The 144,179-nt window shown below is 39.3% G+C and overlaps 2 protein-coding genes and 1 pseudogene across 8 annotated transcripts; 2 read left to right on the forward strand and 1 right to left on the reverse strand.

The window, feature by feature from the left end:
• The first annotated feature begins 19,262 nt into the window (after positions 1-19,262).
• On the forward strand, positions 19,263-83,021 carry NAPB (NSF attachment protein beta). 6 transcript variants are annotated; one of them, XM_037057000.1, is made up of 11 exons: positions 19,265-19,463; positions 44,026-44,105; positions 52,533-52,649; positions 58,660-58,706; positions 58,853-58,930; positions 69,399-69,454; positions 70,848-70,932; positions 78,360-78,464; positions 79,444-79,512; positions 79,883-79,933; positions 81,732-83,021. In XM_037057000.1, exons 1-11 carry the CDS (start codon positions 19,366-19,368, stop codon positions 81,840-81,842), a joined length of 897 nt encoding a protein of 298 aa, XP_036912895.1. In that variant the 5' UTR covers positions 19,265-19,365; the 3' UTR covers positions 81,843-83,021. The 6 variants fall into 6 exon arrangements, with proteins under 6 accessions (XP_036912899.1, XP_036912896.1, XP_036912895.1 ...); XM_037057002.1 differs by having other exon boundaries at positions 19,347-19,425; XM_037057003.1 differs by lacking the exon at positions 19,265-19,463 and adding an exon at positions 19,537-19,866.
• On the forward strand, positions 54,531-58,653 carry LOC118994361 (ATPase family protein 2 homolog; annotated as a pseudogene).
• A 1,711-nt stretch (positions 83,022-84,732) lies between the features above and the next one.
• GZF1 (GDNF inducible zinc finger protein 1) lies at positions 84,733-96,182 on the reverse strand. 2 transcript variants are annotated; one of them, XM_037056998.1, is made up of 6 exons: positions 95,972-96,182; positions 92,429-93,798; positions 90,926-91,020; positions 89,005-89,172; positions 88,092-88,249; positions 84,733-87,469 (listed from the first exon to the last, which is right to left on the reverse strand). In XM_037056998.1, the coding sequence occupies exons 2-6, from the start codon at positions 93,775-93,777 to the stop codon at positions 87,119-87,121; spliced, it is 2,121 nt and encodes a 706-aa protein (XP_036912893.1). In that variant the 5' UTR covers positions 93,778-93,798; positions 95,972-96,182; the 3' UTR covers positions 84,733-87,118. The 2 variants fall into 2 exon arrangements, with proteins under 2 accessions (XP_036912893.1, XP_036912894.1); XM_037056999.1 differs by lacking the exon at positions 95,972-96,182 and adding an exon at positions 95,366-95,938.
• Positions 96,183-144,179: the final 47,997 nt, after the last annotated feature.

The following is a 144,179-nucleotide window of genomic DNA, read 5'->3' on the forward strand; positions in this document are numbered from 1 at the left end:
AAACTGTTTTCATTTGTAGATGACATGATACTGTGCATAGAAAATCCTAAAGATCTCACAAAGTAACTGCTAGAACTTATAAATGAATTTCAGTAAAGTAGCAGTATACAAAATTAATATCCAGAAAGCAGCTGCATTTTTATATGCCAATAGTGAAGTATAAGGAAGAGAAATTAAGAAAACACTCCCATTCACAATTACTTCAAAAAGAATAAAATACCTAGGGATAACTCTAACCAAAGATGGAACAGATCTGTACTCAGAAAATTGTAAGACACTGAAGAAAACTGAAGATACAAAAAGTGAAGCACACATCATGTTCATGAATAGAAAGAATTAGCATCATCAAAGTGTCCATACTACCCAAATCAATCCATAAATTCAATGCAATGCCCGTCAAGAAAAGTCAACCCAATTAAAAAATTGAAATACATCCAATGATGTATTTCACAGAAGTAGAACAAATATTTCAAAAATTTATATGGGATCACAAAAGGCCATACAGAGCAACAGCAATCTTGAGAAAGAAGAATAAACTTGGAGGAATCATGCTACCTAATATCAAACTATACTATAAGGCCATAGTGAACAAAACAGCATGGTACTGGCATAAAAACAGACACATAGATAAATGAAACAGAATAGGAACACCAGAAATAAAACCACACATTTATAGTCAATTAATATTTGACAGAGGAAGCACACACAATTGGCTCAACAAATGGCCTTGGGAAAATTGGAAATACACATGCAGAAAAATGAAACTAGACCACCATTTTATGCCACACACAAGAATTAATTCATAATGTATTAAAGACTTAAATGTTAGACTTGAAACCATAAAAATCTAGAAGAGCCTTTGCTGGTGTAGCTCAGTGGTTTGAGTGTGGACTATGAACCAAAGGGTCACCAATCTGATTCCCAGTCAGAACACATGCCTGGGTTGCAGGCCAGGTCCCCAGTAGGGGGCACATGAGAGGCAACCACACACTGATAATTCTCTCCCTCTATTTCTCCTTCCATTCCCCTCTCTAAAAATAAACAAATAAAATCTATTTTAAAATCCTAGAAGAAAACATAGGCAGTAAAATGTTAGACATTGCTCACAGCAGTATTTTATCTGATATATCTCATCAGGCAAGGAAAACAAAAGAAGAAATAAACAAATGAGACTGTATCAAACTAAAAATACTTTGCACACTAAAGAAAATCATCAACAAAATAAAAACACAACCCATGGAAAAGGAGTACATATTTGCAGATATATATGATAAGGGGTTAATATCCAAAATTTATAAAGAATTTATAAAATAACACCATAAAAAATCCAATTAAAACATGCTCAAAGGACCTGAACAGACAGATCTCCAAAGAGGACATACAGATTCCCAATAGACATATGAAAAGATGTTCAACAACACTAATCATCAGAAAGATGCAAAATAAAACCACAAAGAGATATCACCTCACACTGTTATGAATGACTATCATCAATAAGTCAACAAACAACAAATGCTGGCAAGGAAGTGGAGAAAGGGAGATGCTTTTGCTCTGTTGGTGTAAATGCAGATTGGTGCAGCCACTGTGGAAAGTGGTATAAATATTTCTCAAAAAGTTAAAAATGGAATTGCCTTTTAGCCCAGGAATTCCACTTCTTGAAATATATTTGAAGAAACTCAAAATACTAATAAAAAAAAACATAAGGATCCCTAAGTTCACTGCAATGTTATTTACAATCACCAAGATATGGAGGAAGCCCAAGTGTCCATCAGTAAACGAGTAGATAAAACAACTATGGGACACTTACACAATGGAATACCACTCAGCTGTAAAAATGAAAAAGTTTTTTACTCTTTGTGACAGTATGGATGGACTTAAAGAACATAATCCTAAGTGAGATAAACCAGAGAAATACAAATACCATATGATTCACTTATACATGGAATCTAATGAATAAACTGAACTAACAAGCAAAATACAGAGAGACTCATAGATACAGAACAGGTTGGACAGCTATTGAGTCGGGGGGTAGTGGTGGTTAACAGGTGAAAGGATCAAGATAAAAGGAAAAAGGACCCATGCACATGGACAACAGTGTGGTGATTGCAGTGGGGGAGGGGTGAATAGGAAGTAAATGGTAGTGGAAAAACTACAAAATTTTTAAAATAATTTTCCAAAAAGGATGTTGATCATGCAAACCCCTGAAGGTTTGATGTTACCTATATAAGGGAGGAATCCCTCCTGTAGCTTCCTTGGGTCTCTGGTTTTACTTAAGAATTAAACTAAAATAAACCTCTAGCCAAGATGGAGGCATAGGTAGACACACTGCGCCTCCTTGCACAACCAAAATTAAGGATGACAAAAATTTAGAAACAAAAAAGCACCCAGAACTGACAGAAAATTAAACTGTACAAATCCAACAACCATTCATCCAGGCCAATAAGAGGGGCGGAGTCAGTGGCCAGTGGAGAGGGGTTATAGCAGGAAAAAGAGCAGTGGCTAGCAGCCTCCAGGCATGCAGGCACTGGCTGGCAGACTCTGGGCTCAGGGTGGCAACAAGTAGACCCAGTGAACCGCCCACAGTGGCTGGCTGACTGTGGTCACACATTTGTGCATAGATAAACTAGGCGAAAATGGGCAGCAAGACAGACTGCATAACCCAAGACCCCAGTGCCAGGAAATAAAGCTGAAAAGCACCAAGAGGTGCCGGGAGAGACACTCAGCCTCACAGGAGAGTTCAATGGAGAGACCCACAGGATTCTAGAACATACACAGGCCCACCCAACTGGGACCCAGCACCAGAAGGGCACGATTTGTTTGTGGGAAGTGGCAGAAGGGGATGAAATCCAAGACAGAGAGGAGCAAGCACCATTGTTCCCTCTCTGACCCTGCCCCCACATACAGTGTCACAACCCAGCAACTGGGTTGCCCCACCCTGGTGAACGCCTAAGGTTCCACCCCTCATTACATAACAGTTGCAACCAGGCCAAAAAAAAAGGGCTCAAATAGAAGAACAGATCAAAACCCCAGAGCAAATACATTTAAGCAACCAGGAGATAAACAACCTATCAGATGCACAGTTCAAAATGCTGGTGATCAGCATGCTCACAGAACTGGTTGATTTTGGTCACAAATTAGATGAACAAGTGAAGGCTACACTACGTGAAATGAAGGAAAATGCACAGGGAACCAACAGTGCTAGAAAGAAAACTGGGACTCAGATCAATGGAATGGACCAGAAGAAAGAAAGAAACCAAACAGAAAAGAATGAAGAAACAAGAATTTGAAAAAATGAGGAGAAGCTTAGGAACCTCCAGGACATCTTTAAATGTTCCAACATCCAAATTATAAGGGTACCAGAAGGGGAAGAGGAAGAGCAACAATTGGAAAACTTATTTGAACAAATAATAAAGAAGAACTTCCCCAACCTGGCAAAGGAAATAGACTTCCAGGAAGTCCAGGAAGCTCAGAGAGTCCCAAGAAGGTGGACCCAAGGAGGAACACACCAAGGCACATCATAATTACATTACCCAAGATTAAAATGAAGGAAAGAATTCTAGAAGCAGCAAGAGATAAAGGGACAGTCATCTGTAAAGGAGTTCCCATCAGACAGTCAGCTGATTTCTCAAAAGAGACCTTACAGGCAAAAAGGGGCTGGAAAGAAGTATTCCAAGTCATGAAAGGCAAGGATGGACATCCAAGATTGCTCTATCCAGCAAAGCTTTCATTTAGAATGGAAGGGTAGATAAAGTGCTTCTCAGATAAGGTCAAGTTCAAGGAGTTCATCATCACCACACCCTTATTATATGAATTGTTAAAGGCACTTATCTAAGAAAAAGAAGATAAAAAATATGAACAGTAAAAAGACATCAAACTCACAGTTATTAACAACCACACCTAAAACAAAAGCAAAATAAGCGGACAGCTAGAATAGGAATGTGGCCACAGAAATGGAGATCACATAGAGAGTTAGCAACAGGGGAGTGGCAGGAGGAGAGGTGGGGAAAAAGGACAGAAAATAAGTAGCATAGATGGTAGGTAGAAAATAGGGGGAGGGCAAGAATAGTATGGGAAATGCAGAAGCTAAAGAACCTATAAGTATGATATATGGACATGAACTAAAGGGGGGGGGTGAAAGGGGGTATGCAGGGTTGAGGGGAATGAAGGGAGGGAAATGGGACAACTGTAATAGCATAATCAATAAAATGTATTAAAAAAAGAATTAAACTGACAAAAGGCAGAGTAATAGGAGAAAAACACATATATTTTATTTAATTTTTACATGTACACTGGAGACTTCACAGGAGAATGGTAACCAAAATAAGTGATCAGAGAAGGAAGCTTGTATACCTGTAGACAAAGAAACAAATCTGTAAAGAATTGGCAAGATATAATGTTTCTAGCCAGGGCTAGTAAATGTCAAAGAAGTCTCAAGGTTTGTTTACACACACTTCATGGCCCTATATTTACCACCTCTAATGATAAAGATGTTTTATTCCTTCCAGTACAGGGAGGGCACTTTGCACAGGAAAGGTTTATATTCTGCTTTCAAAGTGATACAGGCCTACTGAACCAAAGATAGAACTATTTCAAATAAATGATCTAACCCTACATCTATGATAACTGGAGGAAGTGTAACAAACAAAGCCCAGAGCAAGGAGAAGGAATGAAATAACCAAGATTAGAGAAGAATTAAACAACATAGAGAATAAAAGAACAATTCAAATGATCAATAAATCCAGGAGATGCTTCTTTGAAATTATTTAAAAAATAAACAAGTCTATAAGCAGGTTCATCATAAAAAAGGAAGAGGACACAAACAATATTAGAAATGAAAGAGGAGAGATTACAAGTGGTACCACAGAAATACAAAGGATTGTAAGAAATTACTACAAACAACTATATAACAAAAAATTTGAAAACCTAGGTGAAATGAACAAATTTGTAGAAACATACAATTTTCCAAAACTGAATGAAGAAGCAGAAAGCCTGAACAGACCAATAACAGCTGGTGAAATCAAAACAGTAAAGGAAAAAATACCAGCACATGAAAGCCTTAGACCAGATGGTTTCACAGATTTTTACAAAACATTTAAGGAAGAGCGATCCTTGATCCTTCTCAGACTATTCCAAAAAATCAAGAATAGGGAAGACTCCCAAACTCTTTTTATGAAGCCTGCATCATCCTTATCCCAAATAGAGAAAAATACAGGTCAATACAACTGATGAACATAGATGCTAAAATCCTCAACAATATATTGTCAAACAACATAGTGCAATACATTAAAAAGATTATACACCATGATCAAGTGGGATTCAACCCATGCCTGCAAGGATGGTACAATATTTGCAAATCAGTAAACATAATACATCACATAAAAAAAAAGGAAAGAAATTAGATGATCATATCAACAGTTGTGGATAAAACATTTGATAAGATACAATACCCACTTATGAGAAAAAAAAAAAACTCAGCAAAGTTGAAGTAGAGGGAGCATACCCCAACATAATAAAATGCCATATACAAGAAACCTACAGGACAAATCATACTCAATGGGCAACAACTAAAAGCTTTACACTATGATCAGGAACAGGGCAAGGATGTCTGCCTTTACCAATTCTATTCAACATAGTAGTGGAAGTTCTAGTCACAGCAATCAGACAACAAAAAGAAACAAAACACAACCAAATTAGAAAGTAGCAGGGAAAATTGTCATTGTTTGCAGATTACATGATAGTGTACATTGAAAAACCTATAGATTCCTTGAAAAAACTACCTTACCTAATAACTAAATCTAGCAAAATAAATATATACAAAGTCAGTATTCAGAAATGGAAGGCATTTTGGTGCACCAAAAGCAAAATATCAGAAACAGAAATTATGGGGGAAATCCCATTTGCTACAGCAACAAGAAAAATAAAGTACCTAGGAATAAACCTAATCAATGAAGTAAAAAACCTATAGTCAGGAAACTATATAACACTGAAGAAATAAATTAAGGAAGACACAAACAAATGGAAACATGTACCAGGTTCATCGATTGGAAAACTTAATATCATCACGATGTGTATAGCATTCAGAGCAATTTATGGATAAAACAAAATCCTTATTAAAATACCAATGATATATTTTACTGATATAGAACAAACATTTCAAATATTTATATGAAACCATATATGACCCCAAATAGCCACAGCAATTTTGAGAAAAAAGAACAAAGTAGGAAGGATCACAATACATATCTATCATCAAACTGTATTACAAGCCAGTGTAAACATCCTGGTACTGGCATAAGAACAGACACACACAGACCAATGGAACACAATAGAGAGCCCCAAAATAAACTCAAGTCTCTATGGTCAATAAATTTTTGACAAAGGGAGCAAAGCAAAAATGGAGTAAAAATAGCCTCCTCAAGAAATAGTGCTGGCAGACCAAAACCGCTACATGTAAAAAAATAAAACCCAATCATCAACTTACACCATACACAAAAATAAATTCAAGGTGGATAAAAGACTTAAATATAAGTCATGACACAGTAAAAGTCCTAGAGGGAAACATAGGCAGGAAAATCTCAGACATTCCATGCAACAATATTTTTATTGATATGTCCCCGAGAACAAGGGACACAAAAGGACAAATAAACAAATGGGACTCATCAAAATTAAGTGCTTCTGCACGGCTAAAGAAAAGAGAATTAAAATGAAAAGAGAATGGAGCAAGAGGGGAGAAGATGATGGCGGAGTAGGACAAAGGATTTTGCTTCCCTCCACACGCCCAGGAAAAACCACCCTGATCTACGGAGGAGCACAGCGGATACCCAACAGGAACCCAGCATATAGGAAGGCAGGACTTCTGAAAGTGTAGCAGACACTGAATGACCAGAGGATGAGGAGAAGACATGACCACAGATCAAAAAGGTACCAGGGAACAGCACAGAGGCTGCAGGCCCTCTGCCAGGCTGAGCCAGAACCCTGGCCAGGCAGACTTGGTCTCTGAGAGCCGAGGACAGACAACAACAACCCTAGGAGAGAACTAGTCACTGGCACCCTCCCTATCCGGCAGGGAACAGATTGGGAAACACCAGGAGAGATTGGTTCGCCTGTAGTGGCAGAGAGAGTGGGCACTGGGAAGCAAATCAGAGAGCTCTGATAACCCGTGGAGTCAGGCTGTTGTTGCTGGCTTGTGGAACTGAGAGTCACCCATGCGTTCCCACTAGTGCAGGAACTGAGTCGGCGCTCCCATAGTCTCCTGAAGCTGTGGCCTACTGGCAGGGCCCCTGGAAGAGAACCAGTCCCCAGCTCCCTCCCTACCCAGCCCCCACAGATTGAGAAGCACTGGGAGTCAGGCTGTGACTGCTGGCTTGGAAGAACTGTGAGTTGCCCTGTGTGTTCGGCCACAGCACTGGGAAAGGTCCAAGCCCAAGCCATCAAAACCAGGAAAGCCTGGCTGGGAGCATGTGCCCTCAGGCCAGGCCAGGGCTGGGAAGCTTGGGGAAAAATCTGCTCTCAGTGGGGCTCGGGAGAGTGGCACCAGTCTGGATCATGGGGGGGCACTGGCAAGACCAATCCAGTTCACTGAGATGAGAGAAAGGCCACACTAATGGCCCCTAAGGCTCCTGCAGCTACTGAGACCAGAAGAAAAAGTTTGACCAGCTGGAAACCAACAAGAGGAGTAGGTGGAAGCCGAGAACACCAAGATACCTGAAGGAGACTGCACCACTGAATTTCACAGGCATCCTACCACAGAAGTTCACACCATAAACTCAGGGAACCAGAACAGATCAATTTAAGAAGCTGAGGCCAACAAGAAGAGCATCACAAACAATGGGAAGACAAAGAAATAATTCCCAAATGAAAGAAAAGGAGGAAGTCTCAGAAAGAATGTTAGATGAAATAGAGGCAAGTCAACTATCAGATATTGAATTCAAAGGACTGGTTATCAGGAAATTCAAAGAGCTTACAACGAGCTACCAGAAACTGCAGGGGAGGTACAATGAACTCTCCACAAACTATACCAACATGAAAATGGAAATAGAAACCACGAGCAAAGGTCAAGAGGAAATGAAGAATACAATTTCTGAACTGAAGAACACAGTAGAAGGTATGAAGAATAGGATCAATGAGGCAGAAGAGCACATAAGTGAGACTGAAAACAGGGTAGAAAGAATCTCCCAGATGGACCAGGTGATAGAAAAGAGAATCAGAAAGAATGAGGTCAGTTTAAGAGAAATGCAACACAATATGAAATGCAATAATACCCGAATAATAGGAATACCAGAAGGAGAAGAAGAAGAACAAGGGCTAGAAAACCTACTTGAAAGAGTAATAATGGAAAATTTTCCTAAGTTGACGAGAGATAAAGTCACATGAATCGAGGAATCGCAAAGAGTCCCAAGGAGGTGGAACCCAAACAGGCCTACTGCAAGACACATGATCATTAAAATGGCAAAACTATAAGACAAAGAGAGAATCCTAAAGGCAGCAAGGGAGAAAAAGAAAGTAACATACAAGGGGGTCTCAATAAGGGTGGCTACTGACTTCTCAATGAAAATATTCAAAGACAGAAGAGAATGGCAGGAAATATTCCAAGTAATGAGAAACAGAGGCCTACAACCATGGCTACTTTACCCAGCAAGGAACTCAATTAAGACAGGAGGCCAAATAAAGAGCTTCCAAGACAAAAGAAGTCTAAAAGAATATGCCTCCACCAAACCAGCTCTACAAGAATTACTAAAAGGGCTGCTTTAAGGAAAGGAAGGAAAAGAGAGAGACGGAGAGGAACACAGGTACACAAATGGAAATGAATAAGTACCTTTCAATAATACCCTTAAACGCAAATGGATTAAATGCACCAATTAAAAGACATAGAATAGCTGAATGGATAAGAAAGCATGACCCACACATATGCTGCCTACAGGAGACCCACCTCAGACAAAAGACCATCACAGACTAAAAGTGAAAGGATGAAAACAAATTTTCCAAGCAAATGGTCAAGAAAAAAAGCCAGGGTAGCGATTATCATTTCAGACAAAATAGACTTCAAAAAAAGTGCCATAAAGAGAGACCCAGAAGGTCACTTCATAATACTCAAGGGAAGAATCCACCAAGAAGACATTAACATCGTAAATATATATGCACCCAACATAGGAGCACACAAATATATAAAGAAAATTCTAGAGGACCTCAAGAAAGATATTGACAGCAACACAATTGTAGTAGGGGATTTTAGACACTCCACTGTCTAAAATGGACAGATCTTCCAAACAAAATATCAACAATGATATTGCAACAATAAATGACACCCTAGATGAAATGGGCCTAAATGATATATATAGAGCCCTCCACCCCAAAGAAGCTAAACACACATTCTTTAAAAGGCACATAGAACATTTTCAAAGACAGAACACATAATAGGACACAAAACGAGTCTCAAAGAATTCAGGAAAATAGAAATCATACCAAGCATCTTCTCTGATCACTAGTGACGGAAAGTGGAAACCAACCCCACAGGAAAAAACCCAAAGCACCGAAAATCGCAGAGACTGAATGGCATGCTATTAAAGAACGAATGGGTGAACATTGAAATTAGGGAAGAAATCAAAAAGCTTCTGGAAATAAATGAAAATGAACTCACAACAACCCAAAACTTATGGGACACAATGAACGCAGTCCTGAGAGGGAAGTTCATAGCAATGCAGGCTTACCTAAAGAAAATAGAAACATTTCAACAGAACAACCTAACTTGATGCCTCCAAGAACTCGAGGAACAACAACAAAGACAGCCCAGAGCAAGTAGAAGGAAGGAAATAACCAAGATCAAGGCAGAACTAAATGACATAGAGACTAAAAGCACAATTCTAAGGATCAATGAATCTAGGAGTTGGTTTTTTGAAAAGATAAACAAAATAGACAAACCCTTAAGTAGGCTCATCCAGAAAAGAAGAGAGAGGACCCAAATAAACACAATCAGAAATGAAAGAGGAGAGATTACAACTAATACCACAGAAATAGAAAGGATTGTATGAAATTACTATGCAGAACTGTATGCCAAGAAATTTGAAAACCTAGCCACAATAGACTATCTAGAAAAATATAATCTTCCAAAACTCAATGAAAAAGAAGCAGAAAACCTGAACAGGGCAATAACAGCAAATGAAATTAAAGAAGTATTAAAAAAACTCCCATCACACAAAAGCCCTGGACCAGACAGTTTCACAGGAGAATTCTACAAAGCTTTTAAGGAAGAGCTAACCCCTATTCTTCACAGACTATTCCAAAAAATCCAAAAGGAAGGAAAACTCCCCAACTCTTTTTTATGAAGTCAGCATCATCCTAATTCCAAAACCACATAGAGACACAACAAAGAAAGAAAACTTCAGGCTAATATCACTGATGAACATAGACGCTAAAATCCTCAATAAAATATTGACAACTCGCATCCAACAATACATCAAAATGATCATACACCACGACCAATTGGGATTCTTCCCAGGTATGGAAGGATGGTTCAATATTTGCAAATCAGTAAATGTAATACACCACATAAAGAAAAGCAAAGACAAAAACCACAGGATCATATCAGTAGACACAGAAAAAGCTTTTGATAAGGTACAAAATCCATTTATGGTACAGATACTCAGAAAAATGGGAATAGAGGCAGCATTTCTCAATATAATAAAGGCCATGTATGAAAAACCTACAGCCAACATTATACTCAATGGGCAAATACTAAAATCTTTTCCACTAAGATCAGGAACAAGAAAAGGTTACCCACTTTCACCACTTCTATTCAATATAGTATTGGAAATTGTAGCCACGGCGATCAGACAAGAAAAGGAAATAAAAGGCAACCAATTGGAAAGGGGGAAACAAAACTGTCATTGTTTTCAGATGACATGATAGTGTACATGGAAAATCCTATAGACTCTACCAAAAAGCTGCTCGAACTAATAAATGAATTTGGCAAAACAACAGGATACATAGTCAATATCCAGAAATGAAAGGCATGTTTGTATACCAACAATGAAACAGCAGAAGCAGAAATCAAGAAAAAAAAATCCCATTTGATAAAGCAAAAACAAACATAAAATATCTGGGAATAAACCTAACCAAGGAGGTAAAAGACCTATATGCAGAAAACTACACAACACTGAAGAAAGAAATCAAGGAAGACTCAAACAAATGGAAACATATAGCATGTTCATGGATTAGAAGAATTAACATCCTCAAAATGTCCATACTACCCAAAGCAATTTATAGATTCAATGCAATACCTATTAAAGTACCAATGGCTTATTTCACAGACATAGAACAAACACTTCAGAAATTTATATGGAACTATAAAAGACCCTGAATAGCAGCTGCAATGTTAAGGAAGAAGAACAAAGTAGGAGGGATCACAATACCTGATATCAAACTGTATTACAAGGCCACTGTAATCAAAACAGCTGGTACTGGCATAAAAATAGGCACATAGACCAATGGAATAGAACAGAGACTCCAGAAATAAACCCAAATCTCTACAGTCAATTAATATTCAACAATGGGGGCAGTAACATAAAATGGAGTACAGATAGTGTCTTCAGCAAATGGTGTTGGGAGAACTGGACAGCTACATGCAAAAAAATGAAACTTGAGCACCAACTTACACCATACACCAAAATTAATTCAAGGCAGATAAAAGACTTAAATATAAGCCGGGAAACCCTTAAAGCCCTAAAGGAGAACATTGGCAGGAAAATCTCAGATATTCCATGCAGCAAGATTTTTACTGATACGTCCCCTAGAGCAAAGGACATAAAGGAAAGGACATAAAGTAAACAAATGGGATCTCATCAAAATTAAAAGCTTCTGCATGGCTAAGGAAAACAGTATCAAGATAAAAAGAGAAGCAACAGTTTGGGAAAACATATTTGCCAATGATACCTCAGACAAAGGTTTAATCTCCAAAATATACAAAGAACTCACTTGACTCTATTCAAAGAAGATGAGCAACCCAATTAAAAAATGGACAAATATCTTGAACAGACGCTTCTTCAAGGAGGACATATAGAGGATCCAAAGAATCATGAAAAGATGCTCAATATTGCTAGCTATCAGAGAGATGCAAATTAAAACCACAATGAAATACCACTTTACACCAGTCAGAATGGCTATCGTAAACAAAGAAACAAACAACAAGGGCTGGAGAGGTTGTGGGGAAAAGGGGACCCTAGTTCACTGTTGGTGGGATTGCAAGCTGGTACAACCACTATGGAAAACAGTATGGAATTTTCTAAGAAAACTGAAAATGAACATGCCTTTTGACCCAGCAATTCCACTGTTAGAAGTATATCCTAAGAACCCTGAGGCAGCACTCGAAAAGAACCTATGCACCCAGATGTTCATAGCAGCACAATTTATGATAGCGAAGAGTTGGAAGCAACCTAGATGCCCATCGGTCAATGACTGGATCAAAAAGCTATGGTACATTTACACAATGGAATTCTATGCTTCAGAAAGGAAGAAGGAGCTACCACCCTTTGCAACATCATGGATGGAACTGGAAAGCATTATGCTGAGCAAAATAAGCCAGGCGATGAAAGACAAATATCATATGATCTCACCATTAACAGGAATCTAAACAAACCAAACAAGCAAATAAAATATGACCAATGACACTCAAATATGGAACAGGCTGTCAGGGTCCAGAGAAGAGGGGGGAGAGAATCATAGGGGAAAAGGGAATGGACTCACATGAACAAGTATAAAGGACACATGGACAATAACTAAGGGCTGGGGGGTGGAAAGTGGAGGGAAGCGGGGAGCATCGGGTGGGGGGCGGGCAGGTTTGGGAATATAAGACAGAAACCTGTACTTGAACAAGAATTAAATAAAAATTATATTTTAAAAAAAAAGAAAGGAAAAAGGAGCTACCACCCTTTGCAACATCATGGATGGAACTGGAGAGCATTTTGCTGATGGAAATAAGCCAGGCGATGAAAGACAAATACCATATGATCTCACCTTTCACAGGAATCTAAACAACAAACCAAATAAGCAAGCAAAATATGACCAAAGACACTCAAATACGGAACAGGCTGACAGGGACCAGAGGGGTAGAGAATCACAGGGGAATAAGGGATGGACTTATATCAATAATTATAAAGGACACATGGACAATAACTAAATTGGGGTGTGGAAATGGGAGGTAGGTGTGGAGCACTGGGGGTCAGGGCTGGGAATATAAGAGAGAAAACTGTATTTGAACAAGAATTAAATAAAAATAAATAAATACATTAATACATAAATACATAAATAAATAAATACATAAATGAATTTTTAAAAAATGAAAAGAGAGCGAACTATATGGGAAATCATATTTACCAATGATACCTTGGACAAGTGTTTGATCTCCAAAATATATTAAGAATTCACACAAGTCCACTTGATAAAGACAAACAATCCAATTACAAAATGGAAAAATGACCCTGTTGGGAACTGCCCTACCAGGTTTCAGGAGCTGTAATCAGGCTAAGGCTGAGTGAGAGACCTTGGGACCTTAAGCCACTGAGACAAAGCTTATCTTCCTGGCAAGGGCACTGCCTCTGCTCCCTTTACTTCACCCTGCTGGCCCTGACCCTGACTGGTTGGCCAATTACAGGTAAGATTTTTTAAGGGAGGGACTACCTAAGAAAAGCACAGTCATGGGTCTTTAGGGAAAGACTTGGGGGCCTATAGCAAAAGGGTGTGATGGATCCTTGCCCCTCAGCTTTGACATAGCCTGAGTCTTCATTATGTTTGTGAGAAGTCTCCTAATTTCTTGGCTGCCTTACTTACCCTGCCTGACTTAAGCCTGAAACAATGACAAAGGGCAGTGCAGCCCTGTGCTAGAAATGGTGGGTTCCCAGGGTGATAAGGCCTAAGAAAGAATACATAAAATCCTGTGAAACCTGCTTTGCTAAGAATGTTCTCAATTTCTGATAAAGGTCCAAGCGTGAAATGAGTTTGTTTCTCAAAGTTTTATAGCCCTTTAGCTAACAGACCCTGACTGAGAATAAACCCTGGTAGTTATTTGTATGTTATTTATTGTTTGATCCTTACTGCCTGACAATGATTGATAAACTTTCCCTGTACTCTTGTGCAAACTGAATCCAATAAAAGCCCATTGAGGAAAAGGCTCTTGGCCCTTCTTTGAGAGATTGACCACCTTTCCTCCCCAAGCAGATCATGTCTTGGTAGACTTATTCTCATCCAGGGCAGCTGTGGGAGCCCTGCAGGTGAAGTCCCCTGACAAGACCTGAACAAACACTTCTCCATGGAGGACACACAGAGGGCCCAGAGACATATGAAAAGATTCTCAGTATCACTAGCCATCAGAGAGATGCAAATTAAAACCACAATGAAAGATCACTTCACACCAATCAGAATGGCCATCATAACAAATCAAAAAACAATAAGTACTGGCAAGGTTGTGGAGAAAAGGTAACTGTAATTTGCTGTTGGTGGGAATGCAGACTGGTGCAGCCACTATGGAAAACAATATGGAATTCCCTCAGAAAACTAGAACAGAACTACCTTTTCACCTAGCAATTCCACTGCTGGGATTATACCCTAAGAACCCTCAAACACCAATTCAAAAGAATTGATGCACTGCAATGTTCACAGTAGCACAATTTACAATAGCTAAGGTTGGAAACAACCTAAGTGCCCATCAGTAAATAATTGGATCAAAAATCTGTGGTGAATTTACATAATGGAATACTACACATCAGAAAGAAAGAAGGAGCTCTTACCCTTTATGACAACATGGATGAATCTGGACAGCATTTTGCTAGTGAAATAAGCCAGGTGGTGAAAGACAAATACCATATGTTCTCACTTATAAGTGGAACCTAATCAACAAAACAAACAAGCAGGCAAAATGTAACAGAGACGTGGAAATTAAGAACAAACTGACAATAACCAGAGGGGTGGGAAGAGGAGGTAAAAGGCGGAGAGGAGGAAGGGTCATCAAGGAACATGTATAAAGGACAGTGTAAAAACCAAAGGGGGATAGGATCCAGAGTGGGAAGTGGGGAAGGATGGGAAGGTGGAGCTTGGTCGGAGGGAAATGGAGACAACTGTATTTGAACAACAGTAAAAAATAAAAATAAAAAAGGAAAAGAAAATCAATGTGTGTGTCTACTCTTATCTGCTCATAGGAAAATGCCAGCAGATTCTGTTTGGTTCTCTGTTATTCAGGATGTAGGCTCTCCCTTTTCTAGCCTATTACCTCTAAAATATCTGATTCCTTTTTCCTTTTTTTTTTTTTCTGGCGCAAATGACCAGGGCTGCTGAAAGGCAAAGGTGTACATGTAACAGAAACCCCTGAAAAAAAAATGTGAGTCCCAATGCCAGATTCTTATGAAAAGAAAGGAATTAGTTATTCAAAAGTTATACAGGATTAAAATAATGGCACAATTTTCCCATTAAATCTCAGTCCCTTAAAAACAAAAGAAACACCCACAAATATACACAGTCTTACCTGTACTTGCCATACCAGGCCAGTTAGAGGCAACATCTCTCAGGAAAAGAAACAGAAGTCTGTAAATTAGACAGGGAGATTCCCATTTTAACCTTCTGGCTTCTCCCAGTCATCCATGTTCAGCTAGGCTCCTGCTCTTAATCCAAAACCATGGGCTGGTGGAGTCCTTATGCATCCTTTCAAACCCTGTGGCCAAGAATGCATGGATGCCCCATGCTAGAGTTTAAAACCTGGCATAGATCCCCCCAGTAAACCCATTTCTGACTCCTCCTACACCTGCCAGTACTCTTGTTTCTTCTGCCTTTCTTGGCTGCCATTGTTAGTCTGGGAAGGGTTGGCCCATGAGGTAGGAACCTCCTCTAAGCCCCTTGAACAGGCACAGGAATCAGGGGACTGCCTCCAAGCCTGGGGGCAGGCAGGCCCCCATTATGGGTTAGAGTGAAGCCCATCTCCCTGGCTCTTGAGACAGAAAGCACTACTAGAGTGCTTTTACTAAAACACTGGCAAAGTTTTTTAGATAAAGTAACGCCCAATGGCCCTGCTCTTCTTCCCCTTCCTCCAGCCATGTTATTGGAGGTTTGGTGTTTTCTCTGCCTGTACCTCAAGTTCTGGACCTTGTTGCATACCTGTTACATATAGGCCAGCATTGTCCACTAGACCCTTATGCAATAGTAGAAATGTTCTATATCTATGCAGTCCAACACGACAGCCACTAGTTACATGTGGGTTATTGAGCAATTAAAATGTGGATAGTATGGTTGAAAAATTAAATTTCATGCTTTATTTCATATTTTTATTTAAATTTAGATGGCTTCCTGTGGTAAGTAGCCACCATCCCAGTCAGAACAGGTATAGTCCTTTGGATCTACTATAGGGCAGCTTCTACTTCCACTTGAGGGTTTCACTTCCTCCTAGTTCACACCAGAGCAGATCTCTTTCACTGCTCCTTTGAAGGTTCCTCATCTGTCTCTTTAGTCAGTCCTCACTCTATCAGGTTTGTCTCTCCCCTGTCACCTCCACTCACCTAAACTCTTGGGAAAATAAAACACTCACTTTACATGTTAAGGTTTGAAAGTTTTTCTCCCACTCGTCTGTGGATGGGGAGACTGGAAGTACCTGTAGATTTTCTGTGAAAAAAAAAAAAAAGAAGGTCATACCCAGAGACATAAAAAAATTTCACCATATAACCTTGAAACTTTTACATCTCGAATTTTAGCTTAGGGGAAGCAGTCCATTCCACCTCCCTCCCTGCTGACTCTATTTGAGAATCTAAATTTTTAAGCTTTAGAATAGTCGTGGAGAGTGCTTTTTAAAATGTATAATTCCTGGACCTAGACTCTAGGAGATTATGATACAAAATGCTAGTGAATTAAGAATAGGTATTTCTTGAACAGCCTTTATAGTTTCCACATTGAGCCAGATTTGGGAAATGCTTTAATTAACATATTGATGCTGCACTTCAGAGGTTTTGAATCGGTCCTGCTCCATTAAATCCCCACACGCTACTCTGCTTTTCAAATACTTATGTTCAGTTTTTTTGTTGTTGTTTATTTTTGTTCTTTTTAGTTTTCCTCTTTACTCCTGCTTTTACTGCCACCTCTAATTTCCTGCACCAAAAATACACGAGTTAGAATAATGCATGTGTTGTCAGTGGAAGTCAGGTTCTTCCACAAGGTATGAGGAAAGCATTTCAGGAATCCATGCTAAGGAAGTTATGGAAAGATTTAGTTGGGAAGGTTGGCCCTGGCTTTCTAATTTCCCATCTCCTTCCATCCCACCGTGGAAAAAGTCCAATTGTCTCTTCAGCAAGGCCAGACAAAGGCCAGTGTCCAGAGCTTGTTTCATATTAAGCTTAGTTCTTTGGAGTCCACACAGTCTGCTGCAGGCCCACATGGCTGCTAGACCCATATGGTTGTGTATTGTCCTGGGTGAGTCAGAGAACCCATGAAAGAATGGGGTGATTCTGGATCATTGAGCAAAGAAGGCTCCTCCTTATTTCCCTGGAGTTATATCCCTTTGGCTTGCAAAAAGACCACTAGTCTTTTTCAAAATAACAAATTAACTTCCAAGCTTTTGTGGGCTTCTGATAGGTCCATCAGCTAGCCAATGATCCCTTTTCCAGGTTAGACTGACAGCCTCTATGGTCAAGCACCTCCCCCTACACCATTTTGACTACCATTGCCCAGGTACTTACATTCCCTTGCTCCTCCCAACAATGGTACTAGAGGGGGAAGGGAGGGGTGTTAATCCTTGGAGGGGCAATGCTATGATCCCCTGGGGTAAGAAGTTATAGATTCCTGGTGAAGTAAAAAGACTTATGTTCCCTGGGTGATTATGCTCAATTGGAAAATGTCCAATTTCCTTTCCTTCCATTTTTATTAATGATTAGGTAACTATTTATGGTAACACACATGGTAGTAGTAAGTAAACTCTGCCTGAAGATCTGAGATTTTCTTCTGTCTTTAGAATCCTGAAATGCATAAACTCTGTGACATTTGCTTTAGTTATCTATGTTTCTAGGAGTTTTGGCCTTCTTGCCTTGCTCTCTAAAGCGGGCTACATTTTCTTATATATATTTTGTGTGGCAGTGCCCACAGTATACTTAATACTTTGAAATTGTCAGATGTTCTCATGTGGCAGTCATCTTTAAATTTGTTTCATCACCTCTGTTCTAGCACTGCCAAATGTAAATGGTCTAACTAGACTGTGTATTAAAAAATAACTCCCTCTGGGGCAGTCCTGGAAATCTTCAGTAGCTGATAGCATTTATATATGGATACTTCTCATTGAAGATTAGAATACTTTCTGGTAGGGAGATATTGTACCCCATCTATGGACAAGATTATGTAAAGGATAAGAGAACTCAGTGGGTCACATCCATTGAAAAGGATTCAGTCAATAAAAAGAGTAGACCATATATATATGTGTATATATATATATGTATATACATATATATATCATATATGCAACTCAATTACAATGAAGGAAGAGAGAACCAACAGAAGGTTGCAATATGGGGAGGCTGAAAAAAACCTCCTAATTTATATTGGGGGAAATGATACTATCTTAAATGTCTTGCTCCAGAGATAAAAATGGCTCTTTCTGACAGTTGTTGCTGGTGGGTGAGTTTTTAAATTTTTATTTATTTATTTTTAGAGAGAGGGAGAAAAGGAGAGAGAGAAACATCAATGTGTGGTTATCTCTCAGAGGCCCCCCGACTAGGGACTTGGTCTACAACCCAGGCATGTGTCCTGACTGGAAATAGAACCAGCAAACCTTTGATTTGAGCCCCACTAGCCAGAGCAGTATCACCTAGTTAATGAAGTTATTTTCTGTGGCTGCATTAGATTCCTTTTGCGGAACTCTCCAGTAGGTTGAGCATTCCTTCTGTTGATCCTGTTTCTTCATCCATCCCATTGCCACGTGTCAGTCCTGCTGAGCAGAAATTCCTACACCTAAGTAAAGCTGAGTGTTTGAGGTCACCTTTTCTGAAAGCTAGGAGTCATTTTCCATTTCCCTCATATTTAAAGGATTAAAGTTTTTGTCTACTCAGGGACCCACAGCCGCCTCCGGTGCTGAGTGTCAACAGGATCCCACCAGGCCTGGCTCTGCATCCTACTGGTAACTATGCTCGACATCTGGTTCTGTCCTCGTTGCCTGAGCAGCGCCTAAGACTTCTTATCCCGTCAGAAGGTGCGTGCCGCGCCTGCGCCCCACTTCAGAGTAGGTCTGGAACTACAAATTCCGGCAGGCCTTGCACTCTATGCCTGTGCTCCCCGTAGGTCCTAGGAAAGAACGAAGGCGTGGAAGGTGTGCTTCAGCTGCCTTTGGGAGCTGTGGCCGTGGTGTGTAGCAGCATGGACAATGCAGGGAAGGAGCGTGAGGCAGTCCAGCTGATGGCGGAGGCGGAGAAACGAGTTAAGGCCTCCCACTCTTTCCTCCGAGGGCTGTTTGGGTGAGCGTCAGAGCGCGCGTCCCCTGAGGGGGTCTCCATTCCGTGCCCCATCCTTGGTGGCCGCCTCCGAAGTAACCCCTAGAAGCCTTTAGGGCCTCCAGATCTCCCCACACCGCAATCTTAAAACCCGTAGAAAGCCGCTGGGGCCCTAGCCCCAATGCACTTGCCAGAGATTCTGTAGGGCCCACAGAACCTCTTCACCTGTCGCCACCCCCTCTGCACCTCCAACCCCGGCTCTCTCCGTATCCTTTCCCATGAGGCGCTATCCCTCCGTTGGTGCGGGAGTCCCACGGCCTCACGGTCCGCGGCAGCTCAGGGTGTGCGTTGGCCGTAATCACAGTAGCTAGACCGATTTGTTCATTTCACCATGATTGAACCGCCTGGCTGAGGAGGCCTGTGCCTGGTAGGTGTGTGGCTTCCAGGGGAAGCCTGAGGCGCTGGTACCGGGACCCTTGACTCGCGCTTTTGGGGAATGTCAGGCTGGGCTCTGAGCCCTGCAGAGAAATGGATGTTTCGCAGCGGCGCCATCCCAGCGTGGGAGTGCCCATTTGCTTTGCGACAAGTAGACATTTAATAAATACCCTTGAGGCGTTTTCTCAGCATCGTAGTTTTCCTTCACTAGAGATTGATGTAGTAGTCAGTACCTCCCGTTTGATTAAGGATAATGCAGCTCCTGTTTATGTCAGCGTCTTTTGGGAATAATTTTAATTTCCTGTAATTCTTCCATGCTGTTACAGCGGAGGTCTTAAATTCGGACTTGCAAAAAGCAAAGCCTGTGATGACAGTTCTCGGAAGCATTATGGGCAGTTGAATATGTGAATGATTCAGCTTCAGCTTTTTAGGTTTAGAGAGGCAGTTTTTATTTTCTTACTGTTGAAAGTGAAAGATCCTACGCTGATACCAAGAGAATTGTGGGTTTTTTTTTGGGGGGGGGCATTATTTTTGCTTTTGAGTTCTTGAGAAGGACAAGTGGCCCATACTTAACCATTGCATTATTAGACACGGATTTATTTTTGGCAGAAATCAGTTTGTGATATGCTTGTTTTTCACACAGTACACAGCGGTGTGCAGTACAAAGGTACATCAAGGTAAGGGTTCCTGTCCTCAAGAACCTTATAGAGGGTGTTTATCCCAGCTGGGTTCTAAATTTCTCATGGGGTGTGTAGTTTGAAATACAATAATATATCTAAGTTTGTCCCCCTTTAAAAGTTACCACCGTACATAAGGAATGCTGCCTAATACTTGATGCTAATATCAAGCAATAGCTGCTTTCTCTGATTCAGAAAACGCTTAAAATTTATTTAGATAAAATTTAATGCCATAGCACCTAGTGACAGGACACCATTTAATGTCACAGCATATTTCAAGTCAGGATGTCCTTCCCTGGATGATAAGTTGTGATTGGCAGAGGAGAAGAGCATTACAGCACTTGAGGCTTGTTTCAGGGGAGCACTTTGCTTTTTTTTGAAGAGGTGTTGCATTATTATTATTGTTTTGTAAAACTAGGCTGAATATTGTCATTAAGCCTAAAAGGATTTTGAAAAGTCAGTTTGTTTTGAAAGAAACATCTTTTTTCCTTGACTGTTGATCACATATTTCACTGATAGGCCGTATAGGAAAACTTTCATTTTCACCATTCACATTCAGCTTGTACAATCCTAGGTGTGACTGGATGCATCATGTGAATTTATTATCCTATCTTTGGAGCCTGGGGCCAGTGACTCAGCCTCTCTGTGCTCAGTTTCCTCTACTGTAAGAGAGAGTAGTAATAGTATATCTCATAGTTAGTGAGAGTTCAATGATTTTATGTTTGTACAACATTTAGACAGGTTGGAAATAATTAGCATATTCATCAAACTTGTCTGTCTTATTTATTTATCAAGGAAGCAGAGAGCCAGGAAGATTAGGTGACTTTGCCACTATTTTAAAGCTGGACCTTTGGAGCTGGGTCATTGGTCTTTTAATGAAATTAAATATTTGAAAGAGCTCTGTACCATATAAGTGTTATTTATACTATGGAAGGCTGCATTATTTTCAGTAATTCTTGGCTCCAGGAAATCTTAGGGAAGAAGAATACTCAGAGTTCTGTGAGTTTAAATAATAGTGTATAATTATTTGAAGCCAAAAAACAGGCCTAGTTTCTTTCTCAGTTACAATAGGAAGACAGATTCTGTATCAGTTCTATTTTATTTAGGAGAGGATGCTATAGTTTTGGAAGCCTTTTATTTACTTTATTTTTAAGTATATTTTATTGATTATGCTGTTACAGTTTTCCCAATTTGTCCCCTGTATTCCCCCTCCACCCTGCACCCCCAACCCCCCCTTAGTTCATGTCCATGGGTCATACATATATATTCTTTGAGTTCTGTTTCCTATACCATTTTTGACCTCTCCCTATTTATTTTATGCCTACCAGTTATGCTTCTTCCCTGTGCCTTTTCCGTCCTATTGCTCCCCTTCCCCTCACCATGAAAACCCTCCATTTGTTGGCCATTTTTCTGATTTTGTTCCTGTCTAGTTGCTTAGTATTTGTTTTCATTATTTTTCTTTTTTTAGGTTCATTTGTTGATAGTTGTGATTTATTGTCATTTCACTGTTCATAATTTTTGATATTCTTCAATTTCTTAGATAACTTCCTTTAACATTTCATATAATAAGGGCTTGGTGATGATGAACTCCTCTAACTTGACTTTATCTGAGAAGCCCTGTATCTACCCTTCCATTCTAAATGAAAGCTTTGCTGGATAGAGCAATCTTGGATGTAGGTCCTTGCCTTTCATGTGTTGGAATACTTCTTTCCAGCCTGCCTGTAAGTTTTCTTTTGAGAAATCAACTGACAATTTATGGGCACTCCTTTGTTTTAGGTAACTCTGTCCTTTCCTCCTGCTGCTTTTAAAATTCTCTCTTTATATTTAATCTTGGGTAACTTGATGATGTGCCCTGGTATGTTCCTCCTTCGGTCCAACTTCTTTAGGACTCTGGGCGTCTCAGACTTCCTGGAAGTCTATATCCTTTGTCAGATTGGGCAAGTTTTCTTTCATTATTTGTTCAAATAAGTTTTCAATTTCTTGCTGTTGTTGTTCTCCTTCTGCCACCCATGTAATTCGGATATTGGAAAGTTTCAAGTTGTCTAGAGGTTCCTAAGCCTCTCTTCATTTTTTTTAATTCTTGTTTCTTCATCCTGTTCCAGTTGGATGTTTATGTCTTTGTTTTGTTCCAGATCATTGCTTTGACTCCTGTTTCCTTGCTGTCACTGTTGGTTCCCTGAATATTTTGCTTTATTTTACTTTGGGTATCTTTTCATTTGTTCTTTCATTTTTTGACCAAGCTCAATCAGTTTTGTGAACATTTTGATTACCAGGGCTTTAAACCCTCCATCAGATAGCTTGGTGATCTCCTCATTGCTTAGCTTTCTTTCTGGAGTTTTGCTTTGTTCTTTCATTTGGGCCCTATTTTTTTTGTCTCTGGGCACCTGTTAAGTTGTAAGGGGAAGGGGCCTTAGGTATTCACCAGGTCAGGGCAACCGTCTTTGCTGAGCTGCATGCTGCCTATGGGGGAGGAGCCAGCTTGCCTGCTTGGCTCTAGCCCCACTTTCCAAAAACTGTCAACTGTGACAGAAACTGTGAGACTGGGAGTTTCTCTCACAGCCGCAACTGCTATAGCCCACGGTTAGCTCTGAGTCCCAGTTTCGAGTTAGGCAGCCCTACCCATGCAGTCTGCCATCTTGCTGCAGGTTCTTTCCATCTGCCGGTCTTACAGGTCTGGTTGATCTGGTTGACTGTTTAATTCCTTGATTGTCAGAATTCCATATAGTTTGATTTTCTGGCACTTCTGGTGGTTTATTGATTTTAGATTGGCTGTTATCCTCCTTTTGGTTGTGTAAGGAAGAGAAAGGTTTCTACCTACACCTCTATCTTGGCTGGAACTCTTCTCCTCTAGAGTGATGCCTCTGTATCAGTTTTAAATATTTAGAATCTTACATTATATTCGGCACCACGTGCACATATCATCATCCTTCTGGACTGGAAAACGTTACTCCATGTTCTTTTCCCTTAGCTATAGAATTTTCTCAGGTACTTGTTATCCTTTATTTAAATCATAGTGTAGTCCTTCTCCGTGTCAGACTTCTGAATTAACAAAACACAAAGTGATGTGACTATAATCAGTATCATTTGACTCCGTATATTTAGGAGCTGACTAGCTAGTGCTTTCAAGGGGACAGGCAATGCTCTTTTGCAGATGTGGCAGCCGTTAAAATGTGCTCAGCACATTGGACTCAGTCTTAACTGCAGATTAAAACCCATTAGAAGTTCATCTTCTTCACTCAGTGTTTATCTACCACTCCCAGTGGTTTTGTGGCAATACTGTATCCTCACAAGTGTTCTCTAGCTCCTTTTTGTGGCTTTCAGTAAAATTAGATGAAAATATGCATTGTATGTTCCCAAGAAAAAGTCAGTCATGTATTCTTTTATACATAGGGCACAAGTCCCATGCTTGCTTTAGAAATGTCAGTGTTCCTTCCCCACTTTCCCCATGGGAAAAGAGATGCCAAGAAGACTCAACCATCACAAGAAACCACTGTTAGTGTTGTTCTCTGTTCCTTCTTGACTGCCAGTTAAACAGTGATGTGTTTTTGTAGTTGTGGAATTAAATTAAAACTTACTTTTCTGAATGTATTAGCATACTATAGCAAAACTACCAGCAAAAGAGTAGTGTTTTTATTTCATGTGTTTCCAGAGGTGAGCTATTGAATTTGGTACTTGATTTCAAATTTCAATTGATAATCTTAGTGAACTACTTAGTATGATCTCTCACTGAACTGTTTAGTATCACCTGAGTTTGACAGTAAGATAGTTTTGAATGGGTAAGGCCTCTCTTACTATTCTATCTTGTTACTGGAGACCAGATTGGGGATAGGCTGTACAGTGCACATCAAAGAGAGTGGCTGCTTAAGAATGACAGTGGGAAGATGTTCTGGATGATTATTAATTAATGCTTTCTTCTCTTGGTTTTGAATGTTCCTCAGTCTCATAGCTTATAAAAGAGACATAAATTTGGCAGTGTCAAAGTAAATTTAATGAAATAACCCTGTTGTGTTATTTGAAATAATTATGTCTATAATTTCTTAATCTATTTGTGAATATAGGAAATATGTCTTAATCATTGTAAACCATTTATTACTCAGTATTCTTTACTGAGTTTTATTTTGACAAGTACTATGTTGTTTTTTTAATTTTTTAAAGATTACTTATTTTTATAGAGAGGAAGGGAAGGAGGAAGAGAGGGAGAGAAACATCAAGGTGTGGTTGCCTTTTGCACACCCCTAAACTGGGGATCTGGCCTGAAATCCAGGCATGTGCCCTGATTGAAAATCAAACTGGCAACCCTTTGGTTTGCAGGCCAGTGCTCAATCCACTGAGCCACACCAGCCAGGGAAAAATTATGTTTTAAGTTTTTCTAAAATAAAGTGGAGATCTGTGATACCATTTGTAAGGCATTTATGTCTTCTTGAGTTACAATAGATTTTCAAAGGCTGATTGAACTTTTAAAAAAGTCCTTAGCTCAAATTTAGTTATAGATAGATAGTATATTATTTCTTATGTACTAATATAAGAAATAGAATAACCTATATATTGGGTAGCTATTTTACATATTATATAATACATATTTTATATGAACTATAATAACAAATATAACTAATTCTCTCATTTACTAATTTGGTGATCCTAGCCAAGTAAATTATACCTGGAACATTTGGTTTGGGGTTTGTTTGTTTGTTGTTTTTTTTTCAGTTTTCAAATGCACAGATATAAATAATCTACTTTTCAGAATTGTAAGGATTGAATGAGGTGTCAGAATGCTTGTTAAGTTGCACAGAGCTATATTACTATTAGTTATAATTATTTGGTTTTCAAATTACAGTGTCAAGGTACAGTTTGTATATCAAATAATAAACTGTTACCAGATTGGTCATTTTTTGTTTGCATTTTTTCAGTGTTCACCATTTCTTCTCTCATTTTTGTGAGCCCTGTGAGGTACAGACTTGTTCAGAAAAGGTAGGGATGACCCAGTGGTGGTGTGCAGCTCTAGAATGTAAGCTCTTGGGGAGTCTGTCTTATTGCTGTGGCACATCTCATTGTGGTGAGCAAGAGAGCATCCTGGAAAGGAGTCACTCACACGTTTTTGTCTTTCCACAATGCCGGGTTAATTAGGGGAGACCTCCCTAATAAACCTATAGAATCACATGCAGGTTATACACAGAGTGGGAATTTATGCAATATAAGCTAGCAGAGTGAGTTCTGGCACAAAGAGGGGAGGTGGGCATTAGTCTCAAGCCAGGTGGCTACAGTAGTAGAATGGGTCTAGAGTGGAGTGGAAGTCTGGAAGGGTTTCGAGCATGACCCATGGTATAGCCAAGCTTGGTTGGGTGGTCAGAGCTCTTGAGTTTGAATAGCTCACAAGGGGTGGAGGTCCTACTCATGTTGGTGTCCAGATGGAGTCCTTATCCAAATGTGTAGACTTGTGGTTTAGAGTATTCTGGGCCCCTCCTAAGGGCATTCCTGTTATACCCCATTTCCTCAGTCTTAACATAGCATTTGACATAATTGTCATGGCTGACAGTGACTCCATATTGTATTGTCAAAGGTGGCCAAAATGCCCACTCTGTGTTGCTCTGTATCCTCACCCAGAGTATGTTATGCAGTAGGCACTTAGTAAATATTGGTGGAGAGAATGAATGTGTGAATACTAAAACAAATACTGATTTTTTTTAACTCTTTTGACTAGTTTTTAAAAGCAAAGGCAACAACATGAAGGGGAGTTCATGTCGCTTCAATGCTTTAATTAAATATCTGTTTATCAAAAACTACTTTTTAAAAAAAGATTTTTAAATTTATTTGTAGAGAGAGGGGAAGGGAGGGAGAAAAAGAGGAAGAGAAACATCAATGTGTGGTTGCCGCTCGTGTGGCCCCCATTGGGGACCCAGCCCACAGCCCAGGCATGTGCTCTGACTGGGAATTGAACCAGTGGCCCTGTGGTTTGAAGTCCATGCTCAATCCCCTGAGCTACAGCAGCCAGGGCAAATATCTGTTTATTATAAATGTAGTAGCTACACATGACAGAAAAATGCAAGGAACACAGATTTCAATTGAAAAGTAAAATTTTCCCCACATCGTCCCTCCTAAAACATTACTCCTTGGAAGTAACTTTTTTAAATTTTTTAAAATTCTTCTGATAAATTACCATTATAATTCCAAAGAATTTTAGAATACTTATATATTCTGATTTATTAATTTTAGACAGTACTTATTGATTCTGCTAAAAAATGAATTTAGAATAGTTACATGGCCTTGTAACTATTTTCTCCTTTACTTCCTGATTTTACTTAGTTAATTCTTAATTTATAACTACTATCTTTTGTATATATTTTATTTATTTATTTTTTAAAAGATTTTATTTATTTATCTTTAGAGGGAAAGGGAAGGAGAGAGGGAGAGTAACATCAATGTATGGTTGCCTTTCGTGTGTCCCCTGCTGGGAGTTGGCCTGCAGGGAACTGGCTTGCAACCCAGGCATGTGCCCTGACTGAGAATCAAACTGCAATCGTCTGAGTCGCAGGCCCGCTACTATCTTTTGTATTTAAATAACATTTGAACCTGTAACTGTACTTTAAAAAAAATTTTTTTTTAAATTTATTTAACTTTTGTTCAAGTACAGTTTTCTTTCTTGTATTCCCAGCCCTGCACCCCCCCAGTGCTCCCCACCCCCCTCCCCTCTCCGCCCCCCGTCTTAGTTATTGTCCATGTGTCTTTCATACTTATTCATGTGAGTCCACCACCTTTTACTCTGTGCTTCTCTCCCCTCTACCCTCTGGACCCTGTCAGCACGTTCTGTATTTCACATTTTTAAATATTTTCCTATTTCTGTGGATGATACAGTGGCCATGACTATATTGTCCAAACTGGGATATTTTTGAGGTAGCGAGAAAATAGATATAAACCAAGAGTGTTCATACAAGCAAAGTATAACTATAGGAGACTTTATAATCTACTTTTATGCTTTCACTTTGTGTTTATTTGCTTTGATGTTAAAATCAGTATACCACTGGTGTCTTTCAAACTGCTCTGGTACTAGATGTCAGAGGGAGTGAGCCTGAGTAAGTGAGACCTTGTGTGGGTTTTTTAAGAGGAACTGCTTGGGGCTCCAGCAGTTTCTTCCACTGACTCAATCCTCACTGGTTTTTGCAGCCAGAAGTTGTGGGGACATATCTTCCTAGCACTGGAACCCTTGGCTGAAGGGCCTAGTGTGCAGCTGGCCCTATCTCGCTCTCAAGATAGCACTCCTGAACTTTTATTTGCCACATGAGGGTGAGGAAGCAGCCTGTTTTGCATCTGCTCCCCTCCTACCAGTCTTCCATTAATTCCGTAGTTGGCAGACTTCCATTCAGCTTGATTTTTTTTATAGTTCTGAGTGATGGTTTTTCTATATTTTAATTGTAATTTTGATGTGGTTCTGTGAAGAGGCAAGCCATGTATGCCTATGCCACCATCTTGACCAAAGGAAGTCTTATTGCATCTCTTGTAGTTTCTGCTTTATGAAAGTGGCCACTATGTTTGGTACATAGATGTTCACAACTAATATAATTTAATTATTGATTGTATATTTAGCATTATCAAGTGAACTTCTTTATCTCATTTGATACCTTTGAGCCCAAATTCTACCTTGTCTAATACCAGGGTAGTAGTGCCTGCTTTCTTACTTGTGTTTACCTTCATTAGGACTGTATTTTGTAAGAGGATTATATATTCTGCCTGTTGGCATTTGACCTGCGCTGCCTGACTTTGGGAGGAGTGTACTTCCTCTTCCCGTTGCATGTCTTGGCCAGTGACTGTCTTTGACTGAAGAAGAGAGAGTGGAATGGATGTATTCTCTGAGCAGAAGCTGCAGGAGCCATCCATGCTTCTGTCATGGGGTTTATTTTTTCCCTGTGTGTCATAAGAAGAGTGCATTTTAGATAGGGGCTGCATTCCAGGACAGAGAAAGATGACCCATGAAAAACAAACTATCAGAGTCATAACCAGCCTACAATAATAGGTAAAGTGAGCAAGAGGGAAACCCTCTGGGAGATTTTAGGGTTGTTGCAACACATCTAAAAAAAGCTGGTTGGTATTTTTGATCTACTTTTGACCATCTTTTTATCCTTGGCCTTTCAGAAAAGCTTTATTTAAGTTGTAGCCCTCCTATTTGAGCAAAAACTCGTTTTTTATTTTGTGAACAGATAAAAATCTTCAGCCCATTTACATTATTGGTATGATTGGTATATAATTGGTTTTAATGCCTTTCTACTTTGTTATATTTATTATGTATTACGTTTTATTTGCAATTTTTTCCATGTGATCTTTTCACTTTTTATTTAGGAAATTTTATAGTTATGTTCTGTGGGTTACTTTTATTTATAATTAATTAAATAATTTATTTTTAAAGAGGGGAAGGGAAAGAGAGAGGGAGAAAAACCCTGATGCGAGAGAGAAACATCCATCTTGCCTCTTGTATGGGCCCTGACCAGGACCAAACCTGCAACCTAGGCATGTGCTGTGACTGGGAATCAAACCTGTGACTTTTTGCTTTGTGGGATGACGCCCAACCAGCTGAGCCACACTGGTCAGGGCTGGTTACTTTTAAACTATTGATCTTTTTAAATATGCTTAGCTTCGTCTTACTTAGGCTCTAGTATTTTGTTTGTTCTGGAAAACACTTATTACCTATGTGCCAGTCTGTGAGCATTTTCTATCCCACCCCCTTTTTTTTAACCCTCACTCAAGTACATTTGGTTTTCATTGCTGGGAGGTAGGGAGAGAGAGGGAGAGAAAGAAATTGATCAGTTGCCTTCTCATACACACCCCAACTGGGATTGTACCTGCAACTCTGTCATGTGCTCTGATCAGTAATCAAAGCTGTGACCTTTTGGTCTGCAGAATGATGCTCCAACCAATGGAGCCACACCAGCCTGGGCTGTACTTTCTCCAGGATATGTGTGTAAGATGAGGGGAAGTACAGTTATTTTTACTTTATCAGAACAGATGTTTCCATGTTATTTTTCTTCGCATGTCCACATTTTTTAGTCTTAGATCTCTAATAAAACATATTCAGCACTACCAATCTTTACTGATGTTTCCTATTCATCTCCTAGTTGGAAGTTAGTACGATATTTGTTAAATTCTTGTTTCTATCAATGCTGCATAATGGATGACTTGGACAAGTATATAATCTTTGGCTTATACTTTATTTACCTTGAGTTTCTTGAAAAATGTTCCTCTGTTGTCTTGCTTTGTATGTTGCTGTTGTAGTTAGTACTAACCAGATATTCTTATTTTTGCAAGTGACTTTGCCTTTTTGCCTGTAAGCCCAGAGGCTTTCTTTACATTTGGGTTGGTCAAACAGTCCATTAATGGGTGCGTATTTCATTTTCACCAATAACTTTATTGATTTGGATATTTTGAGTATGTCAGCTATCTGTTGCTACTGGCTTCTAGTGGGTAGAGGCCAGGGTGCTGCTAAACATTTTCCAATATATTAGACAGCCCCACAGCAAATAATTATTTGGCCAAAATGTCAATAGTACCAAGAAACTTTGCAAACCAGTTTCGATGTGTTCGATCCATCTCAGCACTTTCTCCATACACTGCCCAAATCTTTTTTTGCATTTCAGTTGCATTTTTACTTTTTCTGAAATAATAAAGCATAACATGCTGAAAGTATTGCCTATCTTCTATCATCTTCAATGTTAAAATGGCTGCACAAAAATTCACCAATTTTGAAAAGATTTTTTAATGCATTCTAATACGACAGCTGTCACAATATAGTCTAACAAAATTGTTTCAAATGAAGTTAAAGATAACTAATCACTCACTACTAGAGATTATATGAAAAAAACTAAACGAACCTTTTGGCCAACCCAATATAAACTGGAATAGTCTTACTAAGCTGTAAAACTATTCTGGGTCAGTTTTCCCAGTACATGGTAGGCCTGTTACAGAACCCCACCTGTGCTGTTCTGGATCAGCTGTGGGGTCTGATTGCCTGCCACCAAGAAGCATGGCTCCCAATGCAGGAGTTTAGTGAAAAAGGAAAGGGGTTGTTTATTTAAAGTTTATACAGATCCAGAATGATGGTGGATCTCTGCCCTTAAGTCTCACTCCCCTTTAAAACAACCCAAAACACATAATCCTGCCTCCCTTTGCCAAACTAAGCCAGTTTCAGAATATCCCAGTCAGAGATCACTGTCTTTCATTAAAGCAGAAGTCCACGGCTCAGCATTCCCAGTTACAGATCAGCATCACAGGCATCTTCCACTAACCCCTGTTTGGTTAGGCAGGTCCTCATAATCTCCAGCACCATCAGCCCTGCCACTGTGTTCTCCAGGCAGGTTTCCTAGAGGGTCTCCTCTTTCTTACTCCAGCTCTTAGTCCAAAAGCACAGGGCACCTCCTTGTACACGAGACCTCATGGTGGACAAAGAGGGGCCCTTCTACATCCTTTCAAACTTCATGGCTGCTACCCCCATGACTGCGCTCTTCATGGCTGCCTGTCATTTTAAATCCTGACCCAGAGCTTCCTGTATGACCTCATACTTGGCACTCTATGCTCTGAAAGTCACATAGACCTTTTATCTGGGTGGCAGGACAGCTTCCCTTCAGGAAATACTTGCATAATTATGCAAAGTATCTTAAGCTGTATCATCTACTCTCCTTTTCCCTAACCAAGGGCTACAGGGAATATGCTGTATTTTGGGGTCCCCTCATTTTGCACCCAATTTTGGGCCCTTTCAATATTTAGATTAAGATCTTCAATTTGTATCCAGAAATTTTTCCAAGATTGTACTCTTAAATATTGTTTCATTATTTTCCCTCTTCTCAGGGATTCCAATTACATGGCTTTGCCTATTATATCAGTTTTTTTTTCCTGATCCTTTGTCCTCCTTTATTTAATTTTTATTCTCTGGACTTTTTTTTTTCCTCCTTAGTGTTGGTACAATCTGTTCTCCCCTTAAGTATGTTATAACTAAGATTTCTTTTCTGAGATGATTTGGTCTTTTTCTTCAAGAATTTGAAATGGGTTTATTGTCTTATTTTTAGTGTGTGTGCATGCAGGAGAGAAGAAACTTGGCCTCTTTTCTCTACACTCCTAGGTTTTCCAGCTGGGGCCCTGCAAATTAGACCAACAAAATACATATTAACAGGAAAAAACAGTTTCTTAAACATGTGCAGTAAATAGTAAAATAAAAAGGCTGGTCAGAACTTGGGATTTTATAGCATCTTAACAAAGAACAATACATTTGTAGAAGGTATCAAGACAAAAGATTTTTGGCTTCCAGGAGCAGCAAACTGAGAAACAAACTTAGCAGTAACAAACCTTGGAGTAAGGTTTTGTAGCGCAGGTTTGTCTTGGTTCCCACCGCAGCAACTTTCCATTTTTTTTCACGACCATAAATCTTGAATAGGAGAAGAGATTTATGGCAGTCTTCATGTCTCAGAAGTTTCTGATTTTAGTCAGATAAGAGAAGCACTGAGAAAGATTCTTCATCCATCTGCTGATTTCCTTTTGACTTTAGCTCAAAATAATCCTTGTATCAAAGTGATGTATTTTGGGGTGGCCTACTGTGGTCCATACTAAGTTTTGAATTCCTGACTTATGATGTAGTTTAACATTAGTAAGTGTTTGTTTGGTAGTATTTAAATTATACAGGATTGTTTTCCTCTGCCTTATGATGGTTTAAGGGAACATATTTTTGTCAGCTGCAGTGTTTTTATCACTTCTGTTGTGGTGACTTGGTATAGACACTACATGTTTTTTTCTGTTAGAGTGTATTGGAGTGTCTTGGGCTTACAATAGCACGTGTTTCTGTGATGGGACAAGGGTTTCGGTGGCTCACACATTTCTTAGTCTGAAGGTTCTCTTTTATTGGTACTGTTAAGGGAGGTTTCTTTAATGCAGAGTTTCATGGAGTGGTGGGTAGGGGCTTGGTGTGACACTCCTCAGTTCTGTGATCCTCAGATCTTTGTTTCAGTAAGAGTCTTAGTTTATTTCCACCACATGCTCCCCCCGCCCATTACTACCAAGGTTCCACAGAGCTTCCTTCTCCTCTCTGAGAAGCAGTGCCTTCTGGAGACTGCCACCTCTGGCCAAACCACCTTTCTAGTTTCCCAATTCTAGTGTGCTGGCCTTTTTCGTCTCACACCTGGCTTCAGTGTTCCCCCACTCTGTGTGGTCTTTCTTTGTTGAGTGTTACTGGGAACTGCCATTGCTAGGACCCTGTGCACCCTGTCTTGTGTCCAGGTGCTTCCTCCTGGCTTTCAGGTGGGACTGTGTCTCTAGTTTGAGATTTTTATTTCTTCAATTGTATTTAAATGGAATCTTGTCCCAGTTTTGCTGTCAGAATGGATTATGGCTGGTTGAGTTTGCTGCCTATTGATCTGTATGGGTTTTGGAGAATGTGTGGACAAATTTGTATTTAGGTAATTACCATTATCCTGTGAGGATTGCAAGTCTCATCAGTATTTTTTATTTAAAAAATTTAAAGATTTTATTTATTTATTTTTAGAGAGAGGGGAAGGGAGGGAGAGAGGGAGAGAAACGTCAGTGTGTGCTTGTCTCTTGAGCACCCCCTATTGGGAACATGTGCCACAACCCAGGCTTGTGCCCTGACTGGGAATCAATGCAGCGACCCTTTGGTTCACAGGCTGGCACTCAGTTCACTGAACCACACCAGCCAGGGCCCTCCCTCATCAGTATTTTTTAAAGATTGACATTCAGTTATTTAATTTTTGAAAATTTGAAATTAAATTTAAAACCTTCTCTTGGTAAGTCATGTAGTTTGTGGCAGTCATTTCTGAGTTAAATCCCATAATTACTGTTCTTAGCTTTTGTGTGTAAAGTATCTTGGTTTTGTTTTATTAATAGGTCCAATCTGTATATATCTTCCCTCTAGAACAAAGGTGAATCCCTATATCAAGTTGAGACATTGGCACTATTACCAAAATAAAGTCCAGCTAGTTTTCTTTGACATATGCAAGTCCTCTTAAACTTTATTTCAGGAGATTATGTTTAAACACAGATATTTTTGTCAGGTAGTCCTCAGATGTCTCATTGTTTCCTCTGTCTGAGAATTTATTATGATTTTTTTTCTAAAATAAAGTGAAAAGTTCTCAGGATATTGAATCCCAGGGGTCAGGCCAGAGCACTGAGACCATGTTGATCAGTAATGGCATGTTCCCCCTATTTAGCATCTGTCTGCTGCTCTGGTGGGATTTCTCTGAGGCTTGGAAGGACTGGTTTGTTCTCTCCTAGAAGTATACAGCTAATAGATGACAGCGATCATTTGTACGCAGTCTGACTCCAGAGCCTCATCCTTACCACTCCACATCCTGTTACTGGCTTGCGAAAAAACAGAAGACCTCAATGTAGCGCTTTCAGGTACTTAGGATAAGATTTCAAATTAGCATTTGGAAGTTATCTCCCCTGGGGCTTCTGCAGCTCCCCTGCTGCTGCTATCTGTGCTTCCCATATTGCATGAAAGAAATTGGACTGTTTCTAAACTTATTAAAAGCCAGAAATAATCTTGAAATGATTACATTTATCTAGGAAATCTCCCAAGTTTCTGCAAGCTATGATTAAAAAAATGAAGTATTAGGTGAAAATAAATTGCTTATGGCAAGTAAAATATATCACAAAATAAATATGGTTGTGATATTGTTTTATAATAACAAATGTATATTTGCTCTTCATCCCTGATTGAACTCAGAAAACCTTTGTATGATCCTCAGTGATAAAGGCAAGAGAAGTACATCTTCTGTTATATGTCCTTTTAAAGCATACCTGAGTTTATGAATAGGTGACTCTTTCTGGATCCCTGGATGGCAAGTGTGTGGGCTTATTTTCAGAGGAACTAACCATATGAAATCAGGGTTGAAACTTTCAGTCCTATTGCAAACCTTCAAGTATGGGAGAGGGCCTGGGGTTGAATTAATCAATAGCGGCCAAGGATTTAATTAATCATGCTCTGTAATGAACTGCCCTAAAAACCCTAAATAGCAGGGTTGGAGGAACTTCTGGGTTGGTGAACCCTTGAAGGTATTGGGTGGCGGCACACCCAGAGAGGAAATAGAAGCTCCATAAACGCTATTTCCCCATACCTTGCCCTATGTATATCTCTTCCATTTAGTTATTCTTTAGTTATAGCCTTTATAATAAACTGGTAGTGGTGAACAGTGTTTCCTTGTGTTCTGTGAACTATTCTAGGAAATTATTGAATTTAAAAGTCATAGGGACCCATGATTTATACTCCTTAGAGGTGTGAGTGCCCTGGGGACCTAGTACTTGTGATTGGTGTCTGACATGAGGGGGGCAACTTGTGAGATTGAGCCCTTAATTTGTGGAGTCTGCACTATGTGTAGTTAGTATCAGAATTGTAAATTGTAGTATACCCAACTGATGGTAGCCACAGAAAATGGAGTACTGATTGGTGTGGAAACCTACATATTTGATATCAGAAATGTTGTGGGTAGAAAAAGAGTGTTCCCTTTAATAGTAGAGATATTTTAAGCAGATTTAAATTTTTCACTTCTTTTCTGTATTTACTTGTTTAGAGGGGTACATGGGGAAACTTTACAAAACGTCATGTGTATAGTTTCTTCCATTGAGACATCGAGTAATTGGCATTATTATAAAGGCCTGTGTGCAAAGCCCTGTGCTGGTCTCTCTCCCCAGAGAATCAGTCCAATGGCTAAAGAAATGTTGCTCATAAATAATGAGAAGAAGGAGTTATCCTATTTAGTGTTTTTTCCTCAGAGAATCTTGAGCACTACTAAAAGTGATCCCTGATTTCAGTCCTTTGAAATAGGTTGATGTCCTTCAGGGTATTCTGATGATAGATACGAATTTTGTCTCTAGTCCTACTTTCACATCATCACAGCATTGTCATTGTCATTCTACGATATTTAAAATCTAATATCTTATGATTTTAGAAGCAGTGTTATTACTACCACAGCAATTGTCACCTTTTCTTTTGGACACATCTCATGATGTGTGTGCCATTCTTGCCTATTGATTCTGCTGTAATGTCTCCATCCTCCTACCCACAATTTTAAAAGAGCATGTATTGTAGTTGCCAGTGTTTCACAGTGCTCCAAAATAGTTGTTATTCTGGGTAGTAATGTTGACTCTGGAAATAAAACAATCAGTTATTTTACAGGCAAAATGGGTTTATTTGAGAATGACAGAGAATTGCAATTTGGGAAAAGCAAGCTATGGCAAAACCATGGCCAGTTTGGAGAACAAAGGAGAGGGACTTCCTTTTTATTAGGTTCTAGGAGGAAATTGGGGAGAGTTGTTTTCAACAAGAGTTCACTGGATGGCAACTACCAAAATTCAAAGTTTTGGTAGTTTCTCATTGGCCGTAAGTAATGATTAGTGTGTTGTTCCTGGGACAGGGAGGGATCTTCCTCTTTTATCTTAAAAGTAGGAGATGAAATTCCAAGTGATTAATGTCCTCCCTTGTTAAAATAATTATTCCTTTTCCTGCTGTTATTCATACTGTAACAAGTGGTTGGTGGGTGAGATGGTCCCCTTTTCAGGGCTTCCCAACTCCATTTTAAATGAGGTTTTCTTTATGTAATTTTATAAGGAAAAACCAACTTTAGATTATTTGATGATTAATTGGTTTTTAAAAGACAGATTACTTGTCTGCATGTAAATATCAACTGAGCTCTCTGAAATAATGGACTACAGTTTTCCTGAGCTGATTCACATACCCCACCCCAATCATCTAAATTGGAACGAACAGGATAACATAATGATTAGAAGCCAGGCCAGATTCAAGGACTCAAGACACTGCTCTATTATTCACTGGTGTGTAGTGGGACATGTGGCTGTGACCAAACTTCCTCAGTGGATCATGGCCACGGCTTGAACACCATGATTTTTTCTAACCTGAGGTTTAATGTTATTTCCTTAGCATTATGATCTCCTCATGGGCAGGAACTTTGTTTTTTGGGACATACTGATCTCAGTGAATGATTGCTGAATAAACATGGTCAAAAAGAGGAAGGAGGTCAGCCTTGCCCCAGGAATTGGAGGGTAGGGGAAAGATTGGCTGGGGCTGCTTGTTGGCGGGGCTGGTGGTATTGGTTCTTATGCAGGCTGGTCATTTTTTTCTTTTTCAAAGTCAAAATACTATAATACCAAAAAATAGTCAATTTGGCTCAGTTTAGCTCTTGTAATGTCAGTTTAGTGCTAAGTGTGTACATTGTATCATTTTATAATGTAGATTCTCACAGAAACTTATTTCTGTTTTTTAGGATCTTCAACCTCACTATGTGGTCTCTAGGTCGCAAAACATTCAGCTGAATTATTTTGAACTCTGAATATTTGTCCTTAAACTTACAAAAGTTAACTTTCATATGTATAAAACAGTAGGCATTTGGAATAACTTCAAAAGTACATTTTTTATTAAGTTTTAAACTTAATTTCTATTTATGACAAGTGAGTTTCTGTAGTGCTTTTAAAAATTACTTCTGTTTTAGGAGAAGTGAGGGTCTTAAGTATAGAAATATTATTTCACTTAATATTTTTATAATGATCCTTGAACTTGAAATTGAGTGTCAACTCCACCATTGACCTTGGCTGAATGACCTTGGGCAAGCTATTAATGTCCAGACATAATTTTTTCTTCCATAAAATTAACATAGTATCTATCATGCTTGTTGTAATAGTGAAAATGATGTAATGTGGAAATATTCAGCCTAAAACTGGGTATAACATAGGCATGCTATATCTGCGAAAACAACAGGATAAAGTAGATTTTAATTAAGCTAGTGTTATTTGGAAACCTTTAATAAGAATAATTGTGATTGGGGAAGATGGCTACAAAGTAGGACGGAGTGGATTCCATTTCCCCCTGCACATGGGAGAAAACCTGGCCCATCTACGGAGGAACAGAGCAAACAGCCAACAGAACCCCAGTATATGTGAAAATAAGAGACCAGAAATTGTAGCAGACACTGAAAAACCAGACAGTAAGGAGACAGCTGCAGGACAATAAGGTCCCAGGGGCAGTAGCAGCCTTGGCCCACACCCGGCGCCAGGAGAGCTTGTCTTCTGCTCCCTCCCTCCCTGGCCAAGCAGGGTTTGAGCAACACCAGGAGAGACCTGGTTGCTTGAAGTTGCAGAGAGGGGAGTAAGGACAAAGAGGCAAACACACAAGGGCTTTAATCCCCCACAGAGTCTGTGGTCACCAGCTTGGGAGAGTTGAGAGTCGCAGCGTTGGGCTCTGACCCTGATAGTTACCAGTCTGGCTGGAGAACTGGGTGTACTGAGCAGCAGGCTTGAGTAGGAAGAATTTCTCAAAAAGTAAAACTGTTTGGGGAATTCTGTGACAGCTGCTTGGCCTACTCCCCACCCAGCCAGGTGAAAGGCCCTGCGTTCCCCCACAGCACTGGGAGGGGTTCCCACCCAAGCCTGAGGACCCAAGCAGCCTGGCCCAGCGCAAGCGCCCACACCCCAGCCTACGGTGATGACCACCAGAGAAAGAGTGCTCTGAAGAGGACCTGGATACCCTGTGTGGGGCACTGGGGAGAGGAGCCAGACTAGCTTTTGGGAGAGTGCTGGCAAGACTGGCTGAATACACATGCAAAAGGGAGAAAGGCCACACCAATCTCCCCTCACAACTTCTATTCAATATAGTATTGGAAGTTTTAGCCACAAGAATCAGACAAGAAAAATAAATAAAAGGCATCCAAATTGGAAAGGAGGAAACAAAACTGTCACTGTTTGCAGATGACATGATAGTGTACATGGAAAATCCTATAGACTCTACAAAAAAAACTGCTCAACCTAATAAATGAATTTGGCAAAACAGCAGGATACAAAGTCAATATCCAGAAATCAAAGGCATTTTTGTATACCAAAAATGAAACAGCAGAAGCAGAAGTCAAGAAGAAATTCCATTCGATATAGCAAAAAGAAAAATAAAATAACTAGGAATAAACCTTACCAAGGAGGAAAAAGACCTGTATGCAGAAAACGACACAACAGGGAAGAAAGAAATCAAAGAAGACACAAACAAATGGAAACATATACCGGGTTCATGGATTGGAAGAATTAACATCATCAAAATGTTTGTACTACCCAAAGCAATTTACAGATTCTTTGCAATACCTATTAAAGTACCAATGACATATTTCACATAGAACAAACACTTCAAAAATTTATATGGAACCATTAATGACCCAGAATAGTAGCTGCAGTTACGAGAAAGAAGTACAAAGTAGGAGGGATCACAATACCTGTTACCAAATTATATTACAAGGCCACTGTAATCAAAACAGCCTGGTACTGGCATAAAAACAGGTACATAGACCAGTGGAATAGAACAGAGAGCCCAGAAATAAACCCAAGTATCTATGTTCAATTAATTTTCGAAAAGGGTGCAGCAACATAAAATGGAGGAAAACAGCCTCTTCATCAAATGGTGATTGAGAGAATTGGACAGCTATGTGCAGAAAATTGAAACTTGAGCACCAACTTACACCATACCCCAAAATAAATTCAAGGTGGATAAAAGACTCAAGTACAAGCCATGACATCATTAAAGTCCTAGAGGAGAACATTGGCGGGAAAATCCCTGATATTTCACGCAGCAACATTTTTACTGATACGTCCTCTAGAGCAAGGGACATAAACGAAAGAATAAACAAATGAGATCTCATCAAAATAAAAAGCTTCTGCACGGCTAAAGAAAGCATTACTAAAATAAATAGAGAACCAATTGTATGGTAAAACATTTTCCAATGATACCTCAGACAAGTGTTTAACCTCCAAAATATACAAAGAACTTAACAGGACTCCACTCTAAGAAGACAAGCAACCCAATTAAAAAGTGGGCTAAGGACTTGAACAGACATTTCTCCAAGTAGGATATACAAAGGATCCAAAGAAACATGAAAAGATGCTTAATATTGCTAGTTATCAGAGAGGTGCAAATTAAAACCACAATGAAATACCACTTTACACAGGTCAGAATGGCGATCATAAACAAAGCAACAAACAACAAGTTTTTAAGAGGTTGTCGGGAAAAGGGGACCCTAGTCGACTCTTAGTAGGATCGCAGACTGGTACAACCACTATAGAAAACAGTATGGAATTTTCTCAGAGAACTAAAAATGGATCTCCCTTTTGACCCAGCAATTCCACTGCTAGGAGTATATCCTAAGAACTCTGAAACACCAATCCAAAGAACCTATGCACCCCGATGTCCATAGTAGCACAATTTACAATAGCCAAGGTTTGGAAGCAATGTAGGTGCCCATCAGTAAATGAGTGGATCCAAAAACTATGGTACATTTACAACAATGGAATTCTATGCAGAAGAAAGAAAGAAGGAACCCTTTGCAACAGCACAGATGGAACTGGAAAGCATTATGCTGAGTGAAATAAGCCAGGTGGTGAAAGACAAATACCATATGATCTCACCTTTAACAGAAACCTAAGCAAGAAAACAAACAAGCAAAATATAATGAAAGACACTGAAAAAAAGAACAGGCTGACAGTGATCAGAGGGGAGAGGGGAGGGAATTTCAGGGGAAAAAGGGAAAGGTTTATAGGAACTGGTATAAAGGACACATGGACAAAAACTCAAGGAGGTGGAAATGATAGGGAGGTGAGGAGCCCTTGGCAGGTGAGGTGGGATGGGAGTAAAAGATAGAAAACTGTACTTGAACAACAAATAATTTTTAAAAAAGAATAATTGCACTATAATTATAGCTAAAGAGTCCTGCTATTCTGTAGAAAAACAAGACTTAAGAAAGTTGCAAGCCTTTGTTAGCTCCGAGGAGTCATGGCTAAGATGAAAACTTTCTTGTGTTAGGAATGTTCCATTGTGGAATTAGCTAACTGTTTAAAATATAAATGCACACCCACACACACATACACATCTGGCCTGATAGTTCAGTTAGAGCATCATCCTGATACACCAAGGTGTTGGGTTCAATCCCAGTCAAGGGACATATAAGAATCAACCAATGATGCATAAATAAGTGGAACAACAAATAGATCTCTCTCTCTCTCTTTCTTTTTTTCTTTCCCTACCTCCCTTCCTGTCTCTAAAAATCAATAAGTAAAAATTATATATACACTTTGGGTGGAGATTGAGTTGTGTGGAGGAAAAAACCTGAGGTGAGAGTGAGAAAAGGCATTGCGTATTCTGACACTTGCACTTTTGGTACGGCTTGTTGCCATTCTGTCATTCACTGTGTGATGTAGCCCCCAAAGGTTTTTTGTTTGCTCTTTATACGTGTATATATAATGTTACATCCCATAAAGTTAACTCATTCAAAATGTAGAAATCAGTCATCTTTAGCATATTCACAGAGCTAGGTAACCATTTCAGCAGTCAATTTTAGAACATATTCATAACCCCCAAAGAAACTTTGTTCTCCCATGTCCCCCTTTCCCCCCAGTACTTCTACTCTAAGCAGCCAGTAATCTGTTTTCTGTCTCTGTGGATTTGCCTACTTTATACCTTTCATATAGATGGAATTATACAGTATGAGCTTTTTTGTGACTGGCTTTGTTACAGAACCCTGCCAATGCTGTGGGGTTTGCTTGCCCACCACCAAGAAGCGTAATTCCCAGTCCAAGAGTTTGGTGAACAAGGAAAGGGGTTGTTTATTTAAAGGTTATAGAGATTTAGCCTGCAACGTTTCTTTTGAGAAATCAGCTTACCATCTTATGGGAGCTCCTTTTTAGGTAACTAACTGCTTTTCTCTTGCTCCTTTTAAGATTCTCTTTTTGTCTTTAGTCTTTGGTGGCATTTTAATTATGATGTGTCATGGTGTGGTGATCCTCTTTGGGTTCATCTCCCAGACAAGAAAAAGCTAAAGGAGTTCATCATCCCCAAACCAGCATTATATGAAATGTTAAAGGGTCTTTAAGAAGAAGAAAATCAACAATATGAACCATAAGATGGCAGTAAATACATATCTATCAACAATTGAATCTAAAAAAACAAAATAAGCAACCAAGCAGAATAGAGACAGAACATTTTTATGGTTGCCATATGGAAGGGAGGTCAGGGAGATGGGTGAAAGAGGTGAAGGAATTAAGAAGTACAAGTTGGAAGTTACAGAACAGTCATGGAGATGTAAAGTACAGCATAGGGAATAGAGTAGCCAAAGAACATATATGAATGACCCATGGACATGGACAATGGTGTGGGGATATTGTGCAAAAGTGGGGGTTGGGAAGCTGGGTAGTGGGCTACAAAGGGAGAAAAACTGGATAACCATGAGAGCACAAACAATAAAATATAATTATAAATAAATTTAAAAAATAAAGGTTATACAGATTTAGAATAATGGCAGATTTCTGCTGTTAAGTCCTCCCTTTAAAAACACCAAAAACATAGTTTTTGCCAAAACCAGGCCAGTTTCAGTATATATCACTCAGAGGTACAGTCTTTCAGAAAAACTGAAGTCTGTACCTCAGTATTTCCCATCACAGTTCAGCTCCAAGCATCTCACAAATCTGGGTGAGGTCCCTGTAGCTCCATCAGCTCTGTCACTGTCTTCTCTAGGCAGATTTCCTGGCCAACCTCCTTGTGGCAGATTCACTTATTTTCAGACCTCCCAGTGGACCTCCTCTCCCACTGCAGACCGTGTGGCTCTCTCTTCCTAACCTTCAGCCAACCCTAATTTAAGTGCTTGGCCTGGAACTTCCTGTGTGATCTCATATCCAACCCTTCCTATAGTACATTAGCATCCACTGTTTTTGTCAGTTCCCCAGTGTCTTTTGCCCTTTTTCAGCTGCCATCATTAGTCAGGGCAAGAGTTCCCAGTGACAGGTGCATCCAGGGTGGGTATCCACCTCCCCTAGCTGTAACAAGTCCCTGAATGTTCTCAAAGTCATGAACACAATATGCCCTGGGCAGCAACCCCCTTCTCTTTAGTTAGGCATGGTGATTAACATGCCTTTTGTTATGCAGTGTATCTTAAATGCTGTACTATCTGGTTTTCCCTTCCCCCAGTCAAGGATTGTGGGGGTTTTCAGGAGACCATTCTCTACACCCTGTTACTGCTTCATTCACTTAACATACAGGGTTCAGAAGAATTAGCATCTACTTGAGTGTGGTTGGTAGTGTAATAATTTATAGTTTTAATTCGAATATTTCACCTAAAATGTCATATGGTTTGCTTGAGTGTGATATTGTTATGTTACAGAATTATATGCTTATGATTTTGTGATGAGAGATTTTTGTAATAAAAAAGGGATGTTATTTGTGCTAGCCCCTGTATAATGCTTTCAGTGCTTATCCACATTGTATCATGTATCGGGACTTCATTCCTTTTTATTAATATCTCATTCTGTGTATACCACATTTTATTTATTCATTATCATTTGTTGGACATTTGAGTTATTTTTACTTTCTGGCTATTATGAATAATACTGCTGTGAACATTTGTATACAAGCTTTTCTGTGGACATTATGTTTTCATTTCTCTTGGTTACATAGTAGTAGAATTGCTGGATCATATATTAATTTTGTGTTTAACCTTTGAGCAACTGCCAAAGTGTTTTACAAAGTGGCCGAACCATTTTATGTTAGTACTAGCAATAAGTGAGGTTTCTAATTTCTGCACATCCTTACTATTACTTGTTATTACTTATCTTTTGATTCTAGCCCTCCTAGTGGAAATGAAGTGGTACCTCATTTGTGGATTTGATTTGCATTTCCCTGATGGTTAATGATTTTGAGCATCTTCTTATATGTTATTGGCTATTTGTATACCTTCTTCGAAGAAATGTCAGTTTAGATCCTTGAAACACATTGTAAAAAGAAATTTCTAAGCAACTAAAAGTGGTCCTCAATGGAATCGGCTGCTGAAAAACTTTCCAGAAGTATGCGTTTTGAAAGCAGCAGTGGAGTTGCTTTCTTTCAGGCTGTATTTCCACATGGGATGAATGTAAAGCCCCTTCCAAACTGGGGGAGGGTGTGTTCCCTACCACACGGCTAACAGATAATATAGCCATAGAACTATATCATCTGTGGCACTTTCTTATATGCTCTAGCTTCAGGGTTTGTTTTTATTTTTAAGTCTGAGTAAGCATAGTGCTAAACTCTTGGAAATTAACATGGTAAAGATATCTTTATCCTTCCAATTTTTATCTCCTTTGAAAAATGTAGTTCTAATTTCTCAGGTTGACATACACTTAAGTTTTCATTCATGGAGATGACTGGTTAAGAATAAAGACCTGGAGTCAACCAGATCTGTGTTTGAGTCTTGGTTCTGTGATATTTTCACTATGTGACCTTGGGCTAGTTACTTTACTTTTATATGCCTTAGTTTCCTCATCTGGAAAACAGGAATAAGAATATCCCCTTTAAGCAGCTGTTAAGATTCTGTACTGTTATCTAGCCTATAATATTATATGTCCTAATTAAATAATTATTGTTTAAGGGACATGGATGATTGTTATAGTAAAACTTAATGCCATTTTTTAATTTTTCTCAGAGGAAACGCAAGAATAGAAGAGGCTTGTGAAATGTATACCAGAGCTGCAAATATGTTCAAGATGGCTAAAAATTGGAGTGGTATGTATGCAGTTTTTGTTTGCTTCATTTTCAGGCAGATAACTTTTAAATTATTTTGAAGAAGGAAATGACTGCTATTCCCTTAGAGAATAAGACTATTGGCCCCAAGCCTGATGTCAGTGCTGAATAACTGGTGTGGCCACCATGAAGGGGAATTAAAGGACATTCATTTAGTGAATGAAGTTGAAATACATGAAACATAAGGACTGGGTCTGTTATAATTTCTATAAACCACTTCATACACTAAGAGTAATTTTTGCTTCCTACTAATGTACTCAATCTATTGCCATAAAGATTGAAAGGTGTGGTAAAATTCAATGAAAACAAGTAGGATGAATAAAAATGTTTGCTTTTCTTTACCTAAACATTAGACAACTTCTGTTTCTTACTCTGAGAACAGCTCCATGATAACTGATGTGGTTTCGTTGAGAAATATGATGATGGGAGTGTCATTTATATAAATCCCAACAGACTTACTGCCATTTTTTAAAGTAATGCTTTCCTCCTAGTGAAATTACACATAAAAATGAACAGAATTATTATTTTTATTGGTCTGAGAGGGCATGTCTCTATCACTGATTTAAGAACCAAGTTTATCTCCACCCCTAGAAAAAGGGACTTGTCATGGTAGGGTATTTCTGTAGTGAAATGGAGGTGGCCTTTACAGGGACATGGTCTCTGGCCCCAGCTTATACCTGCTACATTACCTACAGAAGGGGGTCCTTGGCCTCTCCAGGGTTGTTCCCCCATTTGCTCCATGCCTCCAGCTTTATTGATATATAATAGACATAAAATGTTGTGTAAGTTTAAGTTGTATAATGTTTTGATTTACCCACTTGCTTTTAAAGCTAGCTCTCTAAAATCATTTCAATGAAGAAAATGCTATTGAACTAGATGAACCTGAAAGGTTTTTTCTGGCTCTAATTTTTTTTAGAAGTTTAGTTTTATAAGGTTATGTTATATGTTTTCAGAATGCACTTATATCTGAATTATAATGTACTGCAAAAAAATGGAGGAGAAAAAAGTATTATTCCAGCATTCACATGTTTTGTTCAGGTCTTGTAATCAGAGGTGAAAAGTGATCTTATTCTAAAAAGATCACTTATTTCTTTTATCTGGTAATCAGATGTTGTAGGAGAGTCCGCATGGTGTGGGCCCAGCTCCCACTCAGAGATGCACAGGACCCAGGCCCACAGATATGTTCTCCCATGGGGAATCAGGCCTGCAATGTACCTAGGCCACTTTGAAACTTGCTTTTGTTACAACTTCCTCATCCTGAATTGAGACAGCAAGTGCTTACTGTAACTTCCTAAAATCCATGCTAAAATTCTGCCAGTTTGGAGTGTAATGGGTTCAACCACTTTTCCCTTTTCATTTACAAATACCCTTCTTCTGTGGTGTGATTAGCAGCATAGGCTCCTTTGTTTTTTGTAAACGGTGACCTCCTAAAGGGAACCTGTGCATAGTAAATGAGGATCATCATGTAATGTGCCCAGAAACGCAATAAAGGCTTGTCAAGGCGAGGGCTTGTAGGGACGAATTTCCTCACAAGTCCCCCCGTGTGCCACAGATGAGAGTAAATATTACTGAGACATGATGTGATCTGCTTAGGGAGGAAAAGTGGCCATTTTCCCAGAGGAAAAAGGCCATGAGCAGTGGCCATTTTCTCAGGGGAAAAAGGCCAGCAGCGGCCAGTTTCTCTGAGGAGAAAAAGGCCTCGAGACCCCTCCTTTGGGGCTTTTATTGGGTTGTAATACACAGGAATACAGGGTAGCAAGGATCAAACAGTAGATAACATTTCAAAGAAATCTGAGGGTTTAGTATGAGTCTGAGTCTGTCAGAAACAGAATTTTAGGGTTTCCTGCTCGAACCCTTAACATATGAATGAAAGCACTCTTAGCAGAGCAGATTTCACAGGTTTATCAGGAAGTCTTTTGGTGCCAGATTTTTCCCCAGGACACACTCTAGCAAGGCAAGGAGCTGCACCTCTCCCCAACAGGTATTCAGGCTTAAGGGGATTAGAGCCAGGAAGCGCTTCTCCCAGAGGACATGGGGACTTGGGCTTTTCCAAAGCTGGGGGTGGGGGGTGAAAGTCCATTGTTCCCTCTTTGTTGCAGCCCCCTGGGTACTTCCATGAAGGCCTCCCAAGTGATCAAGTGGCTTAGGTTGCCCCCTGCTGTGAGGGGTCTTACCCATCACTGACTTCCTACCAACCTTTGGGGGCAGGGAGAGTAAACTGAGGCAGCATTTGCTACCAGAGACAAGCTTTGTCTCCTGCTGCTTGCATTCCAAAGGTTGTCCCTTGCCCTTAGCCACAAGGGGTCGAGATACAATTCCTAGAACCAGGCAGAGCGGTCTACAACAAGGGCTGAGGCTTTTTCTCCCCTTGAGAGAGAAGCCATGCTGTCCCTTTTCCTCCACAGGACTCAGTAGTCCATGTGAACCTCTCTCTCCCATCCACAAAGTGGCAAACCCCACGAGTCAGGGTCCGCTTCAAGATGTTCTAATGTGACCGAATGGAGGTCCAAGGGGGGCAATATTTGGGCCACTCAGGGTTGCCAAAAACTGTTACAGAACAACAGGCCCCTTCCCCACCAAGGACGGTATATGCTAATACTGTCCTGATCACCTACTGGGCTCATCTGTCTGCCACTAGAGGAAAGACGTCTCTCAATGCCATAGATTTGTGAAAAGGAAACGAAAGGTTTATATAAAGCTATGTAGACTTAAAGTAGTGACCCAATGTCCCCATTAATATATCAAAGTACTTTAGGATAACCACAGACGCCCACAGCGCTTCCTTCTCCCCCTGCCCTAATTTGGCGTACCATATCTCAGGAAAAGAAGCGTATGTCCTTGATTCAGGTTGCTGGCACTGTCAGCTGTGTTGCCATCCAGGCAGGATCTCTAATTACTCCAAAGCCATGTGGCACCTTCCCATGGTCTACTGGCAAAGAGTTCTTTCACCCTTCTTCCAGGCAAAGTCTCTCCTGCTTCCCAGGCCACATGGCCAAAGGGAACACCCCAAAGCTGCATGGGCCTCTTCTACCAAAGCTACAGGGGTCTGCACTCTGCCAAAAGCGTGTGGCTTTCTTCTTCAACTGGCTGAGGGAGTCCCCACTCTGCCAGAGCCTAGTGGTTCTCCTCTTCACATAGCTGCAGGGGTCCCGACTCTGGCAAAGCCGCATGGTTCTCCTTAACCAGAGGTGCAGGGGTCTGCACGCTGGCCAAAACCATATGGTTCTCTTCCTTCTTCTTACATGGCTGCGGGGGGCGGGGGGCAGTCCCCACTCTGCCAGAAGCACATGGTTCTCTCTCTGCACTGCCACAGCCCTGTGGTTCCCTCTTCTTCACATGGCTGCAGCGTCTGCATTTAAATCCCCATGCCAGTCTTCCTCTGCAGCCCCATTTCCGACTCCTCCTACAATCGGTTACATCTGCCAGGACTCCCATATCCTCCCAGCTTTACTGGGCTGCCATAGTGAATCTGGGCAGGCCTGGCCCCATGGCGTGGAGCCAGTCAACTCCAAGCAGGTGCTGTAACCAGGGGGAGTTGCCTCCCAGTTATGTCTTAGGTGGAAGTCACTTCCATCCCCCTGACTTAGAGCATGGCCACAGCTATTTAACATATCCATGAAACCAGTTAAAGGTTATAGATATGTTAAATGACCATGCTAGAGGTTAGCTGTGAAACTGTTGCTATGCAAAACAGTTCTCAATGGCCCTGCTCCATTTGTCCCCTCCCCAACTGACACCTGTTGGGGGGCGGGTAAAGGGTGAGGACATCTCATATTTCTTTCCCATATTCCCTGGACACCTTGAGTTCTGGACCCCATTCCAAATCCCTTTTTGGGGCCCCACTCTTGGCTGAGCCCTGTTACACTAACACTAAGGAAATTCCATAAGTCAGCTTACGTCATTTTAAATAAGAGCTAGAGTCCTTAACAGTGGCCTTTCAGGATCTACCTGAACCTTGATCCCTGTCTCTGATCTTATTTACCCACTCCCCTCATTCACCTGGTTCCCTTCTCAGAGCCTTTCATGCATGCTCTTCTCCAAAATAAGGTGTGGCTGATTGTTTCCTTTATCCCTTTGAAATGTTGTCTTCTCAGGTCTTCCCTGGCCACCCCTTTTAAAGATAGCAATCTTTGCCCTGGCTGGTGTAGCTCAGTGGATTGAGTGCGAAGGCCTGTGAACTACACAATCGCGGTTGGATTCCCAGTCAGGGCACATGCCTGGGTTGCAGGCCAGTTCCCAGCAGGGGACTCATGAGAGGCAACCATGCTTCTCTCTCCTTCCCTTCTAAAGATAAATAAATAAAATCTTTAAAAAATGAATGTTAATTAAAAAATAATATAAAAATAAAGATAGCAATCTTCTTTTTCCTGGAAATTCCCTTCCCTTTTCTGCAATGCCCTTATCACCATCTAGCAAAAATAAGTGAACAATGTTTACTAATTTATATTGTGTGTGTGTTTTTATTATGTACTGTCCCCTCACTAGAGTGCAAACCATAAAAGGCTGGGATGTTTCTGTGTTTCATCTCTGCTATACTTTCAGGGGCTGGACTGGTGCTTGCAACATGGTATATGCTGAGGATGTTTGTGTAGTAAATGAATAAATATTAGATCGAGTGGGATTATTTCTGTGTTGCAGCAGTGGTGATCCTAACACCACTGCACCTCTATAGTTTTAAAGTTCTTTTATAAAGATTAAGCTAATTTGTTTGATACTTAGCTTTTGAGAGATAATCCTGGCAGGTATTAGACCAATTTTACAGGTGAAGAAATTTAACTTGAGAAGTTGTATTACTTTACTATATGCTACTTTAAAGACACTTCTAAGTTTGGAGAAATCAAGCTGGTATTTATTAGCAGTGATTGGAATGAATGTTCTGTGAATAAGTAAGCCAGCAATTAGTTTGGGAAGTGGGAACATGAAACTGTAAAATCAAAGCACTTAATATTGTCTGGGGAGATATTGCCCCATAGAGCCTGGATGTTGTGGTATTGTACTCGGTGGGGAAAGGCTGGACCATAATTGGTCAACATAGATAAACTGCAGAAATGAAATTACCAGTAGAAGAGAAAAGATGTAAGTTTTAAAGGAAATTATAACATTTAAATATGCGAAACTGTTACAGAACAGAGGTCCAAAGGGGGCCCAATATTTGGCCCACCGAGGGATGCCAAAAACTGTCACAGAACTACAGGGGCCCCTCCCAAGGACAGTATCCTAATACCTACTGGGCTCCTCTGTCCACCGTCAGAGGAAAGACATCTCTCAATGCCAGAGATTTGTGGAAAGGAAAGGTTTATTTAAAGCTATACAGACTTGAAGTAGTGACCCAATGTCCCCATTAATATATCAAAGTCCTTTAGGATAACCACAGACGCCCACAGCACTTCCTTCCCCCCTGCCCTAATTTGGGGTACCGTATCTCAGGAAAAGAAGCGTATGTCCTTGATTCAGGTTGCTGGCACTGTCAGCTGTGTCGCCATCCAGGCAGTATCTCTAATTACTCCAAAGCCATGTGGCACCTTCTGACGGTCCCCTGGCAAAGAGTTCTTTCACCCTTCTTCCAGACAAAGTCTCTCCTGCTTCCCAGGCCACATGGCCAAAGAGAGCACTCTCAAAGCCGAGTGGTCCTCTTCTACCAAAGCTGCAGGGGTCTGCACTCTGGCCAAAACCGCATGGTTCTCCTCTTCTTACATGGCTGCGGGGGTCCCCACTCTGGCAAAGCCGTGTGGTTCTCTCACATGGCCTAGAGGAGGTCCTCACTCTGCCAAAACTGCATGGCTCTCCCTTCCAATGGCTGTCGCATCTGCGTTTAAATCCCCAAGCCAGTCCTCCTTTGCAGCCCCATTTCCAACTCCTCCCACAATTGGCTACATCTGCCAGGACTCCCTTATCCTCCCAGCTTTACTGGGCTGCCATAGTGAGTGTGGGCAGGCACGGCCCCGTGGAGTAGAGCCAATTATCTCCAAGCTCTCAGGCAGGCCCTATAACCAGGGGGTGTTGCCTCCCAGTTACTCCCAGTTATGTCCTGGGTAGAAGTCACTGCCTTCTTCCTGGCTCCATGTATAGCCACAGCTATTTAACATGTCTATGGAATCAGTTAAAGGTTATAGATATGTTAAATGACCATTCTAGAGGTTATCTGCAAACTGTTGCTATGCAAAACAACTCTCAATGGCCCTGCTGCATTTGTCCTTTCCCCGAAGTGACACCTGTGGCAGGGAGGGGGTGGGGTTACGGTAAGGAGTGAGGACATCTTATATGTCTTTCCAATATTTCCTGGACACCTTGAGTTCTGGACCCCATTCCAAATCCCTTTTTTGGGGGGCCCCCTCTTGTCTGTGCCCTGTTACAAAACCACTGCTATTGGTAGATGTAGGGTAGATTTGCCTGTAATAATAATAATGATGTGTAACTGGAACCAGTCTTTTGTAAGCACTTTACTTGGGAGATCCAAGTTATCACTGTACTCTTCCAAGGCGGAACCCATCAAAGCTTCCATTTAGCCGATATATTCCTGAACTGCTATTTACAAGTTAGCTGCTGCACCAAGTACTTCAGGTGCCTGCCCACTACCCATGAAGTGGCATTGGCCCCTCAACCCCAGCCTCATGATTCACCCATGAAAGGGTTAAAGCCAGGTGGGCAGGGGTTCTCTGTTCATGCTGGTAGTTAAATATTTTCAGAACTACCTGGGCATTCTTTCTGTACAGAACAATAGGTAAACCTGGGCAGGCTGGCTGGGGAGTTTGTACTACCTTTTTTTCCATCAAGTGAAAGTCCAGAAACTCAAGTGGGAACTGTGTGGTTACCTCTGGAAAAGGGGTAGGGACAGCAGACAGTAGGTGAAGCTTTAATGGAAATGAATGTTTTATCTCTTTTTTAAAATATTCTATTTATTTATCTTTTAGAGGGGAAGGGAAGGAGAGAGGAAGAGAAACATCAATGTATGGTTGCTTCTCATGCATCCCCTGCTGGGAACTGGCCCCTGCCGGGAATTGGCCTGCAACCCAGGCATGTGCCCTGACTGGGAATCGAACTGCAATCGTCTGGTTCGCAGGCCCGAGCTCAATCCACTGAGCTACACCAGCCAGGGCTTTTTATCTCTTAAAAAGGATAAACATTTTGGTAACTTTAAAAAGGAATTTAAAGTAAACATTTAATACCAGCAGTGGGTACTTAGGTATCTGACACTATATTCTGTATATTTTTGAAATATGTTTTTTTAAGACCAAAAGGTTCTATAATATTCTTAATTTTGCTTTTTCCAGTGGAGCAAATTCTTTCCCCTCCTTTCTTGTTGGTACTGATTTCCCTATTCCAGATCTTACTGAGCTGTATCTCCATAGGCCTTTGTGCTTCCCAGTCCGTGGCGCTCATTTTTCTGAGGCACTGCCATGGTGCTATGCTCTCTCTCAACTGAGAACTTGGTGTTGAAGTAGATTCATCTTTGCCCAGGTTTCTCATGTTAGCATTTAACTTCCCTAAACTGACTTACCAGCATCATCAGCCTTGATTTCCACTGCCCCTGCACTTTCATTCCTCCTCCCACAGGCAAGCATGGGCTTCTCTTTGGCTTAGTTTCAGCCCTTTCTTGCCTCCCAGCATTTGTTCCTTGTTCGTGTGACTTCTCTATTAGGGATTCCTTCCTTCACTTTTTTTTTTGCCACTCCAGAATTCATAGTCCTGGATCCAGAACCTTTTCTGAAAAAAATTTAGTGCACAAACCTTTCACATTGTGAAAAAAGACATGGGCAGCACCAAAAAAGATATCCCAAAAAAGACATGGGCAGCACCCCATAACCAAATCCATCTGTGATTCTGCAGGGAGGTAGTATGAGTTTTCAGACTACGTGGAATACAGACAGATTAAACCTTTTATAAATTGCAGTCATATTGTGTAATAAATTTAAGGAAAAAACTGAATTTTGTAATTCTAGGCATAATTATCATTCTTTGAGAAACTTTTGACCATGAAGCCTTCATTAGCAGTTTTCTTCAATCACAAGTAAGTCCAGTGGACACTGTAAGATAGAAAGATGATCAAATAAATGACCTCAGTGTATTACCTTTGTTTAAACATTAGTAGTTTAAATCTGCCAGTATACTCTGTAGAACAGAATTGAGTAGCCTAGGATTAGACCGTTGCTAATTGAATGGAGGCTTATTGCTCAGGGGCCTTTTGGGGGTCCTCTGACTGAGAGAAGCTTTTATCCCTGTTTGACTGATTTTGGTTATTTCTATATACACCTGTGACACACTAGATCACATTTTCATGTGCTTCTGACTGGAGTGCTTCTTTTCAGTGGAATGGAACTTTCTAGAAGTAGGTCTAGAACTTAGAGCATGGGCTGTTCTGTGGGTATACTTGTGCCTCTCTGTTTAATTGTAGTACTTTATCTTCCTCAGCTGCAGGAAATGCATTTTGTCAGGCAGCCAAGCTCCATATGCAGCTTCAGGGCAAACATGATTCCGCTACCAGCTTTGTGGATGCTGGGAATGCTTACAAAAAGGCAGACCCTCAAGGTAAGACACACCTCTGTCTAGAGAGCAATTTTCAACCAGTGTGCTTTGGCTACAAGAGTTTTTAAAACATGCAATAACTGACTATTTAGTTAGGGGCACTAACCACTTTTCTCTTAGATTGAAACAAATAACAGCAGCCAACACAGCAATAGCCATCTTTGTGCATGAATCAAATTATAACTTTTTTTGGTCAGTTTGGCAAAAAATATATTTTTGGGGTGTACTGCAGAATTTTAGTAATAAATTTATGTGTGCCATGAGATGAAAAGGGTTGAAAATCACTGGTCTAGGGCGGTAGGGCTGATGTTGGCAACCTTTTCACAGGTTATACCTCTGGGATTTTTGAGCCTTGGTAAAAATAAATTTTTGTACTTTGTGGTATAGAGATTTTGGTAACTTTAGAAATTTTTCTTTAATCATTTGGTGGTTTAATGACAAGATATGTTAAATTTATCCTGTTTATCTGCTTAACATCATTTTCTTAAACTTTATGTAGCATTTTGGAGAAATTTTTGGAAATAAGCTTTAATTTCATCTAAGGTTTCTTACATCCTAATTTTATGAATATGTATGCATATTGCTTATTAAATGAAACCCCCATAGTCATAGTCCCTCATTCCTAAATGCCTAGTAAGTTTTAAGATCTAGTTAATAGGAGATTGTAATATTCGATGGTTAAAATCAGCTTACTCACATAATAGTCATCTAACTTTTTAAACTGTTTTTCAAAGTATTTGTTTTGAGGAAAGAATGAAGTTGGGTATTTAAAGTGATAACATTTTGTAAATATTACTTCTCTGTTAGTTAGAGGAGTGCACACTTAGTGATTAAAAGCTTGAATTCCTTTCCACACATACACTCATAGCTGTGGAGTTCTCTTTTTTCTTCTTCTTTTTTTAAATTTAATTTTAATTGTTCAAGTACAGTTTTCTGCCTTTTACTCCCAGCCCAGCCCACCCCAGCCCTGCCCACCTCCCTCCTGTTTCCACACCCCCCCTTGTTTTTGTCCATGTGTCCTCTATATTTGTTCCTGTAAACCCTTCCCCTTTTCCTTTGAAATTCACCCCTCTGGTCACTGTCAGCCTGTTCTCAATTTCAGTTTTAGCAGTCCATTTTAACATAGAAATTCCAAATTTTAGGACTGTATCGTAAGATCTTTTCAAGGGTTTTTGCATAGAGATTGATCAGAACTTATGTCTGAAAGAGAAAAATTGAATGAAGCCTAAATGAGCAAAAGATGAGAATAGTTTTAATGCATCAGTATTGTAGAATATGATACAGTCATTACAGTCCCTTCTTTCAGAGATTCTTTAGTGACCTGGAAATGTTCATATGGTAACTAAAGAACCACATGAAAATTGAGATATCATATTTAGAATAAAGTCTGTGTACATAGAAATGCACCTGGAAAACACTAGAAGGCAAAGCACATCAAATACTATGCGTGAGTTTGAGTGGGATTATAGGTAGCTTATTTTTCTTTCTCTTTTTTTATATTTTTAAAGGTGTGATAATGACTCCACATTTCTTATATAGTTTCGGAGGAAATTGCTTTTTGTTTTTGTTTTTTAAAGAGGTACTACTCTATTTATTTTTAAAGATTAGAGGAAGGGGAAGGAGAAAGAGGGAGAAAAACATCAGTGTGTGGTTCCCTTTCGCACACCCCCTACTGGGGACCTGGTGTGCAACCCAGGCATGTGCCCTGATTGGGAATAGAACTGGCCACCCTTTAGTTTGGAGGACAGCTCTCAATCCACTAAGCCACACCAGACAGGGGTATTTTTTTGTTAATCAACTTTCTATTCTTTAGTCAGGCCTTTTTACTCTACTGCCTCTTTTCCAGAAGCAATAAATGTGGAACTATCAAACAAATGACAGAATTAAAAACAACACCATTTTGTGATAGTGGGTTGACTCACTGTATTAGAAGATTAAGGCTTGCCTTCCGATCATGTCCTCCAAGAACAGAAAATGGCTCAACCAGAGCTCCAACAGCAGTTCACTCGCCCACTGTGGCTTACTCCCCTGCGGGGCTTGCGGGATTGTGCTGAAGCTGGCTTTGCAGGGGTGACCAGGACTGTGGTGGTGATCAACTTCTTAGAAAAAGATGACAAAATTCCTACAAAGTTCCAGAATTCCCTTGTTCAGCTTGGATTCAGTGTTATGAAGCCTGCAAATACATGTATAGGTCAACCAGTGCTGCTTACTAGTTTACATGGAAAACAAGAGGTCTACACAGCCTGGCCTGTGTCGGGTTTCCTGGAGGCAAGGTCGGCCTGAGTGAAATAGCTCAGAACAATGTGGGTATTCGAGATAACAACACCATCCACTGCCAGCCTCTACTGGGCACTGTGCTGCAGGCCGAGGATATGGATGTGCACTCAGTGACAAAAATGTGGATATCAGTGAAGAACAACTGGTTGATTGTTTTCTGAGAAAACTAGATGGCAAGATTGTTTTTTACCCAGGCAACTTCCTGTACATTACATTCTATGGACGACTATGCAAGTAGCAAGTGCTGCATGTGAAAGAGGCAGACGGCATGGTACTGCAATGGCTGCGGAGCGACTCTGACACTGATATCCGCGGAGCAGCCTCTGAACCTGCTGGCTCTGGATCTGCCCTTACACCTAAGCTAGCTGGATCTGGATGAGCCCCGGGTCCCATTGTCAGGCAGTATTCCCTGCAAACCAGTAGATAGATGACAGAAAGAAAAATAAAGCTGGTGACATTTTGTCAGATGTCACACAGAGTCCTGATGGCAGCAGTGGACTTGGGCCCGAGGAAGTCACAGCCCCTGAATGTTAATTTGTGTCTGCAGGAGAAGAGAACAAGGACCGTGCCAATGAAGAGAGTGTGCCAAAGTCAGCCAGTCTAGGAGCACACATTGCAACACTGATACGTTTTATTTCATTTCTACAACAACCAGAGTCAATTTTATAAAAATTCATACAAATTTAAATGATCAAGAGAACCAATTCAAAGTAACTTATGACATGATAGGAGGCTTAAAAGGTCAGCTGAAACCAACTGGAGAAATAATTGAACTTCCTCTCAAGCAGACTCTCAAAAGTTCAAAAGCTTGAACTTTTCAAGAGTTATAGAATCCCTCTGCCTAGAGGAGTGCTACTCTACTGTCCCTCCCACCCCCCCAGTCATGGGAAGACCATGATTTGCCAGGGCCATTGCCCATGAGGTCAGGGCCTATATGTCTGTGATAAATGGTCCTGAAATTATGAGCAAAGTCTATGGGGAGACCGAAGCAAGATTACATCAGTTATTTGCTGAAGCCATTCTGCAGCACCCATAAATTATTTTTATTGATGAGCTGGATGCACTTTGCCCCAAAAGAGAAGGGACTCAGAATGAAGTGGTAAAAATAGTTGAAGCTTCTCTCCTAACACTAATAGATAGTATTGATTCAGAAGGAAGTGAAGGGACAGGTGTTAGTCATTGTGGCCACAAATTGCCCTCATGCTTTGAATGCTGCACTCCACTGACCTGGGCGATTCAATAAAGGGATTGAGATCTGAGTTCCTAACACTCAAGACCTGCTTGATATCCTTCGGACACTACTTCAAAAGGTGCCCCATGTCCTCACTGAAGCTGAGCTGCTGCAGATGGCAAACGGTGCTCATGGATACGTTGGAGCAGACCTGAAAGTCTTTCTAATGAATCAGGTCTCTGTGCCTTGTGAGGAGCCCTGAAGAGACAGCCTAACCTCCCTTACAGCAAGGTGGCTGGGTTGGTGAAGATTACTCTGAATGATTTCTTATAGGTGATGAATGAAGTCAGGCCTAGTGCCATGAGGGAGGTTGCAGTTGATGTTCCAAATATATCCTGGTCAGATATAGGAGGACTGGAAAATACCAAACTGAAACTGAAACTATTCCATGCAATAGTTTGGAATAGGAACTATTCTGTTCCTCTTTTAGTTGTTTGCTCACTATTCCATGCTGTGGAATGGCCCTTGAAAGCACCTGGAGTCTTTCATCCAAATGCATGTTCAGCCACCTAAGGGATTTCTGTTGTACAGGCCACCTGGATGCTCTAAAATGATGATTGCTAAAGCTTTGGCCAATGAAAGTGGACTGAATTTCCTACCCATAAAGGGGCCTGAGTTAATAAATAAATATATTGGTGAATCTGAAATAGTTGTTAGAATCTGAAATAGTTGTTAGAGAGGTCTTCCACAAAGCAAGAATGGTGGCCCCTTCCATTGTTTTCTTCAAACTTGAAATGGGCAGCTCTTCAAGTGCTGGAAATGTGGTTGACCGTGTTCTGGCTAAGCTCCTCATGGAAATGGATGGCATTGAGCAGTTAAAGGACATGCCAGTTTTGGCTGTTACTAACCACCCAGATAGGATAGACAAGGCATTGATGCGGCCTGGAAGAACCAATAGAATCATCTAGTGTGCCTTTACCAGATGCAACCACAAGGAGGGAAATCAGCCCACAGTTTCACTCTATGCTAGTCAGTCAGGATGTTGATCTGAATGAACTTATTCTCCAAACGGGCATATACTCAGGAACAGAGGTCATAGCTGTCTGCAGAGAGGCTGCCTTGCTGGTGCTGGAAGAAGACATGAAAGCCAAATGCATTAGGAGGAGACATTTCACTCAGGCCCTGAGCACTGGGATGCCCTGAATTCCCAAGTCCCTGAGATGCTTCTATGAAGACTATCAAGAGAAAAGTGGGCTTCACACACTCTAAAATCGTGCATATTCTTGAGGCTGGAAATGCTTCCTAGAGAAAACTGGTTTTGTTTTGAAGTTTTTTTGTGGAGAATGCTAAATCTTTAAGAAACAAAATGTCAAGCGTGTTAATTAAGGGTCTGCAGCTCTTGTAGACACTTTAAATTCTGTAGATACAATGAAAATATTCATGAAAATCTCTGGACAGGAGTTTAATCTCTTTTATCTGGAAATGTGTCCTCAATTTTAAAATGCAAACTTCCAGCTTTTTCATTTTGGACCTGGTTCCTTCATCCCGTGAAATGCTTTCCTTACCTCAGAATTCATTTCAGTGCATCCCTAAATGCCAGCCCTGTGGGCATCAATTTTATATAAGAACATAGATGATGCATGTAGATGAATGCATGGTGAAAAGTATTTACAAATCTTTATTTCTGAAGGACAATGAAATGGCCAAATGCACCAGCCAAGCTTATGTTGCCTGGTTTCCAAATACATGTTGGTTCTCATCATAATTCATACCTGCATTTTTGCTGTAGCAATGTTAACCTTTACTTATAGTGAAAAAAGAATTGCATCATTTCTTACAATGTAATGTTCTTTGAAAATTTAAATGCTATAATTAAACCATATGAAGTATTCATGTTTTAACTTGTGCATATTTTCAGGTCACCAATAAAGTTTTCAGTTAAAAGATATACAAGAAAGGAGATTGATTTACTTATTAGCACTGTCATTTATTAGATTTTTCTTCCTTTTGTGTATATGTTAGCACACCAAACTTTAGCATCGTTAACATTGTACAAAATGCCGACTTCTGTTAAGAGCTGTCTGCACAAGGATTTCAAAGTCTTTTTGTTTTGGCTGCATGAACAGTAGTCTATTAAGTCATCTTTCTTGTAAAGTACTGTCTTCTAAAATGAATATATATATATGTGATGTCACTGAAGAATTCACTTACATTTGTGTTTAAGCTGATGTAGATGATCATTGTTGTTGACAACCCATATTTGTTTTCTTTATAATGCAATGTCTCCCTTGGGTGGAGTCCTCACTCTTAGATTAAGAGTAACTGATCCAGTACCACTCTAGCTCCAGTTCCCTAAATTGCACTGCAGTTTATGTTTAGAGAGCATGGTGAGGAGATCTGGATTTATGTTTGATTAGTGTTTGCTTCTCACTAACCAACCTGCTCACCCTCTGCCCCAAATAGGACCCCATTAGTGTTCTAGTAGCAGCCAGAAAGATAGGCTCACCTGGACCCTGTTTGACTGAATGGATTTTTCATTGTTTTTCTTAAATGCCTACGTTTCAGAGGCTATCAACTGCTTAAATGCAGCCATCGACATTTACACAGACATGGTAAGACATTGCCTTGCTTGAGTGGCTGTGGGGTGGACTCCTTGAAGTGGTTTAGAGTTGTATTCTTTTTTTTCTTGCTTCTAAGTGGGTTGGCATTAAAATGGGCAACACAGTAAGGTGACTATGTTTTTTTGTCATCCACCCAGGGAAGGTTTACAATCGCAGCTAAACACCACATTACCATTGCCGAGATTTATGAGACTGAACTTGTAGACATTGAAAAGGTAAGCAATTAATTCACTTCCTAATAAACTTTGTGTGAAGCAGGTAGTTGGCTCCAGGGACCCTTCTCTCTTCCAGGGGTGTTGAGTGGAGTAGAGTGATAAATTATACATGGCTTCATGTGGAAATTTTAGGGACCTGGTGGCTAAGCAGGAGATGGACTGTTTTCCTAGGGTCAGTATCTAAGATGAGAACTAGTTAAGATTTACTTGCTATTTCCACTCATGTGATTCATGTCAGGAGAATCTCTCTTTTGGGGAGGCCTCTGTGACCCTGTGAAAGAAGCTTAAGTACTGTAAGCATTTGCACACCCTTATCTTCAGGCCTTGACCCTGAGGAAGAAGGTAGGTGAACACCAAGTTGGCCATGTGTCTGCTTCTCTCAAGTCTAGTTTTCTTTTTTAAAAAAATATATTTTATTGATTATGCTATTACAGTTGTCCCATTTCCCCCCTTTCACTCCCCTCCACCCTGCACACCCTCTCCCACCCACATTCCCCCACTTTAGTTTATGTCCATGTGTCAGCTTATAAGTTCTTTAGCTTCTACATTTCCCATGCTATTCTTGCCCTCCCCCTGTCTATTTTCTACCTACCATCTCTGCTACTTATTCTCTGTACCTTTTCCCCCTCTCTTCTCCTCCCACTCCCCTGTTGCTAAGCCTCCATGTGATCTCTACTTTTGTGGTTCTGTTCCTCTTTTAGTTGTTTGCTCAGTTTGCTTTTGTTTTAGGTGTGGTTGTTAATAATTGTGAGTTTGCTGTCATTTTACTATACATCTTTTTTATCTTCTTTTCTTTTTAGATAAGTCCCTTTAACATTTCATATAATAAGGGCTTGGTGATGGTGAATTCCTTTAATTTGACCTTATCTGAGAAGCACTTTATCTGCCCTTCCATTCTAAGTGAAAACTTTGCTGGATAGAGCAATCTTAGATGTAGGTCTTTGATTTTCATGACTTGGAATACTTCTTTCCAGCCCCTTCTTGCCTTTAAGGTCTGTTTTGAGAAATCCGCTGACAGTCTGATGGGCACTCCTTTGTAGGTGACTGTTCCCTTATCTCTTGCTGCTTCTAGAATTCTCTCCTTCATTTTAATCTTGGCTGATGTCATTATGATGTGCCTTGGTGTGTTCCTCCTTGGGTCCACCTTCCATGGAACTCTATGAGCTTCCTGGACTTCTTGGAAGTCTATTTCCTTTGCCAGATTGGGGAAGTTTTCAGTCCCCAGGTTTCAGTCCCTTCTGCAGCTTTCCCAAGCAAACTGGGCCCTTCTGGTGCTGATTTCTGCGTGGGTGGGTTTGTGTATGTTCTAGGACTCTGGGTCTCTCCAACAAACTCTCCTGTTAGGCTGGGAATCTCTCCTAGCACCTCAACCTTCACAGGTGTTTTCAATCAGTGTTTTGAGGCTTTATTTCCCATCGCTGGGGCTCTGGGTTGAATGGTCTGTCTCACTCCACAGTTTTGCCTGGTTTATATGCGTGCAAATGTGGGACAGCCTGGTTCCGCCAGCCACCTTGCGTGCTGTGCCCACAATCTGCTGCCTTCCTGGGTCCCCCTGCTGCCACCCCACACCCGGAATCTGCCAGCCACCACATTTTTTGCTGGGACCCCTCTCCTCCCAGTTCCCAGCTCCACCTCTTCTACCTGTCTGGATGAATGTGTCTGTTTTAACTCCTTGGTTGTCGGACTTTCATATAGTTCAACTTTCTGTCAGTACTGGTTGTTTTTTTTGTTGTTGTTGTTTCTAAATTTTTGTTGTCCTTATTTTGGTTGTGTGAGGAGGCACAGTGTGTCTACTTATGCCTCCATCTTGGCCTCAAGTCTGGCTTTCTAAACAGTAGTTTATACAGGCATACCTCAGAGATATTGCAGGTTTGGTTTCAGACCACCACTCTAAAGTGAAAATCACAATAAAGTGAGTCGCATAGTTTCTGATTTCCCAGTACCCATAAAAGCTGTGTTTAGACTATACAGCATGTCTTTGTATAACATCATTTGTTTCATGTTGTTCCATTATAATATTGATGATGTATTATAGGAACTTAACTCTTCTGTATGTTAATTGGCCTATGGTAAATTTAGTTTCATTGTATGTCATTAAGATGGTGGAACCTATTGACAACATTAAATGAATAGTCACTGAAGTCTGTTAAGTGTGTAATAGCATTATATCTATTAAAACAATGTACATACATTAATTTAAAAATATTTTATTGCTAATAAATGCTAACCATGATCTAAGCCTTCAGTGAGCCCTAATCTATTTGCTGGTGGAAGATGTTGCTTTGATGTTGATGAAAATTTAGTATCAGTGAAATGCAGTAAAACGAGGCATGCCTCTAATAGCAGAAGAAAAGAGGAAGGAGGAAATGCTTATTGAACATCTACTGTTTTCCAGGTTTTGTCCTTGGTGGCATGCTGTGAATTTTACCGTATTTCAGCTTTATAACACTAATGCCCCATTATAGCTGTGGAGACTAGAAGTCAAAATGATTACACTGCCTGGGATCACTCAGGTTGGAACCAGTGGAGCTGATGCAAAAGTGGCCCCACTCTCCTGCCTTTTACTATTAGGGAATGCCCATCAGTGGAGAGGAAAACATATTTGCTAGACTTCAGAGGCTGCGTCAACTCAGATTGAAGACAAATGTTTATATAAAACTGTCCTCCTGAGTACTATGGAAGACAACAGGTGTGAATCAGAGAGAGAAACAGTAGTGGAGATCATCTTTATTTACTGTCAGACTAATGAACACTAAGCATGCTGGGAGATTGCAGTTGTATTCTATCTCAGTGGTCATGGCACTCCCTGTGCCTGCTGCAGCATTGGACAGTTGTCACTCTTCCTCTCCTTTGTTTTACTTCTTTCCTTGGCTTCTGGAATCCATCCCCTACCTGGTGCTTTGGCCACCTCACTGGCTGCTCTCTTCCTGACTCCTTAACCTGTTCCTTTTCTTCTCCTCACCCTATATCATCCTGGAGTTGGGTTGCTGTCTTCTCTCAGTCTGTACTTGCTCTCATAGTACCTCTCTCTGTAGTCAGCATTACAACTTTAAGTATTGTCTGTATCCCAGTGACTTGCAAAGCTCTCTGTAGCCTAGACCTCTTTTTGAACTTTAGATTCCTATGTCCCTGTTTCTGCCAGACTCTTTACTTGAGTCTCATACCAAGCACATCTGAGACTGAATTCTGATATTGCCCTCTCTCCCACCCTGATCTTGCCCTCTCTCCCTCCAAACCACAGGCATACTTGCCTTTTTCTCTTTCTCCACATCCAACATGTGAGCAATTTCTGTGGGCACTGTTCTCAAAACTCTCAAATGTCAACACTTCTCACTGCCTTTATTGAGGTGGACTCAGTCTTGAGAAGATAAGCAGTTGTGTATCTTCTTGCCAGCTGAGGCTACTGAATCAGCTCCTTGTCCACAGTGGTCAGAAAAGCACTCTAGAGGCAGAAGCCTGAAGTGCTGTGTGCCACTTCTGCTTTTGGGGCCTGGTCTGAGGCAACCAGTTCACCACACAGGTTTCCTTAACATTGAAGGTAAATAAAATGATTTATGATTTATACTATTGTTTGTTTTCATTTTTTTTTAATGATGATTTGCCATGGCAACTTCTGAAATGCCACCCATTACTCACAATTCACAGTATTCCTGTTATTCTGTAAGTTGGCCAATAGGTGGCATCTAATTTTCATTGATGTGTTCTTTTGAAAGAAATTTACTACTATATATGACTCAACAGAGTTAGCTTGTCATGCTCACTGATGTGTGGCCTCCTGTTTAGAAACATCATTACTTTCAAGTCCGTGGTTGGACTCACCAGATTTTGGTTGGTGGTGTGTGAAGTCGAAGTTTGAAAAAATGTTACACAAGGTATTTTATGTTTGATTTGATTTGTTACAAATGAATTTCTTCCCTTTTAATATTTGCCTGTATGTGTTCTCTAATTCCTTCATAGATTTTTAACTAGTGAACAATGAAGTATGAAGCTTCATTAACTGACATTACTACTTTGACTTCACAAAGTAAAACACTGAACCAAATAATAAATGGGCCCCTTTTAAAACAAAGACTGTATTTACTTATTTTTAGAGACAGAGGAAGGAAGAGAAACAGGGAAAGAAACAACAGTGCGTGAGAGAAACATCAATAAATTGCCTCTCACATGCCCCCAACTGGGGACCTGGCCCAAAGGCCAGCATATGCCCTGACTGGGAATTGAACCAACAATGTTTTGGTTTGCAAGCTGGCTCTCAGTCCACTGAAACACACCAGCAAGGGCATATGGGTCTTTTTCAAGTGATCCAAAGGAATTATGACTCATTTCTATTTTTTAAATATATTTTATTGATTATGCTATTATAGTTGTCTCATTTTTTCTCCCTTTTATTCTACTCTACCATGTATCCCCCTCCCACCATCATTCCCTACCCTTAGTTCATGCCCATGGGCCATACATAAAAGTTCTTTGGCTTCTCCATCTCCTACCTCTATTTATGCTTATTCCCTGTATCATTTTCCCCATTCTACCCTGTCCGCTTCTCTGCTGCTAACCCTCCATGTGATCTCCATTTCTGTGATTCTGTTCCTGTTCCAGTTATTTGCTTAGTTCGTTTTTGTTTTTGTTTTCCTTTTTTAGGTTTGCTTGTTCATAGTTGTGGGTTTATTGTCATTTTACCATTCATATTTTTTATCTTCTTAGATTAATGCCCTTTAACATTTCGTATAATAAGGACTTGTGATGATGAACTCCTTTAATTCGACCTTATCTGGGAAGCATTTTATCTGCCTTTCCATTCTAAATGGTAGCTCTACTGCATAGAATAATCTTGGATGTAGGTCCTTGCCTTTCATGACTTGGAATACTTCTTTCCAGTCCCTTCTTGCCTTCAAGGTTTCTTTTGAGAAATCAGCTGATAGTCTTATGAGAACTCCTTTGTAGGTAACTGTCTCCTTTTTTTCTTGCTGCTTTTAAGATTCTTTCCTTTTCTTTATTCTTGGGTAGTGTAATTATGATGTGCCTTGGTGTGTCCAACTTCTTTGGGACTCTCTGAGCTTCCTGGACTTCTTGGAAGTCTGTTTCCTTTGCCAGATTGGGGAAATTCTTTGTTGTTATTTTTTTCAAATACACTTTCAATATCTTGCTCTTCCTCTTCTCCTCTGGCACACCTCTGATTCAAATGTTGGAACGTTTAAAGATGTCCTGGAGGTTCCTAAGCCTCTCCTTGTTTTTTTTGAATTCTTGTTTCTTTGTTCTTTCCTGTTTGGTTGTTTCTTTCTTCTTTCTGGTCCACTCCATTGATTTGAGTCCCAGTTTTGGGACTCAACATCACTGTTGGTTCCCTGTGCATTTGCCTTTATTTCATTTAGCATGGCCTTCATATTTTCATCTAATTTGTGACCAAGTTCAACCAATTCTGTGAGTATCCTGATCACCAGTGCTTTGAAGTGTGCATCTGATAGGTTGGCTATCTCTTCGTCACTTAGTTGTATTTGTTCTGGAGCTTTGATCTGTTCTTTTGTTAGAGCCAATTTTTTGGCTTGATGCACCTTTTACCTAGTGAGGGGCAGAGGCTTAGGTGTTCACCTGGGAGGGGCAACCCCCATCGCTGCATTGTGAAGCTGTATGTGGGGGCAGGGCCTGAGAGGGAACAATGGCGCTTGCTCTGCTCTTTGCTGGATTTCATTCCCTTCCCCTGCTTCCCCCAAGCAAACTGGGCCTTTCTGGTGCTGATCCCTAGGTGGGTGGGCTTATGTATGTTCTAGGACCATGTGGGTCTCTCCAACAAACTCTCCTGTGAGGCTTGGAGTTTCCCACGCCACCAGAATCCCCACAGGTTTTTACTGCCAGAGGTTTTGAGGCTTTCTTTCCCCACGCTGGAACACTGGGTTGTATGATTTGTCTTGTTTTCCAGTTACCTGCACACCAAAGTGGGACTGCCCAGTCCACCAACCACTGCCTTGCCATGCATCCTCTCCACCTGGCTACCTGTCTCCACCCCTCCTAGCAGTTTGAATGAATATTTCTTTTTTAACTCCTTGGTTGTTGGACTTTCCATACAGATTGATTTTCTGGCAGTTCTGGTTATTTTCTGTTTGTAGATTTGTCGTTTTCTTTCTTTTGGTTTTATGAGAAGGCAAAGTGTATCTATCTATGCCTCCATTTTGGCCAGAAGTCCACAAGTCTCCTGCTTTTTTTTTTTTTTTTTTTTTTTTACCAGTACCATGCTGTTTTCATTACTGTGGCCTTGTAGTATAGTTGATATTAGGTAGTGTGACTTCTCCAACTTTGTTCTTTTTTCTCATGATCATGTTGCTATTTGGGGCCTTTTGTAATTCTTCCATCTAATTTTTTAAAAATTTTATTTATTTATCTTTAGAGAGGAAGGGAAGGAGAGAAGGAGAGAAGTATCAATGTATGGTTGCTTCTCGTGAGTCCCCTACTGGGAACCAGCCCTCAACCCAGGGATGTGCCCTGGGGAAACGAACCATAATTGTGTGGTTCGCAGGCTTGCGCTCAATCCACTGAGCTACACCAGCCAGGGCCCATCTAAATTTTTTAAGTATTTGTTTTATTTCTATGAAATATATCATCAGTATTCTTTATAGGAATTGCATTGAATCTATAGACTGCTCTCGATAGTATGGGCATTTTAATGATGTTAATGCCTCCTATTCAATGTACATGGTATGTGCTGCACTTATTTGTTATCTTCTTCAATTTCTTTCTTCAGTGTCTTATAATTTTATGAGTACAGGTCTTCTACATCCTTGGTTAGATTTATTCCTAGGTATTTTATTCTTTTTGAGGCAACTGTGAATTGGGATTGTTTTCTTAATTTCCCTAATAGACAGGCTTAGTGACATTGTTAACCTATTCATTGTTCAGTAGTGTGTTATTTAGCTTTCATATCTTTGTGTGTTTTGGGTTTTTTTTTGTAATTGATTTCTAGCTTAATAGCATATGGTCAGAGAAGATGCCTGTTATGATATGTCTTCATAAACTTATTGGAACTTGATTTCTGTCCTCACTAGTGGTCTATTTTAGAAAACTATTTTTAGACAAGAATGTATATTCTGCTGCTTTGGGGTGAAATGCTCTGAAGATAATCAATTAAATCCATTTGATCTATTATACTATGTCATTTGAAGTTGTCACTTCCTTCTTGATTTTCTCTTTATTGATTTCAGTGGGGTGTTAAAATTTCCTATTATGACTATATTTCTGCCAGTCTCCCCTTTTATGTCCATGAAGACTTGCTTTACATATTTACATGTTCTATGTTGGTACATAAATGCTTACTAGAGTTAATATCCTCTTGTTGGATTGTTCCCTTTATCATTTTGTAGTATCCTAAAGAGATTATCTTTGATTAATCATAAATTCAGTGACAAACTTTCCTGGGCATTCCAAAGTAATCAAAGTATAGGCAATAGTTTAATAGAGGACCTTCATCTGAAATGCAGTTTACATTCATTAGTGTTTATTGAATACTTACAGTGTAATAGGCATTATGACAGGCTTAGTGACATAATAGTGAGCAAAACTATCATGGGACCTGCCTTCACAGAGCTTATATTTTAATGTGAGAAGATGTACATTTATCATATAATCCCACGTGTGTATGTATATAGCAGCTCTGACAAGTGCATCAAAGGAATATATTCTACCAGATGTCTTCTGGATGTGTCTATACAGTTGTATAATGTACCTGTTCTTTTATGGCTTTAATATTTCATAAATAACTTTCTATATTGAATTTTCTATGCATTACTTTTAATAATAGCATAGTAGCTCATTATATTTACTTAAGTTGTTTCTGGTTTTTCCTCTATAATAAATAATGCTGAGAAAATTTTGGGGTGGAGAGGGTGCATATTATTTGGGTAGGCTAAATGGCTGAAACAAATAGACCCAAAACATACTCATTCAAACAGGCTTAGTGATATAATGATAGACATAAAAACAGACACTTTAGAAGTGTCTCTTTTTCACAAAACTTCCAGTTTTGTCAACAACTGAAGTCTAGTCAAGGCTGATACTGGCTCTGCCCTTTTCAGCCAGTGGCTCTGCATTCTTTGTTATCACCATTATCACCTGCAGGAAAGGGACCTTTGTTTTATGAGCCAGGTTGGTTTGCTTCCAGTTAGTTCTCTGTGCCTGTAACTATACCCAAGTGGTTTCCTAATACAGTTTCCTAGCCTGTTATTGGGTTGGCCAAAAAATCCATTTAGTTTTTTCTGTAAAAAAAAAAGACACATTTTTTATTTTCACCAATAACTTTGTTGATGTGGATATTTTGAGTATGCCAGCTATCTCCCACTACAGGCTTCTAGTGGGTAGGGGCCAGGGATGCTGCTAAACATCTTCCAATGCATAATGCAGTCGCACAGCTAAGAATTATTTAGCCAAAATATCAATAGTACCAAGAAACTTCACAGACCACTTTTGACATGTTTGATCAGTCATAGCACCTTCTTCATACACTGCATGAATCTTTTTTTTGTTTCCCTTGCTTTTTTACCTTTTTTAAAATAGTAAAGCATAATACGCTGACAATGTTGCATATCTTCTTTTATCTTCAGTATCAAAATGGATGCACAAAAATTCACCAATTTTGATTTTTTTTTAAATGCATGCTGATATGACAACTGTCACAATACAATCTAACAAAATTGTTTCAAATGAAGTTAAAGACAACTAAGCACTACTAGAGCCACTGTACGGAAAAAACTAAACAAACTTTTTGACCAACTCAATGTGGGTCCATCAGAAGTAAGACCTGTTTGAGTGTGGTTTGGTAGGGTAATAATATGGGTGTAATAATTTATAGTTTTAATTTGAACATTTCACCAAAAATGTTTTATGGTATGCTTGAGTGTGATACTGTTATGTTACAGAATTCCATGCTTATGATTTTATAATAAAAGATTTTATTACATAATAAAGAGGGGTGTTATTTATGCTGGACCTCGCATTTATTTTTCTGCCTTATCTTTGGGCTTCTCTTAACTCTTTAGGGCTACTTTGAAGTCATTGAACTAGTGGGAAGCACCTGTAATATGATTTTCACATAGGTTTCTTTTAGGTTTACTGGAAAAACCTTGAAATATAATCTACAAACCAACCAGCTGTTTTTGTATGTCTGAAAGCTAAGAATGGTTTTCGCATTTTTAAATCGAGAAGAAAAGCATTTATGACAAAAATTAAATGAAACTGAAATTTTTGAGTAAGGTTTATTTGCATATAGGAACACTTGTTCATTTATGTATCATTTGTGGCTACAGTTGTGCTACCACAGGAGGGATAAATAGTAAAAATAGAATGTATAGTTTACAAAATCTAAAATATTTATTATCTGGCCTGTTACGGAAAAGTTTTCCAGGCCCATCATTTAAAACATTGCTCAGACTTACCTCTTGCTATTAGGGATATTGGCCTTTCCAATTTCATAAGGCCCTATCTCTGCACTTTGTATGTTTCTTTTCATAATTGCCTACCAAATGGCTAATTGCTTACATTATTTTTTCTTATAAAACCTTGCTGAAAATAGCAGTATACACTGTCATTTGGCTTTTTCTGTAAGTTTTATTTCCACAGAGTTTCCAGCTCCAATAGGCATTTGCCTTCTTTGTTGTCACATGCTTCATTTTACTACTAAGTCTTATTCCACAGCAGGACAATAGCTTCTAACTTTCAAGCCTGCGACTTCTGTTTCCTCTCCTGTTTATTGAGGAATAAATAAATCACTGTTTATTGAGCACCACACATTTTAGATTTCAAACAACACCTTTATTTTAGATGACACTTGTGTTATTAGTGAAGATAGTCTGCTGCTTTAGCAAGCCACAAGTCTAAATCTAGTAGGACTCTACATATCTCAAAATTAATAATCCAGTGTAGCTGTTCTGGGTTTGACAGTGGTGGGAACAAGGGGTTTGGGGTGCATTTTGCCCTTTGTAATTATTTAGGATCTGGGAAAGCAAGTTTTGCTGTCTAGCTTTTGGCTTCCATTGTTACTCTAGACTGGCCATTGACGTTCTAGCTCATGAGAAAAGGAAACGACCCAGCAAAAGATGCAAAGTCTGATGTATGGACCAAGTCTGAAAGTAGTTACAGCATGTCCATTTATATTCCATTGGAAAGAATAGGTCTCATAGCTACCCTAACTGGAGTATAGGCTGGGAAAATGCTGTAGCTGGGTTTGCCACTGGGGAAGGGGAGAAGAGATTTTGATGGACAGTAAGCATTCTGCCACCAGACTTACAGAGCTGCATGTATTTTTCTGTTCCCTAAATAAAGTTGGCAAAATTGTGAAGGGTTTACTGTTGAGATAGGGTTTATTAATAAGAAAAATACCCATGCAAGTGTAATTTTAAATGCAACTCTTTAAATGAGTTTAAATAAGTTTGAATAACACACAATAACATGTGTGTCTTTTCAGGCAATAACATGTGTGTCTTTTCAGGCTATCACACATTATGAACAATCAGCTGATTATTACAAAGGAGAAGAATCCAATAGGCAAGTATGGGTTTTTGTCAAGTGTACTAAGAGACAGATCTTCCCAGCCAGGATGGAGGTGTAGGTAGACACGCTGTGCCTCCTCACACAACCAAAAGAAGGGCAACAACAAATTTAAAAACAAAACACAACCAGAATTGACAGAAAAATCTAACTGTATGGAAGTCCAACAACCAAGGATTTAAAAAAGAAGCATTCATCCACACCAGTAGGAGGGGGAGAGACGGGCAGCCAGGTGGAAAGGACTTGCAGCAAGGGGGCAGTTGGCAGGCAAGGCAGTAGCTGGTGGACCCGGCAAGGCGGAAGATTGCAGACTGAGCAGTCCCATATTCGCGTGCAGATAAACTGGGAGGAACCACTGGGGAGTGAGACAGACTGTGCAACCCAGAGTTCCAGCATGGGGAAAGAAAACCTCAAACCTCTGACTGAAAACACCTCAGGGGCCTGAGGCGGGAGGAGAAACTCCCAGCCTCACAGGAAAGTTCACTGGAGAGACCAACAGGGGGTCCTACAATGTACACAAACCTACCCACCCAGGAAATAGACTTCCAAGAAGTCCAGGAAGCTCAGAGAGTCCCAAAGAAGTTGGTCACACCAGGGCACATCATAATTACATTACCCAAGATTAAAATGAAGGAGAGAATTCTAGAAGCATCAAGAAAAAAAGGAGACAGTTACCTACAAAGGAGTTCTCATAAGACTATCAGCTGATTTCTCAAAAGAAACCTTGCAGGCAAGAAGGGGCTGGAAAGAAGTATTCCAAGTCATGAAAGGCAAGGACCTACATCCAAGATTGTTCTATGCAGTAAAGCTACCATTTAGAATGGAAAGGCAGATAAAATGTTTCCCAGATAAGGTCGAGTTAAAGGAGTTCATCATCACAAGTCCTTATTATACGAAACGTTAAAGGGCATTAATCTAAGAAGATAAAAAATATGAATGGTAAAATAACCACAAACTCACAGTTATTAGCAGCCAGACCTAAAACAAAAACTAAGCAGATAACTAGAACAGAAACAAAATCACAGAAATAGAGATCACATGGAGGGTTATTAGTGGTGGAATCGGTGGGGTTAGAGGGAAAAAGGTACAGAGAATAAGTAGCATAAATGGTAGGTAGAAGATAGACGGGTAGATTAAGAATAGTAGGAAATATAGAAGTCAAAGAACTTATATGTAGGACCCTTGGACATGAACTAAAGTAGGGGGGTGTGTGGATGAGGGGGTGTGCAGGGTGGAAGGGAATAAAGGGAGGGAAATGGGACTAAAAAAAAAGACAAATCTTCACTATACTCTGTGAATGTATTGTACTGTACCAAATGAAGGTACACTAGTATATCTTTTTATTTTTCTATCAATTTGTTACTTACTGTACTATGGTTTTTTATTTCAGTTCAGCTAACAAGTGTCTGCTGAAGGTGGCAGCATATGCTGCCCAGCTTGAGCAATACCAGAAAGCCATTGAAATTTATGAGCAGGTGAGGTTACTGCTGTCTCTTCAACTTCTGATAGAATTTACTCTGAATCTTTTTTTAATTTAACTTTCTTTTTTATTGAGATATAATTCATACATTATATAATTCATCCTTTAAATGAGTACCATGTCTGTGGTGTTTAGTATATTCACAAAGGTATATAATCATTACCATTACCTAATTCCAAAACATCATCCTAAAAAGAAACCTCATTGTCTCCTCCTCCAAGTCCTTGGAAACCACCATCTGTTGTCTTTCTAAATGTATTTGCTGATTCTAGGCCTTTAATATTTATGGAATCATATGCTGTATGGCCTTTTGTGACTGGGTTCTTTCACTTAGCTTTTTTTTCAGTGTTCACTTATGTTGTAAAATGTATTGATACTTCATTCATTTTCATAACTGAGTAATATTCCAGTTCATTTATTATTTGATGGAAATTTATGTTGTTTTCACTTTGGTGCTGTTATGAATCCTTGCTGCTGTGGACAGTTGTGTCCAAGTTTTTCTTGGGGGTATGTTTGCAGTTCTCTTAGATATATATCTAGGAGTGGGATATTGCTGGGTCATATAATAAGTTCATTTTTAACTTTTTGAGGAACTGCCAGATTGTTTTCCACAGTTGCCATACCATTTCACCACCCTACCAGCAATGTTCAGGGGTTTCAGTTTCTCCACAGTCTCAGTAATACTTCTTTTTTTATGTTTGTTTGTTTGTTTAATAATAACTACCCTAATGAGTGTGAAGCACTATCTCATGTTTTTGATTTTCATTTCCTTAATGATTAGTGATGTTGAGTATCTTTTCATATGCTTATTGGACATTCATATGCAAATTTATTTTCTTGTTATTGAGTTTTAGAAGTTATTTATATATTCTGGATATTAATCCCTTATAAGATAAGTGATTTGAAAATGTTGTCTCCCATTCTGTGGGTTGCCCTTTTACTTTGTTATTAGTATCCTTTGATGCACAAAGTTTTAAATTTGTATTGAGTCCAATTTCTCTAATTTTTCTTTTCTTGCCTGTTTTTCATGTTGTATCCAAGAAGTTACTAAGGTCAAGGTTATTAAGCTTTTCTTCTATGTTTTGTTCTACAAGTTTTATAGTTTTAGCTCTCCGGTTTAGAATTTTGGTCCTTATTGATTTAATGTTTTATATATGGTGTTAGTTGAGGATTCAACAGCATTTTTTTTGCCTGTAGACTTTCAGTGCTCCCACCACTATTTGTTGAATACACTTTCCTTTTGCCATCGAATGGTCTTGGTACCCTGTTGAAAATTATTTGACCAATATGCAAAAGTTTATTTCTCGGCTCTGTTCTAATCTGTTGATCTTTATGTCCATCTTCATGCCATTACCATACGGTTTGATTACTGTAGCTTTGTAGTAAATTTTGAAATCAGGACATGTGAGTTTTCCAATTTCTTTTTAGAGATTGCTTTGGCTATTTGGGGTTTTTGCATTTCCATATGAATTTTAGGATCAGTTATCAATATCTGCTAAGAAACCAGCTGTGATTTAATGACGATTGCATTGAATCTGTAGACCAGTTTGGAAAATATTGTCATCTTAACGTTAAGTCTTACAATCTGTGAAAATAAGATGACCTTCCACTTACTATATCTTTAATTTTGTTCAATATTTTATAGTTTTCAGTGTGCAAGTCTTATACTTCTTTGGTTGAATATACCTCTAAGTATTTTATTCTCTTGGTGCTATTATAAATGGACTTTGTTTCATTTTCGGATTGTTAATTGCTAGTTTCATACACTGAAACATTGCTGGACTTGTTTATTAGCTCCAGTGTTTGCTTTGTGAATTGATCAGGATTTTTTAATACACAAAGTAACATCATCTTCCAATAGCAATAGTTTTACGGCTTCTTCTCCATCTGAATGCCCTTTACTTCATTTTTTTGTCACTTGTCCTGGCTATAACTTCCAGTACAATGTTAAGTAGAAGTAGCAAGGGCAGACATCCTTTTATTGTTCCCATCTTAGGAGGAAAGCTTTTAGTCTCTCATCATTAAGTATGATGTTCGCTGTGGATTTTTTAATAGATGCCCTTTATTAGTTTGAAGAAGTTCCCTTTTCTTCCTAGTTTAACTATTTTTATCATCAAAAGGTATTGTATTTTGTCAAGTGCTTTTTCTGTATCTGTTGAGAAGATCATAAAGTTTTTGTCTTTTAATTCCATTAAGGTGCTATATTTCATTGATTTTCGTATGTCGAACCAACTTTACATTTCTGGAACAAATCATAATTGGTCATTGCAAAGTTTAGGGGTCTCCAAGAACACCTGTAGGTTTGATAATTCCCTAGGATTTATAGAACACAATGAAGGCTGTTATAGTTATGATTTATTATAAAAGAATATACAGATGGAAATCAGCTAAAGTAGGACATGTCATAGGGCAGGATCCAGGAGGGTTCCAAGTGTGGAACTTCCTATTGTCCTCCCGAGAGGACACCTAGAATTGTACAAATAGCACTTACTTTATTTAACAATATGAGAAAATATGCATAGTGTGTTGTCAACAAGGGAAGCTGACCTGAATTTAGTGTCTAAAATTTTTATTGGGGCTCAGTCATGTAGATGTGGTTGACCATGTGGCTGACTAGATTCTTCAGTCCCTCCAGTTCTTCCACAAGGTGTGTTGAACCACGATGCCTAAGGCCCCCAAGTAAAGAAAAACACTCTTATCAGGCAGGACATTACAAGGGCTTAAGAGATTACCTATCAGGAGTCATGGGCAAAGGCCAGACTTCACTATAGACAAAATCCTTAACTTTATAATTATATAATTCTTTTCATAAGTTGCTGGAATTAGTTTGCTAGTATTTTGTTGAGGATTTTGCATTCATATTCATACAGGGACATTGATCTTTAATTTTGTTTTCTTGTGATGTGTTTGGTTTTGGTAGTAAGGTAATGCCATGAGGAATAGTATTCCCATTTCTTCTATTTTTCTGGAAGAGTTTGAAAGATTAGTGTTCATTGTTTAAATACTTGGTGGATTTCAGTTATTTTTGTTTGTTGTTTTTTTTCTTTTTTTCTAGTTTATTGGTTGTCATGATTACCTTCATTATTTCTGTCCTTTGTTGATGTTGTTGAGTTCTATATACTTGTCAGTTTTCTTTCTAGATCTATCCATTGTTGAGCTTGGAATGTGGAAGTCTCCAACTATAATTATAGTTGTGTCTATCTCTCCTTTCATTTCTATTAGTCCTTGCTTCACATATTTTGTGACTCTTTTGCTTGCTACATACATATTTAGAATTGCTATGTCTTTTTGGTGGGTTTACCCTTTTATCATTCATTATATAGGGTGGGGCAAAGTGGGTTTACAATTGTTCATATGGAAAGTAACACAATTAATAAATAATAATACAAGAATAAATTGTGTTTGTGTACTCACAATTGTAAACCTACTTTTGCCCACCTTGCATAATGTTATTCTCTGATAGTTGTCTTTGCTCTGAAATCTACTTTTTGATAATAATATGGCTTCTCCTGCTTCCTTTTGATTGTTTTATATATCTTTTTTGCACTCTTTCATCCTGCCTATATCATTATAATTGAAGTGAGTGTCTTATGGACAGCATGTTGATAGGTCATGCTTTTTAATTCATTTTGCCAATGGCATATTTAGACCACATTTATTGTAATTACTGCTCTATTAAGGCTTACATTTTCCATTTTATATGTTGTTTTGTATTTATGTTGATTTTCATTGCTCTGTTTTCATGTTGTTCAGTGAGTGACTTATCTGTAGTGTTTTTGAATATATCTTTGAATGGCCTTTTTAGTGATTGCTCTGGCTGTTATATAATTTATCATAGGCTAATGGTATCTTCATTTTGTCAGTTCCAGTGAAATATAGAAATCTTACCTTCCTTTTTATTTTCTGTCTCTTTACTCTCTCAGTTCAGTATATAATTGTCTTGTTTTCTTTATATACATTTAGAACCACATTAGTTAGTATTATAATTTTGCTTTAACCATCAAACATAATTTAGAAAACTTAAGGCCCTGGCTGGTATAGCTCAGTGGATTGAGCGTGGGCCTGCGAACCAAAGGATCGAGGTTCAATTCCCGGTCAGGGCACATGCCTGGGTTGCAGGCCAGTTTCCAGCAGAGGATGCACGAGAGGCAACCATACATTGATGTTTCTTTCCTCTCTCCTTCCCTTCCCCTCTAAAAAGATAAATAAATAAAATATTAAAAAAACACTCTTTAAAAAAAAAGAAAGAAAACTTAAGAGAAGAAAAGCTCCTTGTATTCAGCCACATTTTGTTAGCTGTGTTCTTCCTTCCTGATGATTTGAGATTCCTTCTTTTATTGTTTCCTGTCTGTTTAAAGAATATCCTTTTGCCATTCTTTTAAGATAGGTATATTGGCAACATATTCTTTTTGTTTTCCTTCATCTGGGAATGTTTTAATTTCCTTTTCATTCCTGAAGCATATTTTCCCTGAGTATACAATTCTGGGTTGGTGGTTTGTTTGTTTGTTTGTATTAGTACTTGAAAAAGGGCCATTTATGGCCTCTGTGGTTTCTGATGAGAAAGTTGGCTGTCATTCATGTTGTTTTTCTCCTGTAAGGGGATGTTTTTGTCTTTCAATTTCTTCTTTTTCTTCAGTTTTCAGAAGTTTGTGTGCCTTGGTATGGATAGATTTTCTTTTATCCTGTCTGGGTTTCACTAAACTTCTTGAATCTGTAGGCTTTTGTTTCTTGCCAGATTTGGAAGTTTTTAGCCATTTTTTCTTCAAGTACTGTTTTAGCTGCTCTCGTTTTCTCCTCCCCTTCCAAGACTTAGAGGACCCCAGTGTTAGTTTCACAAGTCCCTTATGCTCTATTTTTTTTTTCAGTTTGTCTTCTCTCTGTTGTTCAGACTCAGTAATTTCTAATGTTCTGTGTTCTGTCATCAATTTGTTGATTCTTTCCTCTGTCCCACTCATCTACTGCTCTTGAGCCCATCCACTTTTTAAAAAGATTTTATTTATTTATCTTTAGAGGGGAAGGGAAGGAGAGAGGGAGAGATATATCAATGTATGGTTGCCTCTCTTGCGTCCCCTGCTGGGAACTGGCCTGCAACCCAGGCATGTGCCCTGACTGGGAATCAAAGTGAGGTTGTTTGGTTCCTAGGCCCACACTCAATCCACTGAGCTACACCAGCCAGGGCAGCCCATCCACTTTTTTTTAAAAATTTTTAAAATTTTTAATTTATTTATCTTTAGAGGGGAAGGGAAGGAGAGAAGGAGAGAAATATCAATGTATGGTTGCCTCTTGTGAGTCCCCTGCTGGGAACTGGCCTGCAACCCAGGCATGTGCCCTGACTGGGAATTGAACCGCGATCGTGTGGTTCCCATCCACTTTTTATGTGGGTTTTGTATTTTTTGGTTCTAAAATGTCCATTTGGTTCTTCTTCATGTCTTCGGGACTTTTTTGCAGTGGATTTCTTTTACTTTGTTGATTTTTAAAAACATTTTGAAGTGTTTTTATATTGCTAGTTTGAAGTATTTTTCTGAGGGCGCCTTCAAAACCATTGTTAGATACTTCTAAAATTTTTGTCAGTCTCAGAGCTGTCATCTGTGGGTTGCCTTTTTAAAATTAAGCTTGAGATCTTTCTTGTTTTTTTGGTATGGTGAGTAAGTTTTGATAGACTATTATTTTATGAGACTGGATATTACTTAAACCTTCTGTGTCAATGGGTTTTCTGTAACACTGCTCTGGCTGAAGAAGAGTATCATCTCATTACTGCCAGGTAGAGGTCAGAAGTTCAGGCTCCCCACTGGCCTTCATTGACATCTGGAGGGTGGCCCTCATTTTGTTCCAGCTCCTGCTTACCCTCCACCATCTCTACACTGGGGTTGTCCTTGCTACTGCCAAGTGCTGGTGAAATCTTAAACCTCTACCAGGCCTCTTCTGAAACCAGCTGGGAGATGAGAACATCTGGTTCCTGCTGGATGGAGGTAGAACCAGGTTCCTCATGTGGTCTCCACTACGTCAGTGATAGGGGTGGAAGGTGGGTTCATTACTAGCTGGCAGGGATGAAGGATTAACTCCCCTTTTGACTTTCTCTGAAGCCATCTTGGCAGGAATGTTGAGCTCCTCTTTGCAGACTCGATAAGTTGGACGTCTTGGTTTCCTCCTTGGCCTTTGATAATGTGAGTGAGGGTAGAGCCACAGTTTTCTTGTGGTGTTTGGCTGCAGTAGAGCAGTATTAACATTTTCTGTCTTGCTAAGCTTCCTCTTTGCTAGTCCTTTTGGTGTTAGAGACAGCAGACTCTTTGTCTATTCCCTTTATTTTTTTCCCCTGCATCCAATGGCTTTTATAGGTGGCTGACTTTCTCTATAAAAAGTCAAGGGTACATGAAAGAAAAAGAAGACCCAGGGAACTCACAGTCATGTTTTTCCTTTTGTCTCAGGGTCCCTATCAGTCTGCTCTTTTCTCTTCACCTTTCAGTCTTAGATTTGTTTTATATAAAATAACTGGGCTTTCAGTTGCACTTAGGAAAGATGGAGCAAAGTGTGTCTGTTACATCTTCCTGCAAGTAGAAGTCTTCTGAGTCATTTTTAACAGGTCAGCAATTAATTAAATACTTTTTCTTCTACTAAAAATTTTTAGTTTGTGCTACTATATTAAAATAATTTATTTCATAGTTAAACTAAGATACAGAAGTATTTTCTTAAGGCAGTGGATGAGAATCAGTATGCCTAATATAAGAACCCAAACCATTTAAAAAACAATATATATCTATGGCACATAGACACAGTCAGCAGTATCCCTACAGTCAGAGGAAAAGGAGGGTGGGGGGAAGTAGAAGTGGGCAAAGTCAGGATAAATGGGGGTAGAAAGATGATGTTTTATTGAATTGTACACTTGAAACCTATATGGTTTTATTAATCAGTGTTACCTCAGTAAATTAAATTTTTCTTTTTAATCAGCAGTGAAATACACACTGGTAAGGATGGCCTTCATTAACAAATCAAGAGACAACAAATCAAGAGACAACAAATGCTAGCGAGGATATTGGGGAAAGGGAACCCTGGTGCACTGTTGGTGAGAATGTAGACTGTTTGGCTGCTGTGGAAAACAGTATTTCCTCAAAAACCAAAAATGGAACTGCCTTTTAACTTGGCGATTCCACTGCTGGGATTATACCCTAAGAATCCTGAAACACCAGTTCAGAAGACCTATGCACTCCAGTGCTCATAGCAGCACAATTGCAATAGCCAAGTGCTGGAAGTGCCCAACAGCCTAAGTGCCCATCAGTAAATGAATGGATAAAAAAACTGTGGTACATTTACACAATGGAATACTATGCAGCAGAGAGAAAGAAGAGACTCAATAAATTAAATTTAAAAAGGAAAAAGGAAGAAGCAGCCACACATTTTAAATTTGACTCTGCTTTCTGTGCCTAGGTTGGAGCCAACACCATGGATAATCCTCTGTTGAAGTACAGTGCAAAGGACTACTTCTTTAAAGCAGGCATCTGTCACTTCATAGTCGATGAGTTGAATGCCAAGGTAAGGAGTCAGTCCTTCAGCACTAGTTTACTGATACACATTACCCATGAGAGGAGGTGTCCCTCCAGTACTGTATTGTTCTTGATATCACTTCATTTGGGTGGTATTTGTTAGTTGCAAGACTAAGCTGAGTACCTTAAAAATAATAATAATAATACGGTATATGCCTCAGCTGTAATCTTGTAACAGCTGCCTAAACTGTTCTCTTAAAGTTCCCTGGTAGCCACATTTCCTTCAGTAGTTTTGCCTTAAAGAAATTAGTGAGCCTAGGGGGAGACAATACAAGTAAAATACCTTCCTTTAAAAAAAACGTAGAAGTGTAATTGGAATGAGAATTGTGAGAAGGTGAAAAGGCAAGTAAAAGCTGAGAGACAAGAGGCAGAGAGTTGGGTAACCTTTTTGTTTTTAGTTGGAGGTGGAACAGCAGGATTCAAACCAAAAGAGGAAAAGCATTCTTCCCTGTACCCTTGAACAATGGTCTAAGTGATTTTGGGGGGATACAGAACAGTGTTAAGGATGAATTTCATTTAATGAATGCCAACTGACACCGATCTATGAGTTTTTGGTAAATGATCTAATTTATTTTTTAAATGTTTTATTAATTTATTTTTAGAGGGGAAGGGAAGGAGAGAGGGAGAGAAATATCAATATGTGGCTGCCTCTCATGCGTCCCCTGCTGGGAACTGGCCTGCAACCCAGGCATGTGCCCCAACTGGGAATCGAACCGCGGTTGTTTAGTCTGCAGGCCTGCGTTCAATCCACTGAGCTACACCAGCCAGGGCTCTAATTTATTCTTAACTGAAATTGAAAATCAGAATAAATAGGATTCCTATGTTAATTTTAATGTTGAATTTAACACTCTACTTCTTATACACTTAAATAGAATGTAGACAAGTCTTAACTGAAGTTAATGGAATGTTCAAAGCTTTGTTTCCTGGTTTAGTGAGTCGAATATTAACAAATGGTTTTTCTCTCTCAGCTTGCTCTTGAGAAGTATGAGGAAATGTTTCCAGCATTTACTGATTCAAGAGAATGTAAATTATTGAAAGTAAGTAAAGTTAGAACTTTGAAGAAAAAAGTGTTTGCTATCAGGTGGAACTGTGTGAAGTGAAATTCTAATTCTGTGAAGTCTGCTAAAGAGTCTTTCCTGCTTTTGTGTAATAGATTTCAAATGCCACTAAGAGTCAGGGACATAGTGTTGTATTCTGAAGAAGGCAATTCAGAAATGTTAACAAAATTACTGGACTCATGACTTGGGGTAATTCTGTGTTTGTACTTGAATTCATTTCTCCAACTTTGTAAAGTATTTGGCAATATCAGTAAATGTGATACTAAGGCTGTTTCTGTATTTACAGTATCTTTATTCAGAGATGGAACTTTTTAGCATACTGAACTAACTTTTTCATATTTGTTACTAGAAACTTCTAGAAGCTCATGAAGAACAGAACAGTGAAGCTTACACTGAAGCAGTAAGTTAGGTCTTTCTGGTATAGTACATTCTTTGAAGTTTTAAGTTACAGAAACTTCTTTTTTTTTTCATTATGTAAATGCTGAACATTTATTTTAACATTATTCCAGTATACTGAAATTGTGTTTTCCAAAGGTCATGTTTTATATATTCCAAAAACCTATATAATTATACAGTGTGGGGGTGACTTTTCCCGCAAGTCACCCTGTCCCCCATGGATGAAAGTAAACAAGACATGATCTGCTTGGGGAGGAGAGGTAGCCGATCCCTCAAAGGGGAAGGGCCTCAAGCCCCTTCCTCCAGGGGCTTTTATTGGGTTGTAATACACAGGAATATAGGGTGGCGAGGATCAAACTGTAGATAACATTTCAAAGAAATCTGAGGGCTTAGTCTGAGTTAGAGTCTGTCAGAAAGGGAGTTTTACAGAAACTTTTAGGGTTTCCTGCTTGGACCCTTAACATATGAATGAAAGCACTTTTAGCAGAGCAGTTTTCACAGGTTTTTCAGGAATTCTTTGTGATGCCAGATTTTCCCCCAGGATCTGCTCTGGCAAGGCAAGGAACTGCACCCCTCCCCATCAGGTATTCAGGCTTAAGTGGATTAGAGCCAGGAAGCTCTTCTCCCAGAGGACCTGGGGACTTGGGCTATGTCACATAGCCTGGGGGCAAGGGTCCATTGCTCATTCTTTGTTGCAGTCCCTAGTCCTTCCATGATGGCCTCCCAAGTGATCATGTCTGGCTTTGGTTGCCCCCTCTCTGAGGGGACTTACCCATCAACAACATAGACCATGCTTTGGGGGCAGGGAGAGGAAATTGAGGCAGCAGTACTATTAGAGACATTTGCTACTAGAGACAAGCATTGTCTCCTGTGGCTCACAGGAGCCATTTGCTACTAGAGACAAGCATTGTCTCCTTTGGCAATGTCTCCATTGCTCCTTTGGCTCACATTCTGGAGGTCCTCACTCATCCTTAGCCATGGGGGGTAGAGTTACAATTCCTGAAACCAGGCAGAGTGGTACACAACAATACAGCTTCGTTAGCCATGGTAAATTTAACTGTGAAACAAATTCAAGAAAAAATGCCATATGTGTTACAATTTGCTCTTTTAAGAATGTTTTCTTTTGAAAATAGTCTGCTCCATAAATAAGTGTTCAGTAAAATCAGTTAAATGCAATTTAAAATATAATGACAACATATTCCTGGCATAAAATAAATGGAAGTTTTTTCTTTATATCATCAATCTTCCATTTTCCTATCTTTTGCTATCTTATGCTTAGAATCAAAAGTTTCTTAATATCTGCCATTAATATATTCATCATAGCTTTGAAGCAATAGCAGAAAGAAATGTTCTCCCATTTAACTTTTGCTACAAAACTATTTTCATCCTATTGAAATGTCATTCTTTTAGTAGTGTGCTGAAGTGAGTTAAAGGAGTACTGCTTTCATACATGCAATGAATATTGGGACACTGTTAATTTTCCATGTTCCCTTCTAAGTCTTATACATGGTCTAATTTCCTTCACATTAAATGTGCTCTTCTTCCAATTATAAATGCTGTTAGGAATTTTTGTTATCACAAGTTAGCACACAGAGCAATATAAAAGGCACAGAAACTTAATAGCTCCATCAAAATAGGCAGAGGATAATGAAAAAATAAGCAAATTTTAATGAAGAAAGTTTGGAGCTGGAATGAATAATTTTAAATGAAAAAAGTTGGTAGATTATCACTATATTTAAACAGCCATTTTGTTTGAATTGTATCTTAATGGACTAATTCCTATTCCTCTAACCTTAAACTAGGTGAAGGAATTTGACTCAATATCTCGCTTGGATCAGTGGCTTACTACCATGTTGCTTCGTATCAAAAAGTCCATCCAAGGGGATGGAGAAGGAGACGGAGACCTAAAGTGAAACAATTACAAGTCTTTGTGGCATGCAGTTAACCTCTCTTTAGTTTCCTCTTAGGGACAAGTGATCTTTATGGGATGCTCATTTAATGGCTTAATTTTGTTGCACATGAGCTTAATGATGTGTGTGTGGTTTTCAAGTTTCCTGTGTTTGTGTTAATGTTAAATGGATGGGTAAGAAGCGTTTGTGCATACTGTGGGTATAACAGGTTATTTCATGCTTGCCAAAGTCCTTAGAGTTTTCTGAGAACTACTTCAGAATTTTCTTCTTAATATTTGATGTTTGCAGAACCCATGTTTAATTTTGCCACATATTTTTCTGTTCTTTTTCTTGAATTTGAGTATCCAACCCAATTGTTCTAATTAATGCTTTGCATATTCTCTGTAAATTTGCATCTGGATATATTCTCTAAGTGTATGTGTTTAGTTTAGGCTGGTTGTTAGAAATAAGTTTATGACTTTATTAGAAATTTTTTGTTGTTACCTTGTGATTCTTTTGATGTTGCTAATGCCTAGTTTCTTTGCTTTTGATATTGTTCCCTATGCCAACACGCATGTGAAAATTCAGAACAGCCAGGGTCTGCCTGAATCACCCTGTGAGAAAAGGGGCTTCCTCGTGTCACTTGCTTGCGTGTGAATGAATGTCAAGGTGTGTTCGACTGCTTTGTATTTATATACACAGGCATACACACATGAATATATAAGATCTGTGAGAAACAGAACTTTTCCTTTTCCGAGACAGTTTCCACTTTTAGTTGGGGTAAAAATTTCTGTTTACATTTATATAAAGGTGTCTTAACTGGCACATGTCTGCTCTTTCATGTTCATATTCTTTCCCATTGAGATGGTATCCTTCCTATATCCAGTCATGTACATCCTCATTCAGTGTTTCAGTAATTTTAGGCATTTATTGAATGTGATGGGTTAGGTAGGGTAAACATAGTACAGAGGCTTATTATATGCCTCCAACTAGCTTCTGAGGATACTTGACTTTCCCCTCAAAATTGTTTTTTGTGGCACCGTTTTTATAGCTTGTGTGAGTTCCTTTTTTATGTAATTATTTGAAAACGGTATTTTTGCACAGTCGCAACTGTTATGATGGTGTGACTATAATCAAAGAGTGTGCATTTTTTCCTTTGATACTTTGCATTTAAAGTATCCAAATGCAAGCCTTTGTGGCTTTCTTTGGNCCATTGAGATGGTATCCTTCCTATATCCAGTCATGTACATCCTCATTCAGTGTTTCAGTAATTTTAGTCATTTATTGAATGTGATGGGTTAGGTAGGGTAAACATAGTACAGAGGCTTATTATATGCCTCCAACTAGCTTCTGAGGATACTCGACTTTCCCCTCAAAATTGTTTTTTGTGGCACCGTTTTTATAGCTTGTGTGAGTTCCTTTTTTATGTAATTATTTGAAAACAGTATTTTTGCACAGTCGCAACTATTATGATGGTGTGACTATAATCAAAGAGTGTGCATTTTTTCCTTTGATACTTTGCATTTAAAGTATCCAAATGCAAGCCTTTGTGGCTTTCTTTGGAGGGTTGGGCAGCACAGTATTGTTGTGTGTGACTGGCCACCTATGGTATGCTAGTAGGTTCCTGCCTGTGAAGTTCTCAGTTGGTCACTGTGGTGTTTTCCTCTCTTGTACTCTCAGGTGAAGGATTGTATTATGAAAACTAACCATAAACCTACCTTAGCAGAAGAGTATGTATGTTTTATGTGAACCTATAAATAAAATGGAAATTATGAGTAATATTTTGACAGGTCTTTTCTACCTAAATTTACACAGATCATGAGTAGCTTCCTTTCTTGAAGTTATTCCTATTCAGTTTAAGGCAATAAACATTAATATTCTCTAGGATTTTTGAATATCCTTTGAAACATGCATTTGACTATGCTAAAATCTTTTACTTTTTGGAAATTCAGGGAACTAATGATTTTGCAAGCTAAGAGTTTATGAAAGAAACCCTGGTTGTTGATCTGCTACATCTGCATAATGACTTTGTAAGCCTCACATTCTCATCTCTATCTGTTGCCCTGATAAGGAATGCTGCTTGCATCCTTTGGGCTTACAAAGTTGAGGGAGGATTGGTTCACAGGAAACTGCTAGGTGGGAGAGGGGAGAAGGGGGAGGGAACCCTGAAGGCACTCAACTCTTTTGGCATTTATTGAACTTGCAGATGTCTGTAGAGGGTTAGCACATGCTCCTGGGCAAGGTTGAGCCCACTGGCCACAATGGAGAAAGAGGGTTCCATGTGAGGTAGTAGTATGGGTCAGCTCATCCTAAGAGCAATGTTCAGGTCATTAAACATATTCAAAACTTAAAGATAATTCACAGCAAATTTTGAAAAAAAGAATGGTAGAACAGACCATCCTAACCTAGGAATTCTGAGAAGTTGTTGATCATTCAAGGTTTAGTTTATCTCAGAATCATTATTTCCTAACAGAAAGAAGCCACTATGGTGGTTAAAAAACCTAGTTTTGCCAGCCTTGGTATGAGTCCTGTACAGATTGACAAAGGTAAGTGGGTGGGTTCTGGGGCTTGACTGTGTGACATGCTAGGTAGCCCCTGACCTGAGTTTGTAGCTTGCTCAGTCATATCTGCCCCCATTTAGGTATGTGAGCAAATGGTCCTCTGCACAAGTGCCCTCCCCTACTGAAATAAAATATTGTTACTTCAAGTTTCACACTGTCAAGTTTAATTAAAGAGACGATCACTCATTTGGTTTTAAAATATGTCCCTGTGTGACAAGGTATAAATTTAACAAGTTATAATTGTAAGTTATCAAATTTGTTGGTTTGGATTATCATCTGATTTTATAGCAAAACCGCATTTGTTAAAATTACCTTTAATAAAGGTCTTCTCTCACCACATGATCCATTTCCCCCCCCAAATTGTAAAACAAAAATTTTGGTAAAACTAAAGTCAGCAGAGATCTTTGGAGTTCAGGCTGAGACTATTTTCCACATTATTGTTGAAAGGCACTACATCACTTCCTCAATTTCCTATTCTGAGGCTCTAAGGAGAAGCAGCCAGCACCAAGGGCACTTTCCCAATCATGGATTTTGGACTGACAAAGTGATACAACAGCTTGCTTTCATTCAGGGAGACTGTTCTTGGATTAAGAGAAATAGGGGGAGATGCTCCACAAATTCCTCAATGATGAGTCTTCCACAGGATTAACAGATTTCTATTCTCAGAGGCAGCTTTACCTTCCCAGGAAGCAAAGAAATAGATATACTAGAGAAATAAGTCTCTATGATGCAAACTTAAACACGACATTGAAAAAACCAGTCTACTTATACACTCCATAGCATCTTCTATACAAGCAGAGGTTAGTGTTACTTACCACCAGGCCTTTTACTTCTAAAGAATAAGTATGCAGTTCACATAGTTATAACTAAAGGAATTACTCCCAGGACTATAGTCGTGATTGTAAACTTCATTATCCATGAAATTAAGGAAACTATACTTGTTTCAATCTACAGAGCCTAAATTTTAATAATGGGGGAAAAACTTGCAAAACTATTTTACAAACATTTATTAACACATTAAATGACTTTTTATAGAATTTCTAAAGAATTTAAGACAAAAATTCTTCATCTAGTAGATAACAAAATAATCTATTAAATTCCTTCTCATGACTTTACTCCATGAAACAGTACATCAGTTGGGCAGGTTCATTCTCTGACCAAGAATAAAATGGCTATGTAATGGTCACTATTTGTTGTTGTTCTATAACACAATTAGGATATATTGTCATAATTGAATTTGAACTAGTTCAGTACCACTGTTCTTTAAGAGTAGGTGTGAAACATGTTATCAGTACCTAAAATCATCGTATAGTGGCTTTAGTATGTAACATGTTATAAATTAGAACAAAATAAGCACATAGGAAGAAATTTTTCCCTCATTAATGTTTCTGGAATGGTGTAGCTGTGTCTTCATCCTGAAACTTATGGATAAGTTCTTTCTCTTATAAATGAAAGTGTTTTCACAGTAAGTTAATAAATTAAAATGTAGAAAAACTGGTAAACAGAATTCCCTTTTAAGGCTGTCTTTAAATTAATATGTTAAGGGTTGCTTGTGAGTCACAACTACATACAAAAGCCACTGGAACCAAGAATCAAGCTTAGTAAATACAGCAGAATTATCTTTTCATTGCAAATTCATTAACTCCAGCATAACACAGCCAAAGGGGCATTTACAACAAATTATTGGTTCTCCACAATCTACTTTTAAGGCATAATCAATGATGTGTGCCAAGGCTTTTGGTCCCTTTGCTATATTCTCACATGCTCCTAAAGAAACCAGTGTGTAAATTTGGGTTTCTGAAAGTTACAGAAATTAAGTCAGAAAAGACAGAAATACTAATACTTTGTGCTCTAAGGTTTGCCATAATCACCTCATTGCTACTGGTAAGACAACATGCTGTTTCAAGTGTTGTAAACCCTGTGGCTTAATTTTTCACACCTCTTTGCAAAAACAAACAAACTATAGATTGTTACTAAAATCTTTGGTAGGACAGATTTTACCTTATTAGGTTTTTAGGAATGAAACTGAACAGCCACATCTCATTTCAATAGCTATTTTATGACAAATTTCCTAGCTGTGTATGTGCTATGAGTAAGGGTTATACTAAGCTGTATGCAAGTGTCATTCTTTTTTTAGTGTGGGTGTGAGGGAGTGGAAGGAAATGAATTAAGTAATTCATTTCTTCAGTCCCATTCGAGGGTCCCTTCAACAAATCTGATTTGCTTCAATTCGACAGGAAAGAAACAATTAATACATGGCCCCAGTTTTATTTCAGCTTATTGGAAAAATATCTTTAAAATATCAGAGAAATAAACCCACATGGGAATATAAGTATAAGGCAGGCTGAGAGATCAGGGAGACAATTAAAAGCAAATTCATGAGCTGGATCAATGCTGTGTACTCTATTATTAAGGTAAATAGTTGTCTAAACTTAACAAACATCAAGGTACTCAAGCATTAGAATGCTTAATGCATATAGCAGCCTACACCAGAATTAGGTGAGGTTATATTAATTGCCTTATGTGTTGATAAAGTGTAGCTGAGATCGTGCAGATCGGGATTTTTAAGGGAAAATTTTTAAAATGTTTTGATAAAAATGTGCAAGTTATCAAAATTTAGGAAGATCAGAGGCCATTCTTACCTACTTCTTTGCCTGTTTCTTAGCTCCTGATATCATCTGGTATACACTATCACACAAGGTGCCAGATGGGACCTGCTTGGCAGGTAATTTCCAGCTCTTATTCCATATTGGTCAAGGAGTGAAGTTGTGTGGGTATTAGATGTGTCTGTGGGGTCAGCTCACTAAGCTCATTGATAGTGGTGGCCAGCAGAGCATCCTGGGACACCACAGAATTATCTGACTTGCAGGCTGTGTCTATAGAATTATTTTCATGTACAGTAGATATGCTGCCTTGGACTGTGGCCAAGTTGTGAAAGTGGTTATTTTCTGTAAAAGACAGCAATTTATCTGAAAGTTTGGATGATGCATATTCTTCATCAGGCTGTTCAGTTTTATGCCCTTCATCATTCTTGGGTGAGCCATCTACAATAACAAGGAAAGACTTCCATGGCGTATTCTTATCATGTACCTATAAATGAAACAGAAAAGTCACTGAATGTGTCTTTGGACAAATATCTATAAATCTTCCAATTCACAGTTATTGTTTTTCTTTCTTTTTAATCCCCACCCAAGGATTTTTTAAAATTTATTTTAGAGAGGAAGGTGGGGATGAGGAGAGACAGATAGATATCAGTGTGAGAGAGAAACATCAGCCGGGTGCCTCTACTACACACCCCAACTAGGGATTGAACCCACAACCTAGGTATGAGCCTTGACCAGGAACCAAACCTGCAACCTTTTGGTGCACAGGACAATGCTTCAACCAACTGAGCCACCTGACTAGGGCCACAGCTACTTACTAAACGCATCTTTGAAACAACAGTCTCTCCTCAATGCTCTTTTACTAATTGCCAAGTATCTTTCTGCCTACCACTACTGCTGCTGTTAGAAAGTGTCTATAAACCTCAAGACTTGGCTCTTCACTCATTCACACTGTGAATGTGCTCACAGCAGAGAAAACCTGAGGAAGAAAGTATCTGTTGTTTGTCTTCTATAACCACCTTACAGAATAACAGGCATTTCTGACTGTCTAGGATTACGCATACCCAGGAACCAGAAATTTGTTGTTCTTAAGCCATACTGTTGCTTACTGAGGTGTGCCGCCGGAGAGTGGACTTGTCAGTAAAGGTCCGTCCACATGCATTACACATGAATGGCTTCTCTCCTGTGTGGATCCGATGGTGGCGTTGGAGAGCATTGAGCTGGGTGAACTGCTTACCACATTGATCGCAACAATAGGGACGTTCTCCTGAGGCAGGAAGAGAAGGAAATTGGTTGATCTCGTTAGCCTGGTATATTTAATTCTGACTACAAAACTAAATAATGCTGTTTGTAAACCACTGGAAATTATTAGCACTCCACCATAAAGAAGATCAGCTGAGGGTCAACTGACAGGTACAAATCAGTTGTCTATACATGTTTCCCTGATCCAAAAGTAGTGTTCCTGTGAAACCTTTTGTAGGCCAATAATGTCATAAAGTAAAGAGCATTCCCCACTTTCTAAAAGTTCATGTTACATTTTTTTCAGTTAGTGAAAACAGGTACTAATATAGGTCTTTCATAAAAGCAAAGTGGCCCAATACGAACTTCTGAAGAGCAGGAATCCCTGTAATAACAAGAGTTTATGCTCTACACCAAAAAAGGGCCAAATTCATGCCTCAGCTGATATTACATCTATAGAAATTTCACCTAGTTCCGTAGTGAGGGATGTAAAATTTCCACATCCCATAATTGAATTTGCATGCATGTGCATATATACTAATATGTATAGATTATCCCTAATTCTAATCTGAAAATGTTAAAATGTTCACATATCCATACCTTTTCAATTTCTCAAGAGCCAGAAACTAGAAACTGAAAAATTTAAAAATAGTATTATGACATGCAAAGTTTGGTGAGAGATTTTTCCTAAACCTAAATTCAAATTTTTCTAGTTGAGTCAAAAACCTTTGGTATTTCTCTTGGTACATTGAACTCCCTTTCCTGGTAACATTCCAGCCATACCTGTGTGGACTTTAATATGCTGGTAAAGTGAATTCCGCTGGGCAAAAGTCCTGAAACAAACTTCACATTTAAAGGGTTTGGATCCAGTATGGATTCTATTGTGATGTTTTAAATACTCCTTAGAAGCAAAACTCTTGCCACATGTTTCACACATAAAAGGTCTTTCACCTACATGAAAAGATGAAACAAAAAGTTAGAAATGATATAGGCACTAGAACACACAGCTAAGAGTGTATCCAAACTCTAAAACCCATATGAACTCCAACAGCACAGGCAGCCTGTTATATTTTCTAGTTAAAATTGCCATAAAACATCTCTTCATGTAAGATGCATGCTACTTGCTGAAAACTGGTATAAAATATCCTTGGAAATCCTAAAAAAGATTCCATTAGTCAACTCACATTTTGGTAATTTAGTCATTTCAAACAAGTAATTATACAACTTGTTTGGAGAAATACTTGTGTGGATCTTTTTCAGAATAAAAAATAAAAGCGTTTCTTGAAAGGGAGAGGAAGTTTACATTGGCTATATATGCATAATTATTCTAGAGTAGCAATTCCCAAGCACTTTGGATTGGATTACAAGACCAGGAAAAAATGGTTAAATACCGCTTCACACTGTGTAGCTGGAATCCTTTAATTCTACAAAATAAGACTTATTTATTAGGTGTACTCCTGATTTTACAACCATCAAAATAAAAATATTGAAATTAGTAAATTCTGAATATATTATTTTCATCAAATGATTGACTCTAACTTAATCTTTCAGTTGTGATCTGACTTCACCTCTATCCCCAAGCATCCATTACACACAAATTCTGCTCATTTTACAGTTTAGTAATTCACACCATTAAATGTCTCATCTCTACCTCAACTGCAGTTGAACTTGAGGAACATATGACAATGTTTAGAAGTAAAAAAATTAAAAATACAACCACTTAAGGAACTGGATTAGCGTGATAATTACACTATACAACAGATGTGTACTTCTGTGCCAAACAATAGGATTTTCTGAACCATGGGGTTACTGTGCTGAATCAGAATAAAGCCAACTTGAATTTTGTCCCTCACATAATAAAATATTACAAAATTTTTGGAAAATGGCAATCAGGTAATTCCCACCTCGATACATCATATAATTATTTTCTAGTCTTCTGTGCAGGTGTTCAATATAGTTGAGATTAGTTGTGTGCTTTACTGTGCACTTTTCAAGTGAATATTCAAGTACAAGTGTTATTCAGAATGTTCAGAGCCCTCACCCTGAATGGCCATGGCATGAGCCAGGAGGGTAGATTTTCCTGTTTACTGAACCACTGTGGTTGAGTAAGCAGGTTGTTCCTCATGCTCTGTTATTAGAAATAGCAAGCCGTGGCTGGTGTAGCTCAGTGGATTGAGCGCAGGACTGCGAACCAGAGGATCGGGGTTCAATTCCCAGTCAGGGCACAGGTCTAGGTTGTAGGCCAGTTCCCAGCAGGGGGCGCATGAGAGGCAACCATACATTGATATTTCTCTCCCTCTCTCCTTCCCTTCCCCTCCAAAGATAAATTTTAAAAAATAAATAATAAATCTTAAAAAGAAAAAGAAATAGCAAGACAATGGAAAATAGAGCTTTTCTCATACTCTGAACAATTTCTTTAGGATAGATGCCTGAAAATGGAATTTGGGGCTAAAGCAGTAGAAGTTGTTTCATACCTTTTTGATACATAAGATGCACATACATGCCAGTTCCTGCTGCCTAGTGTGAAAAGGCCATCACCACAAGCATATTTTATTTATTCATTTTTGCTCACTTTCTAAATGGGAAAGAGAGCTCATGGCTTTAACCTGCACCACTTTGGTAGATGCCAACTTCTAAATTAATAAGTTGCAGTTTTCTTCTACCACTAGGAAAGACATTCAATCACAACAGCAGCGGTATTTACCTGTGTGACACCTTTTATGATATATCAGCATGTGGTTCTGAGTGAATCTTGCACCACATTCATCACAGACAAAAGGTTTTTCCCCTGTATGAATTCTGAAAGTACAACATTCAGATGATAACTTAGGATGTATTTTAAACCTCACTTTGCAATTCAATTCCCACTCCAGCCTGCAAAGATAGTTTGTTCTGTGAGACCTAATAAGAATGACTGGAGTGAAGCCCATAATCTTCATCCCCAAATGCACTTCTGCACAAGGACAACTATGCGTTTTCCCATAAAACAGTAAATGTCCACCCATACCTTCCTTACAGTTTATTTTGTACAACACATTTAAGAAGAGACCATGCCTTTGCATATTTTTAAAAATACTAATGAGCATCATGTAATATTTGTAAAGTTTTCTTATTCAGAATAATCAACCACAAACACTCTAGAACTATAGTTATGAAGAACCACATGACCAAAAAATTTAACTATCATTTACTAATATGTATGACATAACTAGTCTAGAAAGAACTGTTCTCAAAATGCTGAAGAAACCTGGCTTCCAAAAATGCATAAAATGCATAAGCATTTGAATTTCACAACTAGTATGAAGTAGATTATCGATGATGATTTACTGAGCACTTTCTAATAAGTCAAGTTTCTAAACTTGTTATATAGAGTAAAAGGGAGAGGAAGTAAAAGAGTGAACACCATGCTACCACCCCAAAGACTAGCCCAAGTTTGAAGGCAGATCTAGAACGGCAGATCTCCAGCCTTTTGAAGGCTGGAAAACTAGATTTGAAACAATACTACGTACTGTGAGAAAACATTTAAAAACAGTACCACCCACCTGCAGTGCCCAAGTTAACAGAAAACACTGTCCTAATTCTGGAGTTTAGACTAACCAATAGCACAGTTTTCAAGCCCAGAGAATGAACATGACCAGAGAAGAGTCTGAAAACCCTAAAATGTCATCTCACTGAACTCATTAATGGGACTGTGGGACTCAGATGGTCACAACCCTATGTTCTAAATCAAATCAGGAAAAGAAAAATTAAGGTTATTAGCTTCACGTGTGGTGGAAAGAATACATACCAGAGGCTCCTCTGGGACTGGGAGAGCTCTGGCCTGCAGCTGCATGCCACAAAAGACCTGTGGGGCTTGGCATGTTCAGCAGCTGTCTGCTGCCCTGGTCCTGTGTCCAGGCTTCCATGCTGTGACCACAACAGGAGCTGGGAAATCCTCATCAGCCTGAGGCCTATAGAACACTATGAGATTTCTGTAGTGTAGAACAAGACCATCTCATAGCATCTCTACCCATAAAGAATCCCCAACTTTTAGAGGGAATAAGTTATGAAGTGAAATGTAGCCATACTAGTCCAAATCCTAGAGCTACCTCAATTTCTGACACACATTTCAACAAAATTAAGTACATAAGCCACATTCTGGAAAAAATTAATTTGAGAGGGTCTCTGCTATTGCCCACACCAATTGGCTGGAGCCAGGTGCACATACCTCATGTGGGTCTTCAGTGCTGAGGGCTGTGAGAACTTGGCCTCACACTCAGTGCAGCCATAGGGCTTGTGGCCCGTGTGTGTCCGCTCATGGAGCCGTAGGGCTGTCTTAGAACTCAGGCCCTTGCCACACTGCTGGCAATGGTGCCGCTCACCACCCCCCTCATGGACCTGTACCACATGCCGCTTGACGTCCTTCTTCCTCTTGAATTTCTTCCCACAGAACTCACATGGGAAGTGGCGCTCACTGCTGTGTACGTGACGCTGGTGGCTCTTCAGGTTGCAGCGGTTAGCGAAGGTCTGGCCGCAGGTATCACAGCGGTGAACCACCTCAGTGGCCACTCCATGGTAGTGCCTGATGTGCTTCAGGAAGCTCTTCTCATATAAAAAGGCCTTTTCACAGATAGTGCACTTAAAGTTGCTCTTCCTCTTCTCCTCACCCTCCTCTCCCTCCTCCCGCCGGTGCCTTGCTTTCTGCAGCACCTCCCCCACCTCCACTTCAGCACTGAAATCCTCATTTTTTGTTATTGGCTCTATCTCTGTACCCACAGTGTCTGGGCTGGGTTCTTGTGGCCACCTGTAGTCCCCCATATCATTCTCAGCACTTTTCTGCTGTTCTCGGAGTCTTCTTGTATATTTCTTTTTAGGAATTTCCACAAATACCTTTCTGCCAGCCAGCCTTCCACTAGCTCTTCTGATTTTGGGGTAGGAAGGCTTAACATCTTTCTTCTTGTCTGGTTTCTCCTTGGACTTCCTTGGGGGCATATCTGGCAACATGCCATTGCTGATTCTCTGTACTAGGGGGTCTGAGGAGTCTATAAGGCCATTGGCAAGAGGACTGTCCACAGTCACACTTGCTACAGTATCAGGAATAACACTGCCTTGGGAGCCACTGCTCCTTTCCACCTCCTGAGACTCAGAGAAATTCTGCAACTCCAAAAGTACTGACTCTAACATCTGTTTCTTTAACTGAAAACAAGTTTCTGATAAGTCTAAACATTTTAGCTTTTCAGCCATTTCCAGCATTCGCTGCACCCGATCTTCTTCTACCTGAACCTTTGCAGTGTAAACAAACTCAAGAAATGAAGCAAAATCAACAACTTGCACTTCATTTAAGTAGACATTAGTCCTACTGCCATCCACAGTCTTTTCATTAAGGAACATTTCCTTAAAAAATTTGCTGGTGGCTGCCAGCACTGCCTTATGGGCCATGAATTCTTTGCGGACGCCCTGGTACTCCACGCTGACAGTCACATCACATAGGTGACCCAGAAGGCGTAGTTGATGCATTTCATGCAGAAGATTAACTGGTGAGGATTTGGATTCCAGCAGAACTGCACCACTTTCCATGTTTCTTCTTTCTAAAAATAGCTTTGAAAACAAAAACAATTATTTCAGGCATGAGCAACTACTGAAGTAAAAGGATTAAAAGTTATGAAGATTATTTGTTTTTTAGAGAATATGAACTTAACCTAAACCTAACTTTTCTCATGTGAATACTGAAATCACACTTCAGTTAGTTTTCTGAAGTGAAGTCCTGATGCACCTTCATAAGATAATTTGTAAGAAAAAAATAAGCATATTACTAAGATTTTACCCAAGGATACACATAAATGATTAAAACTGTGATTAATGAAATACATTAAGGTAGTAAATTTGCTAGATCATTTTCAGATCTGCTTAGACAAGCTCCAAAATTTTAAAAGAATTTATGGCAACGACAATTCTAGTTCTTTGATCAGGAAACCAAACAAAACATATGGCCGATATGGGACCAAACTTTAGAGAAGCATGTCTGTCTTTGAAAACAACTGAATTATAAAAAATATAACTACTTCCATGGTGAAAACTTCATAGAAATTTAGTCAATGACTCACCACTTCCAACAGGCCAAAACATCTCAGAATTTGAATTATTGTTAACTCTATTGAAGTAATTTAAGTTCCCAAGCTTTAACTAGCTGCTTTACCTTGAGTAAGTAAATTTTCTGAACCTTACTTTGCTTGCTCCTTTGTAGAAGGCTGGCAGGCTGTTGTGAGGCTTCGGTGAGTACAAATATTTCAAATGCTTGCAGCCACACCTAAAGCTTGTTAGCTAGTGGTATAGGCTTCCCATGCACCAGGCCTATGTGCTATTATCCCTATTTCACAGATGACAAAGGAACTATCAAAGTAAGTGGTTGGGCTGGGACTTGGTCCTGGGCCTTAATGGGACTCTGGACTCACACTGAAACTACTCAGTACACCCCTCACCTCAGCCTTGTCAAATGCAAAGAGCTGCTTTTACTCCCTCTGTGGACACTGTAGATTTCACACCCATCCCACCCTGAGGTTTCCTCTCCTTGCTTTCTTTGGTACCGGGCACCATCTTGAGTCATTTCTTTTGCTTTGCTTGTTCTGTCACCTCAGACTCGATAATACGTGCTTTTTTCTGACGGTTCACCCCCACCCAGCCTTCTACTCTTCAATCTACCTTCCTCTTCCAAGTTTGCCTTTGTTCCTAAATTTCCACGCATCCATCCAAAGTGCCTACCTTCTAACCTCCTTCAGCCAGATCTTAAATGTCATCTCAGACCCCACGTGTCTAGAGCAGAACTTTCTTCATCTTTCCTGAAAACCAGTCTCACCTCTCATTTCTCCAGTCCCATCAATGGCACCTGAGGCTACACCTGGCCCCCTTCAACCACCAGCATCAGGCCCACAACATGAAAAACGACTGCACTATGAGATTTAACTGTAAAAATGACATCTACAAGATCTGAGTAATATCACCTGAAGAAGACTCCACAATAAACAAAATATTGACCAAAACTAAGTTAAGTCTATATGAAAGGTTCATGGGATGGTGGAACTCTAGCATAGGGACTGTCACTGATTCCAACCCGTTGTTGGGAGAATTGGCAGGAGATTAGTCTCTTAAGCCTGATACTCATACTCACCAGCAGCCCTCCACTTCCCCAAACTTTTGCCGACCTGGCCCTGGAGGAGAGAGATGTATGAGCTTACGGGGTGGGGGGTGGGGGCTGGTGACAGTGATTTAGAAGTCAAAGTTGTTTCTGGACACGATTTCCCATTTTGCACGAATCGAGTAAGAGAAGCAGTGATCACTCCCATTGTAACTGGTACCCTGGCAACAGCTCTGTCCCGGGGCATCGCCCTACCGTCAGCCGATAGCCGCGGGCCTCCCCTCCATACTAGAATGCTGTGGCTTTCCAGCCTGGCCTGAGCCTGACCGGGCCCGTGCCTGACAGCGCCCATCCCTGGCCCCCCACAGGGAGCTCCCTGCCACCGCAAGACTGCTACTAGGCCCCTCCGACCCACACTTTTCCCAAGGACCGGGCCTCAGTTTCTGGCCGACTGGGTTCCTGCTGCGCCGCGGACGTCCACTGCGCCCGCGCGATCGGGCCAGTTCCTCCTTCTTGGCCGCTCCTACCCTCTCCCCAGTCCTAGCTCCTGCACTCCTAAGGCCCGCCGCTCCTCCGGTAAGGGCCCGCAGGAACAGCGGAGAGGCGGTGACTGGGCGGGCCCTTGGGCAGAGCACTCACCTCCCAACGACCGCCGCCAACGTCGCCGCCGCCGCCACCGCGCTTCCGCTGGACCGGGCCCGGGGGGTTTGGCGGGCTTGCTGGGCGGGGCGCAGCACGGGCGCAGGCTCCGAGGATTGGTCGCCGCAACTCCCTGCTAGCCCCGCCCCCTCTCGGGGGGCTCTGGCTGGACTAAGGCACCCCTGTCTCTGTGGAGGCCTTTCGACCAGAGTTACGGAAGCCGACCGACCCTGGGGTTCGGCGTCCTGCCTGCGGTGCAAGATTGCGTCACTGGCCGCAAGCCAAGGTGTGAGCCTGCGCAGAAGGCAGCGAAGGCGCCTTTGCGGCTGAGGCGTGGCGCAGGCGGGGTAGGAGGCCTCAAAAGGATCTGTAAGTGGCGGGTTGTGTGGTCACGTTTGGGTTTATCCCAGCTGCTTGCTTTGCAGCCTGCCGGCCGCGCGCGGCCCAGTCCGGAGTTCTCCATCGAGAGGTGGGTCAACAACTAGAGCCCCTGGACCCTAGCTACAGAATAGGGGTAGGTGCCCTGCGGGCTTTCTCAGCTTGGCGGGCAGCGGACAAAGCGCCTCCACGCTCGGGAGGGCGCCTACTTGGCAGAGGGCATCCTCTTACTCAGGGTTGCATGATTGTTCCGGGAATCCCCAGCCAAGCACATGGTTTGGTCATCATGGAACTTCCCCCAAAGACCCATCAGCTCCCCAGTGGAAAACAATTTATGCCCCAGCAGTCTTTGAGTCCTTCGGCTCAAGACCTTGATGATTCCACCCATTCTTATGCCATTCTAATCAAACCTTGCTTTGCAAGACTCCACAGGAATCAAACTTCCAGTTTTATTAATTCTGACCTTGGCATGCTGCATCTAGCCACTGCTAAATAAAACTTTGCGAGGCTATGTTCTCCTTTACTACAGCCAGCAGTACACTCAGTTTTGTCTCATCTGCAGGTTGTGTCTAATGTTTAGGAGGGTAAGATAAACATTAAGAGGCTTAATATTCCTTGTTAAAAATAAGGGAAGTCATTTTTCCTCTCCTTTTTTTGAGTATGTACTTTAGAAAATTGAGGATCTGTGTCGAATAACAATGGTTCAGTCAATGATTGACCACATATAGGAAGGTGGTATATCATATAGCCTAGGTGTGTAAGTTCACTGTATGATGTTTGAAGAACTACGAAAAAATGACGGAAGTCGCCTGACTAGCGTATCTCACACTGTATCCTCCTCTAGTCAGTAAGTGGCCCAGGACTGTAGTTTACCTTATATTTGAAATGTATGTACACAATTCCACTTGAAGACTACCTAGGCCTTGCCTCACCTTTATGGCCAGCCATATCTTTGAAATGTAAACATGCAGGGAGATAATGCCCTATTTCTCAATTTTCTTGAGAGGGTAGGGTCTTAACTTCAGTGGGTGCCTTGTTCCAAATTACAAAAGCGACTTGTCACAAAGATAGAAGAAGTTTGCTTTTCCTCTGGATAAAGTCAAATAGCTATGCTAGCTGGGAATCCCGATTACACATCTCCTTCCTGCAGTTTCTCCCAAACTGGTTCTCAGTCTTGGGCTAAGGCTAATTATAATGAAAATAATAATAAGACTTGCTTAGTTCTTATAATGGGTGAGTCACAATGTTAAGCATGTTACTGGTATTAGTCACATCACAAAATTCTATGAAGGTGTAATATTTAAAAAAAATTTTAAATGTATTTTATTGATTATGCTATTACACTTTGTCCCATTTTTGCCCCCTTTATCCCCCTCTGCCCGAACCCCTCTGCCCCCAGTATTCCTCCCACCTTACTTCATGTCCATGGGTCCTACATTTAAGTTCTTTGATTTCTCCATTTCCTACTATTCTTAATCTCCCCCTGTCTATTTTGAATCTACTATATATGCTTCTTACCCCCTGTACCTCTTCCCCTATTCTCCCCACTCCACATACCCACCTATAACCCTCCATGTGATCTGCATTTATGTGGTTCTGTTCCTGTTCTATTGTTTGCTTAGTTTGTTTGGGTTTTTTTTTAGGTTCAGTTGTTGATAGTTGTGATTTTGTTGTCATTTTACTGTTCATATTTTTATCATCATCTTTTTCTTAGATAAGCCCTTTTAACATTTCATATAATAAGGGCTCAATGATGATGAACTCCTTTAACTGGACCTTATCTGGGAAGCACTTTATCTGCCTTTCCATTCCAAATGATAGCTTTGCTGGATAGAGTTATCTTGAATGTAGTTCCTTACCTTTCATGACTTTGAATACTTCTTTCCAGCTCCTTCCTTCCTGCAAGGTTTCTTTTGAGAGATCAGCTGATAGTCTTAAGGGAACTCCTTGTAGATAACTGTCTGCTTCTCTCTTGATGCTTTTAAGATTATGTCTTTCTCTTTAATCTTGGGAATGTAATGGTGATATGCCTTGGTGTGTGCTACATTGGGTCCAACTTCCGTGGGACTCTCTGGGCTTCCTGGAATTCCTGGAAGTCTTATTTCCATTGTCATATTAGGGACATTCTCCTTCACTATTTTTCCAAATAAGTTTTCCATTTCTTGCTCTTCCTCTTCTCCTTCTGGCACCCCTATAATTCAGATGTTGGAATATTTAAAGTTGTCCCAGCACTTCCTAAGCTTCTCCTCTGTATTTTTTTAAATTCTGATTTCTTCATTCTATTCTTTTCTTTTATTTAATAATTTTTCAATTACACTTTTCTGTCTCTTACTCCCATCCCATCTCACCCCCATGCTCCTCCCCCCCTCCCATATCTACCCTTCTTACTTGTTGTCCATGTATCATTTATATTTGTTCCTCTAAATCCCTTCCCTATTTCCCCTGAAATTCCCTCCCCTCTCCCCTCTGGTCACTGTCAGCCTGTTTTCTATTTCAGTGTCTTTGGTTATATTTTGCTTGCTTGTTTGTTTTGTTGTTAGGTTCCTGTTAAAGGTGAGATCATATGGTATTCGTCCTTCAACATTTGGCTTATTTCACTCAGCATAATGCTTTCCAGTTCCATTCATGCTGTTGCAAAAGGTAGGAGCTCCTTCTTTCTGTGGCATAGAATTCCATTGTGTATATGTACCATAGGTGTTTTTTTAAAAATATTTTATTTATTTATCTTTAGAGAGGAAGGGAAGGAGAGAAACATCAATGTATGGTTGCCTCTTGTGAGTCCCCTGCTGGGAACTGCCCAGCAACCCAGGCATTTGCCCTGACTGGGAATTGAACCGCGATCCTGTGGTTCACAGGCCTGTGCTCAATCCACTGAGCTACACCAGCCAGGGCTGTACCATAGTTTTTTGATCCATTCATTTATTGACGGGCATCTAGGATCCTTCCAACTCTTGGCTATTGTAAACTGTGCTGCTCTGAACATCGGGGTGCATAGGTTCTTTTGGATTGGTGCTTCAGGGTTATTAGGATATACTCCTAACAGTGGAATTCCTGGGTCAAAAGGCAGGTCCATTATTAGTTTTCAGAGAAAATTCCATAGTGTTTTCCGTAATGGTTATACCAGTCTGCAGTCTCACCAACAATGAGCTAGGGTCCCCTTTTCCCCACAACCTCTCCAACATTTGTTGTTTATTGCTTTGTTTATGATGGCCATTCTGACCAGTGTAAAGTGGTATCTCATTGTGGTTGTAATTTGCATCTCTGATAGCCAGTGATATTGAGCATCTTTTCATTTGTCTCTGGATCCTTTTCATGTCCTCCTTGGAGAAGTGTCCGTTCAAGTCCTTTTTCCATTTTTTAATTGGGTTAGTTGTCTACTTAGAGTGAAGTCGTGTGAATTCTTTCTATATTTTGGAAATTAAACTCTTGTCTGAAGAATCATTGGCAAATATGTTGTCCCATACAGTGGTTGTCTTTTTATTTTAATACGGTTTTCTTTAGCTGCACAGAAGCTTTTTATTTTGATGAGATCCCATTTGTTTATTCTTTTCTTTATATTCCTTGCTCTAGGGGATGTATCAGTAAAAATCTTGCTGTGTGAAATATCTGATATTTTCCTGCCAATGTTCTCCTCTAGGGCTTTAATGGTGTCATGGCTTATATTTAAGTCTTTTATCCACCTTGAATTTATTTTGGTGTGTGGTGTAAGTAGGTGCTCAAGTTTCATTTTTTTTTTTTTGCATGTAGCTGTCCAGTTCTCCCAACACCATTTGTTGAAGAGGCTATCTTTACCCCATTTTATGTTACTGTCCCCTTTGTCAAATATTAATTGACTGTAGAGAGTTGGGTTTATTTCTGGGTTCTCTGTTCTGTTCCATTGGTCTATGTGCCTGTTTTTCTGCCAGTACCAGGCTGTTTTGATTACAGTGGCCTTGTAATACAGTTTGATATCAGGTATTGTGATCCCTCCTACTTTGTTCTTCCTTCTCAGAATTGCAGCTGCTATTCGGGGTCTTTTATGGTTCCATATAAATTTCTGAAGTGTTTGTTCTATGTCTGTGAAACATGCCATTGGTACTTTGATAGGTATTGCATTAAATCTGTAAATTGCTTTGGGTAATATGGACATTTTGATGATGTTAATTCTTCCAATCCATGAACACGGTATATGTTTCCATTTGTTTGTGTTTTCCTTGATTTCTTTCTTCAATATTATGTAGTTTTCTGCATATAGGTCTTTTACCTCCTTGGCTAGATTTATTCCCAGATATTTTATTTTTGTTTTTGCTATATCGAATGGGATTTTTTTTTTTTGATTTCTGCTTCTGCTGTTTCATTGTTTGTATACAAAAATGCCTTTGATTTCTGGATATTGACTTTGTAACCCGCTGTTTTGCCAAATTCATTTATTAGTTGGAGCAGTTTTTTGGTAGAGTCTATAGGATTTTCCATGTACACTATCATGTCATCTGTAGACAATGATAGTTTTGTTTCTTCCTTTCTGATTTGAATGCCTTTTAATTCCCTTCTTGCCTGATCTCTGAGGCTAAAACTTCCAATACTATATGAAATAGAAGTGGCAAAAGTGGAAAACCTTGTCTTGTTCCTGATCTTAGTGGAAAATATTTTAGATTTAGCACATTGAGTACGGCTAAAGGTCATTGGCTGTAGGTCTTTCATATACGGCCTTTATTATATTGAGGAATGCTCCCTCTATTCCCACTTTGCTAAGTGCTTTTATCATAAATGGGTGTTGTACCTTCACAAAAGCTTTTCCCGTATTTATTGATATGATCATGTGGTTTTTGTCTTTGGTTTTGTTTATGTGATGTATTATATTTACTGATTTGCGAATATTGAATCATCCTTGTATCCCTCGGATAAATCCCACTTGGTCGTGGTGTATGATCTTTTTGATGTGTTGTTGGATGCAATTTGCCAATATTTTGTTGAGGATTATAGCATCTATGTTCACCAGCAATATTGGCCTGAAGTTTTCTTTATTTGTTGTGCCTCTATCTTGTTTTGGAATTAGGATGATGCTGATCTCATAAAAACAGTTTGGGAGTTTCCCATCATTTTGGATTTTTTGGAATAGTCTGTGAAGAATAGGGCTTAGCTCTTCCTTAAAAGCTTTGTAGAATTCTGCTGTGAAACCATCTGGTCGAGGGCTTTTGTGTGATGGGAGTTTTTGATTACTGCTTCAGTTTCCTCTGCTGTTATTGGTCTGTTCAGGTTTTCTGCTTCTTTTTCATTGAATTTTGGAAGATTATATTTTTCTAGAAATTTGTCCACTTCACCTAGGTTTTCAAATTTCTTGGCATACAGTTCTGTACAGTAATTTCGTACACCCCCTTGTATTTCTGTTGTATCAGTTGTAATCTCTCCTCTTTCATTTCTGATTGTGTTTATTTGGGTCCTCTCTCTTCTTTTCTGGATGAGCCTACTTAAGGGTTTGTCTATTTTGTTTATCTTTTCAAAATACCAACTCCTAGATTCATTGATCCTTAGAATAGTGGTTTTAGTTTCTATGTCATTTAATTCTGCTGTGATCTTGGTTATTTCCTTCCTTCTACTTGCTCTGGGCTGTCTTTGTTGTTGTTCCTTGAGTTCTTGCAGGCGTCGGGGTAGGTTGTTTGTTTGAAATGTTTCTGTCTTCTTTAGGTAAGCCTGTATTGCTATAAACTTCCATCTCAGGACTGCCGTCACTGTGTCCCATAAGTTTTGAGTTTTTGTGAGTTCGTTTTCATTTGTTTCCAGAAGCTTTGTGATCTTCCCTAAGTTCAATCTTGACCCATCTGTTGTTTATTAGCATACCATTCAGTCTCCATGATTTTGGGTGTTTTGGGTTTTTCCTGTGGGGTTGGTTACTTATTTCAGTCCCTTGTGGTCAGAGAAAATGCTTGGTATGATTTCTACTTTTCTGAAGTTGTTGAAGCTCATTTTGTGTCCTATCATGTGGTCTGTCTTTGAAAATGTTCCATGTGCATTTGAAAAGAATGTGTATTTAGCTTCTATGGGATGAAGGGTTGTATATAGATCAGTCAAGTCCATTTCATCTAGGGTGTTGTTTGGTGCAGCTATATCTTTGTTGATATTTTGTTTGGAAGATCTGTCCATTTTTGACAGTGGGGTATTAAAATCCCCTAGTACAATTGTGTTGCTGTCAATATCTTTCTTGAAGTCCCCTGAGATTTTCCTTATATATTCGGGTGCTCCTATGTTGGGTGCATATATATTTAGTATGTTAATGTGTTCTTGGTGGATTCTTCCCTTGAGTATTATGAAGTGACCTTTTGGGTATCTCTTTATGGCCCTTTTTTTTGAAATTTGTTTTGTCTAATGTTAGAATTGGTACCCCAGCTTTTTGTTCTTGTCCACTTGCTTGGAAAATTTGTTTCCAGCCTTTCACTTTCAGTCTGTGATGGTCTTTTGTCCTGAGCTAGGTCTCCTGCAGGCAGCATATGTGTGGGTCATTCTTTCTTATCCATTCAGCTATTGTTCGTCTTCTGATTGGAGCACTTAATCCATTTACATTTAATGTTATTATTGATAGGTACTTATTCATTGCCATTTGTGTACCTGTGTTCCTCTCTGTCTCTCTCTTTTCCTTCCTTTCCTTAAAGCAGCCCTTTTAATAATTCTTGTAGAGCTGGTTTGGTGGAGGCGTATTCTTTTAGACTTCTTTTGTCTTGGTAGCTCTGTATTTGGCCTTCTATCTTGATTGAGAGCCTTGCTGGGTAAAATAGCCTTGTTCGTAGGCCTCTGGTTCTCCTTACTTGGAATATTTCTTGCCATTCTCTTCTTCTTGTAGTCTTTTCATTGAGAAGTCAGTAGCTAACCTTATTGGGGCTCCCTTGTATGTTACTTCCTCTTTCTCCCTTGCTGCCTTTAAGATTCTCTCTTGGTCTTGGAATTTTGCCATTTTAATGATGATGTGTCTTGAATGGGACTCTCTGTGATTCCTGGATTCGTGTGACTTTTTCTCTTATCAAATTAGGAAAATTTTCCATCATTACTCTTTCAAATAGGTTTTCTATCCCTTGTTCTTCTTCATCTCCTTCTGGTATTCCTATTATTTGGATATTAGTACGTTTCACATTGTCTTGCATTTCTCTTTATCCCTCTTCATTCTTTCTGAGTCTCTTTTTTTTCTTGCTCTTTTTGGGAAATTCTTTCTACTATGTCCTCCAACTCGCTGATCCAATCTTCTGCCTCATCGATCCTGCTTTTCATTCCTTCTACTGTGTTCTTCAGTTCTGAAATTGTATTATTCATTTCCTCTTTGGCTTTGCTGATAGTTTCTATTTCCTTTTTCATGTTGATATAGTTTGTGGAGAACTCATTGTAGCTGCACTCTAGTTTCTGGTAGCTCATTGTGAGCTCTTTGAATTTCCCGATAACTAGTGCTTTGAATTCAGTATCTGATAGCTGCCTTGCCTCTCTTTCATCTAACATTATTTCTGAGACTTCCACCTTTTCTTTCATTTGCACATTGTTTCTTTTTCTTACCATCGTTTGTCAGACACTTCTTGTTAGCCTCAGCTTCTTAAATTGATCTTTTCTGACTCCCTGGATTTATGGTGTGAACTTCTGTGGTAGAATACCTGTGAAATTCAGTTGTGCAGTCTCCTGCAGGTATCTTGATGTTCTCCGCTTCCACCTACTCCTTTCTTTGTGTGTGTGTGTGATCAGTTGGAGGAGGAGGCAAAATGGTTTATGACAGCAGGAGAGTATTTTATGATATTTACTGTCCAAGACGGTAGGGAAGAGATAGAAGATATTTAGGCTGTGTATAGTGTTAACTGTAATCTTCAACCCAACTTGCCACTTTTAAGAAAGGATAGACCAAAGATAAGTCTCTTGTTGGGGAGCAATGGCTTGTGAGTTGTATAGAAAGCAGTGAGGTTGCGGTGGTCAGATTTTGAGGTAAGGTGAGACTAAAGAATAGTAAGTAGGTTTAGCGTGTGACCAAGTAGAGTTAATCACTACAGTAATAGAATTCAGGAACCTGTAAAGTGGGCTAAAACCCAAGAGATGTGTTGTGAAGTATTTACAGTAGTATAGAAAGCAACAAACAAACAAACAAAGAAACATAAAAAAAGGGCAGGAGAAGTGAGGAAAAAGCGATAAGTTTGGATTGAAAGGAAGAAGGACTAAAACAGGAAAAAAAGAAAGAAGAGGAACAAAGTATTGAAAGATAAAGCAACAGTAAAATTAAAAAACTATGGAATTACTGAAAAAAAAGTAAAAGAAAAAGTTAAAAGAAAGGTTGAAGATAAAACAAAAACCAAAAAACCCTCCCTTGTTGGTTTCAAACTGTCCAATCCAGTTTTTCTGGTTTCATCAGGACCACTCTGTGGCCTGGCTTTTAGGTGTAGGTGTGCACTCACGTGCCAGCCAAGCTACCAGACTGGGGTGGGGGGGCCTGCCCACTTGACAGGCTACCTGGGTCGCACAGGATCTGGTGCTGGTCTTTGCCAGTCCTGTGAGTGGGTGAGAAGCAAGTCAAGCTTACTTTGCAGAACACCCCAGTCCACTTTCCAATAAAAACTTCTCCAGAAAGCCTGCCTCTCAGCCCAGCCCAATCCCCAACCCAACCGGTTAGGACAATGCTCCTCTTAAATCTTCCCGGCTGGCAGGCTGGTGACCACAAAGATCGCAACTTAACACGGCCCCCTTTCCTTGCCACCCTCCCTGTAAACCTAGGCAGACAGGTCTCTGACACCCAGCCCTGCCTAGATGGGGAGGGAGGTAGCCAGCTCTCTTCCAAGGACCCCACAGCCGGCTCAAGGCTCCACCTGGTGCTGGGCTCCTGATGAGCCCTCTGTGGCAGACGCCCTCGACGCTGGCCGCAGATGGAAACCTCTACACCCCCCTACCTCGGCGGCAGCGGCAGCTCTGAGGCTGTTAGGGGCTGTCTGAGGCAGCTGACCTTGCCTCTGATGCTTTTATCTTTACTCACAGGTGCTGGGCTCCCGATGAGTCCTCCGAGGCAGATGCCCCTGCCACTGGCCACAGATGGAAGCCTCTGGGCCCCAACAACTGCAGCAGTGGCGGCTTAGAGGCCATTGCCAGTCGGCCAAGGGCTGCCGGCCCTGCCCCCTCCGTCCTTACTCACGTACCTGAGACCCCACCGACCTGTAGCTGTCTGGTCTGTCACTATTCCTGGTCTCTTATTTTCGTAAATGCTGGGGAATCGTTGGTTGAGGAATTGATTGCGCTGTTCCTCAGTAGATCTGAAGGATTTTCTCCCAGGGGTACGAGAACTGGAGTCCCTCTATCCTACTCCGCCACCATTTTCTCCTCGTGTTCTTCATTCTGTTCTGATTGAATGTTTATTTCTTCCTTCTAGTCCAAACTGTTGATTTGAATCTCGGTTTCCTTCCTGTCACTGTTGGTTCCCTGTGATTTTTCATTATTTCAGTTTTCATTGCCTTCACTTTTTCCTCTATTTTGTGACCATGTTCAACCATTTCTGTGAGCATCCTGATGACCAGTGTCTTGAACTCTGCATCTTATAGGTTGGTTATCTCTCACTGCTTAGTTGTATTTTCTTTCTAGAGCTTTGATCTGTTCTTTTATTTGGGCCTTTTTTTTTTTTTTTTTTTTGTCTTGGCATGCCTTTTATATCGTACGGGACAGAGTCTTAGGTATTTACCAGGGTGGGGCAATCCACATTACTGTGTTATGGCGCTCTATGTTGGGGAGAGGTCTGAGGGGGAACAGTGCCTGTTGCTTGGCTCTGGGCGGCTTTTAGTCACTTCTGCTACCCATAAGCAAATGGCCCCTTCTGGTGCTTATTCCGAGGTGTATGGTTTTGTGTATGTTCTAGGACCCCAAGGGTGCTAGAGAGAGTTCTCTCCAAGAACTCTCCTATGAGGCTTGTAGTTTCTCCCACCACCACACCCCCCACAGGTTTTTACAGCCAGAGGTTTTGAGGCTTTCTTTTCCCACGCTGGAACCCTGCGTTTTGTAGTCTGTCTCACTCCCCAGTTGTTCCTCTCAGGTTACCTGCACGAAAATGTGGGACCACCTACTCTGCCAGCTGCTGCCTTGCCATGAGTCCTCACCACCGTAGCTGCTCATCTCCACCCCTCATACCTATCTGGATAAATGTTTCTTCTTAACTTCTTGGTTGCCGAACTTTGATACAGTTCAATTTCCTGGCAGTTCTAGTTTTTTGTTTTTTAATTAGTTGTCCTTCTTTTGATTGTGCAAGGAGGCAAAATGTATCTACGTACGCCTCCATCTTGGCCAGAAGCTGAAGTTGTGGTATTAACCCAATTGTACAGATAAAGAAACTCAGGCACAAGAATTATCTTAATTACAGAGAGCAAACACAGAGCCAGGATTTGAACCTTCACACCATGAGCTCTGCCCAAACCACATCAGCTCCCTAGCTACAGCAGAACAAAGGAGATGTCTGTTGTCAGATCAAGTAGAAAATCAAAAGGAAACTAGAGAGGGTGTGAGTAAATAACATCATAATAGTTCCAGTCCCTTGGTTTGCATGAATCCAAAAGTGAGAAATATTGTTTGTAAGATACTGGGGGGAGAAAGGAAAGGAGAGGGCAATGGCAACTTCTTGCAAAAGCCTGAAAGTGACCAGAGGGGAGAGGGAAGGGAATTTCAGGGGAAAAGGGGAAGGGTTTACAGGAAAAAGCATAAAGGACACATGGACAAAAACTAAGGGGGGTGGAAATGGGAGGGAGGTGGGAAGCACTGGGGGGGGTTAGGATGGGAGTAAAAGACAGGAAACTATACTTGAACACAATTAAATTAAAAATGGTAAAAAAAAAAAAAAAGCTCAAGGATCTGGACTTGCTTAACTGCATCAGCACCGTCTTTCACCTCTACATGCACCTGACCACACAGTCCTGGGTGCACGTCTGGCAGTGACCTAAAGCCCCCCAGCACACTCTATTTGAACATCTTATTTTGATTTTCCCTCTTCTAATGTATCACCTGAGTTTCCTTTCAATTGTTTCCTACCTAGGAAATCCAACCTCAGCTCCCTGAGTAGGACAGAGCTTCGTAGCATAAGCTCACATATATTTCCAGTTTTGCCCCCAATAGCTGCATTACTTTCAGATCATTAGATGCATTTAAGAAATTGGTGATAGGAGCTCTAAGCCTAAAGATGAAGGAGTTGGGAAAAGGTCATTTGCCTTAAAAAAAAAAAAGATTTCATTTATTTACCTTTAGAAGGGAAGGGAAGGAGAGGGAGAGAAATATCAATATATGGTTGCCTCTCATGCATCCCCCACTAGGAACTTGCCTGCAACCCAGGCATGTGCCCTGACTGGGAATTGAACAGTGATCCTTTGGTTCGCAGGCCTGTGCTCAATCCACTGAGCTGCACCAGCCAGGGCTGCCTTTTTATTTTTAAGATTTTATTTATTTTTAGAGAGAGGAGAAGAGAAGGAAGGGAGAGAAACATGGATATAGGAGAGAAACATTGATCAGTTGCCTCCCCCTCACCACCAACCCAGGATGTGGCTTGTAACCCAGGCATGTGCCCTGACTAGGAATCGAACTGCTAACCTTTCACTTTTGGGGATGAAACCCAGTCCACTGAGCCACACCAGTCAGGGTGGTCATTTACCTTTGAAAAAGTGTTTTAAAACTGCTGATGCTGTTCCTTAACAATTTTCCTAAGTCATCTTACAGTAGCTCTGAACTGAATCTCTTTTAATTGTGTTAAAATGTATGATGAAATTTACTACTTTAGCCATTTTTTAATGTATAATTTAGTGGTATTAAGTACGTTCAGAATATTCTACAACCTTCACCACTAACCCTCTCCATAATTTTTCATCATCCCAAATAGAAATTCTGTGCCCATTAAACAACATCTTCCCATTCCCTCTTCCCCTAAGCTCCTAGCAACCATCATTATACTTTCTGTCTCTATGACTTTGTCTGCTCTTGGTACATCAAATAAGTGGATTTACACAAACTGTGAACTTTTGTGTCTAACTTATTTCACTTAACATAATGTTCTCAAGATTCATCCACATTGTAGCAAGTATCAGAATTTCATTCTCTTTTAAGTTTGATTAAAAGCCGACCGTATGTATATACCACGTCTTGTTTATCCGTTTATCTGTTGATGGGTCATACTATCTTTTTTACTCTTAATAATGCTGTTATGAACACTGGTGTACAAGTATTGGAGTCCCTGCTTTTACTTCTATTGGCTGTATATTGAGGCATCACAGTTAAATAAAATTAATCCAGCCACAAATGCTTTGAAATCAACTTTTTTTTCAACACAATATTCAACACAATAGGTGATACACCAGTTTTTAAAGAACAATTTTGAATAATACCTTGTTGCAAAATTGCTGCGGTCTTTTTCAGCATCAAGAATCCTAAGTGTGTAAAAAAGCACATGAAGTATATAGAATGTATTAGAAGTCTAAGTAGACATAAAAGCAAGGTACATGGAAAAAGAGAAGCTAGGATTCTGTGTTCTAAGTTAGTATTCAGTGCTGAAAGTACTTCTTTAGTTGGGTGTCATAATATCTTTAGTGCTTGACCAAGTGAAGAAACCAGGCATAATTATTGTAAATGTTACATTCAGTTACCTTTAGAAATGATAAATGATTAGATTCCAAGATGGAAATTACATCAAGCTATTCAAAGAAACTTTGGAAATCAATAAGGAAAATAAAAAATCAAAAGCACAATATAAAACTAGCAAGAAACACAAATATATAATCCATTAAGAGTATACATAGCAGAGACAATAGAATACAGACATACCTTAGAGATACTGTAGATTTTAATTCTATACCACTGAAAACAAGTATTGCAATAAAGCAAGTCATACTATTTTTGCTGGTGGAGGATCTTACCATTAATTTGTAAAGAATAAAAACATTTGTGAAGCACAATAAAACATGTACCTGCACTACAAAAACATTGATTAACCAATGAATATGACAAATTGACCCAAAGTTAAATATAATGTTTGATGAAGCCATTTGCTTGGGAAATGCAAGCTCAGGGGCAGTTGCGGGGTGGGGGGGGGGCAGGAAAAATGTATATATAGATGTATTGGGTTGACCAAAATGTCTGTTATGTTTTTTCCATAAAATAAAAGACACAATTTTCATTCTCCCCAATAACTGTATTTGGAGTATGTTAGCTGTCTCCCACTATTGACTTCTAGGGGGTAGAAACCAGGCAGGGATGCTGCTAAACATCTTCCAATGCATAAGGCAGCCCACAGCAAAGAATTATTTGACTGAAATGTCAATAGTACCAAGAAATTTTGCAGATCACTTTTGAACACATTTGATTAGTCACAGCACCTTCTCCATACTCTGTACAAATCTTTTTTTGCATTTCAGTTGCACTCTTACCTTTTTTTGAAATAATAAAGCATAATGCACTAAAAATGTCACATATTTTCCTCCATCTTCAGTATTAAAATGAGCGCACAAAAAATTAACTAAGTTTTTTTTTTAATGCAAGTTGATATGACAGCGGTCACAGTACACTCTAACAAAATTGTTTCAAATGAATTTAAAGACAGCTTTGTTAGATTGTCACAGTACAATCTAACAAAATTGTTTCAAATGAATTTAAAGACAGCTAAACCCTACTAGAGCCATTGTATAGAAAAAGCGTAATGGACTTTTTGGCCAGTCTAATATTTGTATAACTGTTCCTATCCTTTAGCCATCCTGAAGCAGTAAACAATTTTCATGTAAGGGCATTACCTGAAGGGCACTCATACTAGTGAAAATTTGGACAGAGCCTACTCACCCACAAGACCATTCACTAATTTATGATAACCCATGCATTGATTTACTATGCAGTCACTAAAATAATGTTTCAAAATGTCCCATGGAACCTGTAATTACTTCACAATGTATATGTACATCAAATTATTACAGTATACAGTATAAAGATATGCCATTTTACTTGTCATTTACATTTCAATAAAGCTAGGAAAATGTCTAATGACTTGGGGCAGTGTTCACTATGTTATGAGTAAAGAAGGCTACATTATTTTACATAGGGAATAATTTAAGTTAACAAATCTATAAACTAGACTGAGAATAATTACAACAAATTCTAAACTACACTAAGGGTGAGTGCAGGAGAAAGCTGCACAGCTCCAACATCCAGTCTACCTGCACCTGCCCATCACTGCTGCACCCCACCACTTGTCCTGAGCTGCTACCATTGGACCTGTAGACAAGGCAGCACCACTCAGGCTTGCAGGAGCTATGCATAGGGGTGGGGCCAAGGGTTCAACCCTAGAGGGAGGAGTTTGGGTGATAAGCCAACTTCTGCAAGATTTGAAGTACAGCTAAGTAGCCAGTGTGCATGGGAGGAAAAAACTTCCTCCTTCTGGCCTTGGAATGGTTCTGGTATCCTGGACCAGCTCTCTTGTTCTACAGAGGTACCCTAGTCCCAGGACGTTTCCTGTTGGCCTGGTAGCCCCACCTTCCTTCAGTCCACTAGGCAGAGGTGTTGGGAGCCAGCAGCACTGCACTGTGGTCCAGATTGCCACTGCTGCAGGCGCAGGTGTCCAGGCAGTGGGTAGTCTCCACCCATCCCCCAGGATAGAGCAGCTGCCCTGGAAGCCAAGGCCACAGAGACCTGGAACCATGGTGCAGTGCAGACATTAGCAGAAGAATGGTGTCTCCATCTAGTGGGTGATTTTCCTAATAGGAGGATTCCAAGGCTCTAAAACTACAAATTAGACTACATTGCACTGCACTAGATCAAATTAAGCATATTCAGGGAAGTTTAGGGACTAATCCGGACCCTATTTGAGTTTTAGCACATGTCTTCACCTGAGTTAAATTTGGTCAAATTAGAATAATGTTTAAGTTATTTATCATGAGGTTGGTTAGTTATCTTTTAAATATTTAGAATATATAATTTCAAGAGACACACACCCTGCCCCAAATGTCAGTGAAACATCTTTGGAGACTTCATTGTTCAGAATAGTCTCAGGACTTCTGGTCAGGATAGAGGCATAGGTAGATACACCTTGCCTCCTCTCACAACCAAAAGGACAACAAATTTAAAAACAAAAAGTAACCAGAAATGCCAGAAAACTGAATTGTATGGAATTCTGACAACAAAGGAGTTAAAGAAGAAACATTCATGCTACTAGAAGACATAGAGAGGGGCAGCCAGGGTGGAGAGGACACGTGGCAAGGCAGCAGCTGGTGGGCCAGGCAGTCCCACATTTGCATGTGGATAAACTGGGAGGAACAACTAGGCAGCAAGACAGACCACGGAACCCAGGGTTCCAACTTGGGAAAACAAAGCCTCACAACCTCTGGGTGTAAAAACCTGTGGAGGTCTGGTGGTGGGAGAAACTCCCATCGTTGTAGGAGAGTTCACTGGAGAGACCCACAGAGTCCTAGAATGTACACAAACCTATCTACCCAGGATTCACACAAGATGGGCCCAATTAGTTTGTGGGTAGTGGAGGAAAGTGACTAAAAGCCAAGAGCAGAGCAAGCTGCCTTGTTCCCTCTCAGAACCCTCTGCCACATATAATGCTACAATGCACCAATGCGGGTTGCTCTGCCCTGGAGCACACCTAAGACTCTGCTCCTTAAAAATAACAGGTGCACCGAGAAAAAGAAATATGACCCAAATGAAAGAACTGATGAAAACTCCAGGAAAAGAACTAAGTGGAAAAGAGATAGCCAACCTATCAGATGCAGAGTTCAAAACACTGATAACCAGCATGCTCACAGAAATGGTTGAAGATGGTCACAAAATAGAGGAAAAAGTGAAGGCTATGAAAAGTGAAATAATGAAAAATCACAGGGAACCAACAGGGACAGGAAGGAAACCGAGATTCAAATCAACAGTTTGGACTAGAAGGAAAAAATAAACATTCAATCAGAACAGAATGAAGAAATAAGAATTAAAGAAAAAAAAAACGAGGAGAAGCTTAGGAACTTCTGGGACAACTTTAAATGTTCCAGCATCTGAATCATAGGGGTGCCAGAAGGAGAAGAGGAAGAGCAAGAAATGGAAAACTTATTTGGAAAAATAGTGAAGGAGAATGTCCCTAATATGACAATGGAAATAAGACTTCCAGGAATTCCAGGAAGCCCAGAGAGTCCCACGGAAGTTGGACCCAATGTAGCACACACCAAGGCACATCACCATTACATTCCCAAGATTAAAGAGAAAGACATAATCTTAAAAGCATCAAGAGAGAAGCAGACAGTTATCTACAAGGAGTTCCCATAAGACTATCAGCTGATCTCTCAAAAGAAACCTTGCAGGAAGGAAGGAGCTGGAAAGAAGTATTCAAAGTCATGAAAGGTAAGGACATACATTCAAGATGACTCTATTCAGCAAAGCTATCATTTGGAATGGAAAGGCAGATAAAGTGCTTCCCAGATAAGGTCCAGTTAAAGGAGTTCATCATCATTGAGCCCTTATTATATGAAATGTTGAAAGGGCTTATCTAAGAAAAAGATGATGATAAAAATATGAACAGTAAAATGACAACAAACTCACAACTATCAACAACAGAACCTAAAAACAAAACAAAACAAAACAAACTAAGCAAACAATAGAACAGGAACAGAACCACATAAATGGAGATCACACGGAGGGTTATCAGTGGGTATGTGGAGTGGGGAGAATGGGGGAGAATTACAGGGAGTAAGAACCATAAATGTCTATTGTCTATTTCATGTCTACAAAATAGACAGGGGGAGTTTTAGTATAGGAAATGAAGAAGCCAAAGAACTTAGATGTAGGATACATGAACATGAACTAAGGAGGAAGAGCATGCTGGTGGGAGGGTGGTGCAGTGGGAGGGAATTCAAGAGAGAAAAAATGGGACCACTGTATTAATATAGTCAATAAAATATGTTTTTTCTTAAAGATTAGTCTTAGGTTGGCCTGTTCTGTGGGGAAAAGTGAAGCCACTTCTTGCTTATGCTCACAACTTGAATGCCCTGTAATTCTGCCTGTGAAACATTCCTAATTCTTAAATGATACTTTATTCTTTTTCTTATTTTTATTTTTACTTTTCAACTACAGTTTTCTGTCTTTTACTCCCATCCCAGCCCACTGCCCTGTGCTCCCCATCTCCCTCCCATTTCCACCCCCCTTAGTTGTTGTCCATGTGTCCTTATTACTAGTTCCTCTAAATCCCTCCCCTTTTTCCTCTGAAATTCCCTCTCCTCTCCCCTCTTATCGCTATTGCCCTGTTCTGTATTTCAGTGTCTGTTTTTATTTTGCTTGCTTGATTGTTTTGTTGTTTAGCTTCCTGTTAAAGGTGAGATCATATGGTATTTGTCTTTCAACACCTGGCTTGTTTCGCTCAGCATAATGTTTTACAGTTCCATCCATGCTGTTGCAAAGAGTAGGAGTTCCTTCTTTCTTTCTGCTGCATAGAATTTCATTGTGTATATGTACTATAATATTTTTACCCATTCATTTACTGACCATCACCTAGGTTGCTTCCAACTCTTGGCTATTGTAAACTGTGCTGCTATAAACATTGGGGTGCATAGGTTCTTTGGGAATGGTGTTTTAGGATCCTTAGGATATAATCACAGCAGTGGAATTGCTGGGTCAAAAGGCAGGTCCATTATTAGTTTTCAGAGAAAATCCCATACTGTTTTCCGTAATGGTTGTACCAGTCTGCAATCTCACCAACAGTGAGCTAGGGTCCCCTTTTCCCCACAACCTCTCCAACATTTGTTGTTTGTTGCTTTGTTTATGATGGTCATTCTGACCAATGTAAAGTGTTATCTCATTGTGGTTGTAATTTGCATCTCTGATAGCTAGCGATATTGAGCATCTTTTCATTTGTCTCTGGATCCTCTATATGTTGTTTCTTCAAGTCCTTTTTCCATTTTTTTAATTGGGTTAGTTGTCTACTTAGAGTGAAGTTGTGTGAATTCTTTCTATATTTTGGAAATTAAACCCTTGTCTGAAGAATCATTGGCAAATATGTTTTCCTATACAGTTGGTTATCTTTTTGTTTTAATACAGTTTTCTTTAGCTGTGCAGAAGCTTTTTATTTTGATGAGATCCCATCTGTTAATAATTCTTTTCTTTATATTTCTTGCTCTAGGGGACATATCAGTAAAAATCTTGCTGCATGAAATATCTGATATTTTCCTGCCAATGTTCTCCTCTAGGACTTTAATGGTGTCATGGCTTATATTTAAGTCTTTTATCCACCTTGAATTTATTTTGTTGTATGGTGTAAGTTGGTGCTCAAGTTTCATTTTTTTGCATGTAGCTGTCTAGCTCTCCCAACAGCATTTGTTGAAGAGGCTATCTTTACCCCATTTTATGTTACTGCCCCCTTTGTCGAATATTAATTGACTGTAGAGAGTTGGGTTTATTTCTGGGTTCTCTGTTCTGTTCCATTGGCTTATGTGCCTGTTTCTCTGCCAGTACCAGGCTGTTTTGATTACAGTGGCCTTGTAATACAGTTTGATATCAGGTATTGTCATCCCTCCTACTTTGTTCTTCCTTCGCAAAATTGTAGCTGCTATTTGGGGTTATTTATGGTTCCATATAAATTTTTGAAGTGTTTGTTCTATGTCTGTGAAACATGCCATTGGTACTTTGATAGGTATTGCATTAAATCTGTAAATTGCTTTGGGTAATATGGACATTTTGATGATGTTAATTCTTCCAATCCAGGAACATGGTATATGTTTCCATTTGTTTGTGTCTTCCTTGATTTCTTTCTTCAGTGTTGTGTCGTTTTCTGCATACAGGTCTTTTACCTCCTTGGTTAGGTTTGTTCCCAGATATTTTATTTTTCTTTTTGCTATATTGAATAGGATTTTTTTCTTGATTTCTGCTTCTGCTGTTTCATTGTTGGTATACAAAAATGCCTTTGATTTCTGGATATTGACTTTATATCCCACTGTTTTGCCAAATTCATTTATTAGTTGGACCAGTTTTTTAGTAGAGGCTATAAGATTTTTGCAGATGACTATCATGTCATCTGCAAACAATGACAGTTTTGTTTCCTTTTTCCGATTTGGATGTCTTTTATTTTATTTTCTTGTGTAATTGCTGTGGCTAAAACTTCCAATACTATATTGAATAGAAGTGGTGAAAGTGGACAACCTTGTCTTGTTCATAATCTTAGTGGAAAATATTTTAGATTTAGCCCATTGAGTATGATGTTGGCTGTAAGTCTCTCATATAATGCCTTTATTATATTGAGGAATGCTCCCTCTATTCCCACTTTGCAAAATGCTTTTATCATAAATTGGTGTTGTATTTTATCATGTCTATTGATACGATCATGTGGTTTTGTCTTTGCTTTTGTTTATATGATATATTATATTTACTGATTTGCGAATATTGAACCATGCTTGTATCCCTCGGATAAATCCCACTTGGTCATGGTGTATGATTTTTTTGATGTATTGTTGGACATGCTTTGCCAATATTTTGTTGAGGATTATAGCATCTATGTTCACCAGCAATATTGGCCTGAAGTTTTCTTTCTTTGTTGTGTCTCTATCTTGTTTTGTAATTAGGATGACCCTGGCTTCATAAAAACAGTTTGGGGGTTTCCCATCATTTTGGATATTTTGGAATAGTCTGTGAAGATTAGGGCTTAGCTCTTTCTTAAATGTTTTGTAGAATTCTGCTGTGAAACCATCTGATCCAGGGCTTTTGTGTGCTGGGAGTTTTTTGATTACTGCTTCACTTTTATCTGCTTTTATTGGTCTGTTCAGGTTTTCTGCTTCTTTTTCATTAAGTTTTGGAAGATTATATTTTTCTAGAAATCTGTCCATTTCATTAGGTTTTCAAATTCTTTGGCATACACTTCTCTTTTTTTTTGGTTTATTTATTTTTTTAATATAATTTTTATTTAATTCTTGTTCAAGTACAGGTTTCTGTCTTATATTCCCAACCCTGCCCGCCCCCCACCCCATGGCATACACTTCTTCATAGTACTTTCTTACAATCTTTTGTATTTGGATGGCTTCTGTTCTAATCTCTCCTGTTTCACTTTGATTGCATATAGTTGTGTCCTCTCTCTTCTTTTCTTGATGAGCCTACTTAAAGGTTGTCTATTTTGATTATCTTTTCAAAAAAAAAAAAACACCTCCTGGATTCATTGATCCTTAGAATTGTGCTTTTCATCTCTATGTCATTTAATTCTGCTCTGATCTTGGTTATTTCCTTTCTTCTACTTGCTCTGAGCTGTCTTTGTTTTTGTTCCTGGGGTTCTTGCAGGTGTAGGGTTAGGTTGTTTTTTTGAAATATTTCTATCTTCCTTAGGTAAGCCTGTACTGCTATGAACTTCTCTCACAGGACTGTCTTTACTGTGTCCCACGAGTTTTGGGTTGTTGTGAGTTCATTTTTATTTGTTTCCAGAGACTTTTTGATTTCTTCTCTAATTTCATTCTTGACCTATTCATTGTTTAATAGCTTGCTATTTAATCTTTATGATTTTGTGTGTTTTGGTTTTTTTTTCCTTCAGGTTGGTTTCTCGTTTTAGTCTCTCATGGTCAGAGAAGATGCTTGGTATGATTTCAATTTTCTTGAATTTGTTGAGACTCGTTTTGTGTCCTATCATGTGGTCTGTCTTTGAATATGCTCCATGTGCATTTGAAAAGATTGTGTATTTAGCTTCTTTGGGACGAAGGGTTCTATATATATCAGTTAAGTCCATTTCATCTAGGGTGTTGTTTAATGCTTCTATATTTTTGTTGATATTTTGTTTGGAGAATCTGTCCATTTTTGACAGTGAAGTGTTAAAATCCCCTAGTATAATTGTGTTGCTGTCAATATCTTTCTTGAAGTCCTCTAGGATTTTCTTTATATATATTGGTGCTCCTATGTTGAGTGCATATATATTTAGAATTTTTGTGTTCTTGGTGGATTCTTCTCTTGAATATTATGAAGTGACTTTCTGGGTCTCTCTTTATAGCCCTTTTTTGGAAGTCTATTTTGTCTGATATGAGAATTGCTACCCTGGCTTTAAATTCTTGTCTGTTTGCTTGGAGAATTTGTTTTCATCCTTTCACTTTTAGTCTGTGATGGTCTTCTGTCCTGAGGTGGGTCTCTTGTAGGCAGCATATGTGTGGATCATGTTTTCATATCCATTCAGCTATATTCTATGTCTTTTGATTGGAGCATTTAATCCATGTATGTTTAAGGTTATTATTGATAGGTAATTATTCATTGTCATTTGTATACCTGCTTCTTAATGTCTCTCTATTTTCCTTCCTTTCCTTAAAGCAGTCCTTTTAGTATCTCTTGTAGAGCTGGTTTGATGGAGGCATATTCTTTTAGACTTATTTTGTCTTGGAAGCTCTTTATTTGTCCTTCTATCTTGATTGAGACCCTTGCTGGGTAAAATAGCCTTGGTTGTAGTCCTCTCGTTCTCATTACTTGCAGTATTTCTTGCCATTCTATTCTTTTTTTGTGTGTGTCTATTGAGAAGTCTGTAGCTAACCTTATTGGGGCTTCCTTGTATGTTACTTCCTTTATCTCCCTTGCTGCCTTTAAGATTCTCTCTTTGTCTTGGAGTTTTGCCATTTTAATGATAGTGTGTCTTGAAGTGGGCCTTTTTGGGTTCCTCTTGATTGAGACTCTCTGTGATTCCTGGATTTGTGTGACTTTCTCTCATCAAATTAGGGAAATTTTCTATCATTACTATTTCAAATAGGTTTTTTATCCCTTGTTCTTCTTCTTCTCCATCTGGTATTTCTATTATTTGAATATTATTACATTTCATATTGTCTTGCATTTCTCTTAATTTCTCTTCCTTCTTTCTGAGCCTCTTTTCTTTTTCTTGCTTTTTCTGGGAGTTTTTTTTCTACTTGGTCCTCCAACTCACTGATCCGATCTTCTGCTTTGTTGATCCTGGTTTTAATTCCTTCTAGTGTGCTCTTCAGCTCAGAAATTGTATTGTTCATTTCCTCTTCACCCTTGCTGAGAGTTTCTATTTGTTTTTTTTTCATGTTGATTTAGTTTATAGTGAGTTCACTGTAGTTTTCCTTTAGTTTCTGGGAGCTCATTGTGAGCTCTTTAAACTTCCTGATAACTAGCTTTGAATTCAGTATCTGATAGTTGACCTGCCTCTATTTCATCTAACATTCTTCATGAGGCTTCCACCTTTGCTTACATTTGGGAATTGTTTCTTTGTCTTTCCATTGTTTGTGAGACTCTTCTTTTTAGCCTCAGCTTCTTAAATTGATCTGTTCTGACTCTCTGGGTTTATGGTGTGAATTTCTGTGGTAGAATACCTGTGAAATTCAGTGGTGCAGTCTCCTGCAGGTATCTTGATGTTCTCCGCTTCTACCTACTCCTTTTTGTGTGTGTGTGTGTTTGATCAGTTGGAAGGGTGGGCAAAATGGTTTATGACAGCAAAAGAGTATTTTATGATATTTATTGCTACTTATGGTAGAGAAGAGATAGATGATCTTTAGGCTGTATATAATGTTAACTATAATCTTCAACCCAACTTGCCACTTTTAAGAAAGAATGGACAAAAAAAAAGTCTCTTTTTGGGGAAGGAAGGCTTGTGAGTTGTATCTAGAAAGCAGTGAGGTTGCGGGTGGTCAGATTCTGAGGTAAGGTGAGAGTAAATTATAGTAAATAGGTGTAACGTGTGAGCAAATAGAGTTAATCATTACAGTAATAGAGTTCAGGTACTTGTAAAGTTGGCTAAGATCGGGAGATTTTTTAAAAAGTATTTACAGGTGTATAGAATAGCTATTATTTACAGTAATATTAGAGCAACAATCATATGAAAGACTCTATGTGATCTGTCTGAATAGGTGGTATAGAACTTTGGGTAGTGTGCTAAAGGAAAACAAGAGGTACGAAGTATAGAAAATTAGCAATACATTGTGGAGAACAGAACAGGGGAAACCTGAGAAATAATACAATATAACCAGTGAAAACTAAGAAGGGTATACATTATGAGAGGGAATACAAAGATACTATTAAAATATAAAAGACGTGAGAATATGAAAAAAATAATATTACAAATATGCAGCAACTTGAGCCTTCTCTGCTATAGCAAAGTAAAGTTTGTCTCGCTCTCTCTATTGTTGAGATGCTCCCTTTTTGGGACCCACTCTGGTCTTTTCACAGTTCTCAGTTGTTTGTGTCTCTTGTGGGTAAAAGAAAACAAAGCAGCAAACAAACGAACAGGAAAAAAGGGCAGGAGAAGGGAGGAAAAAGCAATAAGTTTGGGAAGAAAAGAGGAAAGGACTAAAACAGGAAAAGACAAAGGAGAGGAACAAAGTATTGAAAGATAAAGCAATAATAAAATAAAAAATATATATAAGACTACTAAAACACAACAACAACAACAACAACAACAAAAACACCTTCCCTCGTTGGTTTCATACTGTCCAAACTGGTTGTTCTGGTTGCAGCAGGACCTCTCTGTGGGCTGGGGTGCAGTCATGAGTGCCTGCCAGGCTACCAGATTTGGGTGTGGGCGCCTGCAAACCTGCCAGGCTGCCTGGGTCCCGCGCGGGATCTGGCTTGGTCCTTCCCAGTCCTTTGGCAGGACTCAAATGCTTCCGCCCCTCCCCTGGATCGCTGCCAGGCTGGGTGGGAAGCAAGCCAAGCTGCTGTCACAGGAGAACACCTCAGTCCACTTTCCAAAAAAAAGAAAAACAAACAAACAAAACCTCCAGAAAGCCTGCCTCTCAGCCCAGCCCAATCCCCAGCCAGACCGGTGACAACAATGCGCCTCTCAATTCTCCTGGGCTGGCGACCATAGAGTCCTCAGTCGAACACGGCCATTTGTCCTTGTTACCCTCTGTGTAACTCAAGCAGACAGCTCTCTGCCCCTTGTTGCCCAGCCTTGCTTAGACGGGGAGGGAGGGAGCTGAAGACTGGCGCTTGTCGCCTACCTAGGCTGCTGGGTGGCCTGGCTCCCGTGGTAGATGCCTCCATCGCTAGTCCGAGACCGATGCCTCTGGACCCTGACCTCTCAGCCTGAGGTGGGCACCGGCCCACCACTGCTGCTTCTGTCTATAGTGAAGTTCCCGAGACCCCACTGACCTGCCGCTGTCCAGTCCCTCAGCGTGCATCACAATGTCTGGTCTCCCAATTTCATAAATGCTGGGGAACTGTTGGTTTATTGTGCTGTTTCTCAGTAGATCTGCCAGGATTTTCTCTCATGTGTGCAGGAGCTAAAATCTGCTTCGTCCTACTCTATCACCATCTTCCCTCTCTAGCCTTAATGACAGTTTAATTTAAAAAGCATAATGTGCACACTGTATAAAAAATAATGAGTCTAAGGGTGATTTTTAACCTGTTTCATCTCATTGCACACATAAATTGTTGTTTGCCAACCTGACAAAATAAATATAATTTTTATTTACTTCAAAAAATAAGTAATAGTAATTATATAGCCTTTTTTTTGCTCCAAAGTGATTTTTTCTATTCCCCCCAACATTTAAAAAATTAAATTTATTGGAGTGACATTGGTTAATAAGATCATATAGTTTTCAAATGTACATTCCTATGATACTATATCTGTATATTGCACTGTGTGACCACTCCCCAAAGTCAATCCATCTTCTGTCACCATGTATTATGCTCACCTTCACTTTCTACCCTCCCCCACTGCCCTCGGAAACCACCACATCGCTGTCTCTTTCCATGAGTTTCAGTTGTATATTTCACATATGAATGAAATTATATGGTTCTTAGCTTTTTCTGAATGACTTATTTCACTTAGCATAATATTCTCAAGCTCCATCCATGTTGTCACAAATACCAATATTTTGTCTTTTCATATGGATGAGTAGTATTCCACTGTGTATATGTATCACATATTCTTCATCTAGTCCTCTTTGGAAGGTCACTTTGGTTGTCTCCAATACTTGACCATGGAGAATAATGCTGCATTGAACACAGGGGTGCATAGGTCGTTTTTTAATGTTTCAGGTAGATACCCAGGAGAGGGATTGCTAGGTCATATGGTGACCATATTCTTATTTTTTTTAGGAATCACAAGACTGTTTCCCATAGTGGCTGAACCAGTCTGCATCCCCACCTGCAGTGAATGTAGATAACCTCTCCAACACTTATTATCACTTGTCTTGTTGATAATAGCCATTCTAACAGGTATGAAGTAGTTACTCATAGTAGTTTTGATTTGCATCTCCCTAATAGCTAGTGAGGCTGGACATATATATAATATATGTCCATATATCTGTTCATATATCTGTTCACCATTTGTATGGCTTCTACAGAGAGGTACCTGTTCAGGTCCCTTGCCTATTTTCAATTGGTTTGTTTGGTGTTGAGTTTTGTGAATTCTTTATATATTTTGAATATTAAACCTTTGTTGAAACTGTTGTTTGGGAATATAATCTCCCATTCTGTCAGTTGCCTCTTTGTTTTGTGGTCAGTTTCTTTTGCTGTGCAGAAACTTTTTAATTTAATATAGTCCCGTTCATTTATTTTACGCTTACTTCCCTTGCCTTTAGAGTCAAATTCATAAACTGTTCTCCATAACCAAGGTCCATAAGTTCGGTACCTATGTTTTCTTCTATATAACTTATTGTTTCATATATTAATTTAAGTCTTTGATTCATTTTAATTTATTTTTGTACATGGGGACAAACTATAACCTACTTTCAATATTTTGCATGTGGCTTTCCAATTTTCTGAACACCTTTTATTGAGGAGGCTTTCTTTTTTCATCATGTGTGTCTGGCTTCTTTGTTGAGAGTTATTTGCCCATATATATGTGGTTTTATATCTGGGCTCTCAATTTTGTTCTGTTGATCTGTGTGTCTGTTTTCTGCCAATACCATGCTGTTTTGATTATTGTAGCTCTGTAGTATAAATTTAAGTGAGGTAGTGTGATATATCTGGATTTGTTCTTTTTTCTCACAACTGCTTTAGCTATTTGGGTTTTTGATGGTTCCACATAAATCTGATGATATTTTCTTCTATTTCTTTATTTTTTAATGTTCCTTTTTAAAAACAATTTTATTGTTTTTGTCTCCATTACCATTTAACCCCCTTATATCCACCTACCCTCTGCAATCTCCGCACTGTTGTCCATATCTGTGAGTCCTTTTTCCTTTTTCCTTGATCACTCCACCTCCTAATCAGAGCTCCATCCCCTAATCCTTTGCCAGCCTGTCTCTATCTGTGAGTCTGTCTCTATTTTGCTCGCAGATTCAGTTTGTTCATTAGTTCTACATATGAGTGAAAGCCCATGGTATTTGTTTTTCTCTATCTTATACCACTTAGCATAATGTTCTCCAGGTCCATCAATGTTGTCACAAAGGGTAAAACTTTATTCTTTTTTACAGCTGAGTAGTATTCCATTGTGTAAATGTAACACAGCCTTTTTTATTCATTCATCTACTGATGCACACTTGGGCTGCTTCCATATCTTTGTGATTGTAAATAATGCTGCAATGAACATAGGGGAGCTTATGTTCTTTTAAATTAGTGTTTCAAGTTTTCTCAGTTACATACCTGGAAGTAGAATCTCTGGGTCACAATGTAGTTTCATTTTTAATTTTTTGAGGTATCTCTATACTGATTTCCACAGTGGCCACACATATCTGCATTCCTACCAACAGTGAGAAAGGGTTTCCCTTTCTCCACATCCTCACTAGCACTTGTTGTTTGTATCAATGGTAGCCATTCAGAACAGTGTAAAGTATTATCACATTGTGGTTTTAATTTGCAGTTCTCTGATGATTAATGATGTTGAGCATCTTTTTTGTATCTCTATTGGCCATCTGTATATCCTCTTTAGAGAATTACCTATTGAGGTCCTTTGCCATTTTTATTAGATTGTTTCGAGCTTTTTGGTGGTGAGGTTTATAAGTTCTTTATAAATTTTGGATATTAACCTCTTATCAGATGTATCAGTGAATATGTTTGCCCATTCTGTGGATTGTCTTTTTAGTTTGTGAATAGTTTCTTTTGCTGTATGAAAACTCTTTATTTTGATGTACTCCCAGTTGTTTATTTATTTATTTTTTTGTCTCCCTTGCCTGAGGAGATATATCAGAAAAAAATTTTTTTGGACAAGCAATGTCTGAGACTTTTTACTATGTTTTCTTCTAGGGTTTTTATTTTCAGGGCTGACATTTAACTTTAATCCATTTTGAATTATTCTTGTGTGGTTTGTAAGGTGATCTAGTTTCATTTTTCTGCATGTGTCTGTTCAATTTTCTCAACACTATTTATTGAATAAACTTTAGCCCATTGTATTTTCTTGCTGCCTCTGTCAAATATTGGCTATAAAAGTGTGGGTTTATATCTGGGCTCTCTATTCTGTTCCATTGATCTATGTGTCTGTTTTTGTGCCGTGCTATTTTGACTGTAGCTTTATAGTATAGTGTGATATTAAGTAGCACGATTCTTCCAACTTTATTCTTCCTTCTAAAGATCACTATTGCCATTCAGGGCCTTGTGGGGTTCAATATACATTTTGAAATATTAGTTCTAGTTCTATGAAATATGTCATTGTTATCTCATAAAAATTGTATTGAATGAAATAGATTGCTTAGGGCAGTATGGACATTTTAATGATGTTGATTCTTGCTGTCCATGAACACAGTATGTGCTTCCACTTATTTGTATCTTCCTCAATTTCTATCTTCAGTATCTTATAATTTTTTTAGTACAGGTCTTTTATGTCCTTGGTTAGATTTATTCCTAGGTATTTTATTCTTTTTAAAGCAATTGTCAATGGGATTTTTAAAATATTTCCATTACTGGTGTGTAAAAATGCAACTTAGCCCTGGGTGGTGTGGCTCGGTGAATTGAGCCCTGGATTTGTGAACCAAAGGGTTGCTGGTTCAGTTCCCAGTCAGGGCGTGTTCTTAGGTAGCAGGCTAGGTCCCCAGTAGGGGGCACTCAAGAGGCAACCACACATTGATGTTTCTCTCCCTCTCTTTCTCCCTTCTTTCCCCTCTTTCTAAAAATAAATAAATAAATAACATATATATATATAACTGATATCTGGATATTAATTTTATATCTCATTACTTTACAGAATTCATTTTTCAGTTCTAGTAGTTTCTTGGTGGAGTCTTTAGGGTTCTCTATGTACAGTATCATTTCATCTTCACGTAAAGACAGTTTTATGTCTTTATTTCCAACTTGGATAACTTTTATTTCTTCTTCTTGTCTGATTCCTATGGCTAGGATTTCAAGTACTATGTTGTATAAGAGGGGTGAAAGTGGGCATCCCTGCCTTGTTCCCAATCTTAAGGGGAACACTTGTCATTTTTGCCTGTTGAGTATGATGTTGGCAATGGGTTTGTCATATATGTCCTATATCATTTTGAAGTATGTTCCCTCTATTCCCACTTTGCCAAGACTTTGTACCATAAATGGATGCTGCATTTTATCAAATACTTTTTTCTGCGTGTTTGGATATGATCGTGTGATTTTTATCTTTCATTTTGTTTAAGTGGTGTATCACATTTATTGATCTTTGGATGGTGTACCAACCTTGCCTTTGTAGAATAAATCCCACTTGATAATGATGTATTATTTTTTTGATGTACTGCTGTATTTGATTTACTAATGTTTTGTTGAGGATTTCAGCATCTATGTTAATCAGGGATATTGGCCTATAATTTTCTTTTTTTGCCATGCCTTTATCTGATTTTGCAATTAAGATAATGCTGACATTGTATAATGAGCTTGGAACTCTCCCTCTTCTTGAATATTCTTACAAAGTTTGAGAAGGAGAGGTGTTATAGTTCTTCTTAGAATGTTTGGTAAAATTCACACTTGAAGCCATCTGATTCAAGGCTTTTGTTTCTTTGGAGTTTTTTTTGATTATTGATTCAATTTCACTAGGTGTAACCTGCCTATTCAGATTCTCTGATTTTCTCTGATTTTGTTTTGGACAATTGTATGTTTCTAGGAATTCTTCCATGATGTCCAGATTGTCCAATTTGTTGACATATAGATATTCATAATATTTTCATTTCCTTTGTATTTAAACATTCTTTGTATCCTTTGTATCTTTGTATTTCTTTGCTGTTAGTTGTTTATTTGTCTTCTTTTATTTTCTGTTTTATTTAGTTGGGTCCTATCTCTTGTTTCTTTTTTTCTTGATGAGTCTAGTTAAAGGTTAGTTGATCTTATTTATCTTTTTAAAGAGCCAGCTCTTGGATACATTGTGTTTTTTTGTATTGCTTTTTTTAGACTCTAATTTATTTCTGTTCTGATCTTAATTATTTCCTTCCTTCTACTCACTTTGGGCTTTGTTTGTTGTTACTTTTCAAGTTCATTTAAGTGTAAAGCTAGATTGTTCATTTGAGCTTTTTCTTATTTCTTGAGATTGGCCTACAGTGTTATGAATTTTCCTCTTTGGATTGTTTTCTCTTTGTCCCACAGATTTTGGGTTGTTGTGTTCTCATTTTGATTAGTTTCAAGAAATCCTTTGATTTCTTCCTTGATATCACTTTTGACCCATTCATTGCTTAATAACATGTTATTTAGTTACGCTGTCTTTGTGTAGTTTTTAATTTTCTTCTTGTGATTGATGCTTACTTTCATGGCATTTTCATTAGAGAAGATGTTTGATATGATTTCCATCTTCTTAAATTTATTGCTACTTGTTTTGTGTCCTAACATGTATCTATCCTAGAAAATATCCCATGCGTACTTGCAAAGAAAGTATATTCTGCTGCTTGGGGTGAAATGCTCTGTAGATATCAATTAAATCTATTGATGTAGTGTGTCATTTAAGGTTACTGTCTCCTTATTGATTTTCTGCCTGGTGGATCTATCCATTGAATCAGTGGGGTGTTAAAATCCCTTAGTATGACTATATTTCTGTTGATCTCTCCTTTTATGTCCCTCAGTATTTGCTTTATGTATTTAGGTGCCCTTATGTTGTGTACATGAATGTTTGGTACAGTTATATCCTCTCATTGGATTGTTCCCTTTATCATTATGTAGGATCTTTGTCACTAGCTATAGCCTTAGTTTAAATTCTATTTTGTCAGATATAAATATTGCTACCCCAGCTTTCTTTCCTTTCCATCTGCATGGAATATTTTTTTATCCCTTTACTTTTTGTCTATGTGTATCTTTTGTTCTGAGGTGGGTCTCCGGGAAAAAAACATATATGAAGTCTGTCTGATGGGTATCCAGCCATGGAACATAAAAAATAAAGACATTTATTGAAGAAGATATGTGAAATATTGTACATAGAATACTGACACCTCATTCCCCTTTAATGTAGGCTCCCTGGGACCTCACATAGTTCTCTCAGTTGTCATCAGCTGTCGCATCATATTTTCCTGACTCTCATCAATGATCTGAAATCTCTTCCCTTTAAAAGGTGTTTTTAGTTTTGGGAAAAGCCAGAAGTCACAGGGTGCCAAATCTGGAATGTTAAGTGGGCTGAGTCACCTGATTGATTTGATATTCCACCATAAAAGTCTGCGTGAAACATGATGCATGAGTGGGCATATTTTCATGATGAAACTGCCAGTTACCAGTTTCCCATAGTTGCAGCCTTCTGAATCATCCAAAAACTATCCATGGAGAACTCTTCCAAAATTTGATGCAGATACATTGTTCCATTCACTTAGTCTTTTTGAATGTAAAGATCACACAGTACACATGCTCACTCAACAGCATCTACTACCCCCACTGACTAGTACAGTGAAGTCATCATTGTACATACACGCACATTTCAATCCACTCTCCTTGGCTGCCAGGTTACATTGATGTTGTGTGTGTGTGTTTTTTTAAAAATTCTTATTCAAGTACAGTTTTCTGTTTTATACTCCCTGCCCTGCCCTGCCACCCGCCACAGTGCCCCCCACCTTAATTATTGTCCATGTGTCCTTTATACTTATTCATGTGAGTCCCTCCCCTTTTCCCGTATGATTCTCTCCACTCTCCTCTCTGGACCCTGTCAGCCTGTTCCGTATTTGAGTGTCATTGGTCATATTTTGCTTGCTTGTTTGTTTTGTTGTTTAGATTCCTGTTAAAGGAGATATCATATGGAATTTGTCCTTCACTGCCTGGCTTATTTAGCTCAACATAATGTTCTCCAGTTCCATCCATGATGTTGCAAAAGGTAGGAGCTCCTTCTTCCTTTCTGCAGCATAGAATTCCATTGTGTAAATGTACAACAGATTTTTGATCCAGTCATTTACTGATGGTCATCTAGGTTGCTTCCAACTCTTGGCCATCGTAAATTGTGTTGCTATGAACATCGGGGTGCATAGGTTCTTTTGGATTGGTGTTTCAGGGTTCTTAGAATATACTCCTAATAGTGGAATTGGCTGGGTCAAAAGGCACGTTCATTTTTAGTTTTCTTAGAAAGTTCCATACTGTTTTCCATAGTGGTTGTACTAGTCTGCAATCCCACCAACAGTGAACTGGGGTCCCCTTTTCACCACAACCTCTCCAGCACTTGTTGTTTCTTTCTTTGTTTATCATAGCCATTCTGACTGGTGAAAAGTGGTATCTCATTGTGGTTTTAATTTACATGTCTCTGATAGCTAGTGATATCGAGCATCTTTTCATGTGTCTCTGGATCCTCTATATGTGTCCTTGGAGAAATGTCAGTTCAAGTCAGTTGCCCATTTTTTAATTGGGTTGCTCGTCGTCTTTGAGTGGAGTCGAGTGAGTTCTTTGTATATTTTGGAGATTAAACCTTTGTCTGAAGTATCATTGGCAAATATGTTTTCCCAAACAGTTGCTTCTCTTTTTATCTTGATACTGTTTTCCTTAGCCATGCAGAAGCTTTTAATTTTGATGAGATCCCCTTCGTGTATTCTTTCCTTTATGTCCCTTGCTCTAGGGGACGTATCAGTAAAAATCTTGCTGCATGGAATATCTGAGATTTTCCTGCCAATGTTCTCCTCTAGGGCTTTAATGGTTTCATGGCTTATATTTAAGTCTTTTATCCACCTTGAATTAATTTTGGTATATGGTGTAAGTTGGTGCTCGAGTTTCATTTTTTTTGCATTGAGCTGTCCAGTTTTCCCAACAACATTTGTTGAAGAGGCTTTCTTTACTCCATTTTATGTTACTGCCCCTTTTGTCGAATATTAATTGACTATAGAGAGTTGGGTTTATTTCTGGGTTCTCTGTTCTGTTCCATTGGTCTATGTGCCTGTTTTTCTGCCAGTACCAGGCTGTTTTGATTACAGTGGCCTTGTAATACAGTTTGATATCAGGTATTGTGATCCCTCCTACTTTGTTCTCCTTTCTCAAAATTGCGGGTGCTATTCGGGGTCTTTTATGGTTCCATAAAAATTTTTGAAGTGTTTGTTCTATGTCTGTGAAATATGCCATTGGAACTTTAATAGGTATTGTATTGCATCTATAAATTGCTCTGGGTAGTATGGACATTTTAATGATGTTAATTCTTCCAATCCATGACCATGGTATATGTTTCCATTTGTTTGTGTCTTCCTTAATTTCTTTCTTCAGTGTTGTGTCGTTTTCTCCATACAGATCTTTTACCTCCTTGGTTAGGTTTATTCCCAGATATTTTATTTTTGTTTTTGCTATATCAAGTGGGATTTTTTTTCCTGATTTCTGCTTCTTCTGTTTCATTGTTGGTATACAAAAATGCCTTTGATTTCTGGATATTGACTTTGTATCCTGTTGTTTTGCCAAATTCATTTATTAGTTCCAGCAGTTTTTTGGTAGAGGTTATAGGCTTTTCCATGTACACTATCATGTCATCTGCAAACAATGCCAGTTTTGTTTCCTCCTTTTTGATTTGGATGCCTTTTATTTCCTTTTCTTCTCTAATCGCTGTGACTAGAACTTCTAATACTATATTGAATAGAAGTGGTGAAAGTGGGCAACCTTGTCCTGTTCCTGATCTTAGTGGAAAGGCTTTTAGTTTTTGCCCATTGGTTATGATTTTGGCTGTAGGTCTTTCATATATGGCCTTTATTATATCGAGGAATGTTCTGTCTATTCCCATTTTTCTGAGTACCTTTAATATAAATGGGTGTTGTACGTTATGAAAAGCTTTTTCCATATTCATTGATTTGATCATGTGGTTTTTGTCTTTGGTTTTGTTTATGTGATGTATTACATTTACTGATTTGCAAATATTGAACCATTCTTCCATCCCAGGGATGAATCCCACTTGGTTGTGGTGTATGATCTTTTTGATTTATTGTTGGATGCGATTTGCTAATATTTTATTGAGGATTTTAGCGTCTATGTTCACCAGCAATATTGGCCTGAAGTTTTCTTTCTTTGTTGTGTCTCTGTCTGGCTTTGGAATTAGGATGATGCTGGCTTCAATAAAAGAGTTGGGGAATTTTCTTTCCTTTTGGATTTTTTGGAGTAGTCTGTGAAGAATAGGTGTTAGCTCTTCCTTAAAAGCTTTGTAGAATTTTCCTGTGAAACTGTCTGGTCCAGGGCTTTTGTGTGATGGGAGTGTTTTGATTACTGCTTCAATTTTATGTGCTCTTATTGGCCTGTTCAGGTTTTCTGCTTCTTTTTCATTGAGTTTTGGAAGATTATATTTTTCTAGAAATTTGTCCATTTCACCTAGGTTTTCAAATTTCTTGGTATACAGTTCTGCATAGTAATTTCTTACAGTCTCTTCTATTTCTTTGGTATCAGTTGTAATCTCTCCTCTTTTATTTCTGATTGTGTTTATTTGGGTCCTCTCTCTCCTTTTCTTGATAAGCTTACTGAAAGGTTTGTCTATTTTGTTTATCTTTTCAAAAAAAACCAACTCCTAGTTTCATTGATCCTTAGAATTGTAATTTTAGTCTCTATGTCTTTAGTTCTGCTCTGATCTTGGTTATTTCCTTCCTTCTACCTACTCTGGGCTGTCTTTGTTGTTGCTCAAGTTCTTGGAGGTGTCGGGTTAGGTCGTTTGTTTGAAATGTTTCTGTCTTCTTTAGGTAAGCCTGTATTGCTATGAACTTCCCTCTCAGGACTGCCTTCACTTTATCCCATAAGTTTTGGGTTGTTGTGAGTTCATCTTCATTTGTTTCCAGAAACTTTTTGATTTCTTCCCTAATTTCAATCTTGACCCATTCATTGTTTAATAGCATAGCATTCAATCTCCATGCTTTTGGGTGTTTTGGTTTTTTTCCTGTGGGGTTGGTTTCCACTTTCAGTCCCTTGTGATCACAGAAGATGCTTGGTATGATTTCTACTTTCCTGAAGTTGTTGAGACTCGTTTTGTGTCTTATCATTTGGTCTATCTTTGAAAATGTTCCATGTGCATTTGAAAAGAATGTGTATTTAGCTTCTTTGAGATGGAGGGCTCTATATATGTCAATTAGGTCCATTTCTTCTAGAGTGTCATTTTATGCTGCTATATATTTGTTGATATTTTGTTTGGAAGATCTGTCCATTTTTGACAGTGTGGTGTTAAAATCCCCTACTAAAGGGGATTTTAAGATATGTTAATATCTATCCCCCTAAGATATGTCAATATCTTTATTGAGGTCCTCTAGGATTTTCTTTATATATTTGGGTGCTCCTATGGTGCGTGCATATATATTTATGATGTTAATGTCTTCTTGGTGGATTTTCCCCTTGAGTAGTATGAAGTGACTTTCTGGGTCTCTTTTTATAGCCCTTTTTTTGAAGTCTGTTTTGTCTGATATGAGGATTGCTACCCCAGCTTTTTTTTTCTTGTCCATTTGCTTGGAAAATTTGTTTTCATCCTTTCAGTTTTAGTCTGTGGTGGTCTTTTGACCTGAGATGAGTCTCTTATAGGCAGCATACGTGTGGATCATGCTTTCTTAACCATTCAGCTATTCTATGTCTTTTAATTGGTGCATTTAATCCATTTACATTTAAGGTTATTATTGAAAGGTACTTATTCATTGCCATTTGTGTATCTGCATTCCTCTCCATGTCTCTGTTTTCCCTCCTTTCCTTAAAGCAGCCCTTTTAGTAATTCTTGTAGAGCTGGTTTGGTGGAGGCATATTCTTTAGACTTCTTTTGTCTTGGAAGCTCTTTATTTGGCCTTCTATCTTGATTGAGAGCCTTGCCTTATAAAGTAGCCCTGGTTGTAGGCCTCTGTGTCTCATTACTTGGAATATTTCCTGCCATTCTCTTCTTGCTTGGAATGTTTCCATTGAGAAGTCAATAGCCAACCTTATTGGTACCCCCTTGTATGTTACTTCCTTTTTCTCCTTTGCTGCCTTTAGGATTCTCTCTTTGTCTTGGAATTTTGCCATTTTAATGATGATGTGTCTTGCAGTAGGCCTCTTCGGGTTCCACCTGCCTGGGACTCTTTGCGATTCCTGATTCATGTGACTTTATCTCTCGTCAACTTAGGAAAATTTTCCATTATTACTCTTTCAAGTAGGTTTTCTAGCCCTTTTTCTTCTTCTTCTCCTTCTGGTATTCCTATTATTCGGGTATTATTGCATTTCATATTGTCTTGCATTTCTCTTAAGTTCTCCTCATTTTTTCTGATTCTCTTTTCCATTACCTGGTGCATCTGGGGGGTTCTTTCCACCCTGTGTTCGAGCTCGCTTATGTGGTCTTCCGCCTCATCAGTCCTACTATTCATACCTTCTACTGTGTTCTTCAGTTCAGAAATTGTATTCTTCATTTACTCTTGACCTTTACTGATGGTTTCTATTTCCTTTTTCATGTTGGTATAGTTTGTGGAGAGTTCATTGTAGCTCCCCTGTAGTTTCTGTTAGGTTGTTGTAAGCTCTTTGAATTTCCTGATAACCAGCCCTTTGAATTCCATATCTGATAGTTGACTTGTCTCTATTTCATCTAACATTCTTTCTGAGACTTCCTCCTCTTCTTACTTTTGGGGATTGTTTCTTTGTCTTCCCATTGTTTGTGATGCTCTTCTTGTTGGCTTCAGCTTCTTAAATTGATGTCTTCTGTTACCCTGAGTTTATGGTGTGAACTTTTGTGGTAGGATACTTGTGAAATTCAGTGTTTCAGTCTCCTTCAGGTATCTTGGTGTTCTCTGCTTCCACTACTGTTTCAGAATTTGTTTTACTGTCCGACTTCCTTATCATACTAGGAGATTGTGGTGAGCCATTGTTTATCATCCAGAAAATTACCGCTCTCCGACTGCCCCCCTGCTGCTGCCACCGCCATGGCAGCTGCTAGAGCCTGACTGCACCAAGCTGCTGCACACACACACAATCTGATGTTGTGTTAATGGTTCTCTAGATATTAACAATGGCTGGGAAATTTCTGGAGAGACCTCATATATGGACCTGTTTCTTATACATTCAGCTACCCTTTGTCTTTAGATTGGAGCATTTAAGCCAGTTACATTTAAAGTGATTATTGATAGATACATAATTATTGACTTTTAATTTTTTAACTATTTTGATGTTTTCCCTTCTCTTTTAAAAAAGATTTTGTTTATTTTTAGAATGGAAAAGGGATGGAGAAATAGAGAAAGAAACATTAGTGTGTGGTTTCCTCTATCATGCCCCCCATCAAGGACCCAGACCACAACTCAGGCATGTGCCTTGACAGGGAATCAAACCAGCAACCCTTTCGTTCACAGGGCAGTGCTCAATTCACTGAACCACACCAGCGAGGGTTCTTCTTAAAACAAGCCCTTTAACGTTTGTTGCAATACTGTTTTGGTGTTCACAAACTATTTTAGCTTTTTCTTGTCTGGGAAGCTCCTTAGTTCTCCTTCATTTTAAATGATAGCCTTGGTAGGTAAAGTAGCGTTATTTGTATGTCCTTGCTTTTCATCACCTTGAGTATTTCATGCCCCTCCCTTCTGGTCTGAAACGTTTCTATTGGGAAGTCAAATGACAATCTAATGTGAGATCCCTTGTAGGTAACTAACTGCTTTCAGCTTTTATGATTCTCTCCTTGTCTTTAAGATTTGCCATTTTAATTATGATGTTTGTTGGTGTGGGCCTCCTTGGGGCCATCTTGTTTGGGACTCTTTACATTTTCTTGACTTGCACATTTTTTTCACTCACCAGGTTAGGAGAATTTCCAGTCATTATTTATTCAAATAGGTTCTTGATCTTTTGCTGACTCTCTTCTGGTATTCCCAGAAATGAATGTTGTGAATGTTGGTATGCTTAACGTTGTCACAAATATTTCTTACTCTCCTCATTTTAATTTTTTTTCTTTTTGCTGTTCTGCTTGGGCATTTTTTCTACCTTGCATTCCAAATTGCTGATTAGATTTTCAGCTTCATCTAACCTACTGTTTATTCTTTCCAGTGTATTTTTTTCAGATATTGCATTCTTTATTTATGACTGATCCTTTTTATAGTTTCTATGTCTTTTTTATGCTATGAGTAGTCTTGTAATCATTACTCTAAAGTCTACATCTGATAAATTGCTTACCTCCATTTCATTTAGTTCTGGAAACTTTTGTTCTTTCATTTGGGGCCTGTTTGTCTTTCTGTTTCTGGCTGCCTCACTGTGCTTCTTTCTATGTATTAGGTAGATCTGCAAAAACTCCGGTGCAAACCCATGTTAGATGCTGCCTGTGACTGGCCATGGGTAATCTGTTTCATTCAGAGCTGTCAGTGATCCTAAGTTTGTGGCTCCCTCTGCAAGTGCTTTTTCTGTTATCTGTTGATAAGATCATATGATTTTATCGTTTCTTTTGTTAATGTGGTATATTACATTGATTGATTTGCTTATGTTGAACCATTCTCGTTCCCCTGCAATAAACCCCACTTGATTGTGATGTTTTGTTTTTGTTTTTTTAAAATATATTGTGCTATTCGATTTGCTGCATTTTGTTTAGGATTTTAGCATTTGTATTCATCAGAGATATTGGCCTGGACTTCTCTTTTTTGTGTGTTATTCTTGCCCGATTTTGGTATCGTGGTTATGTTGGCTTCATAAAATGTGTTAGGAAATATTTCTTTTCTTTAGATTTTTGGAAGACTTTGAGGATAGGTTTTAAATCTTTGAATGTTTTTTATAATTCACTGTTGAAGCTGTCTTGGCCCTGGACTTTTATTTTTTGTAAGGGTTTTGATGGTTGCTTTAATTTTCCTCACTTGTGATTGGTCTATTTAGATTTTCCAATTCTTCATTATTTAGATTAGGAAGATTATATATTTCTAGGAACTTATCCATTTTTCTAGGTTATTGAATTTGGTAGCATACAGTATTCCATATTTGACAAATATGTTCTTCCATACAGTCAGTTCCCTTTTCATTTTGATGATATTTATTTAGTTGTGCAGAAGCTTTTAAATTTCATGTAGTCCTATTAGTTTATTCTTTCCTTATTTCTACAATGGCAAAAATATTGCTATGTGAAATATCTGAAATTTTACTACCTATGTTTTCTAGTAGGATTATTAGGATATCATGACTTATATTTAAGTATTTTATCCATTTTGATTTTATTCTGGTATACAGTGTAAGCTGGTTTTGTCTAGTTTCATTTTTTTTGCATGTACCAGTCCAGTTCTCTCAACACCATTTATTAAAGAGACTATATTTACTCCATTGTATGCTTGTGCCTCCTTTGTCAATATTAAATGACCATGGAGAAATGGGTTTATTTCTTGCCTCTCTATTCTGTCCCATATATCTGTGTGTTTATTATATGCCAGTACCAGACTATTTTAATTGCAGTGGTCTTGTACAATAGTTGATATCAAGTATTGTAATCCCTCCAACTTTGTTCTTCTTTCTCAAGATTTCTGAGGTTATTTGGGGTCTGTTTGATTTCATAAAATTTTTGGAATATTTGTTTGAGATTTATGAAATGTGCCATTGGTATTTTTACAGAAATTGCATTGAATCTATAGATTGCTTTGAGTAGTATGGACATTTTAATGAGGTTAATTCTTCCAATCCATGAACATGGTACATACTTCTACTTACTTGTATCTTCTTCCATTTTTTTCTTCAGTGTTCTATAGTTTTCAAGTACAGGTCTTTTACCACCTTGGTTAAATTTATTCCTAGGTACTTTATTATTTTTGATGCTATAGTAAGTGAGATTTTTTTCTTGGTTTCTATTTCTGATATTTCATTGTTAGTTTATAAAAATGCCCTTGATTTCTGAATATTTACTTTGTATCCTGCTACTTTGCCAAATTCATTGATTAGGTAAGTAGTTTTTTGGTGGAGCCTATAAGTTTTTCTATATACTATTATGTCAAATAGTGTATAGAGAATACACTATTTTCATTGTAGTGTATAGAAAATACACTACAAATAATGACAGTTTTACTTTCTCTTCTCCAATTTGGATGCCTTTTTTTCTTCTTGTCTGATCACTGTGGGTAGAACTTCCAGTACTATGTTGAATAACAGTGGTGAAAGCAGACACCTTTGTCTTGTTTCTGATCTTAAGGGAAATGCTTCTATTTTTTGCCCATGGAGTATGATATTGGAAGTAGGTTTTTAATATATGTCCTTTATTATGTTGACATATGCTAACTCTATTCCACTTTGCTGAGAGTTTTTTAAATCACAAATGGGTGCTGGATTGTATCAAGTGCTTTTTCTGCACATATCAATATGATCATGTAATTTTTGTCTACTTTGTTTAGGTGACACAGTATATTTATTAATTTGCAAATATTGTACATCCTTGCATCCCTGGAATAAATCACAATTGATCATGATGTATGATCTTTTTAGTATATTTTTGGATCTTGTTTGCTAATATTTTGTTGGTGACTTTAGCATCTATGTTGATCAGAAATATTAGCCTGTAATTTTCTTGCTTTGTTGTGTCTCTACCTGGTTTTGGAATTAGGATAATACTGGCCTTGTAAAAAGAGTTTGGGAGTCTTCCCTATTTTTATATTGTTTGGTATAATTTGAAAAGTATTGGTGTTAGCTCTTCATTGAATGATTGGTAAAATTTTCCTGTGAAGCCATCTACTCCAGGGCTTTTCTTTGTTGGGAGTTTTTTGATTACTGATTCAATTTTACTAGGTATAATCTGTCTGTTCAGATTTTTTATTCTTCCCAGTTTTGTTTTGGAAGATTGTATGCTTCTAAGAATTTATCCATTTCATCTTGGCAATGGATAAATTGCCATTGCCATCTTGACTGTTCATAGTAATTTCTTACAGTCCTTTGTGTTCTGTAGTATCAGTTGCTAATTCTTCTCTTTCATATATGATTTTATTTATTTGGGTCTGCTCTCTTTTTTTCTTGATGAGTCTGGTCGAACATTTGTTAATTTTGTTTATCTTTTCAAATAACCAGCTTCTGGATTCATTGATCTTTTGAAAAAAAAATTTAGGTTTCTATATTATTTAATTCTGCTCTGGTCTTGAGTATTCCCTGCCTTTTACACACTCTGGGCTTTGTTTATTGTTCCTCCAGTTTTTTTTAGAGATGTACAGTTAGGTTGTTTATTTGAGATTTTTCTACCTTCACTAGGGAATTCTATAATGCTATGAACTTCCCTCTCAGGACTGCTTTCACTGTGTCCCATAGGTTTGGGGTTATTTTGCGTTCATTTTCATTTGTTTTCAGATATTCTTTGATTTCTTCTTTGATCTTATTGTTAACCAATTTATTGTTTAATAACATGTTATTCCGCCTCCATATATTTAACTTTCTTTTTCTTGAGGTTGAGTCTAATTTCCAGCCATTGTGATGTGAGAAGATACTCAATGTGATTTCAATTTTCTTGAATTTGTTAAGGCTTGTTTTCTCTCCTACCATGTGCACTGTCTTTGAAAATGATCCATGTGCATTTGAGAAGAATGTTCATTTTGCTTCTTTGGAGTGACATGTTCTGTAAACTCCAGTTAAGTCCATTTGATCTACAATGTTATTAATGCCACAATATCCTTATCGTTTTTTTTGTTTGGGAGATCTGTCCATTATTGACAGAGGTGTATTAAAATCCCGTATGAATACTGTATTGCTGTCAATCTCCTTCTTAGAGTCCTACAAGATTTTATATATTTAGGTGCTCCTATATTGAGTATAAATATGTTTACAAGGGTTATATCCTCTTGTTAGATGCTCCCTTAAGTGTTTGGTAGTGACCTTGTTTTGAAGTCTATTTTGTCTTATATAAGTTCTGCTACTCCATTTTCATGGAATATTTTTTCCATACCTTCATTTTCTGCCTGTGTAATCTTTTGTTCTGAGGTGGGTTTCTTATACACAGGATATACACGGGTCATGTTTTCTTATCCATTCAGCTACCCAATGACTGGAACATTTAGTCTATTTACATTTAATGTTATTATTGATAAGTACTTATCCATTGTCATTTTTCCCTTTCTGCCTGTGTTCCTTCTCTCCTATTTCTTCTTCCTCTTAAAGCATTCCCATAGCATCTCTTGCAATGCTGGTTTGGTGAACATGTACTCTTTTAGCCTTTTTTCTTCTTTTTCTGGTCTGGGGAGCTCTTTATTTCACCTTCCATTTTAAATGAGAGCCTTGCTCTATAGAGTGTCTTTGTTGCAGGTCCTTGTTTTTCATTACTTGGAATATTTCATGCCAGTCCCTTCTGGCTTATAGTGTTTTTGTTGAGAAACCACCTGATAGCCCTATTAGTGCTCTCTTGTATGTTACTAGCTGTACCCTGCTGCCTTTAAGATTTTTAATGTCTTTTTATTTTGCCATTTTAATTGTGATACATCTTTGAGTGGGCCTCTTTGGGTTCATCTTGATTGGGACTGTGTTTCATGAACTTGCATGACTTTTTCCTTCAAAATGTTTGGGAAGTTTTGTGTCATTATTTTTTCACACAGGTTTTCTATCCCTTACTCCCTTTCTTCTTCTGGTATCCCTATGAATGTGAATATTGTTATGTTTTATATTGTCCTGAAGCTCCCTTAATCTATCCTCATTCTTCTTGAGTATTGTTTTCATTTTGTTGCTCTGACTGGGTGTTTTTTCTACCTTGTATTCCAACTTGCTGATTCAATTCTTTGCTTCATCTAGCCTGCTTTTAATTCATTCTAGTGTATTCTTCATTTAAGATATTTTATTCTTCATTTATACCTGGTTCTTATCCACAGTTTCTAGTTCCTTTTTCATGCTGATGTGGTTACTACTAAGTTCCTTATATCTCCCATAAAGTTCCTTGTAGTGCTGAGTTCCTTGAGCATCCTTGTAACCATTACTTTGAACTCTATGTCAGATAAATTGATTGCCTCATTTTCATTTAGCCCTTTTTCTGAGAGTTCCTCTTTTCCTTTTGATTAGGAGTTGTTTCTTTGTCTCTCCATTTTAGGTGATTCTTTTTTTGTTTCTACGTATTAGGTTTATGTGTTTTTGACCATTTTTCTTCATCAGTGGCCTTTTGTGGTTGGAGTCCTATAAGACTCAGTGGTGCAGTCTTTTTGGTATCCTGAGCTGGATGCTCTATGGATACCCGTTATGCAGTTTATATGGGTTGTCCTATTGTATTTGTACTTTGATTGTTGTTGGCTTATTTGTTATTGGGTTCTCTTCTCTGGCTGGCTGACTGAGAGTCTCAACCCCCACTATGTCTTTTATGCTGTTGTACAGGTGCTTCCAGAACAAAACAAAATAACCCAAGAAACAAAACTCACATCAACAATAATGCCCCCTAAAAACAGCAGTATCAGTAAAAAAATGGGCACAGATTAATAAAAGTGGAAAGAAAAAAGAAAGAAAGAAAGAAGTGACTTTCACTATAAGTAATGAAAGAAATGACTTTTTTCTTTTATATAATGTGAATGTGAATATTCACATTCACAATTTATCTTTCATTATATGAAAGAAAAGAGAATATGACATGACTAAAGGACAGAAATGATTTTGAGAGGATAGAGGGAGGGAAATGATTAGAGTAAGGAATATAAACAAGATGAGGAAAGGGGAATAATAAAATTTAAAGAATAAGAAAGAGAAGGAGGAAGCAAAATGGAGTGTGAAAAGGGAAGAGTAAAATATGAGATTTGAAATAAGAAAAATAATGAAAATAGGAAAAAGTTGAAGAAAAAGAAAATGTTGAAAAGCTATATATAGAAAAAATAATGAAATAGATTGAGGTAGAATTCATCTCATCAGAGTTTAGTGCTTGCCTGCTGGCTTCTCCTTCTGGCTATGCCTCTGGTATTCTGATGCTGGTGTAAGCTGTTGTCAGATGATATTCAATCTAGCTTTAGACAGCCTATTCAAAGCTACAAGTCATCCGTAGTCTGTGGCTCTTTCTTTTGGCTTGGCTGCATCTGAGATGGTCCTCACTGCTCTGCACTGCTGGCTTTTGAGCAGCACAAGGCCCACAGGTGAATCAATTAATGACCAAAATCACCACAGATACCACCTCCACCTGACTCTGCTTTCAATCCTGTTGTTGTAGTCTAGCTGCTGAAATGTCTGTTTCTGAGAGGGCTTCTGATGGAATCAGGAGGATGAGACCCTTGAATCTCCTGTGGGAGGTGCTGTTTAGACTTCAGGGAAAAGAGTGGGTGTGTTCAAACATCAGAGTCTTTCCCAGCTTATTTTCTTGAACTCAGCAGGGCAAAGCCCCTAGTAGGGTAGTAGGTGGGGCCTCCAGAGCCCAGACTTTGGGTATGATGGCTTCCCTAGGCTCTCCTATGATGGGAAGGGGCCCATCTGGTTCTCAGGAAAGTGTATCGAATGGCCATGTCCTAAATCCAGTCTCAGACACAGCTGACTTTGCCTATGTTGCTATCTCTTTAGCAAGGGATAAGATGCAGGTTGGGAGAAAATAATATAGATACTGGGTGGGACAAGCAGGATTCCAGAGAATGGGGCTAGGAGTCTTTCTGAGACTGTGAGAGGTTTTTCTACAGGGTAGGGTCATTTTTTGCTCCTGGGAGAGGCTTGCTTTTTTCAAGAAAAATAGCTGCTGTGGAATGGTGTTATATCCCAGCTCCAGGAACTCAGCAGTCGCTCCCTTATTCTCCCCCAAGCCTCCCACTCTAGTCTCCCCTCACATGGCTGCAGACTGTGCTGCTCTCCCTTCATCCAAGCCAAAGGCAAGTGGCTGGTAATGCAAAACCTGTGCATTGGCCCGTTAGAACACAAGGAAGGAGGAAAAAAGGTGGTCATATCTCTAGCAGACACTTTCTCTGGCAGGCAAGAAAAACTCCATGGCCCTTGACAGCTAGATGCTGTGTGGGCAGGTGATCCCAATGCTGATGTTTGGGAGCCTGGTCTGAAGTCCAGGTCTTACTCCTCTCTGGGGGAAGCTGCTTCAGCTGTGCAGCCACCTTGGTCTCCATGGCTGCTGCCCATGAAGTTGGTTCCAACTGCTCACGAAAGTGGTGCTGGCCCCTTTCATGTCCTTGCCCTTTCTAATAGTCATGAGTTGGTTTTCACCTGCCCTTGATTAAGTATCTCCTCCTCAGGTAGTCCTCAATTGTTTATTTCAGGTGGATATTCCCCTCTTTTTTTATTTTCAGCTTGGTTCTGGGAGGTGGTGTGAAATAAACTCTCCTACTCTGCCACTATCTTACCTGTTTGCTCTGAATTTTGTCATTTATATCACATAGTTCCATGTGTTCCAGTTTGCTTTCTGGAGATTTTTTAATTTCTTGCTGAGCTTCCTTGTTGCCTTGGTTATTCATGGTATTGGATGGGTTTCTTTGTCTAGGCATCTATTGTATTAATTTGCACTTCACTAGATTCCTATGAAGTGGTCTTTCTACTATTTTCCAGTAGGTGGAACTGAATCACAAGTTTGTAAGCTTTCTGAAATCCCAAAGCTGACCTCTGGGTTTTCTATCAGTTGAGCCCATGTAGCCACAGCATGGGCGGGTTTCCTTTTGCCCTCTCAGTAATGGCCACCTCAGACCTACCCAGGGTCCCTTGCTACATCCCACAACTGGGTATCAGTCACAGAAGGAAACAGTGATTTTGACATAAAAGTTCTCGGATTTGGAGATAATGTACTCTGAAACCTGATACCAAGGGCCACAGGAGGCGAGTTTGGGGAGTCTAAAAGGCGTCCATGCTCTGAGGCTTCATTTCTTTGTTTGGGACACTGACTGCTTGATAGCCATTACTTGTGGCAGAACCCCTGTGCTATGTCCTTGTCCAGGCCTCTTGGCTGACTCAGGCAGTTCACGCCACTCACTCCTGCAGAAGTGTACACTGAGACTCTCTGCTCCTCCCAGCCAGCTGAAAGAAGTGCTGGATATAGCTGGCCTCCTGTCTTTCCCTTGACAAGTTCACCACAAACTCTGGGCTAAAGGGTTGCCACCATGGCCATCTGAGCTTTCCTCCCTTCTCATCTCCCATGGCTGTTCCCACTTGTCCACCTTTAGATGCTTTGGTGTGCAATTCTGCTTTAGGTGTGCCTGTATGTTGAGCAGAGAATCATTTGTTGCATCATAGCTGATCAGCTTGTAGAAATTTCAGGGGAAGAGGCCAAGATGAGTCTCTCATGCTGCCATTCTTCTGATGTCCCAAAGTGATTTTTTAAGAAATCAGGTGCTTATACTTGTACATAAGGATTTCTGGTACTAAGAATTAACCAGTCAGATGCAACCTTATACAATGTGACCAACAAGGTGCATTCCAATTATATAATCTATGTACTTATTGTTCAAGACAGGGCTTTCACCTGACAGCTATTGTTGTGTTCGCTGTTGTCATTTTTTTAACAGTATAAGGGAAAAAAATGTCAGTGCCCCTGACTAAGTAGTAAGGTATTGCATGTTTTAAAAATTTTGCAGATCAGGGAGCTTCCGGCCAAGATGGAGGCGGAGGTGGAACCACTGTGTCCCCTCCCACAGCTAAATTTAAAGACAGCTAAGTTTGAGAAACAAAGATGCAGCCAAAACAGTGAAAATTGAACTGTATGGAAGTCCGACAACAACGATCCACTCAGCCAGACCAGTAAGAGGGGCAGAGTCAGGGGCGGAGCAGGGTTGGACTGGAAAGATCATTCGGTCCAACCGACCCAGGAGCAGAGGCAGAGGCGGTTGGTGGATCCCAGGCATGGGGTGGTGACTGGCAGACCCACTGAGGGTGCAGGGTGGCTGGCTGACTTTGGTCACACATTCGTGTGCAGATAAACCAAGCAAGGGAGCAAACAGTGAGACAGACCCTACAGGCTAGGGCCCCAGTGACGGGAATTAGATCCTGAAAGCACCAACTGGAAAGACTTTCTCGGGGTCGAGGGGCCAGCAGAGGCTCCCAGGCCCACAGAGAGTTTGTTGGAGAGACCCACAGGGTCCTGGAGAGTACACGGGCCCACACACCTGGGAACCAGCACCAGAGGGGCCCAATTTGCTTGTGGGAAGCCGCAGAGGGGACAGAAATCTGAGAGAGAGTGGAGCGAAGCACCATTTTTTTTTCCCTCTCATACCCTGTCTCCACATACAGCATCACAACCCAGGGACTGGGTCGCCTGGCCCTGGTGAACACCTAAGGCTCCACCCCTCATACATAACAGGTGCGGACAGACCAAACATTATGACTCAAGAACAGCTCAAAGCCCCAGAGCCTATAATTCTAAGTGACCAAGAAATAGCCAGCCTTTTGGATGCACAGTTCGAAACACTGGTGATCAGGATGCTCACAGAATTGGTTGATTTTAGCCACAACTTATAGGAACATATGAAGGCTAAACTAATTGAAATGAAGGGAAATGCACAGGAAACCAATAGTGATGGAAAGGAAACTGGAACTCAAATCAAGAGAGTAGACTAGAAGGAAGAAGCAACCAAATAGAAAAGAAGGAAGAAACAAGAATTCAAAAAATGAGGAGAGGCTTAGGAACGTCCAGGACATCTTTAAACATTCCAACATCCGAATTATACGGGTACCAGAAGAGGAAGAGGAACAGCCACAAGTGGAAAACTTATTTGAACAAATAATAAAGGAGAACTTCCCTAAGCTGGCATAGGAAATAGACTTCCAGGAAATCCAGGAAGCTCAGAGAGTCCCAAAGAAGTTGGGCCCAAGAAGGAACACACCAAAGCACATCATAATTACATTAGCCAAGATTAAAATGAAGGAGAGAATTCTAGAAGTAGCAAGAGATAAGGGGACAGTCACCTACATAGGAGTGCCCATCAGACTGTCAGCTGATTTCTCAAAAGAGACTTTACAGGCAAGAAGCGGCTGGAAAGAAGTACTCCAAGTCATGAAATCCAAAGACCTACATCCAAGATTGCTCTATTCAGCAAAGCTAAAATTTAGAATGGAAGGGCAGATAAAGTGCTTCTCAGATAAGATCAAATTCAAGGAGTTCATCATCACCAAGCACTTATTATATGAAATGTTAAAGGGACTTATCTAAGAAAAAGAAGACAAAAATATGAACAGTGAAAGGACAGCAAACTCACAGTTATTAACAACTACACCTAAAACAAAACCAAACTAAGAGGACAGCTAGATCGGGAGTGGAACCATAGAAATGGAGATCACATGGAAGATTAGTAATAGGGGAGTGGGAGGAGGAGAAGGGGGGAGAAGGTACAGAGAATAAGTAGCATAAACAGTAGGTAGAAAATAGACAGTGGGGAGGGCATGAATACTATGGGAAATACAGAATCTAAAGAATTTGTGATACATGGACATGAATGAAAGGAGGGGCAATGGTGAGGGAGGGGTGTGCAGCGTGGAGAGGAGTGAAGGGGGGAAATGGGACAACTGTAATGGCATAATCAATAAAGTATATTTAAAAAATTTTGCAGCACACCAGTTGAAAATTGTTGCTCCCAGAGTACATACAACAACAAATGCCTTGTCTCCATATTCAGCCCCCAGAATCCAATCCCCATGGATAGCCATCATTAAGTTTTTGCCAGTTTTTCTAGAATGTCCATGCATACAGAGCAAGCTTATATTATAGAATCTCACCCCTGACATTTTCAAAAACTCAAATTAATTTTTTCATTTCTAAAATGTGATCAAAATAGTGCAGAATACCTGGAAGAGTTCTTGAGATGTTCTTACTGCCAGTGAAAACTATCGTTAATATTTTTAAGAGAGTTTG

The sequence above is a fragment of the Sturnira hondurensis genome, unplaced genomic scaffold, assembly GCF_014824575.4.
Source record: "Sturnira hondurensis isolate 20B ecotype Veracruz unplaced genomic scaffold, ASM1482457v3 Scaffold0009244, whole genome shotgun sequence".
In the NCBI taxonomy this organism is placed as follows: domain Eukaryota; kingdom Metazoa; phylum Chordata; class Mammalia; order Chiroptera; family Phyllostomidae; genus Sturnira; species Sturnira hondurensis.

Coding starts and splice junctions, on each gene's coding strand:
- NAPB (XM_037057000.1), top strand. CDS start 19,366: ATGGACAATGCAGGGAAGGAGCGTGAGGCAGTCCAGCTGATGGCGGAG. Junction 58,931..69,398: donor AACTTGTAGACATTGAAAAG/GTAAGCAATTAA, acceptor GTGTCTTTTCAG/GCTATCACACATTATGAACA. Junction 79,513..79,882: donor GAGAATGTAAATTATTGAAA/GTAAGTAAAGTT, acceptor ATTTGTTACTAG/AAACTTCTAGAAGCTCATGA.
- GZF1 (XM_037056998.1), bottom strand. CDS start 93,777: ATGGAAAGTGGTGCAGTTCTGCTGGAATCCAAATCCTCACCAGTTAAT. Junction 89,173..90,925: donor TCATAAAAGGTGTCACACAG/GTAAATACCGCT, acceptor CTTTTCATGTAG/GTGAAAGACCTTTTATGTGT. Junction 88,250..89,004: donor GCATATTAAAGTCCACACAG/GTATGGCTGGAA, acceptor TTCCTGCCTCAG/GAGAACGTCCCTATTGTTGC.